This window comes from Cryptomeria japonica, chromosome 7 (genome assembly GCF_030272615.1).
Source record: "Cryptomeria japonica chromosome 7, Sugi_1.0, whole genome shotgun sequence".
Taxonomy (NCBI): Eukaryota; Viridiplantae; Streptophyta; class Pinopsida; order Cupressales; family Cupressaceae; genus Cryptomeria; species Cryptomeria japonica.
Genome location: NC_081411.1, coordinates 260,465,685 through 260,609,863, shown reverse-complemented (window position 1 = coordinate 260,609,863; position 144,179 = coordinate 260,465,685). Strand labels below are relative to the sequence as shown.

Sequence of the window (144,179 nt, the reverse complement as noted above, 5' to 3'; positions counted from 1 at the left end):
TGGTTCAGTGTGAGAAATTAGACATACCTCTTCATTTGTCAGTCTTCCTCCAGTCATTACACCTTGATACTTATTCCCAATTATCTGACTTACAGAGTGATTCAATCTTACATACCTAGGTGTATTCACTTGTTGTTGTTCTTTAGTCACTATGGAATTCTTTGATGATGCCAGTGTGGCTGGATCTGCATTCTATATTGGTGCACTCAATGTCAGTTCATTTGTGATAATCTCAACTGTCGGTTCAAAGTCCATAGACCTTGAATTACCTCTAAACTGTTCATCAATCTTCACATTTGCACTCTCAATGATTTTCTGCAATCTCTTATTAAAACATCTATATGCCTTGCTTTTAGATGAATAACCCAGAAATATTCCTTCATCACTTCTAGGATCAAATTTACCAATATAATCATCTCTCCTAATATAACATTTGCTTCCAAATATTTTGAAATATTTAAGAGTAGGAGTATTACCAAACCATATTTCATGAGGGGTCTTACCAGTTTCACCTTTGATGTGAACTTTGTTGAATGCATAAACCGATGTATTCACTGCTTCTCTCCAATACACATGAGGTAGGTTTGCTTCTGATATCATGCTTCTAGCTACATCCAAAATAGTTATGTTCTTCCTTTCCACAACTCTATTTTGTTGGGGTGTCTGAGGTGTTGATAGTTGTCTTCTGATTCCATTCACTTCACAGAATGTATTAAATTCCTTAGATGTGAATTCACCTCCTTAATTTGATCTTAAACATTTGATTTTCTTACCAATTTCATTCTCTACCATTGCCTTGAATAGTTTGAATTTCCCAAAAGCTTCTGATTTCTCCCTGAGAAAAGTAACCCAACACATTCTAGAATAATCATCAATGATTAGCATAAAATATCTATCTCCTTGTAGACTTCTAGTTCTTGTCAGAACACATAAATCAATATGAATTAAATCAAGAACATTATTGGATTTCTTTGGAATACTCTTAAAAGTTGTTCTAACTTGCTTTCCAAATTGACATTCCTTACATACCGGATTGTGAGGTTTTACAATCTTAGGTAAATCCCTTACTGCCTTAGTTGTACTGATCTTCACAATGCAATCAAAATTTACATGACAAAGTCTCTTATGCCATAACCAACTTTCATCAATATGTGCAATTAAGCATGTCCTCTCATTGTTATTCAAGTGAAAGATATTACCTCTAGTCTAATTACCGGTTGCAATTTCCAAACCAATTCTATTCATGATTTTGCATTTACCATTCTTAAATTGTAACTGAAATCCCTTTTCAACTAATTGACCAACACTCAAAAGATTATGCTTCAAACCTTCAACATAATAAATGTTGTTAGTATTGTACTTATCATCAAAAGATATACTGTCTTTCCCTCTGATCAAACAAGCTTCATCATCTCCAAATCTTACTAGACCTCCATTGTATTCCTAAAAAGTTAAGAATTTAATTTTATCACCAGTCATATGATGTGAACATCTAGAATCAATGATCCATTCATCCTTTTCTTCAATTTTAGTTGCCAGGGCCTGCTCTACCGATTGTATAGTAGGTGTCGGTTGATCTTCTGTTATTGCAAAAAAATCCCATCCATTGTTTGTCAGTTCCTCATCAGAACCATCAGTAACTCCTTCATCAGCATAGTAACATGATTTGTCTCTATTCTTCTTAAATATGTATCTCTGATATTCAAGGTTAGGCTTATATGTTCTTTTAGCTTCTTCTTTCAATCTTGCATGTCTATCAAGACACCTAGATGCCATATGACCAATTTTATTGTAGTTAAAACATTTAAATGGTGCTTTACCTTCATACTTACTTCCAACTGGACCTTTAGGCATTTTCCTTGCAAATAGTGCTTCAAGCTCTTCCAATTCTTCATTCTCTCTTCTGATGTCTTCAATTTCTCTTGCATAAAGTGCTTTCCAATCAGATTTCTTAGATGATGATGATGATGATGATGATGATGATGATGATGATGATGATGATGATGATGATGATGATGATGATGATGATGCTTTGAAGGCTAAATCAGTTTTAATTGTAGCAATAGGACCAAATTCCTCAAGCTCAAAAGCTGAAACTTTTCCAACCAAGGTATCTCTAAATACTGATGTATTAGGCAATGTTCTTAATTCATTAATAGCAGTTACTTTCATTTTGTATGCCGGCGGTAATGCTCTTAAAACTTTAGAAACAATTTCATCTTCACTTAAGGATCCTCCACAACATTGTATACCCAAAACAATTTCATTAACTCTTTCCATAAAAGCCGAAATCCTTTCATCTTCTTCCATTTTCAAATTTTCATACCTGACCCGGAAGCATTCCAGTTTTGTAGTTTTGATAGTGGTATCACCTTCATTCAATGTTTCCATTTTTTCCCAAATAGCTTTAGCAGTAGATCGGTCTAATAATCCCATGATTTGTTGATCTGACAATGCGCTCAAAAGTGCTTCTCTTGCTTTGCAATCATTCTCTGGATCTTTAGTCAAGTTTGGTGAATTAGGTTGACTCTGTGTAGGACCAACATAACCATTCTTTTTAACATCCCATATATCTCTTCCAATGCAATTCGGATGTGTCTCCATTCTGATCTTCCATATACCATAGTTCCATCAAGCTTTGGACTGTCCTTCCTAAAATAGTTAGTTGCCATAGAATCTCCTCAAGCTGTTAATCTTCTACAAAAAGAGGACTTGGCTTAGATACCAATTGTTAGGACCCAAAGGCAACTAAGAGGGGGATGAATCAGTTGTCTATTAATTTCAACCCAAATATAACTTAATCAAACTTGATGCATAATACCGGTAAACCAAACTTAATGTCGGTTGACAGTTTAATAGTTAATAATAGTACCGATAAAGTTTAATGCATGAAACAGAAAGACAAATAACATCCACAACACATAACACAGATATTTGTACGTGGAAACCCTGTAAGGGGAAAAACCACAGTGGGAAACCTTACCCACAATTAGATGATACTACTGAAGATAGTATGTGTGTACAAATAGAGTCTGCACATGCAGAAAGGCCAACTTCCTAGAGCTCATTGCTCAATCACAAAATGAGAGTCACATTGACTACAATTGGATGGTTAAATCCAATGATAATGTACTGCTAAAAATAACATCTTCATATGTTGGATTCAGTACCGGTTAAGCTCTGATGGTCTTCTTCAAAACCTTCCTTTAATCTTCAAATGATGTCTGTGTGAGTAGCTCTGCTTATATTTGCATATACCTTATTTCATTCCTCTTTCCTTACCATCACATAATCTCACAAATGAGATCTTACATGTATACCAAAACCTAAGACCAAATGTGTAGGTCGGCTCACTAAGAATATTACAATTAACTCAATTACAAATGAATCAATATGTGATGCATCATGTCGGCTTAATGCATTTACAATAATAACCAATCAATAAATCATCTCCATAACATGTCATGCTGATCTGGAATAGATAACGCTTGCCAGTCCATAACCTAGACCAATTTGCCAGTTACAACAAATATGCAAACTCAATTAGACCAATAACCAAATCGCCAAAACCAAGTGTCCAAACCATGTCTTCGACATAACCAAGTAATCTCCAGATGATAACAAGTCATCCTCTGTGTCGATGAACATAACCAATGATCTCCAGTGTTGATAAGTGTTGACATCAATGACAAAACCAATACAACGCTGTGTGGGGGAAAAAGCGAGACTAGGTTAACATGCACTAATCCTACCTTTTGACACACATTTGTGGAATACGAAAGAGCCTAGAGGTATCACACAATTGGCTACTTCTTTTTGTGGAAGAGAGAGCCACGAGCTACCTATTAGGATTTCTATTCCTTTGTTGTAATTGAAAGATAAAATAATGCAAGTTCAACTATTAACCCTAAAGTGTAAGTATGAACTAGTAACAAGATTGCAGAATTGAGATTAAACAATGGAAAGCTGTAAACACAAGGACAAGATAAGAATGCAGATGTGTACCTAGGGTTAAAATATGAGTGAAAATGTTCAGGACGGGGGCGCGGGTGCCACTATCCTGATTCTGCTCCTGAAACTGTTGTTTTGCAACCTGAAAAGCTGTCGGAAAGTGCTAAAAACTTGTTGTCTGACAGAAGGACCAGGGCGCCCAGCGCCCCTGTCCTAGGGACCAGGGCACCCAGCGCCCCTGTCCTGGCAGGACCAGGGCACCCCAAGCCCCTATCCTGGTCTTTTGCTCTGAAATTTGGTGTGTTGTTCGGTCTCAGTCTGCTTCTCCCGGATCTGCAACCTGCAGCGTCGTCCGAGTCCCGAAACCTGCACTTATATCTGAAAAGGGTATGGTGGGCGGCTACATAGGGTTTTGCCTTAGTCAAACCCCTTCTTCGATGATTTCCACCTCCACGAATAGCCAAGTTGTATTGTAAAAGTAGTGTGTGCAGACCTTGTGTGTGTGCAAGATCCTAAAATGCAAGTAAGCAAACTAGAGCAACCTAGAAAGTAAACCCTAATTGCTTGTAAATGATAATGTAAATGCTCCAAATCAAGATGCAAAGTGATCTAAAGCATGAACACCAATGATATAATGAGGCTTATGCAAAGACATGAAAACAACATGAAATCATACCCAACCCCAAGGGAGGGGTACAAGCCAATCTTCAGTCGGTGATCCCTTATTGTTCTTCACTGTCTTCAAAGCCCTAAATGGATAAATGAAATTGATAGATGCTTGATGGATGGATGTTGAATGTTGTTGAAGTCTTCAAAGATCTGCTCTTTCGCTGCATAGAAGGTTCCTGAAAACAAAATTCTCCTCCTTTCAAATGAAGAAAGAGAGCTCTTATATATGAAACCCTAGGTCTTAATTTCAACTTTTGGCCGACCTAGAGATTGAATCTCCCGCCAATTTCTTGCGATTAAGCTTTATTTTATGATTGGATCGCACTCCTAAAATTTCGAGAAAAATGTCTAGGACCGTGTGCACTCCGGGCACCATGGTCCCGGCAACTTTTCACCAAATTTTCAGGGTCGTCGGATATGATGATTTTAGAGAGAATCCCGAAGTTATAGGTGATTTCAAGATGTTTTGACCCCCGAAATCAAGCCCCCAAGTTCAAAATAGGACCTAATTAGGGTTTTTGATTAAATGATGTATTGGAGGAATAAAATGAAAGGGGCACACTTTAATGAAAGGGCCCAACTTTATGATGTGGACGATGATAAAATAGAACCTTAGACCTAATTAATTTAATTAATTAAGTGCTAAAGGGGAAATGCAATGCAAAATGCAAAATGCACCAAGGCGGGTGCTAAACTAGGTGTGAAATTGTACCACCCTAGCAAGTGCATACAATTTATGACGCTACATTTATCCCCCACTTTAGCGGTCATATGAACACTACGTGCATATGCAAGCTAAAGTACAGAAAAGTAAACATTATTTGAAAAAGGATATATCCATAAGTCTGTCGAACGAAGCCCCCAGCGGTATCTGCAGTACACAGTTAGGAACCACACCCTATAAAACACACGTTAGATCACAAAATCACCTAATTCTTACTAAGGAAGGTGATGAAAATTCGAGGGTAGATATATGCCCCCCCCTATTTTGGCTTGCTAATTTTAGTGAGTTGAAATAGGGTATCATGTTTACCACTTCGAATTGTTAAAGAATATTGATGACAAATGCTCACAAGAAGATTTGATATGAGATCAAAAACTAATGGAGAATCATTTGGTAAGAAAGAGGACTAAATCTCAATTCCAACACAACAAAGAGTGTGAGGATTTGAGAGTTCTCTAACACAAGATGAAGGATGTAAATGGAAACAAAATGCAAAGAGAAGAAAAGAAAGGAAAAAAAGCATGAATACACACATTGGTGATCCATGAGAAGAATAGTGAGAGAGAAAACATGGACTTCTTGCCCCTAGATCTTGTCTAGGTGATCCATGGGAAAAAGGACATAAAAAAACTAGCCCCTAGAGTCTGTCTAGGTGATCCATGTAAGGGAGGAGATTGAGAAAGTCTAGCCTTATGCTGCTAGTTCCACTCAACCTCATGCATGTGTGTGTAAGTGAAGTTAGAAGCACCTCATAGGAGTCTATGCCCGAGTATGCTACAACCTGTATATGTATAGTACAAAAGCGTGACATCTCACTCTAAGAGTCTGTGCTCTAGTTCCGAGAATGACCCATTGCTCAAAAAGTGTAATGTTTATGTCATAAGCAAAGTAGAACAAGGATACCTACCTTCATCACAAAAGAAGATACCCCAAAAATGCAACAATGTCATAGATCCAAGCAAGAGAGTTTTGCACTCTTTAAGCAAGGATAAGATAGTTGAAAAGGGATATCCTGTAATATGTGTAAAGGAAATCCTTAGAGGAGAAGAGATCTTTGTACAAAAGATACCTATCCCCAAGAGGAATTGTCTTAGACAAATATAACATCTTCTAGAATAAGACAAAGAAGAGAATAAGAATGCAATACTTTCTTCTTTTGTGAGGTGAAAGTGATTCTTAATGAAGGATGACGCTCTTTTTAACCCAATTGGGAGAGTGAATTCATTATGGATGTATTTTACCAAGTGCAAAAGAGGTTGTAGTCAAGGACTTACACCTCTTGTAAGAGAGAATCCTTGAACAAACAACAACAAATGCATACAAGGAATAACATCAAGTAATAAAGTTCACACCATCCACGAAATAGGAAAAGGTGGATCCTTAGATAAAAATAAGGAAAGATCATTGCCTCCAAGGATAAGGATAATGAGAAGGACTTACACAATCTTCTAGGGAGAGATTTAGACATAAGCAAAATGTACTACATACTCACATGAGTTCATGCAAGCAAGACATTAGTGTATGTAAAATGCTCCTCACAAGAAGTGGGTAAGGTAAGAAAGAGAATACACATCTTCTCCCATATCTAGGAAAAGAGGATTGTAAAGAAAAGATGATCAATATTTCCACATTATTACCCCATAGGAACAAGAGATAACATAGAAAAATTAGGCTATTATGTTGCTTCAAAAAATATGATTGCACTTGAAATTGTACCATCATGAATGACAATGAGCCCCCAGTAAATGAGCTACCAATGTCACATAATGATGAGCAACATAATAGCCATTAATGTTATTTAAAGACATGATAGACTAAATGAGGTATTTGAATATGACATGCTAAATGCTCAACTATAAGTGAGATCAAAAACATGTATAAAGTGATAAAAATTGAAGAAGAAAAGTCACAAGAAATCTTAGAAGAGGGATGAGTGTAATTTATTAGAGCCTTATCCCTAGAGGAAAGGACTTTATGATGAATAGGAGATAAAGATTCATAAGTGGATTTAGAAATTTGAGGGGAGTCATAAAGAGATTTGTTCATCGCCAAGATTTCCTTATGAGGGGAATGAGAGTTGATAGAAGTAGAAGATGATTTAGTTGAAGTGAGATCATCATCACTACTAAATATAGCATTCACACTGAAAGATGGTCTTTTAGATGCTTTGGTGGGCTTAGAAAGATTATATCCAAGTCCAAATGAATATTCATGCATGTTATGTTCTAAAGGAACTTTAATTCCTTGTTCATTTGCGCCACAACCATTTCCACTATAGCCACTCTTAGCCAAAATATGAAAACCACGACCATAACGATTAGCCATTTCAAAAAGAGAAGGTGGTTTTTCATAAGACAAAGAATCAAATTCTCCCGAATTAGAAGTGTGAGGAGAAGAAGTTTGAGAAGCGGCCACAAAATTATTGCTCATAGGTTCAGGTAAGACTAATTGATCTCTAGTTTCTTCCTTCTTTTTAACTTTAAGCTCTCTAGGAGGAACCCTATACTCGCCTACAAAGGTGGGATTGAAATCAAGAGATCCCCAATCGTCTTCTGCGAGAACCTTCTCAGGATCAAAAGCCTTTTCATGTGTAGATTCAAGTTGAGAAGAATCTTCTTCAGGAACTTCAGACTCATCCAAAGAATTTTGATTATCAGAGGGTGATGATCCATCCATAGGTATCTTGTTTAACGAGTCATCACTAGAAGAGGAAGGCTTAGAAGAGCTCCCTTTGGAAGTAGATGTTTGCAAACAAGCTTGGAAATTAGTATCACCTATCAAGGTATATGTCTTATTATTATAAATAAATTTAACTTGTCTATGCAATGTAGAGGGGACAGCTTGCATACTGTGAATCCAAGGTCTCCCTAATAACAAATTGTATGTTAGATTTCCCGACATAACATGGATAGGAGTAGGCAAAGTAACAGGTCCCACTGTGATGGGTAAGGTGATAATACCTAATGAAGACTTAGCCACATTATCAAAGCCTCGAATGGGATGAGAGTCAGGCTCAATAAGGGATGTATCCACATTCATCTTATGCAATAGATTAATGCTACACACATTAAGGCCAGAACCATTATCTACCAGTGATCGTCTTATAGCAGTGTCATTTATGATAACCACAATCATCAAGGGATCATATTGATGTTGAATTTCACTAGTAGGCAACTCATCTTGTGTGAACACAATTTGAGCTTAAGGATTCATCACAGAGTTAACCAAAGACACTATATTACTAGATGTATTAGGTGGAGGAACATTCAAATCTTTCAAGGCATCTTGTAACATTCCATGATGAGCGGAAGAAGTTTGGATCAAATCCCAAAGGGATATCTTAGCAGGAGTAGTTTTAAGTTGTTCTATGAGATCATAGTCCTTACTAAGTGTAGACACCCAAAATTGTCATGTCTAATTAAATAAATATTTTATTTATTTAATTATCTAAGCCTAATTCCTCTATTAATTAAATAAATCTTTATTTATTTAATTAATTCATTTATCCTCTTCTAGCCTTATTTCTCATTTAAATAAATACATTTATTTATTTAAATTATCCCTTTCCTAAATTAAATAAATATTTTATTTATTTAATTGTTCTACTTCTTCTATTAATTAAATAAATCTTTATTTATTTAATTAATTCATTATCTTTTTCTACACATGACACATGTCATTCATCTCTTAATTCATACACTACCTACCTCTTTCATTATTTTGGTATTTCTTATACCTACCCTCTAATCCTAGCCGACCTCTCTTTTTACACCTCTCAATCTTATCCCTCCATTTCATATTGTGTCTTCTATTTAAGAAGATGCTTTCTTCATTGTCAAACGCTAATAACATATGCTAATGACTGATTTTGGAGTACTTGGCTACACTACGATCCTACTTGCAACCACATTCCGTTCTTTGTTGAGCTCTTGTGCATATAAAAATCTGAGAGCAAATATATCAAGCAAGATCAATGGAGATAGGAAGAATGGAGATCAAAACCCTATTGGACATGTGATGGTATAATCTTTGTGATTTTGAGTTATTTTGCATTGTCTTAGGTTATCTTCATATGTTATGGTGGATCTTTGTTCATTGTTAGGCTAGGGTTTTGTGGTTGAATTCATTTAGCCTTTCAATATTGTTATTATTGTTATCCATTTTCACCATATACATTTTGGCACGCCCGGTGGGACTCTTGTCCCTTTGCATTTAACATTTTTGTTGCAGATCGGACAGTTTTCAACAACATTTTAGGTTTTTCCGCGTCTGCGAGTGTTCGGATCGCGTTTTTGTGTTTCAGAAGCGTCTGTGATATCTATAATCGCGTCTGTGTTTCTACCAATTTCTATTTTTGCAGGTTTCTAGAATCGCGTCTAAGAATTTTAACCGCGTATGTGCTGGATCTTATCGCGTCTGCGTTCGGGAGAGGCGTATGTGATCTCTGATCGCGTCTGTGAATCACAGAACAGCGTCTGTGTCACGCAGACGCATCTATGTCTGGTATAAGGGCGTCTGTGCATTCTGTTTTGTAAATTTTTCAAGTTTCTTCGATTCGGATTTTTGGATTTTGTACTTAGGGTTTCAGATCTGGTTTATTTTCGGCTAACCCTTGCAGATCTAGCTAACCTGGTTTGTGCAGCTTGCTTTGAAGGCAAAAACGTTATTGTTGAAGGCCCCTTTTCACAAAGTCTTTTGGGTTTTCTAAAATTTACCTAACTTGTGTGCTTGCAGGAAGGGGTTATCATTTGAAACAACCCAAACTACTAACAATTTTGTTGCAGGGCCTTGGCTAGGGTTTTGTAATTTTGTTGTGTGCCTTGTTTTTCATAGCTTAGCAAACACTTCCATTGGTGCACTAAAATTGAATCTTTGTCTTTTGTGTCTTGAGCAATAGGCTCTTTTTGTTTACTCTTTAGAGGGCCTGTCTTCCCGTGTGGTCATTAGGACTACTAGTGAGAAGAGAACGACCCAAGTGGTAGCGAGGAAAACCCACCTCATCCAAACCACTATAATCAAATGTATTCATGGTGAAAACTATGGATAACGTGTGCTGATTAGTTCATACCGACACTATGTCTCCCCATAAACCCGTTTGATCAAATTTATTTGATCATTTGTAGGGCGTAACCCCTACCGGCTGGGAGCCTTCTGTATTTACAGAGCTGAAAGTGCCGCATGTATGGCCACACGAGCGGATGCCCTTACTAGCACCTCTTTGTTTTAGATGCCCAAATCCTTCTAGTTGTTGAGGCAGGAGGTCGGACCTCTGGTAGCGGCCCACACACATACGGTTCTTAGTAGAGATACAAAGTTCGCCATGGGGAGTTTTCATGGGGACTGATGCTTGGCTGACCCGAGAAGTGAGTGCCGAGGGTGGAGCCAGTGAGTTCAAGCATCTAAGTATCCGCTCTGAATAGCGTAGCCTCGGGGGTAAAACCCTATGTGGGATCAACAACTATTGTCTTGGCCAGCCCTAAGATTTGTGCTTGTCTTATGCTAAACACTCAAACATTCAAGGCAAAACAGAAAAACATTGTGTCTTTTGTGTCTTCAAGTGTATGCAAAAAACTTTTTACATCAAACAACACACTTTTGGAGTCTAAACAGTTTGCAAACATTGAGTCATCAACATTGTGTCCTCTTGTCACGAAAAACAGTCGAAAAATCAGATTTGGTCACAACAAAACAACTTCACAGATAGGAAAAATTGCACTAAGGTTACAGAAACGCGTCTGCGTCTGTGAAGTACAGAATAGCGTCTCTGTTTTTAACAGCGTCTGTGTCAAACAGAGAGGCGTTTGTGTCTGTAAATCGCGTCTGTGAAGCATACAGAGGTGTCTGTGTCCAGAATTGCAAAAACTTTACAGTCCAGCAAACATAAACACAAAAAAAAAATCTCAGAACCGCGTCTGTGTCAAACAGAGTGGCGTCTGTGTCTGGAAAACGCGTCTGTGAAGTATACAGAGGCGTCTGTGTCAGGATTTGAAAACTTTAACAGTTAAGCAAACAAAGAAAATCAGTTTCGGCATACTTGAGCTTCTTAGGTTGTCTCTTCAGGTTTCATCTAGCATTCAGCCTGTTCTAAGGTCTCACATAGTCCATCATTACTTCATACCTCATTTTACATTCACAATTGTCTAAACTTGAGTCAAAAGGTCACTTGCTTGTCCTCATCATACTTTGTCAACACACTACATACAACAACACTTTGCTAAGTGGTCCCTCATCAAGGTTTCTTACCTTTGGGTCTCATTTGGTCTTACTTAGAGTCAAGGTCAGCTTACCTCATCAAGAGAAACGATCCTCTCTTTGGAAGTCACACCTACTCTACTACTTACATACTTGGTCTTACACTTTGGACATTGCAAGTACACCTCAAGATTCATTTACACTTCATACAACTCTTGGTCTTCCATACTCTTGTCATTTTTCATCTAGTTTCTCACATCTTGGTCTAACACCTAGTTCATGGTTGAAACCCGCCTTCAAAAATCTAGGAGAATAGCTAAAGAAGCTCAAGAGTCCGTAAACATGAGTTCTTATGAGTATGACAATGATCTATTCTACAATCCTGAGCACACTACATTACCAGACATGAATGTTTATAGACACAATCCAAATGTGGAAAGCGCAAACACTATAAACAACAATGCTACACACAATGACACAGTGGACAATTCTTCAATACTATCAGCAGACATACAAGAATCCATAATGGATCCTCAATTCAATAGATTGGTTGAAGAGATAATGAGGAGAGATCGTCAATACTTTTTAAACATGATGGCACAAAGTGGAGCTAAAATACCACATGATTTTGACTTATCTCAACTTATGGAAAGTCGACCTTCACAACAAGCTCAACCTAACATGGATCAAAGGAGACCAAATAGTGGAGGAAATAGAGGACCAAATAACATGGTACCTGAATCACCATCAGCGTTGCTTCAAAAACCAGAGGTCCCACATACACAAGCTCAAACATATGATACTTACACTCAAAGACCATCATGGAGGCCTTATGCTCAATCACATGCTCAAGGTATGAATCAATCAAAACAAGTGGATACTCAAGGAAATCCTCAAAATTTTGACACAAGGAGACCTCATGTCAAAATTGGGGGCAACACAATGGAAAATGAAAGGCCTATTGAATATGGTTTATACACACAAAACAGATATGGGGTTCCCCAACAAGAAGTTATGCCAAGTGCTCCATACATGTCGCAACAATATAGACCTCCATATGGACATGTCTACGATCAGTATCATCCATATATGCAACAAGCTCCTCCTCAAATGGGTGTTTCAAACATGGGGTATGCTACAAGAAATCAATCTCCTCCCAAGAATAATTTGGAGCAACAAATTAGAGATCTACAAAAGAAAATGGAGGACATAAGTACACCAAAACCTACATACACTATGAGAGATATATTTCCTTATCCTTTCGATAAGAGCATTCCAATGCCTCCATTTCCTCCACACTTTATAACGCCTAAATTTGATAAGTATAGAGGAAAAGGGGATCCTAAGGCACACATAAGACAATTCTTCACAGCTTGCATTGAGGTAGCGGCAGAAGAAACATACTTGATGAGGTTATTCCCACAGAGCTTAGGCGATCAAGCTATGGAATGGTTTTCTCAATTACCTCCTGGTATTAAGTCATGGGGTGACTTAGCAGAGGCATTCATTCAGCATTTCTCCTACAACATTGAAACAGATGTCTCAGTTACTACCTTGTGCAATACTAAACAAAAGGAAGGAGAATCTTTCGCAACATTTTTACAGAGATGGAGAAACTTAGCTAGCAGATGCTCTTGTGAAATCCCGCAGAAACAAATGGTGGAGATGTTCACACAAAATGTTAATAAGGCTATTGGCTATGATCTCAGAAAAGCTTGTTTGTCTACATTCAAGGATGTCATTGAAAAGGGCCTAGCAACAGAAAAGGTCTTAATTGAACAAGGAGTTATCAAACTATTCAAAGAAAACAAAGAGGACTTCAAAGGAAAGGACAAACCAAAATTTTGGAATAAGAACAAGAACACAGTTAATGATGGTGTTGTTGATGCCAACACAGTGAGACCCAAGTTCATCTTTTCTGGATCAAGTTCTACCAACAATCAGGTGAACACTCAAACAACTTCTAGACCACGAAGGAAGTATACTCCATTGGGGGAACCACTTGAATCAGTATTCAAAAAGCTTGTAGCAAACAAAGTGATCACAGTTCCAGATTTTCCTCCTTATGAACCAAAGGTAAAACCAAATTGGTGGAATGATGATGAGTATTGTGAGTTTCATAAGAGCAAGGGTCACAAGACAGGTAATTGCCATCGATTGAAAAACATTGTGCAAGATCTCATTGACAGAGGAGATATAGAGATTGAGGGACATTCATCTAATCAAGAGCATGAGATGTTTAAGGAACCATTCCCAAAACATGACAAAGGAAAAGGCAAAGTCACAGATGATCAAGCCAATTACACTAGAGCATCTTACAATTATGATTCTACTATCAATCACATCTCAATGGACAATCATATCTCTACCATTACTATCAAAAACAAAAATCCTGAGAATCCTTCTCAGAGACCCAAGATTGTCCTAAAAGGTGTGGGATCTTCGTCCGAATCTACCTCTGAATGTCATGTTACAACCCGTCGAGGTAAGATCACGTTGCCAGGTGCCTCCACCAAGAATACCAATCCTTTATCAATCAAGCCTGAGTACGACCTTGTAGAACAATTAGGGAAGACACCTGCACTCATCTCTATTCTTGAGCTCCTACGTATATCCCCGGCACATAAAGCTATCCTTGACAAAATCTTGAGAGATACTGTCATCCCTACTGATCTGAACGTGGACCAGTTTCAAGCCATGGTGGGATACCTATCCGTTCCACACTCCCTCACATTTACAGAAGCCGATGACGCCTCCATAAGTCAGCCACATAATGCACCTCTACACGTTGAAGCTTTCATACATAAACACCGAATAAAGCGAGTCCTGATAGATGGAGGAGCAGGTCTTAATATTTGTACCTTGAGTACCATAAGACAATTGGGATATTCTGACAAGGCTGTGAATGCTACAAACCAAATCACCATCAAGGCTTATGATGATGAAGAGCCCTCATCCAAGGGCACAGTCACCTTACCGCTAAGAGTAGGGCCAGTCACAAAGGATGTGGTTTGTCAAGTCCTAGATCTTGATCTCACATACAACATATTGCTAGGACGTCCGTGGATTCATGAAATGAGGGCAGTCCCATCAACATACCATCAATGCATAAAGTTCCCTCACAATGGAGTTGAGGTAACGGTCAATGGTGATCCAAATCCATTCATATATTGTAATAACTTGAGATCACATACTGAGACTATCATTCCCAGCAATCGTGAGGCTACTCCTTCTTCGGCATACATTGATCCTGAGTCATTAAAGCCCTCAACATCCAAACAAGGTGAACTTAGAGCCAAGTTTCAAGACAAAGACATGGGAGAATACACTTTGAATCAAACAATGTTTTTACGACAAGTCATGACCTCTCCCAAGGAATCTGGGAGGCCACATCCTAACAAGCAAATCTCCATCATGATGCTCAAATGGGATCCTACCATCTTTCAAAAATGGGGTGAACTAGAAGAAGAAAATTTATATAAAATGCTCTATAAGGACGTTGAAGAGGACACACATGATCAGATTATTATACCCTGTGAGAACTACGGCAAAGGCTTCAAAATTTTGCAAAGATTCGGGTATGATGGAAAAATCCCTCTCGGACTACGCAAAGAAGGTGTCATGGAGCCCTTACAACCTGAGCTAACTACAAGAAGGGAACGCTCCAAGGGGCTTGGTTTTCTAAATCCCAAACTACATAATAAAAGAACAAAAGAGGTATGGCGAATTAAAGTTGCCGAAGTTCAACAAGAGGATTATCCTTCCACAGATTCTAATGAGTGGGAGTGGGGTTCAGACAAATCCTCCAGTGACTATGAGCTCACTGAAACATTCAGAGAGCCAAATGAACCCACAGAGGAGGAGGAATTTTACAAAACGTTCAGAGTTGGTCAAGAACCAACCCATAAGGATCCCGCACAAGCTTCGTTTCAAGGTCCTAGGTCAAAATCACATAGGATGAGGACACCTGTCCCAGAAGGCTCTACTAGTGATGATAATTTGGATTCGCTCATGATCGAAACTAATGAGGAGAGTGCCATCGATGACCTCGACGATTGCCTTGACATACCCGAATATAACCACATCTTCACTCTTAGCCCTGCAAACCCTGAAAGCACTAAAGACCTTCCCCTTGTTCACCCCCAACTCATTGACTGGGATCATGAAGGACCAGCACAATTTGATACATTTCAAAATGATGAAGCTATTATCGACTACCTTGGCATTCGAGATGATCTTCCCCTTGGAGACCACAAAGCAGGATACGCCATAGAGCTCAACAACGTGGCATACTTTGGTGAGGGTGTCGGACCTTCCAGTCGCAAAAATGTGAAAATAAAAACAAAACAAGGGTCTTATGGCAAAAACCACACTGTGGCGCTATCTGACCCCAAAAAAGTAAAAAGAAAGGACGTATCTGAGGGTGAAAACCTCTCTGAGGTTCCCGAAGATGGAAGGCTCGACATTCTCCCAGCATCATACGAGGAAAAATCATCCATGTTGGTAGAGGAGACTATAAAGACAAACATTGGTACAGCAGAGGTTCCACACAACATATTTTTGGCTCAATCATTGACAGAGGCCGAGAGAGCAAAATTCATAAGCTTCTTTAAGGGATGACAAATCAACTTCGCATGGTCTTATGCTGATATGCCTGGACTGGATCCGGATTTGGTAATGCATCATTTGACAGTCAAACCGGGGGCAAAACCAGTAAAGCAGAAATTAAGGAAAATGCATCCACAAGTGGCATTGCTAGTCAAGGCAGAGCTGGAGAAATTACTGGATGTCGGATTCATACGCCCAATTGATTATCCTGAATGGATTTCCAACTTAGTACCTGTTAGCAAACCAGATCGCAGCATCCGAATATGTACAGACTTTAGAGATATCAACAAGGCTTGTCCAAAGGACGATTTCCCATTACCAAACATTGATTTAATTGTTGATCTCACAGCAGGCCATGAGATGTTATCTTTAATGGACGGATTTTCTGGATATAATCAGATCAAGATTGCACCTGAAGATCAACATAAAACATCATTCACTTGTCCATGGGGAACCTTCTGCTGGAATGTCATGCCCTTTGGGCTGAAAAATGCAGGTGCTACGTATCAACGAGCCATGACTACTATCTTCCATGATCTCATGCATGTAACGGTGGAAGATTATGTTGACGACCTTTTGGTTAAATCAATAGACAGAAATACACACTTGGACATACTTTTAGTTGCTTTTGATCGGTTGGAAAAGTACAAGGTAAGATTAAACCCAAAGAAATGTGTCTTTGGAGTAACCTCCGAGAAGCTCCTAGGATTCATTGTGTCTAAAAGAGGAATAGACGCTGATCCAGCAAAAGTCAAGGCTATCTTGGACATGCCGCCACCCAAGAATATCAGTCAACTTCGATCTTTACAAGGGAGACTCCAGTCCATACGAAGATTCATAGCACAACTTGCAGATAAGTGTAACCCTTTCCAGCACCTGCTACACAAAAACATCAAGTTCAAATGGGATGAGAACTGTCAACAGGCTTTTCAGGCGCTCAAAGATTATCTGTTGAACCCGCCAGTTTTGATGCCACCAATTCCAGATCAACCATTGCTACTTTACATATCAGCTACTCTGACAGCACTGGGGGTACTCCTAGCACAGCAAATACCTGACGGCAAGGAAAAAGCAGTCTACTATATCAGTCGCACATTGGTGGGATATGAGCTAAACTACACACCAATTGAGCGTGCATGTCTCGCTGTAGTCTTCGCTTCACAAAAATTATGACATTATATGCTCACTCACAAGACTAAGTTGATTGCCAGAATTGATCCACTAAAATATCTGCTCAACAAAGCTACACTTACTGGGCGGCTGGCCAAGTGGGTAATGATTTTGAGTGAATTCGACATTGAATACGTGGACAAAAAAGCTATAAAAGGACAAGCCATCGCAGATCAACTGGCAGATGCTCCCACGATAGATGATGTTCCTCTACAGTCAGAATTTCCAGATGAGTCCATTCTAACGATATCACCTGCAAAGCCATGGCAATTATATTTTGACGGCTCATACACATAGCATGGGGCAGGAGCGGGTATACTCTTTATAACTCCCCAAGGTGATTCTATACCAAAGTCATACCGCTTATCATTTCCTTGCACTAACAATATAGCGGAATACGAGGCATTAACAACTGGGCTAAGAATTGCAGTTCAATGGAAGATCCAAGAACTTCGTGTTTTTGGGGATTCTCAACTTGTCATCCGTCAAGCAACTAATGATTATCAAACAAAAGATGAAAAGCTAATGCCTTACAAACAACTGGTAGATGAGCTGAAACAGCACTTTGCAAAGATAGAGTTTGAGCAGATACCAAGAGAACAGAATCACACTGCTGATGCCATGGCTACAATTGCTTTGCTCATTGATCTACCGCAAAATGAGACTTGCTATGAGTTCCTGGTAGACAACCTGCTGATTCCTTCATACGAGATCACTCCTACTGAAATGATATGTGTTGTTGGTCCTGAATCCCAGTTATATGGTTTCATATTCACATACCTTCGCGACAATATCTTACCTCCCGATCTATCGAACAATCAACGCCGCACTTTCATTCGCCAATCCTCTTGATACGTCATTTTAGCTGATATCCTATACCGACGAGGTCTAGATGGCACCCTTCTTAGATGTTTAGAGAGTGACGAAGCTCAGATTGCGTTACGAGAAGTGCATGAAGGGATATGTGGTCCGCATACTAGTGGTCCTACCTTGGCCAAGAAACTCATCAGGACTGGATACTACTGGCCTACTATGGAAAAAGATGCATATCAGTTTGTCAAGAAGTGTAAGCAGTGTCAAATTCATGGAGACCTTATACATGCACCAGCACAGGAACTACAACCACTTGCGTCTCCTTGGCCCTTTTGTCAGTGGGGACTCGATCTCATAGGCAAGATTCACCCTCCTTCTTCCAATGGACATAAATTCATTATCACAGCCACAGAGTATTTCACAAAGTGGATTGAAGCCGTGCCTCTCATACAAGTTACTAGGAAACAAATCGCTACCTTCATCCTGAACTACATCATTTGCCGATACGGGATTCCTACTTCCATTATTACTGATAACGGGCGTCCTTTCAAAAATCAGGATGTTCGTGAACTCTATGAGCGCTTCCATATCTCCCATCATTTCTCCACACCATATTATCCCCAAGGTAATGGCCAAGCTGAAGCGTCTAATAAAACAATTCTCAAAATCCTTAAGAAGACAGTCGACGACGCTGGCCGTAACTGGCATATCCAACTCAATCCTGCACTTTGGGCCTATCGCACAAGTGTCCGCACACCTACAGGAGCTACACCCTACTCACTTGTCTACGGCTCTGAAGCCATCTTGCCTATTGAGGTCGAGCTACCTTCTTTACGGGTCTCCTTGAGAAACATAATCAACGATGAAGACTACAGGGTCTCTCGCTTACAAGAACTAGAACTGCTGCAGGAACGAAGGCACACTGCTTTTAATCATCTCAAGGCTTACCAACAATGAATGAGTCGCAGTTACAATCACAAAGTCAAGACTCGCACATTTGAGGTAGGTGACTTAGTCCTCAGAGAGAACCCCAAGAATCAGTAAGACAGAGATAAGAATGGCAAGTTTGAACCAAACTGGCTTGGTCCTTACATCATCACAGCGGTATATGGATCTGGGGCATATCAGCTCTCTACTACAGAAGGTGAACCTTTGGAGGATCCTATCAACAGCATGCACCTTCGCAGGTTCTACACATAGCTTGTCGGAATATCCTAATTCGAAAATACAAAAAAAATCAAAAATTTCAAAAATACAAAAAAATTATAAAACATAAAAAATCGTTACTTGGTGAAAACCTGGCAAACAGGCGCCTTGTGACAACAAAAAACATCGAAAAATCGAAAAAAGTAAAGAGAAATAATTTCGTCCAACGGTGAAAACCACTTCGGTGGCGCCCTGGGCAAGTACCATGGTGAAAACTGGGTCACCAGCGCCATGCGTAGAGACTTTGCTCCTCCCTCCTTCAGGATTCTCCTTCATCATTTCACTTTGCACACACTCACAACCAATTCAGCCATAATAAACTTACCCAATCCCATCATGGCTTGTTATTGATATACCTAAGATTCTTTAGCCGTTCATAATAAACATCCCTTTTCACATCCCTTTCCATCCATAATAAATCAGATCCTATCTATGACTACGGCCAATCCTACGTCTAGTAGTGGGTGTGGAACTGAGAACATCACATGTTTCGAGGAGTACAGTTTCTTCCAGCTTCCTTCAAGTCTATCCGCGCACAATCCGCAATAAAGCAACATTTGCATCACAGATCCGCAATAAAGTTTTGTCTTCTCCGCAATAAAGTATCAGTTTCATGGATTCAGTCAGTTTCAGATGAGACACAGCATCAACAATGGGCTTCAACAAAATCAAATCTTTCAACAGACTCAGACAACATATGGTTCAGTGCTATCTATCCTTTTTGTGAAAGTGAACATTGTGACCACAATCAAAATTTGACTTATACAAGTGACAAGAGACACTAAACTTGAGGACTACAATGGATGTTGGTGTTGAGTCTTGGTTTTCTTTTGATTTCATCTTTTTTTTGGTGACATGTCTTTTAGCTTTTCCGGGATGTCTCTGACTAGAGATTCTATCTCCAGAATGTCTTTGACTAGAAAGGCGAGGATGGGGTATCGTCACCTATTTGCATTTGTTGTCTGTGGATTGTCTCTTAGTAATGTTATGACTTGTCCAAGGATATGAGGACACTGTGAGTCTAGTGTGAACTGGGGCATTCCTTGTTTGTGACTGTCTTATCTCCATGCAAACAGGTACAATGACTTTCTGGGTCAAACATATGCCTCGATTGTCATAACCTATTCTGCCATAATAAAGCTCAATGATGATAACGCACAAGAAGCTCTTTCACTTTCATATCTTCTGTCTTTCATCCCCCTTTCTTGATTGACTTCCATCGTCCTTCTCGAGTCCGCGTAGCCCGCTGTCACATGACTAAGTATAATGACACACCAAAAACATTTGAATTTCATATAGTTACACCTACATCACCACATATAAGCATTTCATACATACATATAGATATCACAATTGCATCACATCCTGCATACAACACATGTTAGCACATCTCACATTTTCATTATGTAAATAATCATTTGCATTATCATATTCATTTGCATTACATACATTCACATTTGCATCATGCATCATATATACAACATAAAAGAACAAAAATATATTGCATTACATCATATAAGCATCCATTCAAATAAGAAACATCTCATCACATAAGGTACACATGCATATAGCTGCCGCAAAAATGAATCATCTCATATATAATCAAAATGTGTCATGATACAATGATGTCAAAAGAATCATATGGCTACAAAAGAATCACCCGCAGGTGTCTACAATACAAAAAAAATGATACATATACTGATACAATGGGGAGCCCTCTATGGCTATGATGAACTCCCTCCCTCAGAGCCGCCTGGCCTCGACGGAGTCTGAGCTGTAGATGGACCCACTCCAGGATCCCCCTGTCTCTCTGGTGGTGGTGGAGGACCCATAACCCCACCGCTGGATGCCTGCCTCCTGCGACTCCCTCCCGTAGCCGTCGCTGTGCGCGATGATCTATGGAAGCTCCTAGCCCGCTGATCCGCTGGCATGGCACCATAGTACAGATCCCTCCAATAGGCGATCTCCTCTCCGGCTTGCAGCACATATGCGTAGCCTGCCCCTGCATCCTCTGTTGCCTGCCTCCCCGCCCTCAGAGCTGTCTCGGCCTCAGTATATCTCTGGATGGCTTGGTCCCTCTCCCGCTCTATGTCCCTGAGCCTGATCCTGAAGTGATCCCTCTCCCGCACCAAATCCTCAATCTCATCTGCCTGGCCCTGGCAGATCTCTCGCAGCCTCAACAGCTCATCCTCCTCAGGATCTCTGCCCTCAGCCTCTGCCTGTGGCTCCTCCTCTACAGGTGCTTGTCCCTGTGCCTCTGCCTGCACCTGTCTAGGTGCCTGAATAGGTCCCTGTGCCTGAATCTGTCCCTGTCCCTGCACCTGTCCAGGTCCCTGTCTAGGACCCTGTGCTGCTGGTACCTGTAGGGGTACTCCACCCCGACCCCTCACCACCACCTGAGCTGGTCTCTCCTGTCCTCCACCATCATCATCATCATCCCCCCCCACCTCTCCCTCCAGCAACTCTCCCGGATCTATCAATCTCGGAAAGGGATGCTCTGCCCAATACGCAGAGTACTCTGCGTCCATCCTGGCATCCTCTACCTCCGGCCACATGTCCCATGGTAATGGCATCATCTCTGCCAGTTGTGTCACGGCCTGATCATATGATAGCAGTGGCCCGAACCGTACCTGATCTCTAACTGTACGGGCATACATGCCCGAGCCTCGTGGCATCCACTGAATCCTGCCAAACTGCCTGCATACCCTGTCAACAAGCTGCCTCTCCAGAATATAGGGCGTCCGCCCAATCAGATACCTGCTCCTGAATGCATAGGGTAGCTCCAATGCGTTGTCATCCCACTCCTCGCACCCCAGGTACGGCCTCCAGATAACCATGTCTATGTCATCTATGACGCGCCTCCAATGCTCCAATCTACCAATCCGAGGCTGGGATGTGATCATGTTGTACAAATGCATGAAGCTCCGTCCCTGCCCTCTGCCTCTGAAGTGGATCGGCCGTGTGATGGGAAGGTGCTCATATGCCCACACCTGAAGGAGAGTAACGCCGCAGCCCAAGCCCACTGATCCGTGGTACACAAACTGATGCAGCTCATAGTACAAATGGGCCAGGACACATGGCCCCCATGCATACCTGGTGTGCTCTATCATCAGTGTCTCCAATGCCCCTCCCCAGCCAACTGCCAATCCTCGTGTGACTCTGTCCGGACATAAATACCCAATGATAGCTCCCCCAATAACAGCCGGCAATGCTAAACCTGTGGCGGTCATGGTATCCCAGGCCACGTGACCTGCTCGCATCTCCAAACCGGGATCCTGAAACACCCGTCTCAATGCCTCCCTGTCACCGTCACGATCGTATGGAATCAACTCTCCATCGATCGGGATATGCAGTATCCTGTACACATCCTCCAATGTCACTATCATCTCACCCATCGGCAGATGAAACGTGCACGTCTCAGAGTGCCATCTCTCAGCCAACGCAGTCAGCAACCCCATGTTTGCCCGAAACTCAGGCACAAATAGCACATGTGTAAGACCCATCTCCTCAATGGAAATCCTATCCTGGATCGACAACTCTGGTCGCAATCTCTGTGTCGACGGGAATCTCTCCCGTGACTCCAGCATAGGCAGATACTCCTGCAGTCAACCAATCAATCATGTCAGTTATCGTGGCATTCACTGTTTATCACAAAATGCTACTTGCTACCTAAATGCATACGCTTACCTATCCTAGTGACACTCACTGTTCATCACAAAGTGTTGCTATCTACCCTAGTAGTGCTCCCTGTTCATCACAAAGTACTACGTGTGTGACATTCCCTGTTTATCACAAAGTGTCACTCACATTCGCACTCCCTGTTCATCACAAAGTGCTGCCTATCTTGGTGCTCCCTGTTCATCACAAAGTGCCTTGATCTATCCTAGTCGTCCTAGAGAACCTGCTTGAGTGTCTCCTCTCAGCAGCTTATCCAATCGACAGCGTATGTTCATCACAGAACTGCCGATTTGACCTAAAAGACTCAAACCATGCATTTTGACACATAAACGCGCTTTAAACTCATAAACGCGCTTATAGACTGCACAAACGCGCTTCTGCAACACAGACGCGCTTTCTGAACACAAACGTGCCTATACTATGCACAAACGCGATCAGGGAACACAGACGTCCCTGCATGACATAAACGCCCCTACAAGGCACAGACGCTTCTACATTTCACAAACGCGTCCGTATTCAACACAAATGCGGTCCCAGGCATAGACGCGCCTGGACCCGACACAGACGCGCCTGTCCGACACAGATGCGCCTGGCACTGACACAGACGCGGTTCCGCGTTTTTGCATATTTCAACTACCCTATTCCTAGTGCATTTATTGCTACTTAGCATGCATTAATGATAAAACTTGAAATGCGTGAAAGTACGAGGAGGTTTTCGGGTACTTACCGGCTCTCCTGCATCGGCTGGTCGCTGGAATCAGCGAACACGGTCGAGTCTATGAATGGAAGCCATCGCTGCTGACTGCTGCTGCTCTTTTCTCGCTCTGCACTGTGATCTTCTAAGGGTGTGGATGACAATGAGGATGTCTTTTGCTCGTGGTCTATCTTATAGCCTACCCTAGCCCTCGCCCTCACTTTCCCGAGTCAGTATGCTTCATCCTGTGACTTTGTCACTCTATCCAGTCAGTCCATTCTAGCCTTTCTTTCTTATCGAGAGATTGTCTGCAATCTTTTCAGACATTTTCATCCAATCTCTCGAGGGGGCATATAATTCCCATCTTGGGGCAACTTTGTATCAGTTCATCTTATCTTCTTTGAAACAACGCGACAAGCCGCATTGTCTCAAAGAGGGGCAAAATGTAGACACCCAAAATTGTCATGTCTAATTAAATAAATATTTTATTTATTTAATTATCTAAGCCTAATTCCTCTATTAATTAAATAAATCTTTATTTATTTAATTAATTCATTTATCCTCTTCTAGCCTTATTTCTCATTTAAATAAATACATTTATTTATTTAAATTATCCCTTTCCTAAATTAAATAAATATTTTATTTATTTAATTGTTCTACTTCTTCTATTAATTAAATAAATATTTATTTATTTAATTAATTCATTATCTTTTTCTACACATGACACATGTCATTCATCTCTTAATTCATACACTACCTACCTCTTTCATTATTTTGGTATTTCTTATACCTACCCTCTAATCCTAGCCGACCTCTCTTTTTACACCTCTCAATCTTATCCCTCCATTTCATATTGTGTCTTCTATTTAAGAAGATGCTTTCTTCATTGTCAAACGCTAATAACATATGCTAATGACTGATTTTGGAGTACTTGGCTACACTACGATCCTACTTGCAACCACATTCCGTTCTTTGTTGAGCTCTTGTGCATACAAAAATCTGAGAGCAAGCATATCAAACAAGATCAATGGAGATAGGAAGAATGGAGATCAAAACCCTATTGGACATGTGATGGTATAATCTTTGTGATTTTGAGTTATTTTGCATTGTCTTAGGTTATCTTCATATGTTATGGTGGATCTTTGTTCATTGTTAGGCTAGGGTTTGGTGGTTGAATTCATTTAGCCTTTCAATATTGTTATTATTGTTATCCATTTTCACCATATACACTAAGAATTTGTGAAATACGAGGAGCTTGCGGAAGAATTGGTTGAGGATTAGGAAGAGAAACTGGAGTAACAGGAGGAGGATTAGGCTGCCTATTATTTCTAGTATTATAGGTATGAGCAACAGCATTATAACTCTCTCTAGTCAGTTGCTTAGCATACTCATAAGGGCTCTCAGTAGAATAACCTCCTTGCACAGTAATAATAGGTTTGTTAGGAGTGCAAAAAGAATCATTAGCATAACCACCTTGAACCACTAAGATAGGCTTATTTAAAGGTTGAGAATTTTGAGAAGGACAAGCACCTTGGACAGTGAAGAGAGGTTTGTTAGGTGTTTCATTCACACGTATCAAATTAATTGAGGATGGTTTAGAGGAATGAACAAAAGTGTTGGAAGAATTATTGATAGTCTTCTCTTGCACTAAAATCTTATCACGGATTAAATCAATTCTAGGAGAGAGACAAGGGGTAGGCATTGATGTTCCAGTAGGAAGAGTGATACTAGGAAAGGTCATATCATCCTTTATCATCAAAGGATCTACATGGGGAATAAACTCTCTAGGAGAAGGATCAACATTACTCTCTAAAGTCTCACTTTTGAGATGGAGATCTTTGAAAGAGATGTTAACCATCTTGCCTTGAACTAGGGTTTCCTTATGAGTAGGACCAAGTTGAGGAAAGGGAGAATAATTGAGATTCAAGGAAGGTGAGAAACTATCAAGGGAGTTTTCAATCTTGATTTCATCCCCTTTGGCTATGGGTAGAGAATAATCTATACCTTCTTCTAATGGTTCATCCATAGTGAGGTTGTTGAAAGGAATGTTTGAAGTATTGTCAATTTCGGGAGAGGAGATAACATTATTTATTAATTCCTCATATTTAGGAGGGAGAGCATCAATAGATGTGTTAAACTCATCCTCTTTCCTCAAAATATGTTCAATATGATCTTTAGGGGAGAGAGAATTAAGGAAATTGCTTATTATTTCATCTTCTTTCTCTAAGGGATGCTTATGGGTAAGACAAACTTTAGGAGAAGGGTAAGCATTTATCATTAATTCATCATCTCTAGTGGGAATTTTGTTGGAAAAGGAAATGCCATCACTAGGAAATGTAGGGATGATGTCATCTTTTTGCACAAAAGGATCCTCATGAAGGGAGCGTTTTTTAGGAGCCACAAGGTCATCAAGGGCATCATCCAACAAAGCATGATCATATCTATTAAAAGGTTTATCTTTTGATTCAAAAGGAGATATCTCTTCATAGAGGGGATCATTGAAAACAACCATGTTACTAGATTTAGTGGAAGAGTTGATAGGAATGTACCCTTGAGAGGAATCATTCGACTTACCTTTCTCATCACAACGAAATGGCATAGTAACAATGTTTATGAGTTTTTGGTAAAATGAAGGTTTGGTATCTTTAGGTTTCAAAAGCTCATCTAAAGCTTCATCTAACTCATAATCATCACAAATATGAACATCTTGCAAATAAAAATCTGACATTTTGAAATAAAAATTGCACACAATGCAAAGAAACAAAACACACTCTTTCTTTTCCTTCTTTTTTTTTTCTTTTCTTTTTTTTTTTTTTTTTTTTGAAAATGAAACTTAAATGAAACGCGCTAAATCTAGATTTAGATCTAACAAATGTAATGCAAGAGAAAGCAATAATAAGATTCACTTTGGGTTCACCAAAATGTGTGGGGGAAAAAGCGAGACTAGGTTAACATGCCCTAATCCTACCTTTTGACACGCATTTGTGGAATACGAACGAGCCTAGAGGTATCACACAATTGGCTACTTCTTTTTGTGGAAGAGAGAGCCATGGGCTACCTATTAGGATTTCTATTCCTTTGTTGTAATTGAAAGATAAAATGATGCAAGTTCAACTATTAACCCTAAAGTGTAAGTATGAACTAGTAACAAGATTGCAGAATTGAGATTAAACAATGGAAAGCTGTAAACACAAGGACAAGATAAGAATGCAGATGTGTACTCAGGGTTAAAATATGAGTGAAAATGTTCGGGACGGGGGCGCGGGCGCCACTGTCCTGATTCTGCTCCTGAAACTGTTGTTTTGCAACCTGAAAAGTTGTCGGAAAGTGTTGAAAACTTGCTGTCTAACAGAAGGACCAGGGCGCCCAACGCCCCTGTCCCAGGGACCAGGGTGCCCAGCACCTATGTCCTGGTAGGACTAGGGTGCCCCACACCCCTGTCCTGGTCTTTTGCTCTGAAATTTGGTGTGTTGTTTGGTCTCAGTCTGCTTCTCCCAGACCTGCAACCTGCGGCGTCGTCCGAGTCCCGAAACCTACACTTATATCTGAAAAGGGTATGGTGGGCGGCTATATAGGGTTTTGCCTTAGTCAAACCCCTGCTTCGATGATTTCCACCTCCATGAATAGCCAAGTTGTATTGTAAAAGTAGTGTGTGTGTGCAGACCTTGTGTGTGTGCAAGATCCTAAAATGCAAGTAAGCAAACTAGAGAAACCTAGAAAGTAAACCCTAATTGCTTGTAAATGATAATGTAAATGCTCCAAATCAAGATGCAAAGTGATCTAAAGCATGAATACCAATGATATAATGAGGCTTATGCAAAGACATGAAAACAACATGAAATCATACCCAACCCCAAGGGAGGGGTACAAGCCAATCTTCAGTCAGTGATCCCTTATTGTTCTTCAATGCCTTCAAAGCCCTAAATGGATGAATGAAATTGATAGATGCTTGATGGATGGATGTTGAATTTTGTTGAAGTCTTCAAAGATTTGCTCTTTCGCTGCATAGAAGGTTCCTGAAAACAAAATTCTCCTCCTTTCAAATGAAGAAAGAGAGCTCTTATATATGAAACCCTAGGTCTTAATTTCAACTTTTGGCCAACCTAGAGATTGAATCTCCCACCAATTTCTTGGGGTTAAGCTTTATTTTATGATTGGATCGCACTCCTAAAATTTCAGGAAAAATGTCCAGGACCGTGTGCACTCCGGGCGCCATGGTCCCGGCAACTTTTCACCAAATTTTCAGGGCCGTCGGATATGATGATTTTAGAGAGAATCCCAAAGTTACAGGTGATTTCGAGATGTTTTGACCCCTGAAATCAAGCCCCCAAGTTCAAAATAGGACCTAATTAGGGTTTTTGATTAAATGATGTATTGGAGGAATAAAATGAAAGGGGCACACTTTAATGAAAGGGCCCAACTTTATGATGTGGATGATGATAAAATAGAACCTTAGACCTAATTAATTTAATTAATTAAGTGCTAAAGGGGAAATGCAATGCAAAATGCGCCAAGGCGGGTGCTAAACTAGGTGTGAAATTGTACCACCCTAGCAAGTGCGTACAATTTATGACGCTACAAACGCATCCATAATACCAACAGGAAATATTATCATTAGGGCCATCAAGGGAAGAATCAAGTGGGGAGTGCCCCATAGGGATTCTATCAGAGACAACATCAGGCTACTATTGCAAAACAGCATTAGGAGTGGAAACAGTAAAAGAAGATCGGGGCTGCAAAACAAGAGCACCAAGAGTTGGAGCCTTAGGAAAATAGGAGACCACAACAGCAACAACAAAAGGGTTGAGAACAATGTCAGCAAAAATAAGAGGCACCACCTCATCCGGGGTAGAGGCATCATCCTCCTGGGAGGAGTCAACTGAATCAGCATCAGGAGCATTGACTATCAAGTGATCAGTTGTAGCATCCTTCCACCACTTAACATCACCTTTGTGACATGGAAGAGAGAAATCTGAAGCTAAATGACTCATAGAGAAACATTTCTGGCAGTGAAAGGGGATGCCCTCATAGTCCAATGTTGAGTCCAAGGCCTATCCCCAACCATAAGAACCACATCCTCACGGAGAGGCAAAGAGATGTCAATATTGATTAAGATGCAAGCAAAGGTAGAATGACCCATGGAGGACATGGCATCATCAACCTCTAATAAATGGCCAATAGAGTTACCAATGGCCTCATAGAAGGAATGCTCATAGAAATGAAGGGGAAGATTAAGAAGACGAACCCAAATCGGACGCACATTAAGAGGTTCAATAAGAGGGTTAAAAGAAGTAGTCCAGGGTTTAACCAAAAGGGAATGATCTCCCCAAACCCATAACTTGCCCAAAACCAAGTCACGATCAAAATAAGAGGCAAAGGAAGCAATGAAAAAGCCTTTAGCACAAGGAAAAAGGTCAATGCTATGAGCACCCAAAGGCTTCGAGGAGTCACTCACGCAACAATGGAGGTTTGGGAGCGAAGACCACAATCCAACAAATCTACACACCAATGCACAGCGTTGGTAGAAACCATTGTTGTCAACAACATCCTATCCACAAACCACCATAGGGGAGGACTTGGAACAAGAGGATGAACCCCCTTGGGGGGTGAGTAGCAGATCTAACCACACAAGCAAATTTAGGCAAGACCAACAAAGGAGGAAGGTATTGGCTTAGCACCCACAACTGGGTCACCAACAACAACAGTGGAGACAACACCAACATGAGTGTCCCCAGAATGAGCAGCAACACTAAGCAAAAAATCCTTAGCACCAATGCCCGAAGGAAGGCCATCCACAAGGGAGGCACCCAACCCAACCCCAGTAGAAATGGTGGCACTGATGGTATCAGCAGCACCTATGCAGGGAGGGGGAGCCCGAACCAACCAACATAGAGGCCAAGGCTCCAAGGGATGGAGCATGGCATTCAAATTCTTTTGGGTGGGAGAGAACCGTTGGCCATTAGAGTAGTGGAGCAGCGGTGTTCATTTTTTGTCATTTTAAGTGTCATGTTTTCTATTAATTGCAGTTGTCATAAAATTCAAATATGAAATGAAGTTTGTGACTATATGGCATAATTGAATAATTTAAATTATGTGTTTGGGAATTAAAGGTGAGATATAAGCATTTAGGAATTAAAAGAATTAAATTTAATTTTCAAAAAGTGAAAATGTGTTTTGGTAAATAGGTAAAAATTGCTCATTCTATGCATTGTGTCATTTTGGGAATTAAATTTGATGATTGTGGGAGCTCTACACTGGGGATATTTGCATGATATTTGTTGGATTAGGATAGGAATTTGAAGGGGTTTGTTCCACTACAAGGAATCATGCATTCATTGTGTGTATGGGAAGAACTCTCCAATTGAATTTTCAACCAAACTTGAGGTAAAAACCCCCTTAGATCAAAACCCCTTGGATAGAACCCATCTAGTTTTAAATCATTCATGCAATGGAGTCTCCTCTACACTTATCAAAATGTTGACAAAAGACCACTTTTTCTTTTTCTTTTGGGGGATCAAATGAATTCATTTAGAAGTTGTGTATTGTAAGTATGTAGTCCTTACTATAATCTTTCCAAGAAGTACAATTTTTTTTTTTTTTTTTTATTATTATTACATTTATTTTTAATTTCTTGTGAATGTACTTTTTTCACCAAACATTAAGGTCTTTGTTTCACATGTGAAATTTAAAAAAAAATAGAGAGAAAAAAAATCTAAAAACAATTTGTTCCTTAAGTATTGATGCCTCAATTTCAACTAAAAAAGAATAAATTAAATCAAGCACATACAAAAAAAGTTATATTATACAACATACACCTTTGTCTAAATTATAATTACTTTGACATCAAAAATTAATTAAAAAATATATGCAACAAAAAATTATGATAAATATTCATGCACTAGATATTGGTGTGAAAAAAATATATTTTAAAAATTATATTTTTATTCTTTCTATAAAAAAGGTTATGCAAACAACATAAACATCACTTCTTAAAAATGTTGTTTACTATAAAAAAAACAAGTTATTAAGAGTTATGTAAAAATATTCACAATTTTTTTTTTCATTTTTTTTAGATATATATATTTAAAATTTGTACACAAAAACTCACAAATCACTAGTTTGCAGATCTTCAAATTCTTAATGCTTTAGTTGCTATAGATGTCTAAGAGACAAGATCTAGTGAAAAATGCTAATTTTATTGTCCTGATTTGGCCAAAAAGTGGGACTCATTATTATGGGCTAACCCCACAAGGAACTTGTCGTAACATTATACATGCATCACAATGCAAGCAATGCACCAATAACCAACATGGGATAAAATATATATAATACATTTTATAAGGAAACACATCAAATTACACAAGTATCACAATATAATAACAAAACATCGCATCACCTACAAATTGCCTATGGCTAGCATGACATAGGATATCAAATACCTAATCAACCATCATAACCATATCTATCAATGAAAAAGAGGAAGTTTAACTACCAATAAGCACTCAAAGAAACATACACAAGCATGACCTATGCATTACATAATACATAGTTAGAAATATAATGCCAATAATAGGCAACTCAAAGCAATGAACATGTGGTCATTACAAAATAGCAAAAAAAATTGTAGGATCAAGGTGAAGAAATTGAAGAAATAGAAATGGAAGAAAAACTTAAGAAGATTTTGAGAGATGAAGAAAAAATTGATAACTAGTATAATAATGTCATCAATATGTGTAAGGGCCAACAATAGGCATCTAATCTCATGACTTAGTTCTTGGAAACAATACAAGATTTAAATGCTCTAAGGCCTTCTCAAATGCCTACAAGTAAAGGAAATGTTATCGTTTCTACAAATAATAAAACCATTATGTGATATGCATCTAGGCCTTTCGAACTTAAGTTCTTAAAGAAGTGGAACCTAAAGAAGAGTATGGGAGAGTTATCTTTATAGCTAACTTTAATGAATATAGCTCGCTCTTGGACTTGAATTTCATATAGAAATATTTCTCACTGATTTTTATAATTTAAAAATAAAATGTAGATAAAATAATGAAAGGAAAAAAATACAAATCAACCCAATAGAAACCTACAAGTCAAATATGATTATTTGATAATTCCATATCCATGGCATTCATTACATGTCCACCCAAAGTACAAAACAAATTGCATTTATGTTGTTGTAAAACATTTAACTAAGTGTGTGTACTTCTTTGGTATTTCTACATAATCCAAGGCCCCCTCATGTGGCCAATTTATTCTTTAAGAAAGTGATAAGTTACATGGATGGCTCAAAAATATTGTAAGTGATGTGGACAATAGATTTATCGACACTTTTTGGCAAAAGTTGTCTCATTTAACAAGTACAAAACTCACTCCAAGGTGAACTCACAAGAGTGAGTCCCACTTGTGGGACATCACATTTTTTAACTCGGGTGGAGGTGAAAAGTTAAAAACACCTTTGTTGAAAGGTACTTAAAAAAATACCTTTGTTTGAAGGTTAAAACATAAAAAAAAAATTGAACAAAGATAATTTTGAAACATGGATCTTCATTAAAAGTTCCCTTTTTATTCCTTCTATGAAAATTACTATAAAAGGAATTAAAAGTGACATTCATTTGAAGGTCCTTTTTTCAAATTTTTGAAATTACCTTCATTCAAAGTTTTTCTTTTTTTTTGAAAATGGCATACATTCAAATAAAGGTCCTTGAATACCTTTGGACAAAGGCCCTAAAAGTGACCTTTACAACTTACGCCTCATATTTTTCTCAAATTATTATGTTTTCAATTTTGGGTTGGACCAATAAATGGAATGAGTATGAAAAGATAATTGTAGAATCGTAACACTCAAAGTAAGCTTTCCGATGAGTATAATATTGAATATATCTAAGTTTTGGATTAAAGAAAAAATAGGTTTTGGGCCCTGAAACCCTTTACAAAAAGATTCTAAGAGAGATAGAATCAAAGTTTAACATATATCCAAAACAAAACAGGCTGCAAGAGAAAGACATTACAAACGGAAGCCAAAGAGACAGCAAAAGCCCAGACATGCAACAAAAAACCAGCAAAGAAAACAAAACGCAGAACCAACAAAACAGAGACAGCAACAACAACAGACAACAGAAACACAGACCCAATTACATGAGGCTCTTGAGGGCCTCAGCCACCTCATCCTCAAGGACACTCAATTTTTCAACATCAGCTTTCATTTCTTTGTAGTCCACATTCTGAACGGATGCCTTCTTCATGTTGCCACAGGTCCTTTTGTTGGGTCTTTCTTCAACCTAAGTCACATCAATGTTATCTCCAATGGTGACAATAGCCCTTTCTTGTTGCTCCCAACTATGCACCATAGTAGCCATAACGTCAGCAATACACTTCACAAACTTGTGGTTGTTCGACATGATAGCCTTAAGCGTAGCCTGGATCTTATTGTATTCATCTTCAACATTGGAGATACAGTCTTCAAACCTTTCCTTTATCTGGTCAATCCCTTCACATGCCCTTTTAATGCATTCCAGCACTGACTTCTTCTCCTCCATCATCCACTAGCCCACATCCTTCTAATTGCTATAATTATTCCCAACAAAGATGGCCTCCATTTTAATACCCAGGGCTCTCTGATTCAGTCTAACCTCCTTTAATTCATGAAACATCCATTTCAACATGGTGAACGTGTCAATTGCATGTTCCTGAGCCATACCCAACACATTCTCATAAACTTCCTTTTATCACTAAGCTCTGCACATTTTGGGTGAATGTCCTCATGAGTCGTCGCACCCACATTACCAGTCTCATTGGACGAGGATGGAGGGGTTTGAATATTATGGTTAACCGGCTCCTTGCTATCTTCTTTCTCACTCATAGAATCCTTAGGACTAGCTTTGGTGCCACTAGAAGCAAGGGATTCATTTCCAGCCAAAGTAGAAGAGGAAGAAAACACAATTTTATTTTTCCCTTTTTTACCCTTGCCCCCCAAGGGATTAGTATTCACAGGTTCTCAAGTTTAACTTTTTTCCTAGGGGGAGAGGACTCAACATCAAAATCAAACTCAGAATCATCTTCACCCGATTCACCTGTACTAGTTTCCTCTTCAGAGAAAGTATGAATATAGTCATTAGGGGCAGGAAGGGCATGGAAATGAGAATCAATAAGGACTAACAGACCTTCTGTTGGAATCCAAGAACACTGAGAGGGGGGGTGAATCAGTGTTATGCCGGAATGTTCAATTTTAACCTTATTATAACATGCATTCACCAACCGGTAAACTGGTACATATATAATTGAAAGAAGTAATGCAATCAATGAACAAATCACACAAATGAATACCATAACACGGAGGATTTATATGTGGAAAAACTCAAAGAGGAAAAACCACGGTGGGATTTGTGACCCACAATATCAATTCACTAGCCATATGAAGAGATATTACATAATATAGGGGCCTACACAAAAGTGGCTTTCTTAGCTTGAGTGATTCTTTCCAATGCTTGTTGGTTAGATATTTTTTGCAATGATTGAAAATATGTGCTCAGTAATTATTTTGAGTTTGTCGGATGCGCTTGCCTCTTTGTCAAAATGGCACTCTGGGACAAGTTTGTGCAAAATTGTAACTAACTGATCAATTATTCCCTTATCCACTGACCCTTCCTTCATCATCTTTTGAGAAGCTATCATCATGAGCTCAGTAGAACTCATCTCAGTTATTCTCTTCTACTCTACTTGGGAGGTGTCAATTAACAACAAAGATGTGTTGGCTACCGGTTCCCTACCAAATTCCTCTACCTTTTTCTCTAATAGTTGTGCAGAAGCACTTATTTCATTCTGAATTTCTTTTTATTTTTCACCTTCAATATTTCTCCCTTTATCCTTCTCATTTGGTTAATTTCCTTTAATAACATCCTCTTTTGCACCAGTGGCTTCGCCACTTGGTGCAGTATCTGTTAATGTCGGTATATGTACATTATCTACTTTTGTCGGTATCTCCTCTTTGTCTTGTACATTTAATTCCATCGGGGGCTCTACATCCAATTCCTTGGTATCTTTCAAAATTGTGGGTGGGGTACCCACTACACCTTTGCCTTTCCCTTCAGTCGAGATGTCAGTAGTGTCATTCTTCGAATTAGCTTTTGGTGAAGAGAATAAAATAGGGTTGTCAACAAAGAATTGTACCCATGCCTTGTGAGTTTCAATGATTATTTCATTAACCCTGCCTGTCATAAGGCTAATTATCTTGTGCTTGCTATGGAAAATTGTTTTGTTTGCAACTTCAAGGGTCATATCCAACTCTTTTGGAGTAATTGAACCACAAGTAGTTAATAACTCTTGAATTTATATGTGATGGTCCTCCTCTATAGCAGATAATCTCCTACCATCTAGATTATTATACAGTTGTGTCGAAATTTGCTTTTCAATTTATAACAAATCCTTCTTAAATATACCTAGGTGTAACAAGACTGCTTCCTCAATTTCCTTCTCATCATCATCTAAGTGTTCATAATAGTATTGTATATTTTTCAAAATTTCATCCTTGGTGATTTCATCTATCAATTATGCACGTCTTAGGAGGGATTACAAATACATTACCGGTTACAAGCAAGGTTTATGTCTTCCTTCTTCTTTCTTCTGCCAATACTGGATGGTGCAGAAGGTGTAAGAGACGTATCCTTTAGAGCTCTTTTCTTTACAATTTTTTGGTCGGTACCTTGATTGTGACCTTTCTTGCCGGTTGCTTCCTCACCTCCTACTTAGGCTCCTCACCTTTCTTTATCAATACCCTCTTGAATGCTAGAGGAGTGCCATCTTCAGTTCCAGAGTCTGATGGAATAAGTTCAATGAAGATTTCAGGCTCTTTCCTCTTCCTTCCTTTTGGCAGAACAAATTCCATTAAGGCCTTGATGTCTTGAGATACTTTTTAAACAAATTTGTTGGCCTTACCTTATTGTTTCTCCCTCTTCTTCCAAATGAATTTAGTTTGAACCTCTTGCTTCTTTTGCTTTGCAGTAACAAAAAAGACTTTTCAGACTCATTAATTGGAGCATCAATCAACATTTTAGCATAAGCATCAGGAATCACATCATCAACCTCATACCCCATCTCCTCTATCCATATCTTTCGAGGTTTAACTGCTTCCATTAAGGTTTCATCCTTTTTTACCATAAAGCAGATCTCGGTTGAGTATTTGTCAACAATGTTTTTTGGGAACCCTCTCTCTGGATTTCATTTCTTTCTGAAATGCCTTGAAATAACCCCAAACCTTAACATCTTGCAGGGTTCCCAAGCTAGCAATGGATTGCTTCAATTGTCTGCCTACCGAGATGTCAAATGCCCACTATCTCTTTCCAAAACTGGGAGTTTCATTAAGGAAAAAAAGCATTAAGTTAACAATGAGATTCCCATACCGGAATACCCCCTTTTTCTCTCCTTTAATCTTTCAAAGGTTAATGATCAACTCATCTTTCATCCATCCACAGAGATCTATTTTCTCATTTTGCTTCAAAATTTTATGTGCGGCATAAATGCAGGAGCTAGAAATAGAATTGAGACAGTTCTATTGAGTTACCTTATACCAAATGATCATTGCCAAATCTGATGTCACGATCAGTGATGGTGTTAACCCACATCGATCGTCAATCCAAAGTTGCGTCAGTGAGTTTGTTAACTTGATCATTTGAAATCTTTTTCTCTGGACACTGACCAATCTGTGGCAAATTGGTGATGGCCCTAATGGCCTCCTTTGTGATCTTATATGGCCTACCCAACCAAATGAACTCTCCATGAACTCTTCTTAGTACATATTGGATGATCTCATCTTCAAATTCGGGGATATAAAGGATGCTAGTAAACCCTAGATCTTCAATGTGCTTATATTCGGGTTTGATCTTATCGGAGTCACCCATCAACTCATTCATGTACGTATTTTTTATGTCACTGGTACCCAAATCCTCAATGTGGCAATGAATATATGTTCTGACATCTTCCACATAAACAACTCCTTTTGGAACACGTGAAAATACACCAATCGAATCATCCAAGGTGGCAATATGCGGGCATGGCTTGAAAATTGGCCTGGGATGATCCTTAAACTTGACAATAGTTGGATTTACAATGAAAGTAGGAGCTGAGCATGATCCAGCTTCCATGATTAGAGATGATTGTGATAAATACCTGAGAAATGATTGTCGGTGAATAACCCTAGAGAATTATTTTGAGTGTCAGTGGAATCGCTAATGAAGATTTCTAATCGCTCTGAATCACCTTAGACTCGCTCTGTATCGCTCTTAATCTCTTTGAATGCAAGGTGATAAAAAATGAAGTGGATTCAACCTTTTAACCTTTGAGAAACCCTAATTTGTCATTGATATAAATGACTTCTGGTGGAACATATCGGATCTCGTTCAGACATCTCCATGCCGGATAAACCTTTTCCAATGTTAGGAATTTTTCCTTCAGATCTCCTTCCCAGGGCTTATGCAATATTTTCATGAAATTTGCCTACCCCTAAGGCATCTGCCTCAGTGACTAGATGAACTTCCTGTCGGTGCAAGAGCAATCTTCTTTGCCAATTGAGTAACCAGAGTAGTTCCATTTGTTGATTGATCATCTAACTTCCTGACCCATTTCTTGGTATGAAATTACCGGATTTCATTGATATTTTCTTTCCCTTTATCATTTGATCCACCTAATGCTCAGCAAAAAGGATTAGAAAATCTGTTTGATGGCAACACACACAAGAGCACAAGAAACAAACGTTAGTGTTAGCAACAAAAGATTATCCTAAACAGGCATATCAAGAGAGATATTAAGCATGAAATAGAAAGCAGACAAACATAGAATAGATAAACTATACTCCTCCAAATGCTAATCAAGATGCTCATAGTTGCTCCTCCCTTGTTCCTCTCCTCTCCAAGTCCCAAAAGAGTGTAGCTCTTAGCTTTTAGCACTAGCCATGGATGCCATATGGAGATTCAAGATGGTTGGATGTGATAAACAAATGCTATGCAAGTGTAGATAGTGATACTATGAAAAAGCTCTATGCTAATACCAGTATAACAACAATACTCTAATGCTTCCCCTTTTTTGGCTTGAGGAGAAGGGTTCTATTTATAGAAGAAATGGGGAAATGAAGGGTAAAGATTAAGCAATCTTAACAAGGGTTAGGATTGAAAGATATTCAATCCATGTGAGACTTTCAACCCAATCCCATGTTGACAAGTGTCACCATGAGGAGGCTTGAGATGAGAGATAAGGAGCATTAAATGTTTGAGGGGACATGATGGTTACCCTGGGGGGTTGGGTTAGGGTTAGATTAATTGATATTCCTTTATCCAAGGGATAAATGAATGTGCAAGGGTTAAATGGTTACCTTAGTCAAAGAAATAAATGCTTTGAAGAGACCCATGAGTCAAAAGGATGGTTAAGTTAGAGGAAAGTCTCTAACCAAAGGTAAAAGGTGAGTTAACCATAAATGGTTATGTAAGAACCTTTAATGGTTTGGAAGACTTTAGAGGTTAACCATTTGAAGACTTAAAGCCTTAAATGTCTTTCAAAGACTTTGAGGGCTTTGAGAAGTGACTCCAAGTTGCTTAGGAATGTGACAATGTTTAAGGGATGGATTAGGCTAATTAGGAAGGGGTTTAGGCATGCAAGTGGATTTTGTAGGAGAATGCAAGTGGGAGGAATTTTGGGATTTTAAATTAAAATAAAATCATTTATTTCAATTAAATGGTGTAATTTGCATTTGGGTAGATATTCAAATAAATATTAATTTATTTAAATGTGAATGTGAATTTTGGATTTAAATAAATCTTAATTTATTTATATGAGAAAAAGGAAGCTAAAGCATTAAATGCTTGAAGACTTTGAGGGAAACCATTAAAGGCTTAAGAAGACTCTAGAAAGAAGCCATTAAGTTTGAAGACATTAAGGGAAACCATTAAAGGCTTAAGAAGACCTTAAGGGAAGCCATTAAGTTTGAAGACTTTTAAGGGAAACCATTAAAGGTTTCAAGTGGATGAGGATAAATAGGAGTTTAAATAAATAATTTATTTAAAATAGTTGTGTAACTTGCATTTGTAGGAAAATACAAGTGGGTGGAGGATAAAGGTGATTTAAATAAATATTAATTTATTTAAATGTGAGAGGTGGGATTTTGGGGGAATTTAAATAAATATTAATTTATTTAAATGTGAGAGAAGATTTAATTAAACAAATATGATTTATTTATTTAATTAATGGTCTGAATTTGGTTAAGTGAATTAAATCAAATAAATTGAATAATTTATTTAATTAATAGGAGAAGAGGGTTAAGATGAATTAATTAAATATTAATTTAATTAATTATTGATTGACGGTTAAATAATCAAATAAATACTAAATATTCATTTAATTAAGTGGACAAATTTATGTGACTACACCATCATTGCTAACCGGTGGATTTTTGCTTCTACAAAACTTGGCTATGTGTCTAATCTTGTTGCATGCATAACATGTAATATTGTTCTTTTGAATTGCTTTGCTATAACCGGGATAATTGCTTGACCTGCACTAATTAGCCATAAGTCCAAATTTTCCACATGTATGACATTTTACATTCATTCTGCAATCTTTTGTCTTATGACCATACTTATTGCATTTGGAACATTGACCGAGAGTAGAATTATAGTTCTGATTTTCTCTATTTCTACATTGCCTAGCCATATGACCAAATTTATTACAAACAAAGAACTACCATTGAATTTGTAAGCATTGAGCTTCCTTACCGGTGTCCTCTGGTTTCAGTTGTTCTGATCTTCATTTACAGTACCGGAGCTTTGACCTTGTTCAAATCCAAGTCCTCTAGAATCTCCATCCTGCCTTTGGCTTTCCAATAGTTCATTAAGTTGTGTTGAACTAACCTTGAATTTATCCTTGTACTCATTTGCAATAGTCAGATCATCTCTTAGGATTATCATCTATCTTTCAAGTTCTTTTTCATTGCTTTGTGATTGCACTAATTCTGTTCTCAACACATCATTTTCATGAGCCAACCGGATGCATTCTTTCGATCTACCTTTCAGGGATCTCCCAAGGTTTTCTTCATTTATTTTCCGGTCTTCAATCTCCTTGGACATCCTCATAGTTAGGGATTGTGTTTCATTCTTCATAATAATATTCTCCTAACTCAGCTTCTAACATTGTTCTTGAAGGGCATCTTTCTCTTCATTATCCTAATTTTGCATAAGTTCCTTCCTCCTAGCTTGAACAGATTACAACCTCTCCTATAGGATAAGAATGAATTCCTTTGCAAAATTTAATTCATCTTGTAACTTTCAGTTCTTCATCCTTTCAGTATCATAATCTTCAAGTGCTACCTCAAGTTGTTTCTCCATACTCATTTCCATGGATTTCGGATTCAGGATCTCCCTCACGTTGTTAGGCTTCCTCTGAGGCACAAGGCCCTGATACCAATTGTTGGAATCCAAGAACATTGAGAAGGGGGGCAAATCAGTGTTCTGCTGGAATGTTCAGTTTTAACCTTATTATAACATGCATTCACCAACCGGTAAACCGGTACATATATAATTGAAAGAAGTAATACAATCAATGAACCAATCACACAAATGAATACCATAACACAAAGAATTTATACATGGAAAACCTCAAAGAGGAAAAACCACGGTGGGATTTGTGACCCACAATATCAATTCACTAGCCATATGAAAAGATAGTACATAATATGGGGGCCTGCACATGTAGGAAGGCTTACCGCCTAGAGCACAGTGCTCAACACAAAGAAGTCTCACTGACTACAATCACTTTGAATAAAGAAACTTACAACTGAAATCATTTAATGCATCTTCTATGCCTGATCGAGTTCCAGTTCAATTTTTGGTTGTTCTGGTTCTAAAACCTTAAACCCTTACTGGAATAACCTTTGCTCTATGAGCGCATCTACAGATCATTACAGAATATTGATCTCCTACAGAAATGACCTCATATACATTATCTTCGCATTATTGATCTGATCTCACAACATCATATCATCATATCTCAAAATGATCTAATAACTGACCTGTATACCCTTACCTTCATGACTTATGTTGGCTTACATAGATAATACAAAAATGATTATTCATGTCGGCTCATTACATATATAAAAAAATAACAAAGTGAATTTCTGATTGCCTGATCTCACAATGATGTTGGCCTCCTATACCGGTACCCTATTTGTCTATTATTATCCTTGATCACAAATCATGTCGGCCTTCATTGTCGGTACTCATAGAATCCTTCTTATCGGTGAAGATACATGTCGGTGATGGTGAAGTGTTTGTCGGTGAAGTACCAAACCAAAGAATGAAGCCAGAACATGTTGCCATCAATGACAATATATGAAACCAATCAAATGAGTGTAAATTGCCAACAATCTCCCCCTTTGGCATTGATGGCAACACTCATGTGAAAAATGATAATGGTTTCCATCTGTCGAATTCACCCTGAGACTACTCCCCCTAAGTTGAATATATCATCTATAATCATGATCTATACAAATATTCCTTATCTCGTGATTTCAAGGATTTATTTTTCACCTATACTCCTCCCCCTTTGACATCAATGCCAAAAAACACCAAAAACCGGGATAAAGAATGAAATTTTGTACAAAGAATGTGTCCCAAAACACCTTACCGGAGCTGAATATACTTGAAAATTTTCGGATAGGCTTTCTCCAAAATCTCTAGATAAGTGTCCCAGCCGGATTTGAATGTGTCGGATATTGATACAAGTACATTAAGCATATGAGCATGGGACTCTTTCTCCTTAAGCTATGTCGGTGTGGTCTTTCCAATCATATATATGCATTCCTTTTTACGTACACTCAAGGAGTCCAACCGGGGACTCACCAATCCTCTTAGCCCTTTAGCTCTCCTAATGATTTTGTCTGAGCTTAAATTTGAACTTCTAACAACAAAATTTGTCCATCACTAGATGTAGTCAAAGAATTGGAACCATCAAAAGAATTTACTATACCTACAATTTTATCCTGAGAATCTTTAATGCCTTTATCTATATCTACAATTAGTAATCTGGTGTTACAGCATACTCTGTATATATTTGTACATTGCCTTAAAGCATTATCAATTAACTTCAATTTGTCACTAATCTCTTTCTTATCTGATTCAATCATGTGATCAAAAGTGGCTTTCTTATCTTGAGTGAATCTTTCCAACGCCTACAGGTTAGATATTTGTTGCAATGATTAAAAATCCTTAGAGATGTGCTCAGTAATTATTTTGAGCTTGTCGGATGGGCTTACTCCTTTGTCAAACTGGCACTCCAGGACAGGTTTGTGCAAAATTGTAAATGACTGATCAATTATTCCTTTGTCCACTGGCCCGCCCTTCATCATCTTTTGAGTAGCTATCATCAAGAGCTCAATAGAACTCATCTCAATTATGCTCTTTTTCTCTACTTGGGAGGTGTCAATTGACAACAAAGATGTGTTGGCTACCGGTTCCCTGTCGGATTCCTCTCCCTTTTTCTCTGATAGTTGTGCAAAAGCACTTATTTCATTTTGAATTTCTTTTTCTTTTTCACCTTCAAGATTTCTCCCTTTATCCTTCTCCTCTAGTTAATTTCCTTTAATAACATCCTCTTTTGCACCAGTGGCTTTGCCACTTGGTGCAGTATATGTTACTGTCAGTATATGTACATTATCTACTTTTGTCAGTATCTCCTCTTTGTCCTGTACATTTGATCATGTCGGGGGCTCTACATCCAATTCCTTAGTATCTTTCAAAATTGTGGGGGGTACCCACTACACCTTTGTCTTTCCCTTCAGTCGAGATGTCAGTAGCGTCATTCTTAGGATTAGCTTTCGGTGAAGAGAAGAAACTAGGGTTGTCGACAAAGAATTGTACCCATGCCTTGTGAGTTTCACTGATTATTTCATTAACCCTGCCTACCATAAGGCTAATTATCCTATTCTTGCTATGGAAAATTTTTCTTTTTACAACTTCAAGGGTCATATCTAACTCTTTTGGAGTAATTGAACCACGAGTAGTTAATAACTCTTGAATTTTTATGTGATGGTCCTCCTCTATAGCGGATAATCTCCTACCATCTAGATTATTATACAGTTATGTTGGAATTTTCTTTTTAATTTCTAACAAAGCCTTCTTAAATATATCTAGGTGTAACAAGACAGCTTCCTCAATTTCCTTCTGCTCGTCATCATCTAAGTGTTCATAATAGTATTGTATATATTTTTAAATTCCATCCTTGGTGATTTCATCTATTAGTTCTACACAAGTCTTAGGAGGGATTACAGATACATTGCCGATTACAATACTAAGGTCTATGTCTTCCTTCTTCTTTCTTCTGCCAGTACCGAATGGTGCGGAAGGTGTAAGAGACATTTCCTTTGGAGATCTTTTCTTTGCAGTTGTGTTGGCCGGTACCTTGATTGTGACCTTTCTTACCAGTTGCTTCCTCGCCTCCTCCTTAGGCTCCTCACCTTTCTTTCTCAATACCGTCTTGAATGCTAGAGGAGTGCCATCTTCAGTTCCAGAGTCTGATGGAATAGGATCAATTAAGATTTCAGGCTCTTTCCTCTTCCTTCCTTTTGTCGGAACATCTCCCATTAAGGCCTTGATGTCTTGGGATACTTTTTAAACAAATTTGTTGGCCTTACCTTATTGTTTCTCCCTCGTCTTCCGATTGAATTCAGTTTGAACCTCTTGCTTCTTTTGCTTTGCAGTATCAAAAGACTTTTCAGCCTCATCAATTGGAGCATCAATCAACATTTTAGCATAAGCATCCAGAATCACAGCACCAACCTCATACCCCATCTCCTCTATCCATATCTTCCAGGGTTTAACTGCTTCCATTAAGGTTTCATCCTTTTGGACCATAAAGTAGATCTCGGTTGAGTATTTGTCAACAATGTGTTTGGGAATCCTCTCTCTACATTTCATTGCTTTCTGAAATGCCTTAAAATAACCCCAAACCTTATCATCTCGCAGGCTTCCCAAGCTAGCAATGGATTGCTTCAATCGTTTGCTTAATGGGATGTCAAAAGCCCACTAACTCTTTCCAAAACTGAGAGTTTCATTAAGGAAAAACAGCTTTAAGCTAACAATGAGATTCCCATACTGGAATACCCCTTTTTCTCTCCTTTCATCTTTCCAAGGTTAATGATCAAATCATCTTTCATCCATCCACAGAGATCTATTTTCTCATATTCTTTCATAATTTTATGTGCGCCATATATGCAATAGCTAGAAACAAAATTGAGATGGTTCGATTGACTTACCTTATACCCAATGATCGTGTTGCCAAATCAAATGTCATGATCAGTGATGGTTCTAACCCTCATCAATCGTCGGTCTGAAGTTGCACCAGTGAGTTTTTTAACTTGATCATTTGAAATATTTTTCTCTAGACGCTGACCAATTTGTGGCAAACAAGTGATGGCCCTAATGGCCTCCTTTGTGATCTTATATGGCCTGTCCAACCAAATGAAATCTGCTCAGTACATATCGGATGATTTCATCTTCGAATTCAGGGATATCAAGGATGCTAGTAAACCCTAGATCTTCAATGTGCTTATATTCGGGTTTGATCTTACTGAAGTCACCCATCAACTCATCCATGTACATATCCTTGATGTCACCGGTACCCAGATCCTCAATGTGATAATGAATATATGCTCTGACGTCTTCCACATAAACAACTCTTTCTGGAACACGTGAAAATGCACCAACTGAATCATCCAAGGTGGGGTGAAGAGGATGATCTAGCTTCCATGATGAGAGATGATTGTGATAAATACCTGAGAAATGATTGCCAGTGAATAACCCTATAGAATTCTTTCGAGTGTCGATGGAATCGTTGATGAAGATTTCCGATCGCTCTAAATTGCCTTAGACTCGCTCTGAATGCAAGGTGATAAAAAATGAAGTGGATTCAACCTTTTAACCTTCGAGAAACCCTAATTCGTCATTGATACAAATGACTTTTGATGGAACATAACGGATCTCGGTCAGACATCTCCATGTCGGATAAAAATTTTCCAATGTCTGGAAATTTCCTCCAAATCTCCTTCCCAGGGCTTATGCAATATTTTCATGAAATTTGCCTACCCCTAAGGCATCCACCTGAATTACCAAATGAGCTTCCTACCTGTGCAGGAGCAATCTTCTTTGTCGGTTGAGTAATCGGAGTAGTTCCATTTGTTGAATGATCATCTGACTTCTTGACCCATTTCTTGGTATGATCTTACCGGATTTCATTGATCTTTTCTTTCCCTTTATCATTTCATCCATCATTGCTAACCGGTGGATTTTTGCTTCTACAAAACTTGGCTATGTGTCCAATCTTGTTGCATGCATAACATGTAATATTGTTCTTTTGAATTTCTTTTATATAACTGAGATAATTGCTTGACCTGCATTGATTAGCCATATGTCCAAATTTTCCACATGCATGACATTTTACATTCATTCTGCAATCTTTTGTCTTATGACCATACTTATTGCATTTGGAACATTGACCAGGAGTAGAATTATAGTTATGATTTGCTCTATTTCTACATTGCCTAGTCCTATGACCAAATTGATTACAAACAAAGCATCTACCATTGAATTTGTAAGCATTGAGCTGCCTTACTGGTGTCATCTAGTTCCGGTTGTTTCGATCTTCATTTGCAGTATCAGAGCTTTGACCTTGTTCAAATCCAAGTCCTCTAGAATCTCCATTCTGCCTTTGGCTTTCCAATAGTTCATTAAGTTGTGCTAAAATAACCTTGAATTTATCCTTGTACTAATTTTCAATAGTCAAATCATCTTTTAGGATTAGCATATGTCTTTCAAGTTCTTGTTCATTGCTTTGGGATTGCACTAATTTTGTTTTCTCAACACATCATTTTCATGAGCCAACCAAATGCATTCTTTAGATCTGTCTTTCAGAGATCTCCCAAGGTTTTCTTCATTCATCTTTTGGTCTTCAATCTCCTTGGACATCCTCATAGTTAAGGCTTGAATTTCATTCTTCATGACAATATTCTCCGGACTCAACTTCTGACATTGTTATTTAAGGGCGTCTTTCTCTTCATTATCCTGATTTTGCAGAAGTTCCTTCCTCGTAGCTTTAACAGATGACAACCTCTATTGCAGGATAAGAATGGTTTCCTTTGTAGAATTTAATTCATCTTGTAACTTCAAGTTCTTCATCCTTTCAGCATCATATTCTTCAAGTGCTACCTCAAGTTGTTTCCCCATACTCATTTACATGGATTCTAGATTCAGGATCTCCCTCAAGCTATTAGGCTTCCTCCGAGGCACAAGGCTCTAATACCAATTGTTGGAATCCAATAACACTGAGAGGAGGGGGTGAATCAGTGTTTTATCAGAATGTTCAATTTTAACCTTATTATAACATGCATTCACCAACCAGTAAACTGATACATATATAATTGAAAGAAGTAATGCAATCAATGAACCAATCACACAAATGAGTATCATAACACGGAGAATTTATATGTGGAAAACCTCAAAGAGGAAAAAACATGGTGGGATTTGTGAGCCACAATATCAATTCACTAGCTATCTGAAGAGATATTACATAATATGGGGGTTTACACATGCAGGAAGGCTTACTTCCTAGAGCACACTGCTCAACACAAAGAAGTCTCACTGACTACAGTCACTTTCAATAAAGAAACATAATACTAAACTCATTTAATGCATCTTCTATGTCTGATCGAGTTTCTGTTCAAGCTCTGACTGTTCTGGTTTTGTGACCCTAAACCTTTACCAGAATAACCTTTGCTCTATGAGCGCATCTACATATCATTACAGAGTATTGATCTCATACACAAATGACCTCATATACATGATCTCTACATTACTGATCTAATCTCACAACACCATATCCATCATATCTCAAAATGATCTAATAACTGACCTATATACCCTTACAGTCCTTCATGACTTATGTCGGCTTACATAGATAGTACAAAAATGATTATTCATGTCGGCTCAATACATATATACAAAAATAACAAAGTGAATTTTTGATTACCTGATCTCCTAATGATGTCGACCTCCTATATCGGTACCCTCTTTGCTAGTAATTATCCTTGATCGCAAAGCATGTCGGCCTTCAATGCTGGTACCCATAGAATCCTTCTTACCGGTGAAGATACATCTCGGTGCTGGTGAAGTGTATGTCGGTGAAGTACCAAACCAAAGAATGAAGTCAGAACATGTTGCCATCAATGACAACATATGAAACCAATCAAATGAGTGTCAATTGCCAACACCTTCATGCAATATGGGGAGCTTAGTGGAGCTCTTCTTGTGGTCATTGAAATTGGCTCTCAAGGTAGACATAAGATAAATCAGGAATGACATCTTCACTCCATGACGAAAGTGATTAATGATCACAAAATGATGCCCATACACTCTAATATAACGACCATCTAGAGTAAAGTATTTCAGAATTACCTTTAAAATCTTCTGCCAGAAGGACTTGAACACCGAAATGGAATAGTAACTGGTAGTCTTTTAAACAATTTTAGCTCTCTCAGCGTCCTTCTTGGGAAAATCCTTCACAGCCTGCTCTATATACCCTCTATCCTTGTAATATTTCATGCCATCTATGGAAAGTCCAGTAACTTGGGCAATAAGGCTTTCATCCACCAATGCTTGGCAAAGTAATTTGTAACATCCTTGTTACAACCCTGCAGCCTCTCGATATAAGGGGTAAAATCCCCTTTCTCCAAAATCCTCCACAACTTACGTTCCTTCTTCAGCTTCACGTAGCTAGGAGGTTTAATCTTTTTTCTAGCACCTCCCATCCTTAAATTCTCTATGTCTCTCTCACAACACTCGACTTGCAGAAAAAGAAACAGAGCCCAAAGAATGCCAATAATCGCCCACAAAATGTGTGAAATGAATTCGCACTTAATATCATGTACTCTCTAGCTGCCTGCTTTAATCGAAAAAGTTTCGACCTTTCTAGATTCACTCCGAGTCATTATAGCTCAAGTCATCATTAATGTTACTTCCTCGACTCCGATCATGAAGCAAATCATCACAAGATCCGAGTTCATTCTGTCACTGTTGCTCTAGCTCAGCTGACTCTTACTCATGACCCCTTTATTAGAAAGATAGTCAATCGTCACATTAGCTTCTCTATGTACACATGGGATATAATGCATTTATCAAAAGTTTTAATTATATCTATAGCTTTTTTAATCCACATTTCAACATTCCAACATGGTTTAGAGCTACCCCTTAGGTTGTTAATAATATTTTTTGAATCCCCTTCCACCCAAACACAACTAAAATTGTGATTTTTAGCAAGAATTAAGCTTTGATAAGCCCCTTATGGCTTCAGCCAGATGGTTGGTCTGAATGCCCAAGGGAAGCACCACCGCTGAAAGAAAATTACCATTGTGATCTCGCAACATTCCCCTGCATCCTGTCAGTCCAGGTTGTTAGGCCCAGTATGGAAAGCTAATGTACTGAGAGGGGAGGGGTGAATCAGTACTTCAAAACATTTCTTCAATAATAACTTTACTGTTATGCATAAACCAAATAGTGCAGTAACATAATATAAAGCTAAAACAAATAGATAACAATCATACATGATTCACTCCATAACACATATATTTTGGTTACGCAGAAACTCTTGGTTAGAGAGAAAAACTGTGGTGGGGATGGTACCCACAACTTCACTACTGCAATAATAAAGAGTGCTCGGTTAAAGCTACATGTTTAGCTATTTCTGATAGCTTACCCTGTTAGGAGTAACAAGATCTGTTAGATCTACCTTGCTAAAGGATTTTACAACACTTAAACTAAATGTTGCACCTGGTTAGAGGCTTTACAATTTATAGACTTGATTAGAGTCTTTTACCCTATTAAAGGTTTCTCTTACAACTTCAAAATATTACAATAAATCATTACAAATATCTACAACTTTACATCTAGAATGTTATATCAGATTCTATATGCTCAGAATAAGATTACCTTGCTTATAGCATACCTCGGTAACCCATATAGTAACTCGATAAACCCTTTTGTTTACTCTGTTCTTTGACTGTTCTCTGAAATCCTTCTCGGTGACCTCTGTGTCTCTGTAACAGTCATAACACTTAGTGCTTTCACATGTCTTGCTTCATATATCTCTATATCTTCCTTTCTGTCATGCTACATGTATATTTCTGATCTTAATCCATGTTGTGTAAATAGATCTCTTATGACGGTGATCCTTTCATTTCTTCGATCTTACAAACATGTTTTATCGAATGAATAACCATGCAAAATATTTCATTGGTTAGATGACCTCAAAATCATACACAATCTTTAAGTGCAATTTCCAATGTGATAACGGTTAGATGTTCCTCGATCTTGTAACATGTTTTCATATGTATGTCCAGGTTCAATGAATCTAGTAACACGTTTCACTCGGTGTGTCATCTTTACTGCTCGGTAGACATGGAATGATACTCGGTAGACAGCTCGGTGTATACTACACTCTAAGACTACTTTCTTCAATAACTGACTGGACTGTTCATACCGACTAAATATCTCATTAGAGATAACTGACTAGAGTATATAGAATAACTTTGAACATAAAACTAATGGCAACTTAATAAGTAGTAACAATCTCCCCTTTTGACATTAGTTCAGATGTTTAACAAAAACTACTTTCAAAGTTATAACTCAATAATCTATATACTTGCAAAATTTGACTACACTGACAGTATATACAATAGTCAATGAAGATATACTCCCCTTATCAATATACTTGTACAAAACTCTGATTTTGCATGCTTGGTGATCAATGTTCTATTCACTACTTGGTTCATTACTCTTGGATACTCTACTTGCTCTGCTCGGTATAATCCCCCTGTATACTATACTCCTTTTGTTTGATACTTTGAATACTACACTCCCCCAATACTGTATCACTCCCCCTTTTTGACAAACATCAAAACTTAATTACCATTCGGGGGTGGTAACTGGTCAAAAATGGATTTGTACTTGGTCTGTGCTTTGGTGAGAGCGACAGAGAGTGCAATCTTTACACTGTCCATTAAAGAATTATGTGCTTGAATATCAGCCAATAATGATATTCAGCCATCTAGAGTGCTTCCATCTTGTGTAGTAGATAAGGGGGTGGCTCGGTTGATCTGTTCTTGGACGGATGAAAGATGAAGAAGGAATAATGTCTGAAGTGTCATTATGTCCATCCTAATCTTGTGTTCTTCGTTTCTTAGGTCCAATTGTTGAGCCATGAGCTGTTGTAACCTTGTATAGAAATTTTGAACTGAATTTGGCTCTGTGGTCAACTTATTTGAGAGATTGGTGATCTCTTTTTCAATTGCCTCTGTTTTATTCTTAATGTCTTTAATGAATAAAGAAAATGTGCAAAGTTTCTAAAATAAATAAAGAATGTGCTTGAGTTGAGGAGTCAACTCAGCAATAAATTTGACAAGTTTAACTTTGCCAATAGCTATAGCTTTCTGTACCTCTTCTATCATTTTTGCAATGAGATCTTTGTCTTTTAGCTTTCTCAAATACTCTGATGTATCTACTCCAGATGTCTCTATCTTTGTTAGGAGTTCATCTAGTTGAATGTGGATGGCTGCATCTGTTGACACTGTAGCTTCAGGTAGCATATCTATTAAGAGTGCTTTCACCTTCTGAAGTACCTTATTTTTCTTTTAAATTGCCATTTGTTTTTCTTGTTCGGCCTTTGCTTTGCATAGTTCACCAAAATCAATGAGTGCTTGCCCCTTTAATTTTGATATATCTATATTGGGCAACACTAATGGTTTTGACAAATCAACTTTAAAACTATGTTTTTTCATCTTCTTTTCTTTACCTTTTATCGATGGAACTAAGACAATGGCTTGTGAGGCTTGATGACCCTCGATAGGTTGCTCGGTAGAGGCAACACTTTGGTTGGTTTCTTTAGCCTTTGTAGAGTCCTTTGGTGTCTCGGTACTTGGTGTCTTAGTTGCAACATTTGTAGTGCTAGAAGGTGCTTGAGATGTCTGTTCTTGAGTAGTACCTTCTCCTGTTGTAGACTTGTGACCTTCAGTGCCTTGATCCATATCCTGAGGGGTTTCAGTTGAGACAGGTTGTTTGACTGGTGGATAAGGATGAACTTGTTCCAAGACTGATTCACTGGATACAATTTTTGCATATGCATTGCCTTCTATCATTTCCTATTCCAGTGCCTCTGTATCCATGACATCTTCATCTATTTGAATGGTGTTAGCAGGGTCTTGCTCGGTAACATCAGGATCTTGCTCGGTGACATCAACAATTTCAACTGTAGCTTGCTCACCGGCATCCTTGATTTTAAAGATTTCCTGCCACTTTGCTTTTGTCTCATTTTCAACTTCAATATACAGCCCATTCATCAGTTTTAAGGCTCTCTGTTTGACAAGAAACTTTGAGTTGTAAGTTGTTAGATGTTCTTTTATTTCAACTACTGACATGTCAGGAAAGAGATGTACCAGACTTCTTTCTCTGATCTGTTTCTCTGAATCCATTGCATACTTCCACCTATTATCAATATGCAAATAAAGTTCATTCGGAAGTGACTTAGCTAGTTCCAATGGAGCCAACCAAAATTTTAGAAATGTGTAGATGATAGCTTCTTCAATTTGTCTCTTCTCATCATTATTTCTAGTTTCATATTTTGCATATCTGAATGATCCAAATCCTCCATATTCTTTCAGATTAGCACAGAAGTTTTCAACACTATGTACATTTACCTTCTTGCTCTTGACAATCTGAAATTTGCTTGCATCCTCTAATTCGGTATCACTAGACTCTTTTTCCAAAATGAGTCTCTGAGTAGATTTCTTGTAGGTCTTTGTTACCTTGGGAACAGTAACACTTTGTTTTCTTACTCATTGAAGCTGCAAATGCTCTAGTGTTAGGTCGCTTTGGAGGTGGAGTCGATGAGGCCTTTGATGTGTCCTGTTTCTTTCTCTTCAACACTTTTCCCTTAGGCAATTTGGTGCTCAATGTTATAGCTACCTCTTGGGCTTCAGATTCCTCTTCGGTAATGGCAATGGTGCCTTTGACAAGTGTAGAGGAAGATTCTTCTCCGAATTTCTCCGATAATGCCTTTATCATCTTTGTTGCATTTCTTGTAGCTTTGGGTACCACAATGCTCATTTTTACTTTTTCCTTTACTTCTTCATAGGTTCCATACCTCAGCTCGGTAGCATGTCTTGGCAATATAAGAAATGCATCAATTTGTTGTTGTGTGATGTCAAAATCAATCTCGTAACCCATCAATGACAAAGATTGAGTTCTTGGTTCCACAGCATTCACATAACAGTAATCAGTGTCAACTTCAAAACATATGTCATTTTTGTATTTCTCCACTAGCTGGGATGGAATCCAGTACCTGTTATGCATTTTTTCTTGGAACTTACTGAAGTAATCATCCATAATATCATTGAAATTATCACCTAACTTCTTAATGAAGTCATTGATCTGATGGGTGATTGGTTGGTGTAGTTCCCAAACAACTTTACCGACTGATGGAAAGAATTTTTCAAAATAGAAAAACATGCATACAAGTAATGATCCAAACTTTAGTGTATTAGCCGAGTTGTTTTTCTTCGGCTTCCTGATGGTGTTCAGATTCTCAAATAGGTTCTTCAACAACACCTCACATAGATCAATTTTCATTCCCTTTTTCACAATTTTGTATGCTAGGTCTACTGTTGCACAGGGTACACCGTTTTCCCTTGCTGATTGGAAGAAACAGTAACCTATTACTCTTATGGCAAATTTTAGCTCTTCATCTGTGACATTGTTCAATTTCAATCCTCTACAATCTGATTCCACTCCGGTTAAACTGATCAATTCCTTCTGTGATATCATCTCGGGCATGATCATAAATAGGGTAACTGGTAATCAGATGAATGATTTCCTTGGTAATTTTAAATGGTTGCTTTTCTAGCCATATGAAATCATCGTGAACTCTGCTCAGAACAAACTTGACCCACTGGGGTTTGAACACACGGGGATAGGTTAGGGCTTCAGTTAATCCCTTGATCTTAATGTGCTCATACTTGCTATTCAATTTACCATTGGTACACAGCTCATTATAGGTGTCTTTAATTTCAACATGACTGAGTTCTTCAACACGACATTTGGTGAAGAATCTCACATCCTCGACTAACAACACTCTATCTGGGATGAGTGAAAAGGCGGTTTTGTCATTCGGTTCAGATGCAACTTTGGGAGTCAAAGAGTATTTTAGTGAGGGCTTCTCTACATTCTTGACAACAATGGGATCTTGGATCTTAGGCACCATTTTAGATTTCAGATAAAAGCTAACAAAGAATCCTTAGGGTTTCAGGATTTTCAAACGGCAGATGCTTCACACTTAGCAAATAATAGCAACTTGATAAGATCAGTAAACCAGCTTAGCAATGCGTTGAGATTGATGTAAATACCTTGAATTTGCTTTGTAGGAGGTTTGATCACCTTAGATTCGCTTTGCTCTGCTCTTTCGAAAACTTGGTGAGTTGAAAATGACCGCGAAAATGCTTTTAAGTACACAATATGCCTTATCGGGCTTCGTGCAGGTTAGGTCAAAAACATTAAATGCACTCAGTTCCATTTAACTGATTTACTCTCCTTTTTCGTTTTAACCGGGTAACCAAACTTCCTTCATTTACCAACTTGACAAGCTTCCTGTATTCACCGACTTGACAGGTTTCCTGTAAAGTGCTTCAAAAGACTTTGATAGAATTTCAAACTTACTATTACATCTTAATTATGCATATTTTAAATTAAATACATAATAAAATAGGAACTGTTAAGATTTAACTTCGAGATAATGTAGTCCCTTCATACCTTTACCAATTAATTTGGAATAGGTGCACCTAACTCAGTAGTTAAGGTGCTTTCTTCATTTGACACAATTTCCTTCTTTTTCCAAATCATCTTTAATTTGTCTTTTATTTCCTCAGTGTCTTTTCTAGGTTGATCTCTGCATTCTCTAGCTAAGTGTCCAGCTTTGTGACAATGAAAACATGTCATACCAGGATTTCTCCATGATCTTCGGTTGTACATCCCAAACCTTATAAAACAGTTGGCACTTATATGTCCATATCTTCCACAACATTCACACCATATCCTTGTATTTTAATCTCATGGTACTACAGAATATTGTCGGTAAGGATTTGTGTGAGTTCGGTAACCTCTAGCATTTGCTCGGTGTGCATACCACATATAGTTATTTTGCTTAAGCCAACACTTCTCGATACTATGTCCATATCTATTGCAGTTTTTACAAAACCCTTTGAATTTTGCCTTCTGATAATTGTTTACAGACTTTGTCCTATATTGTTTAGATATGTGACCATATTTATTGCAATTGTAACAATAACCATTGGACTTAGTGACATTCGGTTGCTTACCTTTTCTGATTTGGCACATGCTGGTAGTATGACCCTGATTTCCATAGTAGTTGCAAATAGGCTTCTTTCCTTTGATGTTCTTCTTGAATCCAGCTTGCTTTGATGATTCTCCTCTCTCGGTAGTATGAATTCCCTTCTTGGTAGAGTCTTTTCCTTTGTAACCGAGTCCTGCATCTTTGTTGGGTCTTCTTGTATTCAGTTGCTCGTCCAACATCTTTGATGCTTCATAACTCTTCTTCAGTGTTTCTTTGGATTTCTTCTCTATTTCAAGTTCATCGGTCAACCTTGATACTTCAAGTTTCAATGCTTGATTCTCATCATCCTTCAGATTTGCTTCATGATGTGCATAACCTAGTTGATCTGACAGATTTTGTTGAATTCCAGTCAACCTTGTGATTTCATCATTCTTATCAGATACTAAGACTTCAAGTTGTTGTTTCTCTCTTTGTAGATCTCTTACTTTATCCTCGGATGTCCTTAATGCATCAAGATTTTCAGTCATCTGTGTGCTGAAATGTTCATGTTCTCTTTTCATTGCTTTTAGTTGATAAACAAGTGCTTTGTTCTTTTCTCTCAATACTCCAATCATTTCTTCAGTTTCTTCAGATATACTGTTCTCAAATGATGTCTCAATTTGTTCCACTAACTCTTGAGAGTCCTGCAAATCATCAGATAATCTTCTTCTCACTTTCAGATATTTTGCATTTGTCTTTGTATGTCTGCAATTACTTGATTAGCATGATCCAACTCTTCTTGCAGATACACAATCCTCTGAGATTGTTTATAGCCTTCCATTAATAAGATCTTTCTCTTTAGGCAATTAAACCCTTTTCCAAGATTCAAGCTCTGATACCAATTGTTAGGCCCAATATGGAAAGCTAATGTATTGAGAGGGGAGGGGTGAATTAGTACTTCAAAACTTTTCTTCAATAATAATGTTACTGTTATGCATAAACCGAATAGTGCAGTAACATAATATAAAGCTAAAACAAATAGATAACAATCATACATGATTCACTCCATAACACATATTTTGGTTACGCAGAAACTCTTGGTTAGAGAGAAAAACTGTGGTGGGGATGGCACCCACAACTTCACTACTGCAATAATAAAGAGTACTCGGTTAGAGCTACATGTTTAGCTATTTCTGATAGCTTTCCCTATTAGGAGTAACAAGATCTGCTAGATCTACCTTGCTAAAGGATTTTACAACACTTAAACTAAATGCTGCACCTGGTTAGAGGCTTTACAATTTATAGACTTGATTAGAGTATTTTACCCTGTTAAAGGTTTCTCTTACAACTTCAAAATATTACAATAAATCATTACAAATATCTGCAACTTTACATCTAGAATGTTATAGCAGATTCTATATGCTCAGAATAAGATTACCTTGCTTATAGCATACCTCGGTAACCCATATAGTAACTCGGTAAACCCTTCTATTTACTCTGTTCTTTGACTGTTCTTTGAAATCCTTCTCGGTGACCTTTGTGTCTCTGTAACAGTCATAACACTTAGTGCTTTCACATGTCTTGCTTCATATATCTCTATATCTTCCTTTCTGTCATGCTACATGTATATTTCTGATCTTAATCCATGTTGTATAAATAGATCTCTTATGACGGTGATCCTTTCATTTCTTCGATCTTACAAACATGTTTTATCGAATGAATAACTATGCAAAATATTTCATTGGTTAGATAACCTCAAAATCATACACAATCTTTAAGTGCAATTTCCAATGTGATAACGGTTAGATGTTCCTCGATCTTGTAACACGTTTTCATATGTATGTCCAGGTTCAATGAATCTAGTAACATGTTTCACTCGATGTGTCATCTTTGTTGCTTGGTAGACATGGAATGATACTCGAGAGACAGCTTGGTGTATACTACGCTCTGAGACTACTTTCTTCAATAACCGACTAGACTGTTCATACCGATTGAATATCTCGGTAGAGATCACCGACTAGAGTATATAGAATAACTTTGAACATAAAACTAATGGCAACTTGATAAGTAGTAACACAGGTTCCCTTTGGCTGCCCCATCAAAGTTGATTTTGGCCCACCCTTGGGGAGGCAATCTCCAGCTAATGTTGGTTCTTTTGTTTAACTTAGGCATGGCTAACTGAAAAAGATGATTTAATTCCCAAGCATTGGCAACTCTGACCTCATAATCATTAACATTTCCATTCTAATTTTGACTCTTGGTGCTCACTATAGAAACATTTTCATTAATGGCCCTGGTAATTTTCTTGAAGACAATTCCAGGCTAAAGATAACTGACCCTAAAAATTCCAGGCTGAAGATAACTGACCCAGGGAAGATCTGTTAGCATTTTTTATGTTTATGTTGTGATTGTCATTGATGGACACACACTTGCATTGAGATCTCCTTTATATGTATGAGTTAGAGCACAACCGGTATTTGTTCCAACCGGTATGTTGTATTATAGTCTTTAGACTATTGGTGTTTTGCAGAATGTGTTTCTCAGTCTGAAGTGGCATGTTGACCCCAAGCGGCTCGTGGATCCCAAGCGGTATGAGGAATTAAAGCAGCATAACACATTTTTACCAGTCTTCATTTTTTGACAAACCGGCAACCGGTATATTGTATGAACCGGTAATACTTTGTGATGAGTTACCAACTAGCATTTTGTGATGAGTTACCATCCACCGATTGTTTGACGGTGCCGACACTTTAAGGGTTCTTTTTGTGTCGTGTTACCAAGTATGTCTAGGTTCATTGAACCTAGGAAATTGTAATGTAATCCTATTGGACCAACATGAAACCAGATTCCTTTATAAGGACATCATGTCTAGGGTTTTAGGGTGTTGATGTGGTTGTAGCAAAAGTTTATGTTGTTGCTAAGGTTTAAGGTGGTTGAGGAGTTGGAGAGAATATGAATGTGTAGAAGACTGAAGTAATGCTGGGATGCATTAGGAACGAGCTATCAAGGATCTAACCGAGCAGTCTGCGCTATTAGCTAGATCAAACACTTGTTGATTACTCACATCTTTGACAAGTTTGTAGCCCTTAACCAGGTAGGCCCAAAAGCCTTTTGTAAATCCTCTAACAAGGTGGTTTACATCTGTGGATCTAAAATCCTCTAGCAAGGTAGTCTTTAATCGGACTTATCTCCTAACAGAGATTGAGATTCCTAACAGGATCTGTTCTGGTAAAGAACATTGTAAGACCTTAACCGGTCTGGTTCCTATTCTGTAGATAGTTACTTATGAGTTCCATCTCACCGTGGTTTTTCCCATTTGGGTTTCCACGTCAAAATCTCTTGTGTTATGGTGTTTTTACTTATGTGGGTGAATGCATTATTAGCTATTTGGTTTGTATGTGTGTTAACCGGTTTGTCTGCTAAATTGTTTTACTGGTTTACTATTAGTCTTGCAAAGTGTCTAAGTGTAGAGATTTTTGGCATACTAATTCACCCCCCCCCTCTTAGTATTCATCAATTGGTATCAGAGCCTACCTTTCTATAAGTTTAACCACTTGGAAAGAGATATGGGGGAATACTCTATAAGGGAACTTACTCATCGACTCATTCAGTCTGAGCAAGCCTATGATGATCTTTTGGTCAAATACAAGGCATCTCAAGCAAAAAGGAGAGAACATGCTGAAAAGCTATGGAGCTATCTGAAAATAGTTCTTCAGATGAAGCAGACATGGAAGCCCTAATTGCATAAGTAAATAAGTTGAATGAATCAAACTCCAACCTGAGAAAGGAGTTGGAAGGACTGACTATTCGGATGTGTCAAGAGCTTGAGAACCGGAGGAAAGCTAAAGATCTAGTGAAAGAAAGAGATCATGAGATCTCCAAGCTGAAACAAGAGATCAGTGCCCTAACTGCTCAACTCCATGCAAGCAAAGTGGAAAAGGAAGACATGCAAGGAGAACTAAACATTGCCATCTCTGAGAATGAAACCCTGTTGGAAACAAATGCTGCTATTTCCAAAGAACTCTCTGAGTCAAAGGAAATACTTGCTAAGTTCAACAAGAGTACTGTCAAGCTAGAGCAAAAGCTTGAATCTGTCAAACCGGTCAAGAATACCAATGGACTTAGTTATTCCGGTCATGAGGAAGGTGAGACCTCTGGTACAAATGCTGGAACATCAAAGAAACAACCGGCATCAAAGGATAAAGGTAAGCAAAAGTTTAAACCTGTTTGCTTCAACTGTCTTAAAGCAGGACATACTGCAAATGTGTGTAGGAGTAAGGCTTACAACAATTTTCCTTATTTCCTAAATGATAAGTCTAGATCCTATAGATTCAATGGTAACTGTTATGCATGCAACAAGTATAGGCATAGAGCATCTGAATGCAGGTCAGTTATGAACAACATTGGTAGATATCCTCAGAGGACCCAAGGAGCTGGTCCTGAACCTTTTGTGAACCGGAATCACAACCGGTTTAATGCCTTCAATCATCAGCAAAGAAGCGGTGGCTATCAAGCAGCAACCGGATGGAGAGAAAATTGTATGGTCTATCATGGTCATGGTCACACTGCTGCAACATGCAGAAGGAAGAATGGAAACATGAACAATGGATCTTGGAGAGCACCTGGATTGGTCCGCTATCACTACAACAAACCAGGTCACATTGCCAGATTTTGTAGATCAAGAAAGAACATATCTGATGATATATCGGTCACTCCAGAAGGAAACATTGATGTTGACACTGTTCAAGCGGACATGAACAAAACCTGGAAGAAGAAACCAGCGGTGTTACAAGAGGAACCGATTTCTGCAGCTAGTGTGGAAATCACGGAACCGGCAAACTAAGCTTCAGAAAAGTTTAGGGGGAGCAAACGGCGAAATGTTTCGAACCCCCGGTTTACACCAGTAAAAGACCTTAACCAGCATGTGATACCTGTCAGTTGGCGGAAGACCGGAAATGGTGAAAGGCAAATTAGGGTTTACGCCCTAATGGAGGAGCATTAATTGCAGTAGGTGAGGAATATGCTTAAAAGGATTTTTCAAATCATTTCTCGCTATCAGTTTTCGAAGCGAAGGAGGTTTTCGAGTGCAGAGCAACGACAAAGCGATTTGTGCTAAGATTTTGAGAAATTGAGAAACCACGAAGGAGATTCAAATTCAAATTGCAAGCGGCCAAGTGAAGAACACAAAGCGGTGATTTTGCAACTGACGGAGTGTGAAGTGAAGGAGAATCTGAAAGCCCTAAATTCACGTGTTTCAAAAGGTATTTCTCGAGTTTTTAAGTTTCTATCATGGCTTCTGCATCTCATACTAGTTCTAGTGCATCTGTCGAGTCTGCAAGTTTTATTCAATGCAAGTCTAAGTATAATGCCCTATCTCAAGTACCGGCTGGTGTTATAGTAGAAGAGGGAATCTCAGATTATATTGATTATAAACTCGAAGACCTAGGGTCTCTTTCTATCCACTCCCAGCTAGGTTTGTTCTGTGGACAGGATAAAAAGATCAAACCAGAATATAGTATCTTGGAGAAGAAGAAGCTTTACAATGTTGCTTATTTCTTGGAGGATTTCACAAATGATCACATTAGGATCATTCTGGGCAGAGTTCATGGTGACAAGATGTACCTGGAAAGAACTCATGATATAACACCACAAGCAATCCATACCGTCACCGGTTTCTGCAATACAGGGGATGTGTCAGCCCTAAGGACGGTAAGCAAAACTGAAATGTCCAAGCTCACTGGATGTGTCAGCCCTAAGGACGGTAAGGAAAACTGAAATGTCCAAGCTCACTGGTTCAGTGAGCGACTCACGAGGTATGACCGTCAATTCTATCAAGGACAATCTGGTAAAGTATGCATGTATGGTGATTGGATACCGGACATTCTCAGCTAGCAGAATTAACTCTGTATCTGCTGTAGCGGTAAATGCCGCTTACCAGATGATCAAGGAGGATGCATCATTTGACCTATGCACCGGTATGCAAAGGCAACTCCTGTTGAATCTGAAGTCAATCAAACATGATAATGCACTAAGGTTCAAGTTTGGACAACTATTTGTTGGGTTGTTCTTTTACTTTCAAGGATACTTCCCAGGAGTGGGAGATATTTAGTGGTCGGCGGACCAACCGGTTACCAAACAAATAAAGGAAAGTTGGCAAGCAGTGGGAACCGGTTACCCTGAAGTCCTGAACAAGTATTTTGATGAGTTCAGACGGAAAATGAGCCAAAGAATGAGAATATCAGGTGACATCGTCAAGAAATATGAAGACGATATCTGTTTCACCATCAAGGTGGATCAATGCATAATGGAGGCTGTTGAGCCTAGAGTGGAAGAAGTGGAGCCAATGGGCTATGAAGTGATGTATGATATGTTGGAAGGGTATGCCTCTACCCTTATTGCCTCACTACTTGATCCTAAGGCAAAGAGAATTGGCACCTATCTAGAGAGGATAACACCGGTTGAGGAACCACCAGCAAAGAAAGGAAAAGAGCCTTCAGTGAAGAAGGGAAAAGAAGTGTCATCTGCATCTGCACCGGTTACAACAGCAAGTCCAAAAGTGACCAAACGGTCACCGGCCAAGAAGAAACCGGAAGCAGCACCGGCTAAAGTCTTCGAGAGGAAAAAGAAGACAAAAAGCAATACACCGGACTCAGAGGAAACTATGTCTGAGGAGCAGCCCAAGAAGGCGAGACAGACAAGAAAGAAGACAAAGAATGAATTGGCATCATTTGCACCGGTAAATATAGATATCTCTTCCTATAAACCTTTGACACATTGTCAAAGAACAATAAAGAATATTAGGAGAAAATTGCTACATGATTTAATTGAGTATTTTGATGACTTTAATGATGATAAAAAGGAAGCGGTTGAAAAGGAAATAATTCAGTATTTATGTGTTAATGATCGGTCGCCTTCAGAAATTAGATCTGAAACACTGGATTCTTTGTATAAGTCCTTAGACAATAAATGGTGCATTGCCATAGAGCAGGAATAGGAAATGAGAGAAAAAGTTTTTGCTGAACATTTTCCTGATGTATCAAATTCGGAACTGTTCGATGTAATGAACAAATACAAAGGTCTTTTCTTCATGAGAAGAAGAAGACTTCTGTTACTGGAAGGGAAGGGTAAGGAAGTGCTCAAGGATACACACACTCATGCTCTAGAAGCTCTGAAGATGCATCGAGTGGCTAAAGCCAACCGGCAAGTTGAGAAAGAACTGGTTATATCCATACCAGACGAAGTACTTGATGATGAAGGAAATCCGGTTGATGAATCGGTCGACACTATTGATGTCGATGCCCTAGACGTAGAAGATGTTACTCAGGAAACACCATCTGAGGCAATAGGACAGGAGCAACAAGCTGAACAGGTTGATAAGCAAGTCGAGGACAGACAGGAAGCGGCAAAGGAACAGGCCGAGCAGAGGAAAAAGGATGAAGAAGAGAAGAGGAAAAAGGGTGAAGAAGAGAAGAAGAAGAAGGATAAAGAAGAGTAGAAGAAAAAGGATGAAGAAGAGAAGAAGAAAAAGGATGAAGAGGAGAAGAAGAAGAAGGATGAAGAAGAGAAAAAGAAGCAAGAAGATGAAAAGAAAAAGAAAGAAGAGGAAGATAAGGAACAGGAGAAGAAGAAGGAAGTAGAGAGGAAGAAGAAGGAAGAGGAAGATAAGGAATAGGAGAAGAAGAAGGAAGCAGAAAAGAAAAAGGCTGAGGAAGACAAAGCAGAGGAAAAGAGGAGAGACGCAGAAGAAAGAAGGAAGAGGAAGAGAAAGAAGAGGAGAAGCGGAAGGAAGCAGAAAAGAAAAAGGTTGAGGAAGACAAAGCAGAGGAGAAGAGGAGAGAAGCGGAGAAGAAAAAAGTAGAAGAGGATAAGGAGAGAGAAGCGGCAAAAAGAACCCAGATGGAGACTCCGAAGGCAACAGGTAGTCAAGCCAAATCGGCTGACCTCACCGGTCCTATCGACCTCCAGTCTGCAAGTGAAATGGAGCTGATGCAGAGCATCAAATTTGCCCAAGAACGGCTTGAAAACATATGGAGGAAGAAGGAGCAGGATGTAGTTCAAGTGGTTGTGGACACTCTTACCGATTTGATACCCGGTACTAACCTTCCCAACACTGAATCATCACTGGCCAAACTAAAGCTCCTATGCACAGTAGGGGATGATCAGGTGTAGAGCCTAGAAGAGGCAGCAGAGGCAAATGTCAAGAAGGAGCATCAAAAAGCTCTTAATATAGCTCTGGTGAAGAAATTGAAAGAGCTCCGGTCTGAACTAAAAAAAGAACAAAAGGATATAAGAGACGCTCTGGATGAGGGGAAACTGCTACTCAGCAAGATCTGACAACCCCATCTGTTCTATGATGATGTGCTAGCTTAGAAGCAAAAGCTTCAAATAGACTTGCAATCCTACATGAGCACATTCAAGCTACCTTATGATTCTTTTACAACTTATAGGCAAACCGTTCACCGGTTTCACATCCAGTCAGCAAAAATGGAGCAAGAGATCAGCACCCGGTCTAGAGATTTGCAGGAGCTACAACTGGTTCTACTCCCACAATTGCAAATTCTTCAGAAGTGCTATCTAAACCTAGATGCCTTAACAGTTACACAGGAGATGAGCACAATTGATGCCATGGAAGACCAGGTCTCCCAGATGCAGACAGAGAAAGAAGTAGCCACCTCCCTACTTGAGTCCTGGTCTTTATCGATGAAACAATTCTTGCAGGACTTTAAATCTGTTTTTGACAAGTATTATTCCTTATTGTCATAAACTTTTATTATTTTAATATCAAATGAAAACAGGGTTGTTCAGCTGTACTTTGTCATTGTTGGCAAAGGGGGAGAAGAATTCTATTTGGGAGAAGTATCTGGTAATCAAAATTTTGATATATGCTATGAATATTTCAATGTTTATGCTCTATATGCAAAAGTGTTATACATTGTATTGTTAAAGGGATACTGTATATGCTTAGGGGGAGCAATTTTGCTAATAACATGATTTTGTTGTAAAACACTTAGATGTCAAAATTTTATTTTCCTAAGTGTTGCCATCAATGCCAAAGGGGGAGATTGTTGGCATTTTTGATGTTTATGTTGTGATTGTCATTGATGGACACACACTTGCATTGAGATCTTCTTTATATGTATGAGTTAGAGCACAACCGGTATTTGTTCCAACCGGTATGTTGTATTATAGTCTTTAGACTATTGGTGTTTTGCAGAATGTGTTTCCCGGTCTGAAGCGGCATGTTGACCCCAAGCGGTTCGTGGATCCCAAGCGGTACGAGGAATTAAAGCGGCATAACACATTTTTACTAGTCTTCATTTTTGACAAACCGACAACTGGTATATTGTATGAACCGGTAATACTCTGTGATGAGTTACCATCCACCGATTGTTTGACAGTGTCGACACTTTAACGGTGTTTTTTGTGTCATGTTACCAAGTATGTCCAGGTTCATTGAACCTAGGAAATTGTAATGTAATCCTATTGGACCGACGTGAAACCAAATTCCTTTATAAGGACATCATGTCTAGGGTTTTAGGGTGTTGATGTGGTTGTAGCAAAAGTTTATGTTGTTGCTAGGGTTTAAGGTGGTTGAGGAGTTGGAGAGAATATGAATGTGTAGAAGACTAAAGTAATGCTGGGATGCATTAGGAACGAGCTATCAAGGATCTAACCGAGCAGTCTGCGCTATTAGCTAGATCAAACACTTGTTGATTACTCACATCTTTGACAAGTCTGTAGCCCTTAACCGAGTAGGCCCAAAAGCCTTTTGTAAATCCTCTAACAAGGTGGTTCACAGATGTGGATCTAAAATCCTCTAGCAAGGTAGTCTTTAATCGGACTTATCTCCTAACAGAGATTGAGATTCCTAACAGGATTTGTTCTAGTAAAGAACATTGTAAGACCTTAACCGGTTTGGTTCCTATTCTGCAGATAGTTACTTGTAAGTTCCATCTCACTGTGGTTTTTCCCATTTGGGTTTCCACGTCAAAATCTCTTGTGTTATGGTGTTTTTGCTTCTGTGGGTGAATGCATTATTAGCTATTTGGTTTGCATGTGTGTTAACCGATTTATCTGCTAAACTGTTTTACTGGTTTACTATTAATCTTGCAAAGTGTCTAAGTGCAGAGATTTTTGGCATACTAATTCACCCTCCCCCCCCCACCTCTTAGTATTCATCAAGATCCAGCAAAGTTCCCATTTCTGAAGCACTTGGTCAAATATTTCAGTAGCATAAGAGCAGTGCAGAAAGAGATGATTAACTGATTCCACTTCCTTCAAACATAAGTAACATCTATTGGGTATGGAGAAGCCTATCTTAGAAAGATTATTCGTAGTCAGGATTTTGTTTAGGAAAAAATCGATTGAATATATCTAAGTTGATTATTATATTTATTTTCTATATTCTAGTGAAGATAGGTTTTTCAAGAATTGTGAAGATCAATCATGAAAAATTAATAAAATATATTAAAAAATAAAAAATGTTTTTTTTCTAGATATTGATGTTCTTATTTCGAAGAAAAAAAAAAAGTTAATTTAAATGAATGCGATACTAGATAAACTTATATCTGGATTATAGCTACTATCACTTGAAAAAGTTATAAAAAATTGTTATGGAATTACTACCTTCCCCACTAACCATCACTTCACTTTCAATGCCACTAAGTTCTTGATCACATACCAAAGTTATATTAGACTTGTTAAAATCTATTTCAACAGGAGTGAGGGCAAAATGTTTAATGAGAACCTTGAGAACCTTATAAAAGTCATTTGATTTTTACAGGATCAGGTCTTCAATCTCATCTTCGTGAGATAGCAGAGCATTTCTATAAGCCGCGAGGCAGTCAGTATCGATGTTCAGATGTAAACCATTAAAAAGACACACAATTATCTACCAAGTTTGACAGGGAAAAGACCCGCAACCAGACTCATTCTTGACAAGGGTATAAAATTATTCAAAGCTATTTGGAGATTTTTGACAGAAATAATCTTGTTTTATAATGTAGTTTTTATGCAATTCCAAGACCCTTTTTTCAAACTAATAGATGTCGAAGCAGTTTGAAAGGAACACAATACTAGCTTTGAATACTGAAAAGTACGCCCCCATTCAATACTTTTTTTAAATATGGTTAAATATAAAAATGAAGTTATTAAAAATTATGTTAAAGAATCTACAAACTATTTTTTAAATTTTATATATATATATAGACAAAATTTTGAAATCACCAGTTGTCATGTTCAAATGCTTAATGGTTTAGTTGCTAAAGTGTTAGAAAGTGAAAATTTGATAAAAAAAAATTGATTTCAATTTTCTACTTTAGACACAAAGTAGGACACACTATTGCGAGATCATTCCAAGCACAACTATCACTCTCAAACAAATGTACAAAGAACAATGAACAATAGTGAATAAACAAATAGAGAGGCATTTGAAGAATTATGTATCCAATCAGCAATCAACTAGAGTTAAACTATTGTGTTTGGAAGAATATTATTTTAACACTTGGTATATGTCTATTGGTATGTTTTTGTTTATAGCACTCGATGGTTATGATGTTTCAATCATTGTTGATTTATAATAGACTGATGATAAAGTGTTAGCAATAATATCTTTATTTATACCCAAGATATAGTGAAAGCACCAAAAGATCGCCTCAAACTTAGATTCAACAAAAGTTCAATGCAAATTAGAACTACACAAGGAGATCTATGATTGAGTCTTCTCATATTACAACCATAAAAAGAATCTTCCATCAAGAAAAAGAGAGTTGAGAAACTTAAACCTAGAGGAGAATTAGAAAGATTTCTTATGAACTTATCAAAATATAACAAAATTTAAAACATATTTTATGTTTTGTACTTCAAAAAGGCACTTAAATAGCACATCATACCTTCAACAAAATTGCCTCCTCTAGATGATAAAAGAAAGTTAACCTTGGTTTCAAAAACTATTATTAGACACACAAATATTTGAGAAACACATCCCCAGAGAAATATTTCAGAAACACAACCATAATAGAATATCTGGTGTATTGGAGAAATCTCCCAACTAAGGACGCTACATTAAGGGATGTAAAGGTACTTAGACATCCAAATCTACAATTATGGATGTAACCAATTTCTTATTTTCTATAGATAAAAGATAAAGTTAGGGAAATAAATTAATAATAATATTTTAACTTGTTTCAATAATTATACAAATTTATAAAAACGATCAGCTATGTAGAATGTATTATTATTATTGTGTGTCTAATGTAATATTTTATTAAAAAGTGTTGGACATCTTTATAGAGAAATGTTATTAGGAAAAGGAAACTCAAATTGGAAGGATGAATATAAAAAGAAGAGTGAAGCATAGAAGAGGTTATCCATTGCTATTGTTATCAAACCCTTTTATGCAATCTCCATCTCAAAAACAAAAATCTTTTGATATAATGAATCTAAAAGACGAAAACCCTTTTGATTTATTTTCAAATTAAAGAATGAAAACTTTCCTGTCAATTCAAAGATTGCAACTGTACTTCAATTTTTACAATTTCTTCCAGTTTCATATTGTTGTTGTTGTTGGGATTTCCATTTATTTGAAGATTTCAAAATAAACTCATATTTGTGGAGGCTTTTCAAATCATACCCTTTCTGCTAGTTATATTAATTGTTGGTGGGTCGTACATCTTTGGATTATTAATAGGCACCGTGCAAGTTACAGTGGTGGGTGACTAATATGGGATAGGAATAGACTTTTATTCGCTGCCATACCAAAGCAAAAAAGGAGATATATTTCCAAATATTGAATCTTGATCATAAGAATTGACGTACTTTTCTGCATCAAGTGTCATGCCACCTTGAATCTTTTACGAATGGTTGTATGGCCAAACTCAACAAAGCATTAACCGTAAGTAGTATTAAGGGATCTTTACAATACCTAACATTGAATTTTCTTTGACATAAATAAGTTTTTGATATCAGTATTGTACGCTGTTATTTATTATTTTGTTAATATTTCAGTACTGTAAAAGAAATTGCAAAATAAACAGAATAAAATATCAGATGAGGACATTTCACATCTAGCAAGGGTCAAATCACCTAGAGGCACAATTGGCCAGGTTAAACCCATGGATAACTTGCGCAGATGAAAATCTCCCTGCTCATGGCAATTTACCCAAAGAACAACTTCTGATTTAGATGCATTCCCCTTCATAATATTGTAATCTGCAATACAAAAACAGAGATTCCAATATCTATGTCATCTCTTTGATAAATATATGTTTTTTTTAAATAATAGTAAGAGAACGAATAGCAGAATATGTAAAAATATCAACCTAAGGACCCTCTTCTCAGGCCTATTTGAGATATTGTCAAACCTTTTGGGGCATTTATCCTAACAGCATGGGCACCCCAACTCCTTTATAAGTTGTATAGAATGACATCTGTCCATTTTGAAATTATAGCGGGTTTAAGGACTCCAGATGAACAGTTCAAAAGGTTTTAATACGAATACAGTTTTTCAAGGCAATTTTATTTATATTAGCATTGATTACTAGACCACATTTATAAATGAAAGTAACAGTTACAGGCTCCAATTTCTTTGCTATAAAAATGAGGAAAAACAAGAAATCGTTCCTTATAGAGAACATATTTTCATGTACTTCCTTTGTTTCTTTGTTTCGATTTGGTGATGGTACAATGCAAATATCTTTTACCTAGCCAAAAAGCAGTAGATTCGATATCATAAATATATCAAAAATAGGTTTTCACAAAAGAAGAGAAAACCTTTCAATTGCAACACTCAAACTGGATAGAAATAACTAACAAGAAATCAGCCTAACTTTGAGGCAGGCACTCAACTCTGCAATGCAGAGTGTACACTGATCACCATCCAACACCAATTTGGCAAGATGTTGACGATCTTTTGATTGTAACTATACTATATATATCTCAAACTGGAATCCCTATGAAATAATTTTGCATTTCGTTCAATGTACACAAAAATCAACTGCAATGCAGAATATCTATTCATATACTGTACATATACTGGTTCTCATACAAAATCAAGGTACAATGAACCAGTAGCAGCTGTAGCAAGGATCCAGTTTTCTTGTTGCTTGTTCAAAACTGAACAGCCGTCAACAAAATCAAAACAATTCCAATTTATGCTCCTGATCATGAAAAGTGTGTACCTCAGTTTACAATGTAGTTTACATCCCATTTCTGCTTTAGCAGATCGCTGCATTGAAGACCAAGAGAAAGGTCTTGCGAGAATGCCCGTGCTCTTGCTACAATCCCCTGAAAAGCTTAAATGATCTTCATTTTTTCAGTTGATCAATTTGAAATAACTCGAGTTTTCCCTCTCTTTTATTTTCTTCCAAAGATGAAACCGGATATTGTTGCATGTCAACTTCTGCTCTCCATCTATGATCAATTGGAGGCAAGTCATACTCCGCAGGTTTCAATGCTACTGAAAAGTCAGGCAACTTTGGCGGAGTTTCTGGAACCCTGCAAAACAAGAAATTATCCCAACATATGCATCAACTGAATGTGGACATAAGAATTTATACTTGCAAACAATCCTTGAGGAATGAACTTGTGGTTACTGCCATTTTACAGCTTAATAGCATCAAGTAACTCATTTCAAACTTTTACCTGTTCTGTGTTTAACTTATGATAGGAAGGATGCATTTAATCAATTTCTATACATTAGATAACTAGCACTTAGTAACATCCATAGGTCCATTCAAAGAATGTTCTCCATGATTCTTCCCATGGACAATTGCCAAACTGCATTTCTATTAGCAATTGTTCCAAAGGCTTTCTGTTATAGTTATTCAATTAGAATCTACATTCCACTGACCCACTTTTTCTATGTGAAGTGGTGGAGCAAAGGTCGGAAACAAGGAAATATAGAAAAAGGACATCTAAAAGCACTCCTAAAATCTTGGAAACAATATTTGAGTAGGTAAATAGCATGTTGACAGGAATCGGTGCAACATGGACAGGAGACAGAGGGAACATAGACTGGAATGTAAAGCTCCCTTATTGAGAGGAATCATGATTCATAATTATTGAAAAGATCTGTAGCGATGGAAACTGGAAAAGATTAGTACTACTCATGTAACTTATTTCATCTTTTTGTTGATGAAGTTGTGACTTAAGCTATTCTGATATTCAACTTGCAGTAAGGGGCAGAATGCACGCAATAATTTTATACATCAAAATTAAACAGGTCTTGTTAACATTATTTTTCTTCATAAATCATTCAGTGGACAATTGCCACAATGCATTGACTACAGGCTGCTTGGTTTAGCTATTATAGTAGAGAGGGAAACTGCAATTTTGATAACAAAATTCATTTGGAGTGTTCTGTATCATAACAGTGAAGTCAAATTCAAATTTATCAGATCTGTAGGAACAGGTAAGAGGGATTAAAAGAATCTCTGTTTAAATGAAAATGATCAATGTTTTGTACCACAAAAGAAGATTCAAAGACTAAACATCGAAGAGCATAAGCAAAGATTAAAAGCAGTCATATTTTACTGGAAATAAAAAATTTGAACTTCCATTGAATTTAACCACTATTTGTGGGTATCGATAAGTAATTTTCAAAGCTTCAAGCAAACTACAGAAAGAGAACCTCCAAAGAAGATAGTACAATTAATTTTTCCTTGAGATTAGCAAATCAGATTAATGAAATTAAACAACTATACAGTTTATTACAAAATCTATTGCAGGTCTTGCATTGTACCATTCTGAATCATAAAAACACCAAATTTCAAGGATCATTGATAGGACTAATAAGATTGAATATGAGTTTTCCCAACACTGCATCTAGATGGGAATTTATGCTGCTTACTTTTCACGACTATAAACATCCCTGTTCATGTGCGCCTTGCTTGAAGAATCCTTCGGAATTTTCTCAGATAGATACTTCATAGCACCCCAGAGAGGAGGCACACTACATGACAAGTCCAATAAACTTAGTATATAAAAATGTACACTTCCCAGAAAAAGACGAGAAAATGACTATTTTCCATTTAGGCACAGCACTGAAGATGATAGCCAGAGAACTGAATTTAATTTATATTTATTTTAAGAAAATGTGCAAAATTAATGCCTATAGAAATCAGGGCTACCTTGTAGTTGGAGTTGCCTGGCAGAAATCGGTACAAGCTTTTTTACTGTCTTTTAGAAACTGCTCTGCTGCCTGAAGCGATGATACTGCATTAGCATGTGTGTTCTCTGCATTCCCCTCATCTAGTATTAAACCATGATAGTAGTATGCTGCAGCCTGGCCAGACTCCATGTACGTTAAGGGTGCTCATAAATTCCATCCACAGATTTTCAAGAAATAAAGATGTTTCATAAGATTGGGTGGTGAGACAAAATCAAAATGACAACAAAAATAATGGAAACTCTAAACATGGATGACACTAAGGAACACAGATCCACATTGAAGCACATGAAATTCAATTAACATCTTTGCATATCGTTATGTTAAAGTTATTTATAAACATTATGATTTAAGATTTTGGAAAAGTTTATGGTACATATCCTCCATTCTCCTTTTTTTGGAGCATGCTACACTATACTACATACAAGTTTTATATTATAAAAGGCAGACCAAATATATTTATTCTACTATCTAGTATCTTTCCAGTAACAAAGCAACGTTACAGAATTTTAGCCAGAACTGTGTATATCACTTTGACATCGAATAGAATTAAGGCCAAATTAATGCCAATCCTAACTAGAAGATATAGGTTGATTGATGTTATGACTCCCAGTTGGGAAATAAGTACATAACTACCTCCAACAAACTATCACCATTACTAGATGAACTACGTGTTTATTATATTTGCTGCAACATTCTACTATGATGGTATCATTATCTTTGTTCAACTGTACTGTTTTTCTATTTGGAGTGCTGATGTGATGCTTTTTTCAATCCTTTATTGAGGTGTCATAGAAAGGTATGATTGAGAATGCAGGAACTGAAAGTGAAACCACGCAAGAGTACACCGAGCAGTGCTCTACAGGAACACATCCTTGGGATAAAACTCCAGTTTCCAGCAACGAGTGCAGACGGACGGACAAAACATTCCCTGCCACCCCTCTGGGCGACACCCCCATAGAGGCACATCCCAGGGACAGCACTACAGAGCAGGAATTTAACACCAGAGCAACCAGAGGGCATGCAAACTCCCCTCAACCATCCTGAGGATGACAAGGCATCCCAATGTTCTACAAAAAACAATCAGTAACTTTTAAGAAAGAACTACGCCTAAAACTTTAAACATAAACTAAAATTTGAAAAACATAAAATGATGCATGTGGCCTTGAAGGCTTTAATTATGGCTTGCTTGGTAGTGGGGGCTCTACCACTCAAACCCACCCTATATCACATTAGAGAATGCACCTAGAGCAATGCACACAAGACGTCCTGAGGGGCACTGCCCTCGAACCCCACGAGGGGTGCTGCCGCAGACCCTGCAGCACTCAGATCCCCACTCTGGTTTAAATGGTTAAAAATAAAAATTGCTTTTGGATGCACTGGATTAAGTCTCAAGTAATTAAATTCCATTTCTACATTTGGATTGCTGAATCAATCTCAATTCTGCATAATGCTACTACATTACAGTCAAATGATGTAGAAAGCAAATATAATGATCTTTGTGAAGATGCTTGGATTTCACACAGGCATGTTGTGCTGGATTAAATCCCACATAATTGAATTCCATATATAATTTAGTTGCCAAATCAATCTTGATTCCAAATAACACTACCATGATTACAGTCAAATGATGTAGAAACTAAATATAATGATCTTAGTGAAGATTATGGGATTCCGTGCATGTATATTTGCACCACAATTCTTTGTCGAAATCTATTGTCAGTGAATCCCTTACTTAAGAAAATGTTGAAGCTCCTGCCTGATATTATAAAACAGCCCATTCAAAATTTGGCCAGCATCGGTGCATCTACTTTAATATATTTGATGAATAATAATGAAGCCTGCTACTCTTTTTTCAGTTAATGAATGGCAACAGGTTTTATCATCTTTGAAAACAAAAATTGCAGCAGCAGTGCATTTTCTCAGTGTTAAGCATTTACAGCATGGTTGACATTGATGTTTACTGCTCTATCTGATAAAACAAATGCATGAATTAATAAAAGAGATGACAATGCATTCCAGATACAAGAGTAAAAGCTAAAATATATCTTTATTTGCACATGAAATTATTACAGAAGAAGACCAGAGATAGTCAGCCAAGGATGGTAGTTGATCTGACTAGACCATAATACTTTCCTTGATGATAAAAGACCCAACAGTTGCCAAGAGGAACACAACCGGTAACAAACTGACGCTTATAACTATTTGAAGCAGACAAACACTTAATACCTAAGTCACAAGGTTTGCCGAATTTTCACCGTGAAGTTCAGAATTTGGTGAACCTCATAACAGTAACAAAAATTCGTTAAAATTCATCTAGTGTTCATACAGATGAAAGCATGGTGTATTTTTATTGAAACATATTTTTTTAAATGTGTTTTATGGGGTCTTTTTTATATATTTTTTCTGTATTGCATTCAACCCACATGAGTTTGTAGTGCTCTTCCTCTTCCTTCACAGCTTCCATTGAGAGGCACAAAATCTACAATAATGGCGACAGTATTCTGTGGAGATTCATCAGCAGAAAAGTGTTTATGTGCTCAAGCTTATCTTTGGGCCCTAAAATTTAATATTTTTAATATGTTTTTAATATCATTTATTTTATTATGTTTTTAATGCTAATTTTTAATATTATATTTTTATATATTTTTAATATTATTTTATTAATATAAATATATTTAAATACAAATATCATGGAAAATACATTATATTTAGATATTTTTATATATAATATTCATTATATTATGTTTTTTATAAATAACATATTATTTTTGTTTCCATATATATTATTGATTCTATTAATGAAAATATATGAATAAATTTTAAAATAATAAATATAAAATATAACATTATAAATATTTATATAATTTATTTTATATTAAAATTATATATTTATATTATATAAATATTTATAGATTTTAATATTATATATAGATATACACACATTCATATGGACAAATAAAAAAATGCCATATCTAGAACAACACCCCTCATGTGGTCCCAAACAACACTCCTTGTCACGATACATGGCAGGGTCGAGGGATGAAGCCCCTGCTGCCAAGCGCAAATTAAGACCTTCAAAACTATATAGATCATCATGGCACATATCATTTTTGTGATTCTTTAAGCAACACAATGAAATGCTATCAAAGACAAAGAAATGGAGATTTTGAGGTGTTTAGCCAACATATGATGTCAACCAGGGATTGAATTGCTTGTCATAAGCTCTCCCAAAGGGGATGTACAATGTGATTGACCACATATGAACACTACTATATTGTGTGTGTTCTCCTGCAAAGAAGGGTATGCTAAATAATCTCGTACTATGAAGAAAGGACACTACTAAAGAATTTGCGCAAAATGTCATATTGTATGTAGACGACAACGTGCAATTGGGATATGATATTCCTATGTTCATCGTACACTTTGACACCTAAGAACAACTTTTGTTTGCCATACGTTGGAACTGGGAAGCCACCGTATTTTGTTTGTTAGCCAACAACATACATCGTAGATTTGTCGAACATACAATGTTTACAGAGTGAATTGACACTTTTTCATACAAGAGTTGGTTCAAGTCGTACAATGTAATTCAGACAATGAGACAGTCACACGATGAACTTTAGACATCATACGAGGTAGAGACGGGGCCATCATACAATGCGTGGAGCCTATCATATTATGGAACAAGGTGCCTATTGTACGATGAACTCAAGGAGGCTCATAGTCGTACAAAGAATTTTCCCTGTGATGTTAAGTTGCCTTCGTCGTGTGATGTTTAGATACCTTCGCCTATGGTGTCATACAATGGGGAAGGATGGATGTTGTACGATATCAGCAAAGGGTTGGCGTGCATTATAAATTGAATGCCACCTTATGTTATGCCAAGGGAGTGTGTGTCGTATAACTATTGCTGCCTTAAAATGTCATACTTTTAAACCACCAAGTGAATGAATGTTTTGGTCATACGACATAATCTAACCATTTAATATAGTAGAACTATATTATTGGGCTTTTTATGTAATTGGGCCTTTTATTATTTTCTCCTTCAATTGTCGAATAATATTTTTGCCTCTTCCTTTCCACCATTTCTTCATTTTCTAATTTTCTTTTTCTTTTTCCATAAAATTTCTATGAAGTTGATTTGACATGACCAATTTGTACACGCCACATTAAATATTTCTCTTAGTACTCAAATGTACTATTTGTATGTTTGCATGCTTCCATTGATTTCTCTTCATTGAGAGGTGTAGCTTCAAGAAAATTTTACAAGTCAATGAAAATACTTCATAATCCTCCATTTGCCCATGAAATAGGCCATGAAGAGAATTTGTTTCATCCTCTAAACATGACTGTAACTCCAAAATTTCTATGTTGTTTGGTTCCATTGAACCATGATTCTCTATCCATTGTTCTCCAGAATCTAAATCTGACAAATCCAAGGAAGTTGCTTCCTCATTGACGACTTGGTTCTTTAAATCAATTACATACTTTCAACCCTTATTTCCAATAAAGATTGTATTATTTTCCCAATTGTGATTGGCTTTGTCTACTTCTAACCAACCCCAACCCAAAAATGCATTGTATGCTTTTTACCTTAATGAAATGACCACAAAGTTCAACAAAAATTCTAGGGTTCCAATAATTACTTTTTGTCCCATTAAAATTCCAAGCACCTTAAGATCTTTCTGATTCGGACCCACTAATTGAAAAGTTGTGGCCCAAATACTCAGCTTGCCAAGACTTCTCCAAGTGTCTTCTGGAAATACGTTCACACAACCCACCATCAACAATTGTATTGGTGAGATTCCTTCCAAGGATCTCCATATTCACCATTGTTGGTTTCTTTGTCATGTTAACTGTCAGTAACATTGGATCAATCACTTGGTCACCCAAAAATAGAAGTTCGGTTATTGGACCTTCATTCTCACCAGATTCCAACTGGGTTGTAGCATGCACTACCTCATTCTCCGATATAATACCATTTCAAAGTTCAAGAATACTTTGTAATAAATCCACTACTTTAACTGGTATAGTAGTTTGAAACCTTGAAGTACTTGCCTTGTAATATTTTTCTTGGATTGTAATTGACTTGTTATTGTACTTGCATTTGCATTTGAGTGACAGTATTTGTTATCCATAGCATTCTCCACTTCAAACCTTGCTTCATCGAACCTTTCTTTTTGTGTACATGGATTTGGGTACTGTTGACGTGTTTTTTATGACAGTGTCGAACACAGAATAAAGTTGCCTGACGGTCACTTCACTCTCTCTTGATCAAAGTACGATTGCATGCTAAGATTGCAAAAAGTTCAAACAATCGACTCCAAGGTTCATTTATGCTATGGACGTGACTCAGTTGGCTGATGTGTTTGCTGGTAATCCAAGGGGCCTTACGTTTGCATCATTCTTTCACTTCCTTTTTGTGGCTGGAACTCCATCATCGGATATGACAATTCTACGATGCTCCTGCTTCGAATGGACTAAAATGAACTGAAAGAAAAGGGAAAGGGTTCAGAAGGATCTAAATCTACTCCTAAGGGCAGTGATAACAATGAATAGTGCTCTGGTGGACAAATTCCAAATAAACCAAGCTCTGCTTCGCCAAGATCAACTACAACTCCGCAAGAACAGGTGCAATCTTCTGGGGACGGTAGAGGATTTTCAAATCAAGAAAGTACATTTGAATACCCAAAAACAGCGCAATCCAAACGACTATCCACAATCGAACTCAGCACAAATTTAGGGGGCTCAAACTAACTTTACATTGCAACTTACAATCAACAAGATGCAGAAAGTATGAACCATGGAAATTCATCAAACACCATTACATTCTCTATTGAAATCAAAGCACTTTACTATTTCTCATCTAAGTGAGGAAGGTGAAACCATGCAAGCTTTGAAAAAATAATTTAAGTGGACACCATCAGAGAACAATGTTTCACTGTTATTCTCTCAAAACTTATCGCAACAATTTCAGACAAAGCTCCCTCCTTTACAAATGAAGGGGGTCACCCCTTTATATAGGCCTCAGGCCATGATTACATGCAAACCCTAATTAGGGTTTTCCCTATAAGATTCTCCACTCAAGATGCAACAAGGTGGGAATCTCAAATCAATAACCCATCATGCCCATATACAATTAATTCAAAAGTACCCAAAATAGCATCCATTGCACATTAAATGCACCACCTCCTTCAAATTCGCCCAATCATGCGTTGAACATTCATCCATGCAAAAATCACCCCACTATGTCATAAATGATCCATCATTTCCACATGCGGCGGCTGCATGCAGAAGGAATCTGCCATAAATTCAACATGCAATGACCGGGTCGCCATTTGGTCAAATATTCCGATAATGAATGCACCACTCTACTGCCACGTGTTCAATAGATCCTCGCCATGCAAGTGGACCCCGCCGTCGTATATCCGCTCCTGCACATCTAGAATTGTTTGAGAGGGAAAATTCAATCCATGAAGAACTTTCTTTAAGTCTCTTCAACTTTCCTTGCTCAGAGAAGGTTTTTCATCAATTCTGCACATTTCCTATATTTTAGGAAAATTTCCAAATTAGGGTTCCACGGTCCAGGAGAGAGAAAATTCTCCTATGAATCCAAATCTGTAAAAAGTTTTGAAATTTGGATGTGATTTGATGCCCAGGAATGGATTTTTAAAAAACTTTTCCTGGGGGAAATTTCTTGTTTAGTTCATCCCTGATTCCTTCCTTGCCTTAGAAATTTTATCTTCAATTCATCCTTGGATGTGATTTCTTGTTGTGGAGGAATTCTCCTTTAGAAAGAAATTTGTTCCTTACCCTAAGGAAGGAAATTCTTCATACCTTAGCCAATTTTCATGATTTCCAAGAACTATGTCCTGAAGGAAGAAATTTCAAACACTTAGTCAATTTTTTACCTTTCCTGGAATTTCTTCATCTTGGGTGCAATTCTTCCCTGATGAAGGAATTCATCTCTTTGTGCACTGTCCATGAGAAGATCATTTTAGCGCACTCCTGTGTTCCTAGGCGACATTTTACACTTGGTGGGGAATTCTTTCAATTCCATGGATTCCTTGCATCCCTCTATCTAGCGCTCCTTCTCTCACTTGGGTGCTAAAATGCCTTGGTCAAGGACTCTTGCAATTTGCCTGTTTCTCCATGCACTCTTCATTCTGGCACCCTCCACAAGGCTGGGGCGGAAATTCCTCCTGAGGAAGGAATTCATTGTTTTGTGAATTATCCATGTCTTCTTTTCAACATCCCTGTTTTTTAGGGATCCTCCTAAAATTTAGGAGCCAGGTTCATTGGATGGAGAATTCTGCCACAATTTCGAATCTGTAACAATTTTCTCATTCTGGCGAGATTCGGTGTCTAAAAATAGCAAATTCAAAAATTTGCCCGAGGGGAATTTTATTTTCTATTCCTCCTTGACCCCTCGGATTCCATGCCTTAGACAAAATTTCAACTTTTTAGCTTGGGCGTTGAATTCACTGTGCCTTGGAATTTTCACTTTTTTACACCTTCCATGGAATGTCCAGTTTGGCGCCTGTTGACGTGTATTTTGTACACGATCATACACAGAATAAAATACCCAAGGGTACCTTATCCTCTCTTGAATAAAGTCTCTAATTGCTGAAGATATCGCAAGAAAGGATCAATCAGGGTGACTCCAATGTTCTTTTATGTAGGGTCTCTACGTGTGGATAAGCACCAGTGGTCGTTGTGATTGCTGTTTCATCAAGGGGCCTTACGTCAATCCGAACTGCAGGAACAGGATTTCCTAATACTAACAAGTTCTCAAAAAAGATCAAAAGGGTAGGGCTTGCAAGAGATAAATTCTAATCTAATCCTAAGAACAACTCAATGTAGGCTAGACTTGGCAAGGTTCTACCAACTTCAGTATCGCCAAGGAGTTACAACTTTACTGAAACTGATGCGATCTTCTAAGGTGAGTAATGATTTTCAAATCATCAAGAATCATAGGCACTACCATGAAGGTACATATCAATAACTCAATAATGAATGAAGGTTTATGCAATCCAAATATTTCCAGTCGACCACACAAGGCGTCCTTACAATCAGCAAGAAGCTAGTGGTTTGGAGTACGAATCTCACCAAAGATCAAGCCCAACACTTAGTCCTTCAAATTTAAATACTACTTTGACTGAGGATGATTCAAGAAAGTAAACAACCATGAAGATAACCACAAGAATTGCAATAAAACACCATAACTTCAATATTTTATTGATCTCAAAGCCATCATGAACAACAATTGTTTGAAATTCCTTCTTCAAAGCTCAATCTTGTTACAAAATACTTGCTTCTCAAAACTCTAACTATTTCTTGCTCTCTCTTAACTCTATCTCTATATCTATCTATATCAAAATGAAAATGAATGAGGGTATATATAGCATCCTCAATTACAATGAACGGTCCAAATCAAAAGAAGATCAATGGCCAAGATTATGACACCTAAACCCTAATTAGGGTTTATTACAAATAGTCCCCTTTTTATTGAACAATATTAAATGCATAGCCAAATATTAAATTTTGGCACAAAAATCTAGGAGACATAGACCAATGACAATTAAGGTGCCACATCATCTATAACAACCTTTCTTCTAGAATCTTATTCCCTTTCCAATGCTCCTTTTTAGCATATGCAATGAATCTGGATACGATTCCTTCGATCTCAGCAATTGGAATCTCAGGAAGATTCCTCATTCGTTCTTCCAAGTGGATGACCTGATCAAAAGCCTTGAGGAGAGCAACGTCCCATTCAGGTTCAAGTTCTTTGGTCTTCTCAATCAGGAGCATGGTAGCAAACATCTGGTCCCGTTGCTCATCTGTGATAATATTCGCATCCTTGCAAAAGATGACCTTGATCCTTTCTTCCAATTCTTGTAAGTCCACATCTGTCTCAACTTCGATCCTCCTGCCAAGAATAGTACGTAGTACCTCAAACACTCTATCCTGGATCGGGTGAATAACCTCCTCAACATGATTGCATCTAGTACTAATGTCCTCAAAGAGAACTTCCTTCATCTGGAGTAAAGTTGACCATTGGAGTAAACTATGAGGTCCTCCATCTACTATCTTTTCTTGTGCTAGGACCTTTCTTGATGTTTGTCTGATTACTTGCAGGACAGGAATGATAACATCTTTAGTATGAGCAAAGGCGGCTACCGTTATCATTAGGTTGTGGATGATCTCAAGAACCTGGATAGCTCGATGAATGGTCTGCATCATTCTTGTTGCAAATTCAATAGCAACTGTATGGGATTTGTCAATCCAAGAGCTCATAAGCTGGACCAAACTCCTGACTCTCTCTGCCTCACCAACTGACTCAAGGGGGAGTGCCTGCGTAGGAGATACTGCTGGATCCTAACGCCTCAAAGGCTGATTGAGATGGCTAAAGTAGCCTCTCCAAGCACTGACCTCTCGCTCAAGCTTTCTATTCCTTTCCATTTCTTCTCTAAGCTTGTCTTTAAGTGCCTCAAATGAATCAGTGGCATCATCCAATGTCTGCTCGGCTGTGAGTGGACCAAGCTCAAATGTTTCTACATCATACTCCTCTGCAAGGATTTCACCTTCATACTTGTCCACTGTTGGTGTAGCTATCTGTAATTTCCTGGATCCTGTCTCATCTCTGATCATCTTGGACATTTTAGTAGCTTTCCTCCTTTCTGTCACTTCCTGAGAATTTCCGACAAGGCTCTCTAAATCAATCACATTATCTTCGTCCTCAATCACAATCACCCTTGTCAGTCTCTCCTTTAACCAATCTGGAATGGCAGATCTTGTTTCTCTAACTTGTATCTCCTTAGGCAATGTTTCTTCTTCTCTGAGAGGAGATGTCGCTTCGTCATCATTCTTGTCTTCATGTAACTCATTGACTTGGAGAGATCGACTTGATGAACGTTGAGTTGCCTGTCCTTCTTCCTGTTTATTGTTCTGTACCATTGATTCCATAGACTCCTCCATTTCAAGTGTCCTCTTCTCTTGTCGAGAAGATGTGCCAAATGAACGGTCTCGATTGGCCTCTTGCTTCTTCTTGGAGGATTCTCTTTTCTCAGGTCTCTCTTTTCTCTTTGAGCCTCTAGGATGGGGATTGCCTTCACTTGCGCTTCAGAGGTTGCCTTCGCTTGTGCTTCTGGTATTATGATTTCCTTCGTAGCCACATGTGTGCGAAATCGGTCGACACATATCCATTCAACTTTCGGGACCAATCTCGACTCAGGAGCATTCCATATGAATCTGGAATATCTACCACTGATATATCTATAAAATTTTGGACTCTTGGGTCTGCGGCCAATTGCATATGAATGTTGTTCAATTCTCCCATGACTGGAACTTCTGTCTTGTCAAGCTGAGTGACCTTTCTCTTGGTAGGTGCGGGAGTTATTCCAAGTCTTTGGCAAACGGCTAAAGGCATGACATTGCTTGAGGCTCCGGAATCATAAAGGCAATTGTGTAATAGCTTTCCAAATATTCTGACTGATAACAGGAACGGGGCCGGTTCGTCCTTTCCTTGAGAAGGAGCTGAATTTTCTTCACTTGATTCTTGATGTTTGACTTGATTAACCTTTGAGTGATCACCCTTTGCTGGGCTCTCCTCTTTCGAGTGACTGGCTTTGCTTGTAGATTTATCCCTCTTTACAATATCTTTCTTGATTGCGACTTCCTTTTCGGGAAGAACCAAGTTAGTAGTGAGGTTTTCTTTGACTATAGGCTGAGCTTTCTTGGTCTCGCCTCTTTTGAGTAATACTTTTCCTTCCAACATATCTTCCTTTTTAGCTGGGAAGGTTATAGTTTGGACCATGCACTCATTTTGTTCGGGTTGTTCTTGAGAATCGGCCTCCTCTTGAGTCACATTGATAGTGGCTTGAACACTTGACCTCGTTGCACTAGGTTCACTTAAACTATTGATCACTGCCTCTTTAATTTCCGACACTTTGAGCAACTCGTAGAGTGGAAGGCTTACCTTGACTTTCTTAAGTTCATCTAACACCAAGGCGGCCAATCTTTTCATTTCATTTCCCGCGGGAGGTGAAATATTCCTTTGTCTGTATTCTTGAGTATTTTGTGGATATTCAGGGACATTGCTGGCTTGGGGATCTGGCGGAGTTGAAAAATTGTTTGGGGGAATTGATGTAGTTAATGGTTCAGGATTCCTCTGATTCCTGTGATAAACTCTTTGGTTTGCACCTCCTGACGATTGGTGGAACACTTCCTTTATTCCCTCTACTAAGACACTGTCGTTCAATGGTGGGAAATAGTATTCTGAATCTTCCACAGGTCCATTTGCAGATGCTGGCGGAAACTGAGATCCTGGTGGTACCATCGGTCCATTAGCCGATTCTGGAGGAAATCTCCCATTTTGCACTTGACTAATTTCTTCTTGCGAATATCTGCAGGTTTCAACGATCATGGCTTGACCATACTGCGTGGTTGGAACAATTTCGTACCCTGTGGTGGGAGGATTTTCAGGTGGATTGGTGGTACGCATCTCCTGTTGGAAAATGTCGGCCGCAATTTTGAACTCAGGACACTGCAACTCGGAATGCTGGTTCGTGTTGTGGAGTCTGCACCAACTGGACAAGGCTGCTTCAGCTAAAAACACTTTGCTTGAAGAGGGGTTCTCTTGACTTTGCGCATTTGGTGGATTGTCCAAGGGCGTCACCACATTTCCATTGTTTGGAGCTGTATTCCATGGTCTTCTTTGGAAACCTTGATTATTATTTCCTTGATAGTTGTTTCTGAATCCTTGATTATTATTCCCTTGGAAATTCTGATTGTTCGTGTGTTGGCCATGGTTGGCCCTCTGCATGCTCTGGAGTTGATTATTCTGGTTCCTCAAGTGAGTTACCTCGGTCGATAGCCTCTTGACTTGTTCAATTAGCTCTTTCATTTCGTCTTTCTCTTCTTGTGTCCTTGACGAATTTGTAGCATTTTGCAGGTACACAGGTTGAGCGGGTGGGGCTTGAGAAATTGGAGCTCCTGGGTGAAGGACCAACTGATTTGCCGGCTGTACGCTTGGATAGGTCGCTTGCGGAATTGGGTTCATGACCGGAGTTTGGTTGGCCAAAGCCGTGCCAACTGCTTGCATCTGGTTAGGTGCTGCGACGGATCCCATATGTAGTAGTGGTCCAGTGATGTTTTGTCCCATGTGCTTACTCACTTCAATGGCTCTTGTATAGGCCGCATTTAGATCATTCGGAGTTGGATGTGTCCTTACGAACATAGCTGTGAGATGATCTAAGGCTCCATAGTAAATTTCCCTTGGATCTGCAATAAGATAAGGAGGACGTAACATTGTGTAGGCTCGGTGAAATCTGTCGTTAAAGGAAGTAATAGGTTCATGCTCTCTCCTTCGAACCTCAACAAACTGTCTGTATAACTCTGCTGGTGTAGTTGGGATGCCAAATTTGGCAATGAATGCGTCTTTCATCGCGTCCCAAGTCCTGATGGACCCTGTAGGCAAATGAATAAACCAAAAGTACGCCTCTTCTCCCAATGAGTAGGGAAAAAGCCTACATGCCACATCTCCATATTCAATTTGTCTGTTACGAAGAAGGTCCTCGAACATCTTGATGTGATCTTCTGCCGTGCGATGGAAATCACTAACATTGAACTTGGAACAAAAGTGTTATGGATTCTTCGGCATATCATGATAAACTGCAAATTCCAACGGTGATGGGTTGTTGACTAGCCAAGTTGCACCATTAAGTACATGAGGAGGAGGAGGTGGAGGTGGAGCACGATGAGCCATTGTATTCCTTGAAACTGAACTTGATGAACTAGCTTGGCTCTTTGTTTGTGAAATTGCTTGGATACTAGATTGGATCGCCGCTTGGACTTGTTCTTGAAGAACTTGTGATGACTCAGGAGATCCTTCCAATCTCAGTTCGAACTCTTTGGGAGTGTCCTCTCTCTTAACTCGCTTTGCTTTGGAAGTAAACTGAAGTTCACTTAGATTCTTGACGCCTGGTGTGGACCTCAACAACCTTTGATGTTTCTCTGGCGAGAATGAACCAATGCGATCCAGCGTGAAGTCTTGCAAGGATTATTGTGGGTTCCTTTGATTGCGAAGATTCCTAGCTATGACCCTTTGATGTTCCTCGGCTCTATCTTCCTCTTGCTCTAGGATGATTCTGACTCCGTTATATTCGACTTGACTTCTCCTTGCGTTCCAAGCTACTTGATTCAATTGGGAAATGATGTCTTCTTGGGTATTGCCTATTTGCAAATTGGGTTGCGCCACTTGATTCAGTCCTTCATTCGGCAACACCATCGTACTTCATGATCATGTTTGCAATGTTTTTTCTCTTTTCAAAATCTTCGGACTTCGAACTTTGAAACTAAAGAGAGCCCTCCTTCTAGCGCCAATTCTGTTGACGTGTACTTTGTACACAATCATACACAGAATAAAATACCGACAGGCATCTTATCCTCTCTTGAGAAAATAGTCTCTAACTACTGAAGATCTGCAAAAAGGATCAGTTAGATGGACTCCAAGGTTCTTTTAGTGGGGTCTCCACGTGTGGACAAGCTTTTTTAGTGGTATGATGTGATTTGCTGTTTCCTTCAAGGCGTCTTACGGATTCAAATGTTCGAAGATTTTACTAATCTAAAAGGAACTTTCAAAAAAAAAGCAAAAGGACAGGGTTTAAGGAAGTCTAATCTAGCCTAACCCTACGAACGACTTAGCATGAATGAGATTTGGCAAGACTCAACCAACTTCAATTTTGCCATAAGATAACAACTCAACTGAAATTAGTGCGATCTTCTAAGGTAATAATGGTGTTCAATGCATCAAAGACCAAGGACACTACTACGAAGGTACATATCCTAGATGCGAAAATGCTTGAAGGTTAAGGACTCAAAATGTTTTCCAGTCGACCACGCAAGGCGTTCCTACAATCAGCAAGAAGCTAGTGGTTTGGATTGTGAATCCTACCAAATATCAAATCTCACACTTAGTCTTTCAAATCAACAAACTACTTTGATTGAGCATGATTCAAGTACATCCAACAACCATGAAGATAACTCAAGGAACTTGCAACAAAACACCATAACTTCAATATTTTATTGATTTCCAAGTCATCATATACAACAATTGCTTGAATTTCTCTCTTCAAGACTCAATCTTGCTACAAAATAAAATTGCTTACAATTCTAATCTCTCTATTTCACTCTTATCTGACTATTCCACTATTATCATACTATTATCAAATGAAATGAAAAATGGGGGTATAAATAGCATCCCCAGTTACAATGAAAGGTCCAGATTGAAAGAAAATCAATGGACAAGATCATGACACCTAAACCCTAATTAGGGTTTGTTACAAATGACCTCCTTTTTACTGAACAATATTAAATACATAGCCAAATATTAAATTTGGCACAAAAATCTAGGAGGTATCAACCAATGAGAAATAAGATGTCATGTCATCTGTAACAACCTTTCATCTAGAATCTTATTCCCTTTCCAATTCTCTTTCTTAGCATATGCAATGAATTTTGTCACAATTCCTTCGATTTCTGTGCTTGGAATCTCGGGAAGATTCTTGATACTCTCTTCTAAGTGGATAACCTGATCAAATGCATCTAGAAGAGCTGTGTCCCAAGTAGGTTCAAGTTCCTTTGTTCTATCAATCAGGAGCATGGTGGCATATATCTGATCATACTGCTCATCTGTAACATCTGCGTCCTTGCGAAAGATGATCTTGATTCTATCCTCAAATTCTTGTAAATCCACATCTGTCTCGACCTCGATCCTTCTGCCAAGAATGGTACGAAGTACCTCAAATACTCTGTCCTGGATCGGATTGATCACCTCCTCAACTTGACTACATCTAACACTGATATCCTCAAAGAGAACACTCTTTATATGGAGTAAGGTTGACCACTGAAACAAACTGTGAGAATCACCTTCTAAGATCCTCTCTTGTGCTAAAATTCTTCTGGATGTGTGTCTTATAACTTTCAAGACAGGGATGACAATGTCCTTGGTATGGGCAAATGCAGCTACTGTTGCCATCAATCTGTGAATAATCTCAAGAACTTGGATAGCCTGATGGGTGATCTTTGACATCCTTGTAACAAACTCAATGGCCACCGTGTGAGATCTATCCATCCAACCACATGTACGTTGGACCAGGTTCCTGAATCTTTCTGCTTCATTGATTGATTGAAGGGGCAATGCCTGCAATGGTGATCTAACTGGATCCTGACGTCCAAAAGGTTCATTGATGTGACTGAAATATGTCCTCCATGCACCGACCTCTCTCTCAAGCTTTCTATTCTTTTCCACTTCTTCTCTAAGCTTGTCCTTCAATGCCTCAAATGTGTCGGTGGCATCATCTAAAGTCTGCTCTGCTGTGGATGGTCCTAACTCAATAGTCTGTATATGATAGTCTTCTGCTAGGATCTCACCCTCATATTTCTCTGCTGCCGGTGTAGCTATCTGCAGTTTTCTAGATCCAGTCTCATCTCGAATCATCTTGGACATCTTTGTAGCCTTCTTCTTCTCTGTTGTCATATGTGAACGCCCAACAAGGCTCTCTAAATCAATTGCACTGTCCTCGTCCTCAATTACGATCACCTTAGTCAATCTTTCCTTCAACCAATCTGGGATATTTGATCTTGTCTCTTGAACTTGAATCTCTTTATGTACTATTTCTTCTTGTCTGGGAGGAGATGTTACTTCATTATCATTATCTAAATCATAGTCTTGGAGAGATCCATCGGATGAAACATGCTGTGCCTGTCCTTCCTCCTGTCTGTCATTCTGTACCATCGATTCCATGGACTCTTCCACTCGAACTGTTCTATCCTCTGGTCTGGAAGAAGCACCTGGTGTTTGATCTTTGTTAGCACCTTGCTTTTTCTTGGAAGACTCTTTCTTTTCTGATCTTTCCTTTCTCTTCGAACCTCTCGAATGGAGATTGCCCTCACTGGCACATCGAAGGTTACCTTCTCCTGAATTCCTAGGATTAGGATTGCCTTCACTAACACTGGCTCCACCTTCGGCTGGCTTTTCTTCCAAAGTAAAAGACATGGCTATGCCCTGTTCTCTCAACTTCTGATGCTGAACGTCTACCCATCTGCGAGTACAAGACAAGACTGGTGCCATCAAATCATCTAAATCCACGGCCTCGGGCTCATTCCAATTCAAACTTATTGTTTTGCTTTCTCTATCATATGAAGATTGGATGTGCCTGCCGTTGTCCTGAGCTTGGTCGGCTACTCTGTAAATCTTACATTTCCTGATGAAATCCAAAGGCAATCTAGAATGTATCTTTCGTTTCACTTCGAGATCATCTAGGAGATTCATCATAAAATCTTCAATCTGGTACTCATGTCTAAATCTTCTACCGACCGTCTCCTCTAAATGTCCATGTGGATCAAAACTATTCCTCCAAGCAAAAGATGAAAAAGGATACAAGGCTAACTCCTTCTCTGCGTCATCCATGGCTAAGACATTAGGACATACCTCAACTGAATTACCCAAAATAATAGGTACCTGAACTCCATTCTGATGTCTGTGTCTGAATGCCTTCACATATGCTACCAACTGCCTTGTTACTTCAAGTAACACAATTCTGTCTGTCGGGTACCTCGGCAACATGTATGGAGGTAAAGGACATCCATGCACTCTAATGTAAGTGAACTTGGGAAACTGAATGAACCAAGCACCGTACCTCTTGATGAATTCCTGGGCATCCTGAGATAATCTGTTGTGAATCCCTCCTTGCAACGTCCTTGTGATGTTCATCGTGAAAGTGTCATTGATTAACTTGTAGTTCTTCCCTGGTGGATGATGCAAGTAGGTATAGGATTCACAAACTCTGACCTCGCCGGGTCCTCTTCCAATCACTCCTCTGTGAGGTAGTCCTGCGTACTCAACGCTCCTGATTAAGGCATAGATGACGTATGAACTCATGTGGAAGGACTTAGTAGCCCTGAGTCTTCTCAACTGTATGTCTAAGCAATGGCTAATTATCCTAGCCCAATGTATTGTACCCTTTCCTTGAACAATCACCTGGATGAAATAAAACATCCATTTCTCAAAATAGAAGGCATGAGGTGCTCCTGTAACTCTGTTGAGCATGGTAATCAAATCTCTGTACTCCTCCTGGAAATCAATCCTGTGTGGTGTGTTCGGTACTTTGCTCAGACGGGGACGACTCTTAAGTAGCCAGTTTTTGTTGATTATGCTTAGGCAAGCATCTGGATCATCATCATACACTGATCTGGCTCCTTCAATGCTCTTGTATATCATGTCCCTGTGCTCTGGAAGATGGAAGGCTTCACTTATGGCTTCCTCTGAAAGGTACGCCAAAGTGTTTCCCTCATTGGACACAATTGTCCTGGACTGCGGATTGTAGTGACGGGCACACTCGATCATCAACTCGTGGCACTGAATGGCTGGAGGAAAACCGGCCGCCTTGATGATGCCACTCTCTATTATTCTCCGGGCGACAGGTGATGGCTTGCCGATGTAAGGGACCTCCCGGAACTTCTTTGTGCTAAAGTTCCCCAAGTTGGTATCTCCAATGTTGCTCCACTTGGACACGATCTTGGTCTCCACTTCTTCGGTCTTCTGATCTTCTTTCATGAGAGCCGAGCGACTGGTGGATGCTCCCGCCTTTGGGGTCGCCATACCTACACAACATTCCATTATAAGAAATAGACTTTGCAATAAATAATGTAAATAAGAGAGATAAATTTTAGGAAACCTCATGATAAGCCTCTAGAGTTATCATTTCCCAAAATACAACGATTGAGCCAAGAGATTCAAAATTCAAAATTTCAAAATTTGAAATATGACGATGAATGAATAAAACAATAACAATTAAATCGCCATACCTCGATAGAGAGCTAACTCTAGAATGCAAAAAACAAAATTTGCCTAGGCAGAATTGAGGTATAAAGATAATCTTCAATATGATCTCCTCAAAATTGACTTCGCCACCTCTGGATAGAATGTGATCTTCAATTATCGCCTTGGACGTGGTCTCAAATGGATCTTCAAGTTCGCACAAATAAATCTCCCAGTCTTTAGCAAATTCGCCTTTGGCGTGGTCTTAGAATTCTCGCCACCTTTGGTCCTCAACGCAATTCGCACTCTATACTTGATGATATACTTCGCATCACCTTTGGTTTGGATAAAGCGCCACCCTTTGGATCGAATTCGCACCTTTTGATTGCTTACGCGCCACCCTTGGATGAATGAAACTCGCACTATATTCGCCTCTTCTCAATTCGCATGAAGGAAGGTAAAATAATGATGTAGAAAATGATAATTCCACCCCCCTTATATAGCGCTTGCAATCGATTTATCCCTTAGGCCGACTTGATAAAATATAACAATTTCAAACGATTTTTAAATGATTTGCAATGACATAACAAGGCCGACTCCCATATATGAGCGCTCCGATCGATTTTTTATTAATTAATTAATTAACTATTTAATGCCTTGCGTTTTTTTTTATTTGAGAATTTCGATTTTAAATAAAGGCAAAAAAAAATAATTAATAAATGTTTAACGCCATATTAAATGCCAATTTAAAAATGGATTTTCAATTTTAATCGATTTAGCATTTAAGGAAATTTAAATTTGTTTACTTGGCGCCAAAAAATATGAAAATAAAGGGACGTACCTCATCGCTCTGGTCCCTTGGAGAGGGACAGGAGCGATTCACCATCTTTGGCATGATTCTTGCGTTTTCAATGTTCAACTCCTTCATTTCCACGTCCCAAATCGATCATCTGGTGGTCCTTCGAATTTGAATTTCTTTCTTGTGCGAGCAAGTGCATCTTATGACCATTATCGCCCTGGTCCCTTGGAGAGGGACAGGAGCGATCTCCATGTTTTTGCTCGAAATTCTCCATTTTGGTACGATCCTTTCCTTGTATCACCTTCCAAATGCCATTTAAAACCTTGTGCGTCCTTGCCTTAACGTGATTTTCAAAGAATATCACTTGTTTTGTCTAACATCGCCCTTGTCCCTTGGAGAGGGACAGGAGCGATCTCCATGTCTTCATGTTCATCTTGTATCTTTGACCTTCGAAATATCAATGCTTGTGTTCTTTTGCGCTTATTCTATTAGTTTTCATTATGTGTTTGGACGCATCAAAGCGACCATCGCCCTTGTCCCTTGGAGAGGGACAGGAGCGATCCATTATTTCTCCTTGATCTTGGCGACTTTTAAACTTCGATCTCCTTTGCGATGTCCTTCAAACGTCGTCCTTCGCTCTTCCTAACCTCGCTTCGCCTTGATCTTTGAAGGAACGTGAGTGTTTTGATAGTATCGCCTTGGTCCTTGTCCAAAGGACAGGAGCGATAGGAGACTTTTACATTATTTGGCGATGTTTAGACGTTCAAACCCTTGCAAATTATCTTCAAACGATGTCTTGGAGCATATGTAACCTTGTGAATCTTTGTCTTTACGTAAATCTTGCATGAATTAATCAAATATATCAATATCGCTCTAGTCCCTTCCTGAGGGACAGGAGCGAAGTTCATCATTATGTGCTGGTTCTTGTTTGTACCAACTTGCAATCATCTTCATTACGTGAAATGATGTCCTTTCGACCTTCTTGGTTGCTCGAAACTTGTTTGCCTTTTGAAATTTACGCCATTATGTAGATATCGCTCTGGTCCCTTCCCAAGGGACAGGAGCGATCTGGGTCTTAGAGTGTAAATCTCTTCATTGTGATGACCTTTAAGTGCTTGTGCTCAATGAAGATGCCTCGAAACGTCTTCGCCACCCTTCGGCTTGACTTGGATCGGTTTAAACATGAACAAGAAGCAATACAACCATTGTATCGCCCTGGTCCCTTGGAGAGGGACAGGAGCGAACTTGCTCTTGTGGCCTTTATTTCACTTTGTCACCTTCCAAATTTATATTCAACGGACTCGTCCTTCTTCACTCTATTCGCCCATGCCTTGACATTGTTTGTAATTTTGCAAAAAAAAGGCAATTATATCAAAAATCGCTCTGGTCCCTTCCTGAGGGACAGGAGCGAACTAGGCATTTAACACTGGTATGGACGTCCCAAAAATCTTCAATTTATATTCAATGCGCTCATTTCATGTTCTCCTTTGTTTTTGAACGTAAACTTGCCTTGACCCTTGTCTGGATTTTGCAAAATGAAGGAAATCACTCTGGTCCCTGGGAGAGGGACGAGAGCTACAAGGTACCTCGCCCTGGTCCCTTGGAGAGGGACAGGAGCGATTTGGTTAATATAGGTCATTCTCCTTCGTTTTTGCATTTCAAATTATATTCATTTGGCAAAGTATCTTCCTTCGGACGTCCTCAAATTGCTAAGTCATCAAAATCTTGCAAGGACAAGACGAAATTTGAATTGTAGCTCCGGTCCTTCACTGAGGGACAGGAGCGATTTTCCTCCTGGAGGCATTTCTGTGCTCATGAAAATCTTCAATTTATATTCAATGGAAAGATCTCGTCGTTCTCCATCACTTCAAACGTAAAATTTGTCTGGACTCTGCAAGGATGATGAGATATTTGAAAATGAGCTCCCGTCCTTCACTGAGGGACAGGAGCGATTTTGCTCCTACAGGCCAAAATAACAAGATTTTTCACATTTTAACACTTCACGAGGCGAAAACAAATCAATTCCAATGCCCAGGATCAACATTCAAAAAAGTCAAAATTTGGTCAAAATATTCAATCAGACAAAAATTCACATTGACGGTCAACACTTAGACAAATTTAAGCTCTGCATGAACATTCCAATTGAAAATTAGACCATTTTGGCGAAATCATTGCATTCAAAATTTGCATTCTAGAAAAGAAGCTCAAAAGCTCTCAAAAAACAACTGGATTTTGGCTTAAAAAGGCAAAATTTAAAACCCTGAGGTTTGGCCCTAAATCCAGACTACTAACTAACTAACAAAACCCTAAAAACAAAAGCGAAAACAAGCGAAAAACAAGCAAAAAGAGGGGGTCCCCATTTGCGATGGGGCGATGTGTGAAATGGTCACAACACAAAGGCACCTCCTTACTTAATTTCACCACCTTGAGGACAAATTCGCTCCACTTGCAACAATATTCGCACTCTTCCTTGGATGGAAATTTCGCACTCTCCTTGTCTTCTCCAAATCGCATATGAAAGGATGATTAAATGATGATTTGAAATGCGATATCATACCTCCCCTTTATAGGCGCTCACCTCTTTAACTACCTCTAGGCCGACTTGAAAATAAGGCAAATAATAACAAAAAATTAAAATAAAAGGAGGCCGACTTTTGTATAAATATAAAAATAAAACCCAAGCGCACTCCCCTTTTTATTTAAATTAATAATTAATTAATTAAATGCCTTCGTAATTAATAGTTTCGATTTTTAAAAGGCTAAATTAATCAATTAAATGCCTTGTGCGCACCCATTAAATGCCAATTTTAATTAAAAATATCAAGGCTCATCGAAATTTAGCATTTAATGCAATTTGAAAATGATGTTGGCGCCTAGACATGGGAAGAATAATGAATATTAACCTCATCGCTCTGGTCCCTGGGAGAGGGACAGGAGCGCTTTAGCATTTTGTTCTTGAATTTCTCGCTTTTTACGTTCAAAGTCACTTCCCTTACATCCAAACTGGCATTTTGATTGGGAACCTTGAGCTTGATCTTATTCAATCTTTTGAATGAATGTCTCTTAGACCATTTTCGCCCTGGTCCCTTGGTGAGGGACAGGAGCGAACTTTGCTTTTCTCCTTGATCCTTGTTCATTTTAATTGCCAACTTACGTCACAAGGCAAGAAATAACTTCATCCATTCACTCTACGCATACTTAACTTGTCCTTTGCAAGGCAAATTCGATATTTGAGTGATTTTCGCCCTGGTCCCTTGGTGAGGGACAGGAGCGAATTTTGTATTTTAGCTCAAAATTGTCAACTTTTAACATTAACTCCTTGTTCATCACCTTTCTAATGACATTTCGGACCTTGCATGACTTCGCCTTGATATGGTTTTTTGAAGGAAATGATTGTTTTAATGAATATCGCCCTGGTCCTTGTCTGAAGGACAGGAGCGAACTTTTGCTCCTTGTGCTAATCCTTGATCATATCGACCTCCAATTGTCTTCAAAGCGTAAAATAGTGTCTCTTACTCCTTCTTGAATGTTTGAAAAGGAAGTGGCATTCAAAATTCAAGCATACTTGACTATTTCGCTCTGGTCCCTTGGAGAGGGACAGGAGCGCCTTGGGCAATTTCATCAAGTTCTCGCGGTCCTTGCAACTTTGCTCTTCTTCGAAGCGTTCCAAACATCATCTCCATCATGCGTCTTGGCTTGGATCCGACCAATCTTGAAGGAAAACACTTGATATTCTATATTTCGCCCTGGTCCTTGGCTGAAGGACAGGAGCGAACTTTCATTTGCAAGCTCATTCGTGTTTTGCCAACCTTCAAATTTGTCTTCAATGGATTTATTATGCTCCCCTTCACTCATCTTTGACATGAAACTCGCTTCAACTTGGTGGGAAATTTGTCTTAGGAGGAAATCGCTCTGGTCCCTGGGAGAGGGACAGGAGCGCCTAGGCAAATATGGGCTTACTTGGCGTCTTGCAATCTTCAAAATTATCTTCAATAGATTCGTTATGCTTCCCCTTGCTTGCCTCAAACTTAAAACTTTCTTCACCTTCGCCACAAACTTGTCTTTTAAGGAAATCGCTCTGGTCCCTGGGAAAGGGACAGGAGCTATCATTGAAATTCGCCCTGGTCCCTGGCAGAGGGACAGGAGCAATTTTGACCTTTTGAGTAGATTTTCTCCATCGAGGTGCACTCAAATTATATTCAACTGATAAAACACACTTTCTTTGTTCTCCTCAAATCGCGAAATCATTAAAATCTTGCAAGGACAAAGCAATCTTGGATTTCAAGCTCTGGTCCTTCAGTGAGGGACAGGAGCGATTTGTCATTCTGGCACATTTCCTTGTTTGCACGTTTCTTCAAATCATATTCAATGGACAAAAGATGCCCTCCTTTATCTCTTCCAATCCAAAAATCGTCTTGGTCCTGCAAGGACAGTGCAACTTTGAGAAACAAGCTCCGGTCCTTCAGTGAGGGACAGGAGCGATTTTTGTCCTTGAGGGCAAATGTTCAACTTTTTATTGCAAACAACTAAATCCTGGCGTTCCATCATGTTGATTTCACCTTCCATTACGTCCTTGATGCTTCAATTTGATCAAAATGAGGTCAAAAATGGTCTAAGTAAGTCATTTCGCCCTGGTCCCTGACTGAGGGACAAGAGCGATTTGACCTTAAACTTTGAAAATCTTGCCAATTTTGAGTCTCAAAACTTCAAAACCTTCAATTCGTGTTCAACTGCATCTCCTGGCGACCCTGCACAAGACAAATGAAACAAGTCAATGACCAAGATGTATAAAAATATGATTTTCGCCCTGGTCCCTGACAGAGGGACAGGAGCAATTTTACTTCCATAGGCCAAAATATCAAGGTTTTAAGACCTCAGTCACTTCACAAGGCATAATTAGGCTATTTCCAATGCCTAGGATCAATTATCAAACTTTCCAAAATTTGGTCAAAATTCACCCGGACAAAATCTCATAATTCCAGCACTAACACTTAGGCAAAATTTGAACTTGCTTTCAAAATTCCGACTAGACCTAGACAGACACACCTGGCATCTTGACAGACTCATCTCATTCCAAAATTGCAATCCTAGCAAGGATGCTCAATAATCTCTCAAAATTGACTGGACTGCAGCTTGAAAACATCGAAATGGAAACCTTAAGGCTTAACCCTAGTCCAGGCGACTCACTCACCTACTCAAAACCCTAAAAGCAGAGAGAGAAATAGGCAAAACTGAGCAAAAAAGAGGGGGTCCCCATTTTAATGGGGCGATGTGTGAAATGGTCACAACAGCGCCCAAGTCCACATTTGGGCAGATTTTTTATCTGGCCAAGGATTCATGGAATTTTCCTTCTATCCATGGGAATCCCATTTTGGCGCCCTTCCTCATGTCCTGGCACAAATCACACTTAGCCAAGGATTCATGGATTTTTCAATCTGTCCTTGCCTGACCCATTTTGGCGCCCAACTGCATACTTGGGCAGAATTTTGCTTATGCCATGGATTCATGGAATTTTCCATCTGTCCTTGCCTGGCCCATTTTGGCGCCCAACTGCATACTTGGGCGGAATTTTGCTTATGCCATGGATTCATGGAATTTTCCATCTGTCCTTGCCTGCCTTAGTTTGGCGCCCAATCATTTCCTTGGGCGGAATTCTTCATGCATGGAGGATTTTGATGCTTTTCACAAGTTCCAGGCTCTTCGTCAGGATATATATATGAAATATAACATTTAAGTATAAGAAACTTTAAGTTATATTTCATATATATTGTCAGGATGTTTGAGAGTGGTTTCAGGTCCATAGGAATCATAATGCAAATTCTGGATTTTGGAAGATCTTTCAAGTTTTCAGACTTAGTCAAATTTCAGGCCATTTTCGGATAAGGATGACATTGGTGGATTGATGTGAAATTCTGGACTTGGATGATTTTGCATGCTCTCCTCTTCTGGAATAGGACTTCCAAACTTAACCATTTTTTGATCCAACTTGTCTGCCTTCTGACTCTTACGGATTTAGAAATGGTCTTCAAGAACGTTCAGTCTTCAGCGTCTTCGGAGATATTCAGCTTTCAGTGTTTTCCTGTGAAGATCCTGCCAAAAATAGATTTTCCCACATAGTAAGTGTTTCAAAATGTCAAGGTTTGGGCAAAATAGTTCAGAAAAGGACTTACTAAAAATAGTAAGTTTGATTTTTGGCAAAATGACGACATTCTAGGACTCAGAAGAATCCCTAAAAAATAGGGACTTTCTAAAAATAGAACGTTGCTCCGTTGGGCTCAAATTTTACTGAGAGGTTCCTTGAAGGGTCCTAATTCCAGTTGTATTTTCAGTTTTCCCAAAACCCTAACAGAAACCCCTAAAATCTAGGACAAAAGGCAAAAACCCTAAAATTCGCAAAACGAGTCCTAGACTTAGCCGAATTTGCTCAAACGAAAGGCAGACTAAACCCAAATGACCCTCGAACACCTGCAAAGCAGAGAGACTGACAAGACTGCTGCGAAAAGACCCCAAAAACGCAAGCCAAAAGACCGAGAGGGCCTAAAAAGTAGGGGGTCCCCATTTGCAATGGGGCGATGTGTGAAAACGTCACAACAGGTATATAGCCTTCTTTGCTTGGGCACAAGTAACGGCTAGAACTTCATTTTGCCTATCAACATCAGTTAAGTTGATGCTATCCTTTTGCTTCAAACATCCCATGTCCTCGTGGTCTCCAGGTCTACACCATTTGCACAATAATTTTACTTTGTCTTTCTTGTTCTAGCAGTCTCTTGCAAAGTGTCCCCATTTGCGACAATGTCAACATTTTATGATAGGACGCCCTTTGGAGTTGTACCATATTTGATTTTGCCCTCATTGATTTTGATATTGCCTAGAGATGCATTTTGTGGCTTTGATGGAGTGGACTGATCTCCCTACGTAAAGAGTACTTGTGTACTACTCTTGCAATTGTATGGACACTCCTTTATTGAATGACCAATAACCTGCCAAATCTCACAAAACATCTTTCTAGAACGATTACCTTTTGTGTGCCCATCAATTTTGCACTCAGTACAATATAGTTTGTTAATTTCTTTGTTGGTTTCTTTCTCCACCTTTAATTCTTTTACCATTTGAAGCATGTCCCTTCAAAGTGTTGTACCATGTCCAATTCATTGTCATTGTTGTCATCCAAACTTTCCATCTTCCTTTGTTTTTCTTTTATTACACAATGACATTTTATCTTCACTTTGTATGTCCATTCCTCGATAGCATGCTTTAGAATAGGACGGCGGTGGTACTACCGTCATCTTTTTTCTTAGTGATGGAAGTTGAACTTCAATGAACCTCTTTTTAGATCATCAACCGGTTTTGTTTCCAATTTTACCAACATTTCTTTAAGCCTACAATTATAAGCCCATACATTTTCATTCTTACCTTGTTTTGTATTGTAAATTTCAGCTACTATTTTATTATCACCACAAAGCAATTTAAACTCTTCTTCAAAGGCTTTCTTTAATCTCTCCCATTTATTTACGAAGGCTTGGTCAATTTTTGTACATTAGTCAATCGCTACACCTGGCAAGGTGGATGGAAAACATCGTAGCCAAATTGCTTTATCATTTGGCCAATTTGTTGCCCAAATTGTTTCACAAGTCTTACAATGCCTAGGGGATCCTTTGATTCATCTCCTGTAAACTTGGGAAACTTTTTCTTTTCTCCACTAGGGCTTGCCATGGTTTTATTCTAATACAAACCTAGTGCCTAGAATTTGCTTGCTAGAGAGTTTTAATTTGGACGTTTCGATGCCTCTCTTGCACTCTCTGCCACAAGAATCCTCAACTCTTCTCTTGGCTTCAACCTTCCACACACTTGTTTTGCCTTCAAATTTTCTTTTGCACACCCTTGGCTCAACTTCCTCTCCTTCGATTGACAACCTTTCAATGCCCCAAAGGCTACTCTCCTACAATTTTGTGAAGGAACGTAACTTCACCTCCCAACTTCCCTCGACTCAAGAAGGTTGTCATGACTTTTCAACTTGACAACATTTTCGAGAAGGGCTCCGACTAGGCAATCGTACAGTTGTATTTTCCTCAAGTGTTCCTCGTAATCTCCTCCTTCGTTTCCTTTGCTCGATGATCCTTAAGGATCACCTAATCTAATGGTCTTGACCACCTTGTGGCCTCTTCTCACCTTTATTGGGATCTAAGGGCATGAATTGCTCAAATTTGACTTGATTTCTTTTGGCAATGATGCCAAATGTTTACAGCTCTATTTGATAAAATAAATACATGAATTAATAATAGAGATGACAATGCATACCAGATACAAAAGTAAAATATATCTTTATTTGCACATGAAATTATTACAGATGAAGACCAAAGATGGTCAGCCAAGGATCGAAGTTGATTTGACTAGATCATACTAATTTCCTTGATGATGTACAATCTATTTAAAAGACCTGATGGTTGTCAAGAGGAACACAACTGTCAACCAACCAACACTTAGAACTACTCAATGCTTATAACTACCTAAAGCCAACAAACACTTATACAAACAATTAATACATAGTCCGATACCTATAATTACTGAAACATAATAATAGACATTGTATGCTGATTAAAATTAAGACAGTAGATGATGCAAAAATTATCTTCTGCAGTAACAATGGGGTCCAGGGTAATGGTACAATTTTCACTCAAGATAGAAGTGAAGACATACAAAGCCTACCAATGGAATCTTGGTCACCACTACAACTTTCACTCAAGATAGAGGTTAAGACATTAAGATTCATTGAATGTCATGCAAAAAGCTGTACAAGTACAAATTTGTAAAAAATTCATTCTGTTTTACTCAATGTTTGAATAAATGATAAATTGCAACTTCTTTTACTATTTTGCATTATTAAATTTTTATACATTCTTTTAAAATAAAAGATAACCCCCACCATTGCCAAATTTTGGTAATAAATTTCCCATCCCAAGAGTCCTCATGTGCCTGTCTCAGATATTCCGTGCAACACTGATATATAGTAAATCAGAGGCTGGTGGTACACATTCCGGAGGTATATGAAAAAGTCAAAAATTGTAAGTTTGACAAAGCTTGCAAGGGCAAGAAATTTGCATGCATATTTTGTGTCTTTCTTCATTGGGGTTGTTAATAAATAAATAAAAAGTTGTTAGTGGATGCATGCACCATTTTGGTAGTTGCATTGTTGTTTTAATGGTGACATGTCAAATATAACAGTGTGCGCTTTTGATATAGCATGTTCAGTTTAGATAATTGTATCTAAATCATCCTATGGGTAAATATAATATGTAGAAAACAGTAGAATCATTTAGGTGCCCAAGCCTGGCAGTCAAAAAGGATTGTGCAACAATTGGGATAATAGAAAAGCAAAAAATTAGTAATATATTAAAAGGAAAATGTGTGTTAGATCAGAAGATTCATAATTTTTTTTCTTTTAAGGAAATGGAGCAAAGTCCAATTTTACAGTTGGATCTGGAAAGATTGTGTGACAACATTTCAATGCTTGTTATCAAAGGATTATCAAAGGATTAAATTATAGAATCTTGGAATCCAATTTTTCCTCAAGGACCTATATGTTAATGATAATGTAGCTATGGTCGGATTCCTTCAGGCCGACATAGACTACATAAATGTCTAATTGGCCTAATGGCCTTAGACATTTATATGAACCAATTCATTAAACATATGATGCCAACTTTACACATTTATATTTGCAAATAGATAAAATGCTTTGTTAAGGAAATATAACTACTTGTTAAGTTCGCCACCTTTGGGAAAATCGTGTTGTTTGCAAATAAACACGACCCTTAATGAAGACGTGTTATTTGGCATTAACTCGATCCTTGGAGAAGACGTGATGATTGGAGTAGAGCTGACTTTTGGTAGAAGTCATGTTGCTTGGAATAGATGTGTTGGTTGGATGCACACATGTATGGATATATATATAGTTTGTCTCCCTCTCTTCATAAGCATCGAATGAATACATAGTGAAGCAAATCGAATCATCTACAGCAGTCCGTGTTTACCTTCAGCAGTTCGATATCCATCTACAGCAGATCAAATATCATTCAAAGCAATTTGGATACACACAAGCAGATTGAATATTATCTCCAGCAGATCGAACATATCTTCAGCAGTTCGTGATTTGTATTGTGATCATCAATCAACACTTTCAGATCGGGTTGTGTCATTGAGTGTTTGAGTCTAGCTTCAAAGAGTGAAGCGAACCTATTGTAAAGACAACTTGTAAATATAATAAGTAACATTTATTGCTGGGTTTTTCACCTTCAAGTTGGAAGGTTTTCCCAGGGTATATGCTGTGCAATTGTGTTTGAATTATCTTCTATCTGCTTTCTCCTAACATGATCTCAAAATCAACACTATATGCTTGAGCAAATTAGAATTGGCCAAGACAACTATCCTTCAAAACTTCAGAAATCTATATTCTTGGGCAAAGAAGAATTGGATCACACAAGGAATATGCTATTACCTCATGTCCTTGTTGGTATTTTATTTCAGATTTTTCAGGAACCATGGTTCTTTAGAAATTTAAGGCTTTTTAACAAAGGAGATTCCTGCCAAAACTCATGAATTACATTGTCCACACTAACATGCACATCTTGGAATATGCTTTTAAGAAAATAGGATATTTTATTGGAACAATTTTGTGCACTTCAAAAATGTCAGTTGTGTAGGATTTGACCAATTATACTAGGATGTAAATAATGTTGGATCTTATCCAGCCTCTTCTCAAAATTACTACTCCTGATAGTCAAGATATCAAATGGTTTAAAGAGATTGATAATGAATGTATAGCCTTCAGGTGTAGATTGTGTTGTATGGTAATTTGGTACACAAATGCCCTCTGCCCTTGAAGTAGTTTGAATCTGCAAAAGCTCAACCAAACAAACAGAGCTTTGGGGTTTTGAAAAAATCAAAATACTAAGAAAGATAGAAAAGGAGATTGCCCTTCAAGGCTCTAGAAAATGAATAGCTTGATCCAAAAAATGACACGCGAAAATTATTTTCAGAAAACAATCTACTACAAAAACTTTGTGAGGAGAAACTGAATGGCTCCAAGAAAAGTTTTAAATAACAACAAAAAGAAAAAAATAGGGCAGAAGAATGAAACAAGGAAAGATGAAAATATTCTAGAATTACTTGAAAACCAGCTCATGTCAAATAATACCAAGAAAATAATCAAATTTTCAAAGGCAAGCCAGTTCAAGAGCCAGGAACCCAAGAATCAAAAGAGATTTGTAAAGAAATATAAAATGGGGCAAACTAACATACATGACAAAATTCAGTAGGAAACCATGGTGAATTTGGTACTAAATTGTCAACCCCAGTTTAAAAAAGTGTTGGGACGACCAAACAATCTCAATTGAACATGATATTGGGCCTCCCACCTTCCTAGTAGTGTGCTTGAAAAACTTGAACGTGCGGAGAGGTCTGTTGATAACTTGATTGTGTCATAAGAAAGTATGAATAAAGGTGGTAAGAACTTGCATGCAAAGAGAATTACAATGATAAAGCATATGCATTTGGAGATAAAGCAACCATCACTTAGTTTACAGTACACAAGGGTTCTCATTTTTTGGAACAACTTAAGCTGACGTACATAGCAAAAAGCATGGATATCTTGCATGCACAATGAAATAAATGCTTGATGAGATGTGAATGAATGAAAAAGAAGAGTTGATACGCATGAAAAGCACAGAAATGTTTGCACATCACATGAATATAATACATGCGTATAAAAGCAGAGATGCATGTACATTGTTTATTACTTCAAAAATTATTCTTATATTTCAACTAAGTTGACATACATTAGTGAAATCAAATATTGGAGGCTTGAATAATTACTAAGCTAGTAGGCTTTGTAATTATTCATTCCAAAGATGGCTCAGTATAATAGTGGTTTTTATCCTTTTTTATATACAATTTTACCTTTACCCAAAAAAAAGTAGTCAGGTGAATTAAATGCCAACATGACAGAGAAGTGACATAATTTTGTAACAATTACAAGTATCGTGCCATGTACAAAGGGAAAAGTTATTTTCTTTAATTGATGTAGGCTTGTAGCTATAAATTGAAAGATCAAAAGAATGACAGATTTAATTTGTTCAAGGATGAGACTTGTTGTGAGATGATCACCCCATTGCAAATGGGAACCCAACTTTTTTCTTGCTTCTTAGGTTTTGTTTGTGTCCTTAGCTTTTAGCCTTTGCATTTGAAGGGGAAAATAAGGTCAGGGGGCCAAGAATCGGGTGAATAGTCTTATGTGAAATGTGAAGTGAGTGAGTGAGTTTATAAGGTTTGCACGTCATGTCAATTAATCGGGGGTCTTGTTAAGGAGTTCATTGAAGTTGCCCACTTCATGTTGAGTGATAGATGAGTGAATTTTCTTTGAGTGTTTTTGCTTGAAAGAATGAGTTTGAGCATTTGAATGAAGTGATCACTTGTAATCTGCCTCATATCTAAGTCTTTGTTAGGTTTTGACTTCATGACTTCACAGTTTTGAGCGAACTTCAGCTTTCAAGGGTACAAAGCGAACTTCAGGTGTGAGAAGATTGGAGCGAACTTCATGAAGGAGGAGATTGGAGCGAATTTCACCTTCAGGGCTTCCTGAGTGAGATAAAGGGCAATTTACTTCATGATTCAAGCACTCGCAAATCAACTTCATGAGTTGCTAGTTTGAAGCGATGTTACAACTTCATCACTTGAGCTTTTAGAGAGAGATGTATACTTCAGCAATTCAAGATTTGGAGTGAACTTCCTCAATTAACACACATGAGTAAACTTCACCTTCAATCCTTCATGAGCGAAGTTGGAATACATAAGAGCAGTACGGTAGATAGCATTTCACCTTGAATGGATTCAACTTGAAGTTAAACTTCATGACTTAGCAATTCATGAACAAAGAGTTTGGAGCAAACTTCAGCTTTTAAGGAAGTGAAGTGAACTTCAGAAGTGACATATTTGAGGCGAACTTTACAATTTCAACAAGATGCAAGATGATCATCACAAACTGCATGCTTGAGCCTACTTCATGAGTCAACAACTTGAAGCGAATTTTTCACAACTTCATGTTTGAGCAAATTGGAGCGAAATTCTCTACAGACTTCATGAGTTTGGGTTTTGGAGCGAAGTTTGCTACTTCATGAGTTTGGGTTGTGGAGCGAAGTTTGCTACTTCATGAGTTTGGGTTTTGGAGTGAAGTTTGCTACTTCATCAGTTTGGGTTGTGAAGCGAAGTTGACAACTTCATGAATCATCATTTTGGAGCGAAGTTGATAACTTCGGAAGTTGCAAGAGTGGAGCGAAGTTTGAACTTCATGACTTTGCTTTTAGGAGCGAACTTCATGATCTCACTAGGAGGAGCGAACTTGAACTTTGGGAGTTGTCATCTAGGAGCTAACTTCATGACTTTACTCCTTGGAGCAAATTTCATCAATGACCAAGCATAAGCAATCAAAACATGACCGAAGTTGAGTAAGAGAGGAAGGATGATCACCTTGAGTAGATACAATGACAAATGAACTTCATGTCTCCACCTCTTGGAGCGAAGTTCACAACTTCAGCAGTTGGTGTTTTGGAGTGAAGTTCATGACTTGGCAAAGTGAAGCGAACTTCATGAATTGAAGGATTGGAGCTAAGTTGAACTTCAGGTTTAACTGTTTTGGAGCGAACTTCAGATTTGAACAGTTTGGAGTGGATTTCATGTTTGGAGAAGAAAAGCAAACTCAGCAAACGAGGCATTGGAAATAAGACATCATGAGTACAACCCTTCGGATGAGATATTGCAACTTCATGACTTGCTGCTGTGAAGCGAATTTTCCTACTTCATGAATTCCACATTTGGAGCGAACTTCATGACCCAAGGATTTGGAGCGAATTTTGCCTTCAAGCATTCATGACTGGAAATTGGAAATAAAGAAATGAAGCAAATTTGAGATGAATGAATTTCATGAGTTGATGAGATGAATTTCACGAGTTGGTGAGATGAATGTCAACTTCATGAGGTGACAATTTGGAGCGAACTTCATGTTTGGGAGATTTAGAGCTAAGTTCATAACAAGAACACTTCATAACTCGAGGATTTGAAATGAATTTCACATAAGCAAGCTTCACCCAAACGAATTTCATGAATGAGTTGGAAGGGAAAGACAAACCTGATGAGCAAGATGAGAGAAACTACTTCAAGGGCACACCAACTAGAGCGATCTTCATCTTCAAAAGCTTCATGAGCAAATATCAACTTCATGAATAAAGCTTCATGAGCGAATTTCATGTTAAACCTTATGATGTGATCTACATTAACAACTTCATGATCTCAGTGAAGTGAGTGGCTTCAAAGACAAGGGGAATTTAATGAACATCAAAAATGGAATACACTTCAGAAGCTCCTCTTCACGAGCAAAAAGCAACTTCAAGTGTTACTTCATGATGGCGAATCCTCTCTATATGCTTCAATTAAATCTATATATCAAGTGTATTTGATACTCGCCTGTTTGTTTTAAAGGAAATGAAGAAATAAGGAGATCACACAAGAAACATTCAACAACATGAAGAGAGTCACAAGAGAAGGAGTTTGGAATTTCGAAGGAAAAAGACAATGGTGGCGTCAGAAGTACTTCAATACTTCAAAACTAAGGTCTATACCTTGCATATCTATGATCAATGCACTCGAAGAGCAGATAATTTCAGAAGAGTTAATCAAAGTTTGCCTCCCATCATCGTCATCCCTTTAAGTAAACTAGATAATGTTGAGTATCAAGAGATATCTCTCAACATTTCTTCATGATGACGAATTGAATCAAGTTCACAAAGTGCAAGTTGGAGGTCGCATCCTAATTATCGTCCCAGTCACTATTCCTCCAGTCAGAAAGGTCCACCTCAACATGTCTAGATGCAATGTACCTGACTCACCAATGATGGCACAAACTCCGAGGCACCTACCCCTGATATTTATTGGTCCACACTTACTGAATGTAATTTTCTCATTGGCTAAGGAAAGTTTGTTGTAACAAACCCTAATTAGGGTTTTTATTGTAAAATCCTGGCCATTGATGGAGATTCAATCCTGGCCATTCATTGTAAATGAGCTCTCTATAAAAGCTCAGACTCTTCATTTGTAAAGGTTAATAGGGGGTTAATAGCTAATAGTGAATAGTTAGCTAGTAGTGAATAGAGTAGTGAAAAGTGAATAGAATAGCAATTAGAGTAGATTAGGAGAGGGAAGAATTGTTGGTATGACTTGTAAATGAGATACTCTTTTCATTGAAGTTATGGTGAAATTTGTTATTTCAACAAGTCTCATGGTTCTACTTCTCAATTTATTTTCATGTTGATTATAGATTGAATGGAAGAAGTTGTTGAATGTATTCAAGTGGAATCCGCCTAATCCGTACCACTAGCCTCTTACTGCTTGTAAGTGCGCCTTGTGTGGTCAACTGGAATGATATGAGCTTAATTTTGAAATCGTTCTACACTCATTGCTTATGCATTAACTTGAATGGTGATCAATGTTTGATGGTATTGATTCGAACATCCTTGAAACTTCCTTAGAAAATTGCACCGAGCTTATGTCAAATTGTTCAAGTTGATGGTGAGACCTCGCTCGGTAGGATTCCATATAGTCATTCATCCATGTTCTTACATTCTAGGCCTTAAGAGTAGCCTTAGAGTAGACTTTCTCAATCCCTCATCTTTTGCCATTTTTTTTTAAACTCGAGCTAGTTTAGGATCAATAGCATCACCATATAGCAACATCAAATGATCGAGTTCCAGCAAATCAAGCATTCAAGCATTCGAATGTAAGTCCCCTTGTGATTCCAGCATAATCACATCAACCAACAGAGCTTATCCACACGTAGTGACCCTACATACATGAACCTTGGAGTCTTTTTGGGTGATCCTTAAGCCTAATCTTCAGCATCCAAAAGATTTTGTTCAAGAGAGGATAAGATACTCTTGGGTATTTTATTCTATGTTCGCATGTGCATAAAAAACACATCAACAAGACTCAAGTCCATTGCAGCAATAACTAGGAGGCTCAATGCCATGCCCCCACCAATGACATCAGCTTGCAATCCCTTTTAAACCATGGTTCAGGCGATTAAGTTTCTAATAGCATAATAAAGGTCGCGCCAAAGTTAACAGGGAGATGCTAGCAATTTATTCTAAAAAAGAATTTAATTAAAATTAGCTCAAAATTCATCATGGGCAGCAACTGGATAGGAAGGATTGTGACTCCCTCAAATATAAGATATAAAGGGAGATCATTTCATTGTGGATAGACCATCAATCAAGGAAAATATATTAAATATCTAATTTTCATTCCAAGGAGAAAGGTTGTAACTCTCTCAAATATAAGATATAAAGGGAGATCATTTCATTGTTGACAGATCATCAATCAAGGAAAATATTTCACATCTGATTTTCATTCCTTGTGGAATGTAGGATATGGTTCAGCAAATAGAGAACGCAAACCCTCCATGAAGAAATCAAGAGTTTCAAGAACGAATCCCCTTAAATTCTCTTAGCAAGTTGAGGACAAAAACCCTTAATCTTGCCATTGCTGAGTTAGGGATGAAAACCCCTGATTCAGGCAGATCTGAAAGCACTTCCAAAGTAGATATACAATCACAGTTTGAAGGAGAAGTATAGCAGAAAACCCAGGTAAGTTCAACTTTAAGAATTATTCATAGAATTATAAAGTTGAATATTATAATTAAATTTCATCATTTTACATTAAGTTATATTTATAAGTATAATGCAATTATCATTCTACGTTGGAATTATTGTTTCACAGCAAATATTAGAAATGTTCTAGAAAGAAACATTACACTTAAAAAACAGTAAGTGGTTTATAAAATTTCAAATAAATACAGGTAGAGCACCATGATGAGGACAGAAAATTTCATAAAATGCATTATATTAACCATCATATTATGCACTGTAACTAGTATGAATAATGGGCCCAATTAGAAAGAAATGTACTTCAGGGCAGAGAACATCTAATCAAGTATTTGAACTTCAAAAAGACAAGTATACACAGGATTATCAAATGTAAAATAGAAAATTATGGAAATGCATGTTCTTTTTGACTCAATGGTAACTAAAGAAAAACAATAACAAAAGTATCTAAATCTTATTTTTCATTAAATTAAAAGTAGATGTAGCCTGCAAACCCATTCAACAAGTCGATGCACCATAAGGTGAACTACCTATAGATCTCAAAGTGACAGATTGGCCCCAAGCTGGTGGAGTTCTCAGGAGAAATGATACAGGTCAAACAAAATCTTAAATGCAATTGAGAAGAAAAAAACAGTGGCATATTCACAACATAACTCAATTACTTACTCTAGAAAAAAGCTTTTGGTTAAAAATGCTTAGTAAAAACAGTGCACCCTCACAATACAACTATGATATGGGAAATTTAAAAAAAAAAAAAACTAGCCCACCCTAAAAGTGCATTTTTTAAAGAATTTCCTTGTGGCATCGAAGGCCTTAATGTGAGCTTGAGAAACAAGCCACGGGCACTGCCCCTAGACTCCATGAGAGGCTCTACCACTCCTCATGAGATCCTATTAACTAGAACCGTCTCCAAACCCCCATTCTTGTTTTATAAACTATAGTGTTGTAAAAAAAATTCCTCTACAATTTGACACTCATTTTGGACTCAATTTGGTGGTTGTCCCTCATGCCCCTGATTCATGCCTGATTATACTCAGCCCATGGCCATTTTTGGAGACTCAGCACAGTCCTCTACTAACTAACCCTAATTTTAGCCCAAAATGCTAGGACTATGGCGCCTAGTGCCATAGACCTCCTAGACTATGGCACCTAGCACCCTAGTCCAGCCATTTTGGTCCCAAATTTGAAATCATAACGATTAGGATTTTAAGAAGCAAGAAAGTGCTCCCTAATGTCGGCCTTCTTCAAAAAATAAACCCAAAAAGGTGTGAGTTGTGTATAGATACAACTCCCTCCCTCATTTGAATATCTAAGCAATAACTCTCCTATCATTTCCAACTAAGCATTCAATCAAGCATCTTCAAGGCAATTGAGGAGAAATCTAAAGTCAAGCATTCAAGCTTAGCAATCATGATCAAGTTATGTGTTCCTCCATATGCATTAAGATCCATCAAGCAACAACAAGCTTTGTGTGAGGCTTCAAGGCAAGGAGTTTCATATCAAAGTATCTTTTGTCAATTCAAGCATTTCCTTTAAGGTTTTCAGCCTCTACCCTACCAGGGATAAGCTCTCTTTCATCTAACATTGTTGTAGTGGAGGTGGAAACACCAACATGAGGTTTGACTTAGGCAAGCCCCTATACAGCACAACATTTTCCCTCTTCTCTATGTGCAGGATAAAAATCCAACAACCAAAGGTTGGAGAATTGTGTAGAGCGAGCTGAGATATATAGTTCCAAACTTTGAACTGGTGAAAACCCTAGGTCTATGTTGATTTGAACACTTGACTGACACTTTTTAACTAAATTTCAGAGGGAATGATCTACAAAGCATCCTAATTTGGAATTTGATGCTTTAGCTGACAGAAGCACATCCAAGTCTAACGCACCTAGCACACTTGATTGACACTTTCAGCTCCAATTTTTTTAGACAAGTTCTTCTCTACATCTCATTTCTAGATCTATGCCTTTGCGTTAGCTTTTTGTTTTGTATCTGTCTGTTTATGCTGAATCTTGTCAATTTTGCATCATTTTACTTAGTACTTGCATCTTCATATCAAATCAATCAAAAAAGAACAATTAATCAACAATGCTCAGCTCTCCTTGAGGACTGAAGTTGAGCCTAATTGATTGTTCCCCTAATGAAATGATATGACAATGGGAAATGGTTCCTAGTTTGCACTTCTAGGCTAGAGATGCCATTTTCCACCATTTCATAAACTAAAAACAAAAAGTACAAGTTGATCTGCTGGTAGTTGTGTTGTCAGTTGTGAAGGGAAAACGGGCATCCCAGAAAAGACATCTGAGATCAGTATGCATATCCAACATTAATTACAAGCGCACACTACTATGCCATAAAGTGGAATCAGACATAGTTTATTTCCCACATTAACCCTTAGAGGAAAGTGATTGCGATTTTAGATATTGCCAGATCAAATAGCAATTTCAGCAGCATGCATACATTTAGATTCAACATCACTGAATCATAAAACAGAAGAAAACAACAGAAGAATAGAACACAAATTTACCGTGGGGAAAACCCTTTCGGGTAAAAAACCCCACACTCCAAAACCAGAGAGCCATTGTATTATTCAACAACAAAATACAGTTACAATACAATATTCAGGCTCTAGGCCTTTACATGGAGATTTACATCTTGCTCCATCCTAGAGAAAATCCGGCAACATAACCCCTGTAAAAATGAACTCTCCCCTTCAACTCCTCTAGTAATTCTTACATTCATAGAGCTTACAATGCAAAAGGAAGCAACTTCTCAAAAGCATCCGCATTCAATGTATCTACAACATATAATTCGAAACTTCCTTTGTGCACAACTTTTTCATAAATAATATTTAATACAATATTATTTTTCCATAAACATAAATCATCTAAGATGAGATAAACAAGCCTTTTGCTAATTTGGAACTTTCCATTTTACTCCAAGCCTATCCAAGTGGAAGATTTGGTCCCGTTGAAAATCTTTCCAAAAATGTGCTAAAGAATGCAATTGCCACATGTCACTTGGAGGTGGGGTTTGAGAAGCTCCTAAGAATTTTACTTCTCCAAAGTTCCCTCCTTGTGCCAAGTCTCACAATTTCCTTTCACCTCAAAGCTTGATGCACCCAACTTGCCATCGGGCCCCACAATTAAGCTTTGCACTTTGGAAACTTAATATATTCCATTAAATAAATAAAATCAGCACATAGGACCATTAAATTAATTAAATAGTTTCCTTGGGACTCCTAAGGTTGAGGCACCTTAATCCCAACAAGTTGGTTGTTCCATGGAGAAGTTGGAGGAAGAGAGAAAGAATGCGTGTTCAAGGATCAGCCAGGGAGGAAATCAGGGTTGTGCAAGATGAGATTCAAGCCATCCATGAAAATGAAGAGTGATCGGAGGCATTCAGCAATGATTTGGCAAAGCATATGAGACATCTACAGTTTGTTCATCTAGACGATCAGCTAGAAATCTACTTTACAAAACCTATCTGAGAAGGGGTTTATGGCCACAGAAAAGAGGGTGTTCAATCCTCCTAATGTCTTGGACAAGAGCATCCTTATTGTTTCAAGGCAAAGAGGTGAGGAGAACCAAATACTTGAAGCAGGGATTGGTTCCTCGTCTCCTAACTGGTTCTCAGTTAGCGAGGATCAAGAGCATACACTATTTAGACAGTGATCTTATCTGGACACTCATTTTCTGGTTTTGGGACCCCCAATGTGGTTTTTTTGGAGGAATACAAGAAGGTTAAAAAGAAAAATGTAAAAGAAATAGTTGTATATATACATACATAAAAATATGTTCACTCTTTTATCAAGGCAGGATGATGGTAAGTTTTAGATAAGGCTCAGATAGTCTCTGCTCTATGTTTGGCTGGAGCGTTTCCTTGTAAAAAAATAAAGTGGTGCATTGCATGGCCTTGCACTGATCATTTTTGTTTCACTTTGGCTACTGGTCTGGTCTGTCCATGGCTATGCAAGCCCTCACTATTTTTGTATCATCTTCCTCTTGTTTTGGGGTGTGGGTTCTAACTTCTAATAGATCCCACCTTTTATCTATCTAGAATAAGAACATTTTTTAATATTTATCCTGAAAGCAATTGGAAGATTGAAAAACGAGAAAGGAAAACTGAAGACTTGTTATTTGAGCCCTTTCCAGTGGCCATAATATAAACAATGATGGATCACTGACCTTGACAACTCTATGATAGCATTTGTGCAGATGAAAAAAGAAGTGGAATTTTGCAAGGCCTTCTATGGTTTTTGGGTGTAGACCCCTTTAGATCCCACTTTTGTCAATTAAAGAAAAGTTCATACATTTTATCTTGAAATCATTGAAAAAAAAGCAAGGAAATCGTAGACTCTGTGTTTGAGGCCTTTCTAGTAACTGCTATATAACCAAATGATGGATAATTAACCTTGACTATTCTATGATGGCATTTATGCAAAAGAACAACTAAATTGAAAATTTTGCAAGGCCTTCTATGGTTTTGGGGTGTAGAGCCCTATAGATCCCACTTTTGTCTATTAAAAAAAAGTTCATACATTTTATCCTGAAATCAATTGGGGTATTGAAAAACAAGCAAAGAAAATTGTCGATTCTATGTTTGAGGCCTTCCTAGTAACTGCAATATAAGCAATGATGGATCACTAACCTTGACTATGCTATTATGGCATTTGTGCAAAAGAAAAATTAAATTGAAAATTTGTAAGACACCCTTCAATTTACCTTATAGAGGAGATTTTATGATTTGAAAAGAGCGACTAAGAATCTTCTTCTGAATGCCATATTTTTTCAGCTTAAAGAATTAATATGATAGATTGAATTAAAATAAAATCTTTACTCAACAAGCCAAGAATGATGATGTCAAAGAGACAAGGGATTTGCTCAAATAGACAAATGAAGAATAGTAAGACCTATTAAACTTCATGTCAATATTAAACTTCATGTCAAAAGACGTGCAAATTATTAGATTGACCGGTTAAAGGCAAATAGAGATGGGCTGACCTAAAGCTGACCAGTTCAATTAGCATTGGAGCTGGAAAACAAAATCAATTCAAATCTACTTCTTTGACCTGAACAACAGTTATCCCCACTCAACCAGTCCATAAATAACCAATCTAGTAAGTTTGGAAGGTAGGGACATAGAAAACTCAAGAAAACTTTACTTAGGAGTGTTATTGGCTTGTTAATTGATTCTGATATGGTGCCCCATGCCTTTATGCTTGTCCATGGTATTCTATAAAAGATCAACTTGAACCACTTCAGTTTTCTATGTTCCTATGTGTTGACGTGTTTTTTGTACACTATCAAACACAGAATAAAATACCTAAAGGTACCTTATCCTCTCTTGAGTAAAGTCTCTGAATGCTGAAGATATTGCGAAAAGGATCAATCAGGATGACTTCAAGGTTCTTCGTTGTAGGATCTCTATGTGTGGATAAGCTCTCTGTGGTATGATGTGATTTTGCTGGAATCACAAGGGGACTTACACTTGATGACCTGAACGTCTGATTTGCTGGAATCACAGGATTTTACTAGCTTAGATTTGAAAAAAAGGAAAAAGGATGAGAGTGAGGAAAGGATCTAATTCTAATACTAAGAATGTAGGAGCAATGAATGATCTTTGATGAAATTCTAACTAAGTCTTGCTTTGACATCACAGGACCATCTCCACAAGGTTAGTGCGATCTTCGAAGGAAAGCTTTATGATATTCAAATCATCACTGCAGGCATAGACACCATCAAGCTGATGCATATCAATGAAGAAGCGACAATTGAAGTTAAGCTTAGGCTGAATGATTCCAGTTGACTACACAAGGCAAGTCTGCAATCAACAAACTGCTAGTAGTATGGATATACGAATTTCACCATCAATCAAGCACATTTCTTCCACTCATCTAATAACATGAAATCAAATATGAGAAGTATAGAGACCGTGCAAATTGTCAAATCAACCCATAAATTTCACCATTCCTTCAATGAAGTTTTACAAGTCTTTTACAACAATATCTTGGCAACAATCTTTGCCTTCTCTCTCTACTCTACTCTAATTGCTATTCTATCAACGGGCTAATCACCTTCTAACTACTCTCTACTCACTAACTTCTCTCTAACTCCTTTCTAACTGCCTTTACAAATGAAGAGTCGAGGCTTATATAGTGCCCTTAATAAAATTCGATGGCTAAGATCAATTTGAGATCAATGGCCAAGATTCAATAATGAAAACCCTAATTAGGGTTTGTCACAACCATTACATAACATTTAATGCTTGACCAATGATAAAATTGCATTAATTGGACACATGTCTTCTCTGGAAAAATCGACCAATGGATAGCTAGGGTAGTGTTGACGTGTGTTTTGTACACAATCAAACACAGAATAAAATACCCAAGGGTACCTTATCCTCTCTTGAGTAAAGCCTCTGAATGCTGAAGATGTCGCGAAAAGGATCAATCGGGATGACTTCAAGGTTCTTGTATGTAGGGTCTCTACGTGTGGATAAGCTCTCTGTGGTATGATGTGATTTGCTGGAATCACAAGGGGACTTACATTTGATGCCTGAACGTCTGATCTGCTTTGAATATTGCTGGAACACAGGATCTTACTAGCTTTAATTTGAAAAAAGGAAAAAAGAGGAGGGTGAGGAAAGAATCTAATCCTAATACTAAGGAATGTAGGAGCAATGATTGATCTTTGATGAAATTCTAACTAAGTCTTGTTTTGACATCACAGGAACATCTCCACAAGGTTAGTGCGATCTTCGAAGGAAAGCTTTATGATGTTCAAATCATCACTGCAGGCATAGACACCATCAAGCTGATGCATATCAATAAAGAAGCGACAATTGAAGTTAAGCTTAGGCTGAATGATTCCAGTTGACTACGCAAGGCAAGTCTGCAATCAACAAGCTGCTAGTAGTATGGATATACGAATTTCACCGTCAATCAAGCACATTTCTTCCACTCATTTAATAACACGAAATCAAATACGAGAAGTATAGAGACCATGCAAATTGTCGAATCGACCCATAAATTTCACCATTTCTTCAATGAAGTTACAAGTCTTTTACAACAACATCTTGGCAACAATCTTTGCCTTCTCTCTCTACTCTAATTGCTATTCTATCAACTAGCTAATCACCTTCTACTTACTCTCTATCTATCTTCTAACTGCTTACTGCCTAATCTCCTATCTATCTAATGCCTTTAAAATGAAATGTCGAGGCTTATATAGTGCCCTCAATACAATTCGACGGCTTAGATCAATTCGAGATCAATGGCCAAGATTTTACAGTGAAAACCCTAATTAGGGTTTGTTACAACCATTACATAACATTTAATGCTTGACCAATGATAAAATTGTATTGCTTGGACACATGTCCTCTCTAGAAAATTCCACCAATGGATAGCTGGGGTAGGTACATCGGAGTTTGTGCCACCTTCCATGAGTTAGGTACATTGAATCTGGACATGCTGAGGTGGACCACACTGACTGGAGAAGTGATGACTAGGATGCCACCTCGTCTGACACTTGTAACTTGGTAAATATTCAACTTGATGTTGTTGAGAAGCTAGCTTTAATTAACTCTTTTGAAATTATCTGCTTCTTCAACGAACCCTTTGCTCTGACTTCTTGTGTCCTTGATTTGCAGGATGATGATGTACCTTTCCTTGGAATGCTGGATTGGAAGAGGTCGCCCTTATCTTGATGATGCTGGATCGAAGAAGGTCGTCCTTGTCGATGCTAGACTGGAGGAGGTCGCCCTTGTCCTTGCTTGATCATCCTTGATGAGAACCCGCCGACTTGTAGATCTTTCGAGCTTGAGAGTCGCCATCCTGATACCTACACAACATTTCACAATTAATAATATATCTTGAAGTGTAGAAATTAGGATTCAAAAGGAAGATTTAAGATTTTAATTAGGAAACTTCATGATAAATCTTGAGTTATCATTTCCTAATTTAGGATTTTCAAAACAAAACGCAAAATTTAAATCTTCAAAAAAAAATGGTGCCAAGGTGATTACGCCATACCTCCACTTGGGAATTAATTCTAAAAAAATGATGCAAAAATAGATGAATTTTGCTAGGCAAAGTGTAGATCAAAGCTCTCCCTTGGATAAAATGCACCTCCTTTAGCTTGGAAAAGAACTCCACCTTCCTCTTCAAAAATCTGGAAATTCGCCTTCAAATACCTTCAAAACATCTGGAATTTATCCTCCAATCTAGCAAGAAATTCGCCTCTCCAATAGCCTTTAATATGAATTTCGCCCTCCACTAGCTTCTCCACACTTAGTAGAAATTCGCTCCACTCCTCTGGATTTCGCTCCTCAAATTGCTCTCCAATTTTGCACTTGAAAGGATGATTGAATGATTTAAATTGTGAAAAAACACCTTCCAATATATAGAGCGCTCACCTTCCACTTACCCATGAGGCCGACCTTGCAAATAAAGGCAAAAATAAATAAATAAAATTAAAAAAAAGAAGAGGCCGACTTGATAAAATGAATAAAAATAATACCTCAAGCGCTTCATCTTTTAATTTTAATTTCACAAAAATTAATTTAAAATGCCTTTATAATAAAAAAATTCGATTTTTTTAAGGCCCAAAATTAATTTATTAAATGCCAATTTAATTAATTTTTTTTCAAATATTTCGAAGTTGATGATTTTGGCATTTCACGCGATTTGGAGGATATTAACGCCCAAGTAGAAAATAGTGAATGCCAATAACTTCGCTCTGGTCCCTTGGAGAGGGACAGGAGCGCCCATGCATTTTAGACCTTGCATTTCTTATTTTCACGTTAAAAACCTCACCTTTGGCGTTAAAAATGGCATTTTTATTGGGAACTTTTGAGTTTAATTCATTCGTTCTTCAGGAGGAGCGTACCTTAAGACATTTTCGCCCTGGTCCCTTGGTGAGGGACAGGAGCGATCTCACCCTTTGTCCTTGGTCCTTGTCTTTCAAATCGCCAATTCAAGTTTGGAGGTAAACAATGATCTTCATTCGTCCCTTCAGTGCATGCTCAACTCGTTTTCTCAAGGCAAAAATAGACTCTCCAAAGATTTTCGCCCTGGTCCTCCAGTGAAGGACAGGAGCGATTTTTACATTTGAGCCTAAGATTGTCGATTCTTGGGGGGCAATTCCTTGTTCATCATCTTTCGAAAGATATTTCTCACTTTGCACAACCTTGTCTTGGCGTGATTCTGGAGGGGATTTGTTGATTTTATGAAAATCGCCTTGGTCCTTCAGTGAAGGACAGGAGCGCCTTTTAGTTTATTGTACAAATTCTTGACCACATCAACCTCCAATTACCCTCAAGGCATAAAACATGATTCTCCATTCTATCTTGAGTCCTGGAAACAAGAAATAGTATTTCAAACGTTAAGTGTTTAGGCATACTTGAAAATTTCGCTCTAGTCCCTTGGTGAGGGACAGGAGCGCCCTAGCCCATTTTCATCGAATTTTGTGGTCCTTGCAACTCCATTCTTCCTTGAAGCATTTTCAAATATCACTCCAATCTTATGCCTTGGCCTGGATTCGTCCAAATTTGGAGGGGAAGACTTGATAATGTGTTTTTCGCCCTGGTCCCTGGGTGAGGGACAGGAGCGCCTTGGCCATTATGAGCTCACTTGCGTTTTACTAACTTTCCAAAATTATCTTCAATGGATCAATAACGTTTTCCTTGGTCTCTTCAAATCATAAAATTGTCTTGATCCTGCAAGAACAGTGCAAATTTGAAATTCAAGCTCCGGTCCTTCAGTGAGGGACGAGCGAATTTTGCCCTCTAGGCCAAATCTTTTCACTTTTCATCTCGAAATTCTTTTGCTAGGGAAGATTTCACCTTACTTCATGCTATGAATAAAAGTTAATGTCCAAAAAAGGTCTAAAATTGTGCATATAAAGAAAATCGCTCTAGTCCTTCAGTGAGGGACAGGAGCGCTTTTACCTCTCTGGACAAAAACTCCATCATTTCATTGTCTTTGATCAAGTCTGGATGCTCTATCATGCTCATTTCGTCCTTCACCATGCCTTTGATGTTTCAATCTGACCAAACAAGGCCAGGAATGACTCAAATAAGTATTTTCGCCCTGGACCCTTGGTGAGGGACAGGAGCGCTTTGCCTTGGTCCCTTGGAGAGGGACAGGAGCGAAACTCGCTCTGGATCCTCAGTGAAGGACAGGAGCGAAATTTGACTTTTTGAACTCTCTATCAGGATAATTTTTATGGAATATAACATTTAAGTATAAGATAGAACTTATACTTTAAGTTATATTCCATATATACTTTCAGGATGTTTGAGAGTGGTTTCAGACCTCCAGGAGTTATATTGCAAAATCTAGTTTTTTGAGGTTTTTCAGTTTCCAGACTTAGTCAAATTTCAGGATCAGGACATTCCAGACTTAGCCAAATTTTCAGGATTAGGACTTCACTCAAGCCGGACTTGCTATCCTATTGATCTCCCCGACAGCACTCAAAATGCAAAGGCTAACTAACAAAACCCTAAAAGACCAAAAAACAAACCCTAAAAAGCAAAAAAGCAAGGGTCCCCATTTGCAATGGGGCGATGTGTGAAAACGTCACAACAGGTAGGTACATCGAAGTTTGTGCCATCTCCCATGAGTTAGGTACATTGAATCTGGACATGCTGAGGTGGATCAATCCGACTGGAGGAGTGATGACTGGGATGCCAACTCATCTTACACTTGGTTGATGCCAATTTGATGTTGCTGAGAAGCTAGCTTTAATTAACTCTTCTGGAACTATCTGCTTCTTCAACGAACCCTTGCTCTGACTTCTCTTGTCTTTGATGTGGAGGATGATTATGTACCTCGCCTTGGAATGCTAGATTGGAAGAAGTCATTCCTGATGATATTAGTCCAAAGAAGGCCGTCTTTGTCAATGCTAGACTGGAGGAGGTCGCCCTTATCCTTGCTTGATCGTCTTTGATGGGAACCTGCCGACTTGTAGATCCTCCGGGCTTTGGAATCGCCATCTTGATACCTACACAACATTTCACAATTAGTAATATATCTTGAAGTGTAGAAATTAAACTTAAAAGGAAGATTTAAGATTTTAATTAGGAAACTTCATGATAAATCTTGAGTTATCATTTCCTAATTAACTATGCCAAACTTAGAATTTTCAAAATAAAAGTTCAAAATTCAAATCTTCAACAATGATGTCAAGATGATTTCGCCATACCTCCTCTTTGAGCATTAAACTCTAAGAAATGATGCAAAAATAGATGAATTTCGCTAGGTAAAATGTAGATCAAAGCCTTCTCTTGAACAAATTGCGCCTCCTCTAGCTTGGAAAAGAATAAACTCCACTAGCCTCTTCAAAAATCTGGAAATTCGCCTTCAAATACCTTCAAAAAATCTGGAAATTATCCTCCAATCTAGCAAGAAATTCGCCTCTCCAATAGCCTTCAAGATGAATTTCACTCTCCTTAGTCTCCACACTTATTAGAAATTCGCTCCACTCCAGCTAGATTTCGCACCTTCAATTAGCTCTCCAAATTCGCACTTGAAAGGATGATTGAATGATTTGAATTGTGAAAAAACACCTCCAATATATAGAGCGCTCACCTTCCACTTACCCATGAGGCCGACCTATCAAATGAAAGGTGAAATAATAAATAAAACCTCAAAAGGAGTAGGCCGACTTGTCAAATAAAGGCAAAATAATGCCTTGTGTGCTCAACTTTTAATTTTTTTTAAATCCAAAATTAATTTTAGATGCCTCCAAGGGAATTTTTATTAATTTCAAGGCTTAAAAAAATGAATTTATTAAATTCAAAATGCCTTAATTTAATGTGAATTTGATTCAAAATCTCCAAAGGGCTCAAAATTAGCAAATTTGGTGAATTCGTTAAGAATTTCAACGCTCAAGCAATGTAGAAAATGAAGGATACCACAAATTTCGCCCTGGGCCCTTGGTGAAGGCCAGAAACGATTTTCTATTTTGTGACTAAAATCCTCAATTTTCAAAGGCAATATAATATTCATCAAGTTTCTTGGGGTCCTTTTGCCTTATCTCATCCTTGCCTTAGCACAATTTTGAAGAAAAGTTGTAGTTTTTTGGAAAAGATCGCTCTAGGCCTTTAGTGAGGGTCAAGAGCACTTTTGCAAATTTAAGCTTGTTCATGCCTTGTTGTTTCTCCAAATTATCTTCAACGGATAGAACACACCCTCTTCCATTTATTTTAATCACAAAACTTGTTTTGTCCTTGCAAGAAAATTGCACTTTTAGAATCTAGCTCCGGACCTTCAGTGAGGGTTAGGAGCGCTTTTGCAAATTTAAGCTATTTTCTCTCACCTTTCCCTTTGAAATCACCTTGATAAGGAAGAACTTTCCTTTTTCATGCTATGAATAAATCTTTAAGCCCAACAAGTGATAAAATAATGTGTCTTTCAAGAAAATCGCTCTGGACCTTCAGTGAGGGTCAGGAGCACCTTTTGTTTTTTGGGTTGATTTCCTCCTTTGTTGACCACTCAAATTATATTCAACGGATAGAACATGCTTTCCTTGATCTCTTCCAATCATAAAATCACTTTGATCCTGCAAGAACAGTGCAAATTTGAAAATCAAGCTCTGGACCTTCAGTGAGGGTCAGGAGCGCTTTTGCCATCATGATCAAATTGTTTCACTTTTCATCTCGAAATTCCTTGGCTAAGGAAGATGTTATCTTGTTTTGTGTTATGAATAGGTTTTCATGTCCAACAAAGGATAAAATAGTGTGTCCATAAGAAATTCGCCCTAGGCCCTCAGAGAGGATCAGGAGTGATTTTGATTTGTTGCCCAAAATTCATCATCTTTAATGCTTTCCAACCTTCAATTTGCATCAAGTGATGTCTGATCTTCTCTCCGGGAGACCCTGCACAAAACAAGTTAGCCAAAATTAGTGCTAAAATAAACTTAAATAAGATTTTCGCCCTGGACCCTCAGCAAGGGTCAGGAGCGAAATTCCTAATCTTGGCCAAAATTCATCATTTTCTTCAAGGTGTTCAATCAATTCCAAAGTCCAAACAAAGTGCTTTGCAAATCAAAATTTGGTCGAATAAGGCCAGGAATGAGTCCTAGGTTGATTTTCGCCTTGGACCCTCTGGAAGGGTCAAGGCCGAGATTCGCTTTGGACCTCCTGAGAGGGTCAGGAGCAAAATCCGACTTTTTGAACTCTCTGTCAAGATAATTTTATGAAATATAACATTTAAGTATAAGCTTATACTTTAAGTTATATTCCATATATACTTTCAGGATGTTTGAGAGTGGTTTCAGACCTCCAGGAGCTATATTGCAAAATCTAATTTTTGGAGGTTTTTCAGTTTCCAGACTTAGTCAAATTTCAGGATCAAGACATTCCAGACTTAGCCAAATTTCAGGATCAGGACATCACTCAAGCCGGACTTGCTATCCATGTGATCCCCTTGGCGACACTCAAAATGCAAAGGTTAACAAACAAAACCCTAAAAGACCTAGAAAACAAACCCTAAAAAGCAAAAAAGCAAGGGTCCCCATTTGCAATGGGGCGATGTGTGAAAACGTCACAACACTGTGTTAAGTAGTTTGCAAATGTTTAAAATTCAATCTTTCCTTACATTTCCCCTAAACCAACTCCAATAGTCATCCATTAAAACTGCTTTGTTCAAACTTTCCACAAAGACCTTGCCCATGTGATAAGTAGTTGCAGAAAGAAGTACGAATTATGTACATGTACTAAAACTTGAAATTCACAAAATGAAACACACAATTAATTATTTAATCTATGCAAAAGCTTACTGACCAATCATTATTGCAATCTTCCAAATCTTGCATTTGGTAAGCCAAAAACTTTTATCAAGTAATGGGTACAAATACAGTTGTTACTATTGATGTTATGCTAAGAGAAATAGTCCTGAAAAGTAGGTACTCTGTTTTTGATATGCAGACAATACTTTCAAGGCAAAATTCCTTCGAAAGTTTTCATGAAAACAATTCATATTTAAGAATAGACTTCACCACAAACTATAGTAACCTATGCCTTTGAGCTTGTAAACAGTATTCTATAAAAAATTATCTTGAAACACTTCAGTTTTCTGTGTTCCTGTATCAAGTAGTTTGGGAATGTTTAATATGCATTTTTTTGTTCTGTTTTCCCTAAGCCTACCCTGTAGTCATCCATTGAAAGTGCTCAGGATTTCCCAAAAAACCTTGCCCACATGATTAATAGTTGCAGAGAGAGCTATATGCAGTTACTAGAACTTGAAATTTACAAAGTGAAGCACACGAGATGAATAGTTGTAGAGAGAACAAGACCAAACATTATTGCATTCTTCCAACTCTTACATTTGGTAAACCAAAAACTTCTATCAATTGACAACAAATACAGTTCTTACCATTGATATTCTGTTAAGAGAAATAATACTGTAAAGTAATTACTCTTTCATTACATACATGTTGAGAGAAATAATCCTGTAAACTAATTCCTCTTTCATTGACACGGAGACACTACTTTCAAGAGGAACTTCCATTGAAAGATTTCATCAAAAAATGTTCTATTTAAGAATAGACTTCACAACAAAGATCAGTAGCATACAATAAATAAGGATAGATATATTCAACGTAAACATTTAACTAAGTAATCAATACGATCCTTGGTGATTATTGTTTCCTAATCATAAGAAAACACACTGTTTTTATTAAAATAGAAATCCATAAATAATGCAGATTGCTAACCTTTGCTTCTGAATGTTTCCACTTGATGAAAAGCTGGTGTTTTACTCCCCAATCACCTCCCAAAGGAAGATTTGATGTGCTCTCTTGAGCCTACTTTCAAAGAAAAATCAAGTTAATGTGAACAAAAACACAGATATCTTCTGTAACAATAACTTTGTCTTGAAAAGTAAGAAGATGCTTTGATTGATAACAAAGAGGCAGCCTTACATGTTCACAAGTTAAAACTACATCCTAAGCACTAAATTATAGGCCTGGATATTGTTTTGCAATAGTGTAACATGTTATTAAAAACCGCACAAGAGAAGATTGCTTGAAAACATGATAATTGTTGATTTTACACAAAGTACATTGAAAATATATAAATAGAATGTAATCTTATTATACCTGGTGCCAGTACTTAACTTCCTCACAGGCTAGCCTTCGTTTCACTGCTAAGGTAGCCTTTGCATTATCAATTGCTAATCCAAGTTGGATGTCTACTCCCTGTTTCTCCCATCAAAAATCCAAATCAAAATGAGAATCCTATACTGTTTCCATACATCAGAATCGTATAAACTTATAAAGAGAATAACTGACACCACCATGACTCTTGAACAGTTTCTCTAACAAGAAAATTGGACTTAGTTCCACTCAGACTTATTACCAATGTGATATGAAAAATTACAATCTCACATGCACAAGAAATAGAAGAACATACTGTTCACTTGTAGGACTCTTCTAAAATAAACCAACACATACATTTCTTGCAAGAAACTAGAGTAATCAATGCATGCATGATCCACCTATATGTTGAAAGTATAATACTCATCAATGCACTATTACAAGGTAGCAAAGAAAACAGAGGAATTTGCCACAGCTTTACACTCTAGATTCAAAGATTATAGATATTGGAATACATAAAATTGAGTGGGTATTCTCTTGAAGAGAGGCAATAGATTAATCTAAGACATGCACATGTATGTTCAAATAGAATAGTCACTGACTCATTATTACAAGGTAGTAAAATACAATAAACATGTATGACTGCATTATAATGTTGATTTAGGAAGCAGTTCAGGTCATCCAGGAAGCAGTCTAAACATAAATTTGAAAATTTTCCAAAAATTGAATCTTTTAGTACATTTTTATATTTTTTCTTATTTTGCAGTTGGGGCCCCTTAATAGTGAAATTTCCCCCTAACAAACAACTTTAAGCTTAAAATAGTTTGTAACTATAGCTTTTACACATGTATTCGAAGTTTAAATTCTGACCTATGGTCAAAGAGTTATTACCTCAACAAATGGCACAACCAAAATAACCCCTCTCTGAGAGTCAATTTCAGTTTCCATGCTATTTTTCCTCATTTGACAATTCATTTATGCTTTCAAGAAAAACACATCATACATATGACGGATGACTTTATTGCTTATGCAGAACCAAACATTTACCATTTTTAATAGCTTTTCAAATTCAGCAGTGCAAAGCAAAAAAATAAATAGATTTGAAAGAAGGATTCAGAGTAAAAAGTATACATCTCTACCATAGAGATTGTCCTCTTTGTACACTATCTTTTTTGCAAAAAAATCTTATTTTCTAACAAATTCACTTCTTGCTAATTTTCATTTTAATATTGTTTAAATTCATTCCATAACACATTAAATCCATAACTAGTATGTTGTCCCCTGAATTGCAACTTTAATTCTGATCAAATGTAGATCCAATAATGATTGGAAATAAAAAGTTATAAACTGATATGTGGATGATATATAAAAGAATAAATGAGACTACAAGAATACAAATATAGTATGGGGAAGGAATTCTAATATATGCCAAAAGATATAGAATCATAAGACACCATGTCTATGCTCTTCAAGAAGAAATGAGATTTGATAAGTCAGTTGCTAAGGAATTAATAAAATTTAAGGAAACCATGATGAATTCATTGCCAAAAGATATTTACAATCTAAGTCACAAGGTTCGAATTCGAATTCGAATTCGACAGCCATGAAATTCGGATGAAATTCGACAAGGGAAAAATTCGAAAAAAAATTCGGATAAAATTCGCCTTCTATAATTTTGTTTATTTTTAAATATATGTATACTTCTAATAAATTATCAGAATAGCAACCCTTGTTGGAGAAAATCCGAGGGCGACCCAGCAGTTGCAGACACCCATGACCCAATAGATACAAAGCATATACAAAAAATACCCACGACCAGCTGAGTTGTGTTTAGAGGCGGATAGCAGTGCTTTATAGAGGAAATTCAATTAAATTCGATTATTTTTATAGAAGTTTGAAATTCGATTAAATTCAAACCTCATCCATGAAAATCGCCATATCCTGTGACTTAGTTTACAATCATAAGGAATTCTTCCTAAGTTGTTCAAGACGAATGAAATTTAATGGGTCAGCATGTTTGAATATTTTTCAGACTTCGTAGCAAATAGTAATAACATATGATTAGGAAAAAATCAAAATTAGCCCAAGGAATTTGAGAAGGCCATGTGTTTGCTCTCTTAGACACTTCCTGCCAGAAACAACTTCAGTTTCTTCTTATTTGTACCTTTTTTCAATATTAATATAATAAATAATCTTCCTTTATTTTTCCAATGGAATAAAGGAAAAACATTACATGAACCTAATTCATATCTAGTGAGGGAAAACAAATGAACCCAAACGAAATGAAAATTGTATAAAAATATAAGATATAAAAAGACAAAATACAAGATATAAAACTGTATATAAGATATAAATAGACAAAATACAAGAGGGTTACAAACTTATGATATATGCTCCCACCAAATATGATGCCAACGAACATAGATGTTTTCAAACTAATAAGCGAGAAGAAGGAACTAGCTATCTTTATTATCCAGCTAAGTTCCTAGTAAGGGATGTTTGCTGGGGTTCTAAAGAGTAATCCTTGGTCGCCTAAAGATATTCCTGATTTCCTACCATAAGAGGCCATCCAAGGAGCCCCATGAATTCCAAAGCTAAAGAACCCCTACTTGAAAACACATTTGCAGAGATGAAACATAAAATCAGCAGTTTTGGTACTAATTAATTTGCAGCCAACATTTCAGATTGAAATATGCACAAGTGATTAAGTTATGAAAACCATCCTACTGTGAGAAGATAAGCCCATTTATTATCATTTAGAGCTTCTTCAAGGGGCAATTTTAAATTATGCACATATGATAAGGAGTTATAAGCCCTTGATCAAGTTGTTAGGAAATGGAAGAACTATCTAATGGGGATAAAAACCATCATTCACATAGAGCACAAACCATTCAAATATTTATAGGCACAGTCAATATTGCAACAGATATGGTTACAATACAGATAGGTTTCTTGAAATAGTTTCATTTGATTATCAAATGTGAAAGACGTGTGACTGATATATTGGTTGAAATGTTGAAATTAGAAGTGTAACATTGAACCTCTAGAATCCAATAAAAAATCAAGAAGTTGATTATGTTGTAATCTTTCCCCTAAAGAGAGTAAAGAAAAGGGTGGTATACTGAGTGGATTGCACCGGAGTCTTAGGATGCAAAATTTTAAGCAATGATTGTTTGTATAAATTGTACAAGCCTCTTACTTGTCTTGGTGCCCTTGAAGTGGTATTTATAAAGGTGACTGACAATATCCACATGGAGATTTAAGTCTTAAGAATATCTTTTCAAATTTTTAAAAATTTTGGACAAAATAATCCCTGGCATTGAGAAAGATAGATGGTCCAAATTGTTTTGACAGTTTTTTGAAAATTGTATGGCTGTAAGAAAGTTGGTCTTCAAGAGATTTATGTAATTTGGTGGACAGACCCCTTGTATAACCTCAACTTATTGCTTTATGATCCAAGCAAATTGCTTTGGGTACATGAAACAATTTGTATGGGACAAATAATTGTACATTTTATAGTCCAACGTCACTTTGTGTTGAACATCTATTGGAAGCACTGCAACCAGGAGGCTTAGTGATACAATATTGCCACTTTCAAAGTCACCTTCAAAGCAGGTGTATAATCTTCTATCTATAAGAACAAGTGAGAGATACCTTCTTATAAAACATTTCACATAAGGATCTGAAAACATATCGTCCTAAGCAATAATTAATATGACAAGATTGAAAATGCTCAAACATTTGTGGAACTGTTCTAAACTATGATGTGACTGTTAAAATGTTCAAACATGTGTGGAATTGTTGTATAAGTGCTTTGTAGAGATGATGATATCACTCTTGTCTGAAGTGTGTTTCCACATACATGCACAATTATAAGGAAGTCCATGTGCATGCTTTCAATTAGGTGCTAGTTGACAAGAAAGACAAATGGTCGTTAAGGTAATGTCTGATTATTCCATATACATCGGATTGTTACTCCTTTGACAAAACGAAAGGAAATGTTGACAAACAATTTAGCTTCCAAGAGCAACATGTGAAAGAGGCAGTTAGACTCAACCTAATATAGAGCTCTTACAGGTTGTTAGTTCAGTAAAGGTTGTTAGTTCAGTACAGGTTGTTAGTTCGGTAACCTTAAGGTGTGTTATTACTTATATCTAAGCTGTTTGACTAATAGACCTCAGGAAGAGTATGTGCTACAAAAATAATGGATGAAACAATCCTTTAGGTCAATAAATACAAAAGGGATCTCAGTTGTCACAGTCAGTTCTTCAATTTGTTTAGTGTTGAGAAATTGATCATAGACAGTATGAAGTAATTAACCCAACCAAAAGCTTCATGAATTAGGCACATTACTTAAGACAAATGAAGAAATTCTTAAAGAGTTGGAGAACTGCTGAAGAAATTCTTAAGAGTTGAAGAGAAAACTTTATAATCTGATACACCCTTAAATTTAGTTCCATGCCATCTTTCTACATGAAGAATCTGTAGGAGGGACCAGGAAGTTTGAAACAGTAACAACATTTGCTGCTTTTCCATCAGTTTGAAAAGAGTGGTTGAGGAATACCAATTCTAATTTCTTTCTCATTTGACAACGATTACGAGACATTTCCTCTTGCTAAATATTCTAAAGCAAACATTATGGAAAACCTAAAAGCAATAAACTTTGGTAAATAATTGCTAAGTTTATAAAAATGAGTGAGAATTTTTGGTATTTCACAGGTGATGATAATAACTCGTGTCGTGTTCATACACAACAGCATGTACTGTCGAAAACAAAGCATTATATATGCATTCAAAATGTGGTCGATAACTGCAAAGGCATTGGCACTAACCAATGACAGAGAGAAGATATAATAGATACTCTATATTCATTGAATCATTTGCCTGCCATAGCATGGTATTTATACCACAGGGCTTAAATGATTGGATTGAATATAAAACAGTCACAAGGAATTCGTGAGAGGGCTCTATAAATCTATGAGATTTAATCCATATGAAAATCTAGCAAGCAAGGTCAAAGAGCAGCATAGAGAAAAGAAGGTTGGATGAACATTTGGAAACACCACGACCAAGGATGATAGGGTATGTATCAGTATGGGAGCATGGTGAGATTGTTTTGAAGTTTAAGTATCTAAACTATAACAATTTGCACTTTAAGTCTTGAGTCAAGATTGTGTGTGATAGCTTATGCAAATAAGCTGTCTACACCATGGAAAGGAATAAGTTATTGTATGAAAAATTGGAGGACTTAATAACCCTCACTAAGTTTTATGTGGCTATATGGCTAAATATTCAATCAATTTTCCTCTTTGAAATTTAATCTTGCTCCAAAAGTCTCGACTCTCGTGTGATTCGGAAGATGATAATGATTGTGAATGCATTATTGATGAATCTGGTAATAATGATTCTAGATGTCTTTAATGCCATAAGAATTGTTGCTGCTTTAGAGATTTATGAGGCAAAAAGTAGACCAGAAAAGCCTCAAGAAATGTAACATTAGGAAAATCAAGATTAAAGATAACAAAATCATCTTACTGGTGATAGTCTCCTATCTTATTTCTGTAAGACTATCATATAATAAACTTTAATATGTGATCTTTTTATCATAAACTTTGCCATGCAATCTATGATAGTTTGATATCACTAAACATTTCAAACTTCATTACATTTGACAATATGAAAAATAACATATCAGGGTTGATAGGCACATTAATCATAATACAAAAGAGCTCCATCACACCATACAATATTCCCTAGCTGAAAAGCTAACTAATACTGCACACCTGCATCAGAGTGCCAAATCATAAGGCAACTCTGTTATCTTACACATACATGTTTGCATAATGTATTGTGCTCAACAGATTTTGCATCTGGCTCATAAATGCCTCAGGCCTCGCCTAATCACTGGGCCACAACCCACCACACACCATTTGAATGAATGAAATTATATAATATGCCCATTTCTATCCATCATAAATCACGACAGATATTATAATTTTGGCACTGCTTTACCAGATTTTATCACATCAAATATGTGTACAAAAATGGTTACTATGATAATACCAAGTACAAACTATATCACAAAGAGTGAAATTGTGGAAAGATTTTTTGATATCCACTAATATTATAGATAGTTTGCTAAGCAGGTAGAATGAAACCACTAAATGAATAGTGTTTCAACTTTAATAGCATAAGGACACGCAGCTCTGTATAAGAAAATACCACGTAATCAAGAGGGATGAGCAACTGTTTAGCATTTCCAAGGTTTTTCCTCCGTTGGATCAGATTAGTAAAACTTGAGCTAAGTATTACACTTGCAAATTGTATCTCAATTGATTCTTCATTCACTACAGAAATTGTAGAGAAGCTGTAAACTGCTTTAAATTAGAAGCAGGATTAAATTTCAAGAAAAAAGTAAAGAGAGAGAGAGAGACAAAAGAAAACTTAAAGTTCAAGAAAACTTTTCCATCTCAATTTAACTTCCGCTAGGGCATATGCATATGTATATTGTCAACCAGAGAAAGTATTAAAGATAGATGATTGAACAAGATAGCTGTTGTCCAAGTGCAGCCAACACTTCGATTCAGAAATAAAAAAGGAAGATACTAGATTGATGTCCACGAATGACCAAAGTAGGTCAATGGAGCTCAATAGTATAAATTATGATTGAGTATTGAAACAAGTTCCAAGAGCTGAAAAAGTAACTAAAACACAAACAATTACAGACACTATCAAACAGTACAAATCCAAAACCATTATAACCCTGAAGAAGGATAATATAAATGATAAAGAAGATGTGATAAAGCATGAAGCATATTATAACATATGTCCATGAAGCTCTACTGAAAGAGTAGTAAAGAAGAAAAACGTCCTCTAACTCCTCAACTATACGCCAAATAGTGGTTATCAAGCTGTAAGCACAAGTTAGGAATCTACAAACAAACTATTAGGATGAACATATTTGAGTATTGAATCACATTGCATTCCCCACTCACAAAAAATGCAATTTGAGCTTCAACGAGCTAGGTGCAAGTTGGAATTAGTCACCTTAAATAGGAAAATGCAGAGAGCGGCTAGTGAGCTAGAATCTCAACTTGAAAATTTGAAAAATATAAGGCAAGAGGAGCTAGTATCTTTGTATAAGGTGATGAACCCTCCAAATTTCATTTACAATCTCTTAAACTTAAGCATAAGGAAACAAATCCTTCTGCCGCAAGATTTTAATGCTAACTTCTTTGAGCGTGAACTTCTTCAAGATATTTTTGAAGGTCAATTCCATAATTTTTTATTTTTGTTGACAATAAATCTTAACACAACACCTACAGGGATCTTGTTAAATGACTGGTACTTCAAGAGGTCAAAAACTGAGAGAATCTTTTCCCATCTAGAAAGCTAGAGTTTGAATTGGATGCAGCTATGAAAGATACGAAGAATGACAAGTTTCTAGTACATCAATGGAATTCTACAAGATGTGGCCTATTGTTGGACCATACTATTTAAAGATCACTCATGAGCCCATCAAAAAGGGAGTCACAGAGAAGTAAGTTAATGAAAAACAAATAGAACTCACTTAAAAGCACTCCAAAAGAGAGCAAGTAGGTAATTCCAATCCCATTACCGTCCAAACTGTTTCTTAAAAAAATCTCACCAAACCCTTGCAATATGGATTAAGCAGACAGCATGAATAGTCCGAAGGGGGGAAGATTGGCTTTTTTGTGGATAGATTTATTCTAGATTAACTCATGACTACATAAAAAGGCATGAATTGGAAAGCGAATCTGCTCAAAAGCATCTTTTACAAGAAAATGACTATTGAGAAGCTTATGACTAGATAGATTAGGGGATTTTATTTTCAAGATGCTTGATTGTTTGGGCCTTAGATCCTTCTTTCATGAGGTAGTGGAGACTTTTTTCACATGTTTTTTGTAATGTCCCCTATTTGAATCACCTTATATTTTGCCCAAAGAGATTAGAGTATTGTAGTTCAGGTCTGATCTGATTGCTTTATGAGAACTCCTGCTATGCTTCGATGTCCGTGTCAAATGAAACTTCTCTCCTTTATGTCCTTCAATGTGAGGGAGAGTCATACCTTTTCATAATGGTCACAACCTTTCACAATTACCACCCTTTGAAAGGGTCACAACCCTTCATCATTTATGCCCATTGAAAGAGTCACAACCTTCCATAATTATGCCCTTTGAAAGAGTCACAACCTTTCATAATTTCTGCCTTCCTTTGGAAGAGTCACTTCCTTATTTACTTCCCATTCCTTCCTTCTTCCATTGATTCTTCCTTGATTCACATGCTCCATTCTTTCTCCCCTCCCCTCTCACAAATGAGGTTCTCTTTCTCCCATTTATATTTCATGTTTGAGGGAGTCGCAACTTTTCATTTCATGCCTTTTGACCATTCATTAACTTATTAAATTTTAATTATATTTAATTTTATTCTTTTATATTTTTATTTTTATTTTATTTTTTTCTTTTGTATTTTAATTTTATTATTAAATCCTATTTCAAATTGGGGACATTACATTTTTGCAAGGATTGGTGTGAATAGTATCCCCACACACCTATCCAGTTGCAGAGATCATCAAGCATGGATATACTTGAGTTCCTTGCCTCTATTATATTGCAAGATCTTAAATGTTCATTTGTTCATTTTGTTCGGCAATCAATTGAATGCACTAGATTTGTTTGGATACTTTTTCCAGAGCTACCAACTCGGTGAAGAGTCAAGAAAAAACAGAAGTTTTGCAAATCAGGCAAATTGACCCCTCCTATTTGGCTGAATCAATATGCAAAGTTGCAAACTCATAAAACTAAGTCAAATTATCCATTATTTGGGCAACACACTTTGGCATTCATCTCACTATGGCTGAGCAATGGGATTGGCTCTATGAAAATTCTAAAAGAAGCTATTTATGTGGAATGAACCTGATATTCCACTTGCTGGGAAGATTACAATTGATGGCAAAATTCTGGAAGTAGATTGCAGGTTTTCTTCTTTTCGTCTGTTCGTCTCCAAATCATCATATGAATGACTGAGAATATCCTAAGAGTTATTTATGGAGTTAACAGGAAGAAATCAAAGCCTCCCTCTTATTTCTTTTGATGTTGTGCTCTCTGAAGGCAGTAGGAGGATGGGGCAAATGCAAGGAATAGCACTTGCAAAGAAGGTGATGGTGAGAGCAATGGAAGGGGAAGTTCCTTGGCAGTTCCTTACACACCACAGAATCCTTCACTCTCGCAATGTGCGAAAACCCAAGGGTCCCTTCTAGCTATGTGACATAATTGGTAAAACTGTGGTAAAATACAGACATTGTAATTTCCAATTCAGCACCTCTTAAGAGATATTGATCTGCTTAGAAAATTCTCTCAAATTCACTCAGTTAGCAGTTTAAGGGGTGCACAGGATGCTTGAATTTCATGCACACAACCTATTTGAATTTTCAGATCATTGCATAAACAAGTCGGCCTTTTCTTTTCTTTTCAGGGAAAAGGGCAACAAGCAAGGGCATCTTTTGTAGGGAAGATATTTGGAATAGTGACTGACAACAATGGCCCCTTTGCAGGGAAGAGTAGTGCTCAAGCAATGCAATGATGGCATCAGCAGATTTTAAAGAGCTTTACAAGATTATCCCTTAAAAATTGTCTTTTAAGATTGCAATAGACAGTGCACACTCATATTGAAGAGATTTGGAGAGAAGTTCTAGAAAGTCCTTAGTTAACTATAATACAAAGAAACTGTATAGTGAGACAGTTTAACGCTTATGCCCTCGATTGAACAAGTCATGCCAGGTGAACTACCCTCAAGCAAGAAGGCAACAATTGCGTCAAGTCATTTGGAAAGAAGGAACCTCCCTGAAACAAAAGGCATTGATTGGGGCATCGAGTAATACATTAAGGAAATATGGCTGATGAAGGTAGCTTGTGGGTGCACCTTTTGCCTTCTGTATGGGAGAGAGGGACAGTTGACGATATCTTCTAGAAGTGTTCAACCATTGAAATGCGTTGGGTTTGCGAACCAGCTGAATTCAATTTCCTTTCTACCACTGTATCTCTTGGCAAGGACCCTTTTGGGTGATTTCTAAATGCTCAAGGACGGTTATAATTCAGTTGGCAAAAATCAGTTTTATTTAAAGGGCAAGATGCAAAGCTACTTCTCAGGAAGATATAATTCCCACTCATTTAAGGTTAGCTGTCATTTTTTCTAAAAGATTTGTCTTCAATTGTCCAAGTTATGCTTGAATGGTTTCAAAAGAAATGTAGTTATTTTTTTTTTTCCATCGGGATGAAGGACAAGGCGCTTTCTTTCTTTACCTATTTAGGGAGAAAGATTGCCTTTAATCCTAGCACTCGGCTGATGTAAATCATTTGAGTACAGTATAAGATGTGTTTCTTTGAATAAAAATGGTTTGATTAATCAAGTCTATAATAATTAGTGGGTCAAAAACAGAGCTAGACACGATATTCTGCCCCCTCACAAGATGGAATATACAAAGATATAAGCAATACTGTCATCTAAAGTAAGACAATTTAAGCATCCTGTTTCTGGTAAGACAATTTAAGCATCCTGTTTCTGGTAAGACAATTTAAGAATGCTGTTTCTGGTAGACCGGCATGCCAATGTCGAGATGAAATCCCAAAGAGTTAATAATATCTTTAGCTGTCCTAAATAGGCTCCACAATCTCAAAATATCCAAGATGAATACAATGATAACCTAGTTGCATTTCATTGATTTTTTGCAGCAAGGATTGATGTTCTAGAGAAACATCAGCAAACCTGTCCTAATGCTTGGACCGCGAGAGCTTGCAATACTCCTTCATTCAGATCTGCTGGAAGCTTCCTCCTTCAAAGCAAAATATATATCAGAACAATCTAACCAAAAACATTTATCAAAATCATCTAGGTTATGAACATATCAATACAGAGGCCAAAAAAGCAAATTTGGATCAAACAATGTTTATAGTTTTCATCAAAATTCTCACAGGGCAAATTTTTCTTAGCTACAGCAAAAGACAAGAACAAGATTTTCAAAAATTAAAAGAACACTTTAGGAATTCCAAATATAGCATACTTGATTTCATCTGGTAACTGTGGCAAGACACAACGAACAGCACAATCTAAATATCCTGCTGCCTTTAGAAATATGTTGATCGCGCCCTTCTTATTTTCTTGCAATAGAAATGAACAAATGCTATATCAGACATGGAACAGAAAGAAATTATTGTATTAGACAAAAAAGGGAATAAAAATGCATAAATAACTACTAGCAGACACAAAATGATGTGAAAAAAATCATGCCACATAAAAAAAAGAATGTAATATAAGGAATATTTGAGTTACACGCTAGATATATCTAACTGCAACCATCATATGCCTTGCTTGCATGTTTGAGGGTAAATTTTTAGATCCCCTTATGCTAAGGACATTTAACTTCACAAACCAACCTTCTGTCACCTTTGGCTGGTAACCGTCACTATGAGCTTTTGGAATCAGTAAAAAATTTGCTTGTGACAAAGACAGCATAGCCATCATGTGTAGAACAGATAAAACCTCATACCACGCATTTGATATTGCTGTTTCCTGGAAAGCAAATATCTCCATGAGCTGTGGATGTGCATGAATGTTTAATACCTAGATATCGCGAAAGCAAGAGAACAATACATAATGAAACATCGACAAAATCTGAATGCTACAAGGCTAACTCACAGAATTAGCACTAACCTGTTCATCGTCCTCCTGATTTACCCAAATAAATTCTACCAAATCTTTGTATTGGCTTCCTGCAAAAATTTTAGTTTATGAGAATGCTAATCAAGTTGTGCATCGATCAGTATACGACTACATTCTCTCAACTCGTGTTCAAATAATGTTAATGAGTAGCCAGAAACATCAGTTTTTCATGGTAAATGTACTTCTTTATTGCTGAATGACCAATTCCTGAAATTCTTCAGAATTGCCATATTTATAAGATAAGATCGTTAGCAAATTATCTGACTAATATGCATGCAAATTACCTTCCTTGGTTAATCCTAGCAAAACAGGTAGATAATCTTCAAGAGCCTGCTGCAGATCAGCCAAAGTAGAACCACCTACAAATAATGATGTAAAATAACTTAGTCGTTCAACCTAATCATAATACAGCTAGAATACAGCTTTCCACGCTAGCCAATTATCCAAACTATACTTTGTCTCAGCTGAGGATGGATTAACTTTCTCAGTATAATAGTCACGAACAAAACCTACCATGTTGGGTTGCTGTCTTTCTCCTTGGTTTGGTTGCAGCCGAACCCTCTCCTGCTGCCATGACAACAATGCGCGTCCTAAGAGCTGAAATGCGGTCAATCAAGTCTGGAGACAAGTAGCTATGAAGTGATCTCCCAAAGTCAATGGTTTTAGGAGTGCGTAGGCCTGGCACAAAAACAGCAATCTCCCCCCCATTTCCTGACTTTTTCTTTGTGCCTCTCTCATCTATTGATTTGGATATAAAACATCCCATGTTTTTTCAAGTATGCGTCCTGCAGAGAAGGAAAAAAAAAACTGAATAAGGGGGTCGTGGCAGACACTATAAAAAATTGTGTCCAGAATGCATGATAAGTAAGCATGCCAGGATGATGTATAGCTATATATAAATTCTGCATTCTTGTCATAGTATAAAACACATAGAACTATAATATGCCCAGCAACAGAGAGGTATCTCATCTACCAGGGCCAGTATCAGGGACACGGCCCTATATCCAGCGAAGTTTGGGAACCACAACCTTTCATATCATGTAATTGTGTAGATAGAAACAAACAATGGCCTTCAATCAGAGTTCAGTGCATCGTCTTGGGAACTAGAGGAGGGGAGTTGATGATCAGAAGGGATAATGTCCGCGAGGGATGAAAACGGTTATTTGGTGTATAGGCTGCTAGGTGCAGAAAAGACAAAGATTATGTTAAATTTAGATAGCCTATTTCGAGAAGAGGGTGCGTACCCATAGGAATGCAATGGTAATAATGAGACAAGACCCTGCGGCTCAAAACAGAATATAACTACCAAACAGCAAAGTCCATATTTGCTGAGATTAGATCCTCTGCCGCGGGCTTGACAATAATTTTTGCCTACTAATGCTTCAGCAGAGTCAAATACTGCCCCAAAAAAAGTCCATATTTATGCCATTCTGTTAAACAAATATCAAGTGGTAGGCATTCACCATGCAAATTGATAAGAAAAAACAATTATCAGGATGTAATCTAAGAGGTGAACCAGGATAAGAAAATTAAGATACTGGAACTATGGCAATGGCCATCTAAAGAACTAAACTAAACTGTGGGAATCAGGCAATACAGCTTCCCTATGTATACCCAACTTTCCGTAAGATTAGATTATACCCACAAGAGCAACGACAATGGAAGCATTTCATCTTAAGTTCACATACACAGAGCCGTGTATGGGGCTGAAGCTTGGATTGTTATTGCAGTTCAGTGGCCTCAATAGCGAGCCCTGGATTAATTCGAAGGGGTGTGCTATCCCTAAGGCCGAAACCTAAGAAGTCCATGTCTTTATGCATGAGATTTAATTGAGGCAGAGAGAATTACAACCTTGTAAAATTGCAGATAACTGAACCTCTCCAGGACATAGATTAGTCTGAGCTTTCGCTTGTAACCCAAATTTTTTGCACCTAATCGAAAGGTCTTTTCTTCAATTCTAATCAATAAGAATATTTTTTCTTGGATCTTGACTAGGTGTTTGCCCCGTTACGTCCAAAATAAATAAACTATACTTTATTTTGTTAGATCCCAGATGGGATCAATTGCCAAGTGTCCTCAATCATAACCAAGACTTTTTCTCAGATCTGACCTGCAGATAAAAGCTTTAATGTCCTTTCACTGCCATCTAGGCCTAGCTGTGACAGGAACTATGCCCATTTTCTTCAGCCTTCCTCATTAATCAGTAGTGAAACCACCTAGCTGACATCGAATTGCCCTATGAGTTCTTGCTATTCATGAAAGATTCCCAAGAAATCTCAAATTCTCAAGACAAACCCAAAATGAGGAAAGCAGTTAAACATGACCACATTTACCGTAAGAAAAACAAATAGCTAGTCGCGTTTTCCTGAGGGGTTAAAACTTTTTAAAATGGTTGCTGAAACTTTTTTTGATGGTTGCTTTGAAGAGAGTGAATAAATGGGCATTCACAGGGTGAGTATTCCTTTTGCAACAATCCAACACTGAATTATTAATTAAAAAGCAAATAAAAAACAACGGGTGTCAAAAAGAGCTCTGCCTTTTCTAGCTTTCCAATGTCGTTTAGCCTTACTTTATCATAAAAACTGATTTTTCACCCCACTCACGAGCTGATATTGCTTAGCATTAAAGCATGTCAACAACACCATGGCGGCTCACCAGTTAACAACCAACGTTTTATGATCACAGCTACCAGCATTCACGAGCACTATCTCCACTTTCTCATTTCCACCACTTCGTAGACAGATGAAAAAGCCTATCAACACAATACAACAAATTCAGCATTTTCTAATCAATAAGAAAATGGGTATCAATTTATACTGTAAAATATATTCTTAAAAATGATGGGCATTGCTATTCGATTCAATTCAGCCATACCCAGATGCGAATTCGCCCTGGATATCCCAGCGAATTCAATACTGTCTAATGGATCTTCTCGGGCACAACGTCGAATCCCACTAAAAAAACAGTTTACACCCAATTTCAGAAGCACGGACGAGGTAAACGAGGTAAGAGTTCAAAACTGATAAGGCTTCTCTGAGTAGCAAACAAAATCAACAGGTCCACTGTCCTGTACGATCAAGGCTCAAGTGGGTACTACTGTATCCCTCGCACTGTTACAAGACAACACATGTATATATTTTATATGTATACTTACTATTTCCTCTTTTCCTCTTTAGTATTATATACTATACAGTACTATAAAGGTCCTCGCAATGCCAATACCTTCCCATCTGCTACAACTGTAATGTTGATGTTGTTTTATAATATTTCCAACTACGAGGGACCAAAACAGTACGGGAAATTCAGTGGGCTGGATAATGGTGGCCTCTTGCAGACTGGTTGTATGCAAGCTTTTTGTTTTCAGTAATTCGATTTGAAGTGGATGGTCATGCTTCCGAGCTCATACACACGAGAACGATGTTCTTGTCGGTTATATCTTATGTGTGAATATCGATGGATTTGACCAAGAGTGAATAGATTTTTGCTTGGGCTGAAAATCGAAATTAAATGTGAAATGGGCAGATGTCTGTCTGGCTGCGGTGGCCTGCACCGGCCAAAATTAAACTACCCACTTTTAAAAGCTGAGGTGTGTATTCTGTGTTTTTAAAATATTTATCACTATTATTATAATGAATATATTATTGTGGCTTGGAAAGTAATACAGGTGAAAAGGATCCACCATCAAAGGTTTTGAGGGATGAGCTCTTCTCAATTTACAAGAATCCGTTCTTATTATTTTAAAAAGCAGTGGTTTGAGTTTTTAAATTATTTATTTTTGGTTAGAGGATAAATGCCTGTTTTCATGGTTTGTGTTAGAATTCAGGAGTATTTTAATTAATTAGGAGGATTGGTCTTTTCAATTTAATAGATTGATTGATTTCTTTTAAATGTGCAGTAGACTTTTTTGTGAATCATTATTCGATTATATATGTTTTTAATATAATTGATTCATAGAGAACTCTTTTTTATTAGAAAGTTGATATATTTAACATGATTTAATGTGCAATAGTGAAGTGTTTTTTTTTTATAAATAGGTGTGTCTCATTATATTAATTATAAAACATGCGCATATTCAAAAAAAAAGCTAGGAGGATATAAGGTCACTCCCGAGAGCCACACCACTTGTGCCCATAAAGCTAATAAATAATTATAACAATAAAAGCCGCTAGGGTTCGCCCACTAGCTCAAACGGTTGGCATGGTTGTGCTAAGGCTTTGGGTTTGTCCCATGTAGGTCCAAGGTTCGATTCACTATGGCCGGGTTTTCCCTGCTGCACGTTGTTGGCATATGTGCAGAGTATGTTGACATGATGATATTGTGTTGTCATTGATGTCAATATGCTAAAGAGTGAACCGGTAAATTGTAGCCAAGCAACTGACAAGGTGAACCGGTATACTGTTGAGAACCGGTATATGTGAAACAGTGAAGCAATATGTTTGTTCAAGTGAAACGGTATATTGTAAGATGAACCGGCATATGGAATGTTTTTATCAAGGCTTAATATAGTATGACTACCGGTTGGTAGTCTTAGCTTCAGGGTTTCCGGTTGAAGTGTTTCGAGCCTATGTTATTCAACCAATGACATTGTGTGATGAGTTAGCATTGTATTGGAGATCTAATGGAGATCAGATCATGTTGCCACGTCCTCGTGCGCGTGAAGGATCTTGCATGAAGGAGATTGATCCTATCTACCTCAGGAATGTGCGAAGTCTCTACAAACGGTGGAGAACGCGTGATGGGTTATCGCCTCCATGAAGCGATGAAGTATGAACGATGGAGAATGTCTTGAGATATGTTCAAGACCATTGTATTCAAATGCATAGTGTTCAATGGTCAGGATTGAACCGACTGAATGGCTCAATCTAAAGGTTTAGGGTTTAGGGTTTATGTTGTCGACCTGTCTGTTTCCTATAAGGTCGATGTTGTGTTTCATGTTGAAGTTGTTGGTAAATGTTGTGTGTGTATCTAAGTGCAAAGATACATGATTCTTATCATACCAGATAAGAGGAGTGATACCTGCAGAGTGTGTATGCAGAAGGAAGGAACCTAAGCGGATCTGCATTGGCATTGAGTGCTATTACCAAATCATTGTAATACCTATTGATCTCTAATCACTTCAACAGTTGGAAAATCCCTTAACAGGGTAGCTTTAACCAGCTTACTGTAAATCCTTTAACAAGGTGACTCAAAGCCATTGAGTTCATGAAATCCTCTGACAAGGTAACCTCTTACAGGGTTTAACCCTTAACTGGGTATTCTAGCCATCCCTTAACCGGGTGATCCCTAACAGGATCGGTTCCTAACAGAACCTGTTGTAACAGTCTTTAACCGAACTAGGCTCCTAACAGAGCGGACTTCTAAAGAGTTCAAAAACAGCTTGTGGGTATTCATCCCCACCGTGTTTTTCCCAGTTGGGTTTCGACGTGAAAATATGTGTGTCATGTGTGATGCCTCTTTCCTGTGATGTTTTGTTATTTCCTATTTAAGTGGTGATGCATGTTAATTTTGCAAGTGTTAGGATTCCCACAGATACTGAGAGGGGGGGTGAATCAGTATCTGACCAGTTAGAGCAATTTCTTAACTTAAAACATGTTGAAAATATTAATATTGTATACCGGTAAACAAAAAGTAATGCAATAAACAGAGATAACAACAACCACATGAAAAGCACACCATAACACAATATTTTAACGAGGAAACCCGGTGTGGGAAAAACCTCGATGGGATTTGTGACCCACAATATTCACTTACTGGCCAATAAGAGAATATTACTGCTACAATAGGGGCCTGCACATGCAGGAAGGCCAAGTGCCTAGAGCTCACTGCTCAAATACAAAATAGGAAGTCTCACTGACTTACAAAATGGATTATATAAATCTAGTGTCTTGTACTGCTTCAAAATAGCATCTATAATGCCAAATCCAGTTCCAGTTTCTGCTCTGCTTCTTACATAAACCCTTAACCTATAATTTGCATAATATGTCTGCCTTATTTCGCCTATATATTTTCTTTCATATCTCCCATAATGTTCTACAATGATCTCTCTTACATAAGAGTCATTTTACAACTTGCCAAGTCGGCTTACAATGATTTTACAATAATAAATAAAATATATTACAACAAAAATCATGTCAGCCTCTATGTCGGTATGCTTCCTTTCACTGCCGATGTCAGTGGTCTGAGTGCCGATGTAGAGTTTGATCTTGCTAGTGCCGATGGAATGCCTTGCCGGTGTCATGGGATTGTAAGGTTGCCATCAATGACAAAACCTTCAATCATCTACAATGTCTCATTGGAGTGTGCATTTGCCAACAGCAAGCTATTATATTTCTGATGTTAGATTACATGTTTATGCACAAGGATAATGTGGAAATGAGGGAATAGGTTGTGTGGAAAGATAAGTGTTTCTGGTTTATATCTTTCACAATCTCATTGTGCTTAACCGATAGTAATCTGGTTCAGACCAGTGTTAGTGATTGCCAGTCAAGTTCACTGTTTGCAGTCAAACCGGTTCAGGAAAATTTCTTGTGCGTATACTGATTCACCCCCCCCCCTTAGTACCGGATTGGTACTCACTGTTCATCATTGAGTTATCAATTGGTATCAGAGCATCCTCCAGGTCCTCTGTGTTGTAAGCTTAATCGCTTGAGGGAAAGATCCTATTGTAATGATGAAGAGGGAAGGTCCAAAGTTCAACAGAGATAATTTCAAAATATGGAAGGACAGAATGAAGATATACATCAGAAACATGGGTGCTCAACACTGGAGCTATGTTGAGAATGCTTATGTTATTCCTACCGGTACTCTCACTGATGATCAAAAGAGAGAGATCCAGGAGAATGGGAAAGTCATGGAAGCCCTAATCAGCAGCTTATCTGACATCGAGTTTATTGATGTCCAAGATAAAGATAATCCCAAAGAAGTATGGGATACTCTTGAGAATATCTATGGTGGTGATGAGCATGTAAAACAAGCCAAGGAAGAAAGCCTTAGAGAAAAGTTTGAAGACATGCGGATGGTTGAAGGAGAGACCATTCAACAATATGGAATAAGGATCAAAATTGTTGTCAAAGATATCAAGAGTGCAGAGGCAAAATTGATGATTCTACTGTTGTTAGCAAAGTCCTGAGATCCTTATTACTAGTCTATGCTATAAGGGTTGTTGTTATTCATGAGTTGAGGTCAATAGACAAGACTAAGGTATCCCTAGACTCCATCAATGCAAAGTTGACAGCCTATGAGCTAAATAGTTTTGATGGCAGTATTTAGAAGACTGGATCAGCTTTTAGGGCATCTACTGCACCATCCAAAAAAGTTAAAGAAGCAAGCACCAGTGGTGAACCAAGACAGAGCAGAGAAATGGATGATGAGGAGATCCTGGTGGAATTTGAAGCTCTTCTTGCCAAGAGACTTCCTAAGGGAACCGGTAAATACAGAGGTAAGCTCCCTTTGAAATGCTTATCTTGTAACCGGATAGGACACATTGTTGTAAACTGTCCTAATGGTGATAACAAGGACAAACTGGAAAGGTTCAAGAAATTCAAAAGAGGAAACCGGAAAAATTATTTTGTAGCAGTTGATGAAGGTGTCACAGATGAGGAATCTGAAGATGAAGAAAATGAAGATATTGTGTTTGTTGCAGTCAAAGAAGATGTGTCAAACAAGAAGGCTCTTGTCTCTTGCTTTGATAATTCCAATGAGTGGATTATTGACAATCGATGTTCTCACCATATGACTGGTGACTGGAACAAGTTCCTATCTCTAGAAGAGTATGATGGTGGTGTGGTTCGTTTTGGCAATGATGCACCATGTATGGTCAAAAGCAGAGGGTCCATCTCTCTGAATGGAAAGAGCAGTGCTAACAATGTGTATTGGGTGGAAGATCTCAGACACAACCTATTGAGTGTTGCCCAGCTAAATGATAGTGGACTCACTCTGGAATTCAAAAATGGAGTATGCAAAATCAAAGGAAAGAATGGTGAACTGATGACCACTGGTATGCAGACCAAAGGTAACCTATTTCAGCTGAATGCTAGTATAAGTACATGTCTTATGGCTAAATTTGATGATAGCTGGATATAGCATAGGAGACTCTGCCATGTAAACTTTGATAACATTGTGAAGGCCAGTAAGATTAAGGTAGTTAGAGGACTACCGGTGCTAAGAAAACCGGAAAATCCTCTGTGCAGAGAGTGTCAATTGGGGAAAATGTCTTCCTCAACCTTCAAAGGTAAATCTTTCACTGCAGACAATTTACTTGAACTCGTGCATACTGATTTGTGTGGTCCTATGAAAACTAGGAGTGTGCAGGGAGATAGGTATTTTATGATTCTTACAAATGATTGCTCAAGAATGACGTGGGTCACATTCTTGAAGGATAAATCTGAAGCTTTTGGAAAGTTCAAAGCTTTCAGAGCATTGGTAGAAAAGGAAAGTGGTAGAAGAATCAAATGCCTTAGAACTGGTCAAGGAGGGGAATTCACTTCCAGTGAATTTAACAAATATTGTGAAGAGAATGGCATCAAGAGACAACTGTCTGCCCCCCGGACTCCACAGCAGAATGGCTTAGCAGAAAGAAACAACTGGACTGTGGTTGAAGCGGCTAGAACTATGTTGATCCAAGGAAAGGTTGCTCACACCTTTTGGAGAGAAGCAGTGAGCACTGCAGTCTACACAATGAACCGGGTACTCATCAAAAAGGGAAAGGATAAGACTCCTTATGAGTACTGGACCAGTAAGACACCAGTGGTAAGCTACTTTAGAGTATTTGGTAGCAAATGTTATATCAAAAGGAGTGAACATCAGAGCAAGTTCGATGTGATGAGGGAATATTCCTAGGATATTCCACCAAGAGTAAAGCTCTCAAATGTTTCAATAATAGTACTCAAAGAATCATTGAAAGCATCAATGTTAGGGTTGATGAAAACTCTGAGCAACTTGAGGAAATTGGTAGTAAGCATGTAGGAGATGAACCAGTAGTAACCTTCTGGGAACCAGTTGCAAATTAGTCCAGTACCAGTAATTGTGCTCCTACACCGGTAGATGTTGATGCGGATGAAGATGAGGATGAATAAGAAAAGCAAGAGGAATCTGTTAAGAATATACCTAGGTATGTCAAACTCAATCATGATCCAAAGTAGATCATAGGAGATAAAGCTGCAGAAATTCTTACAAGAAGAAAGGTCAGAGAAAACTCATGTATGATCTCTGAATTTGAGCCTAAATCATTCAAAGAGGCACATGAAGATGAAGACTGGATCAAGGCATGGAAGAGGAACTTGACCAGATAGAGAAGAATGGTACATGGTCCTTGGTACCCAGACCGGAGCATAAAAATGTCATTGGAACCAAATGGGTCTTCAGAAATAAGCTGAATGAGGATGGCACAGTGGTAAGGAACAAAGCCAGACTAGTGTGTAAAGGATATGCCCAAGAAGAAGGAGAAGAATATGGAGAAACCTTTGCTCTAGTAGCAAGATTGGAAGGAGTTCGTATGCTTCTTGCATATGCAACTTTTAAAGGATTCAAGGTATACCAAATGGATGTAAAATCTGCATTTCTAAATGGAATACTTGAAGAGGAGGTATATATAGAGCAAACAGATGGGTTTGCCCTATCAGAAGACAGTGACATGGTGTGTAGGCTACATAAAGCCTTGTATGGATTGAAGCAGGCACCTAGAGTATGGTATGAATGCTTGCACTCCCATCTTGTGAATATTGGATTTGAAAGAACAAGTGAAGATAGCAATATCTACTTGAAATATGAAGGAGATCAAATTCTGATTTGTGAAGTATTTGTTGATGACATAATCTTTGGTGGAGATGACAAGATGAGTTATGACTTTGTAGATGAGATGAAAAAGGAGTTTGAGATGTCACTCATAGGGGAGATTAAGTTCTTCATTGGACTGCAGATTCAACAAATGAAAGATGGAATCTTCATTACTCAGTCCAAGTATGTCAAAGAGGTGTTGAAGACCTTTGGCATGGAAGACAGCAAACCAGTTGGTACACCAATGGTGACCGGTTGTAAACTTTCAAAAGAGGATGACTCGATATTGGTAAATGAGAAGGATTACCGATCAATGATTGGTAAGTTGCATTATGTAGTGCATAGCAAACCGGACATTGCACATGCAGTAGGGATTACCGCTTGGTTCCAGAAGAGCCCAAGAGAATCTCACTTGATAGTAGTCAAGCGGATTCTTAGGTATTTGAAGGGAATATTGACTATGGATTGTGGTATCCATACAATGATGATTTTAACCTAAGAGTGTTCACAGATGTTGATTGGGCTGGTAACGTGGATGATTAGAAGAGCACAACTGGTGGTGCATTCTTTCTTGGTGGTAGACTGGTCTCATGGATGAGTAAGAAGCAGAGTTGTATCTCTCAGTCTATAGCAGAAGTAGAGTATGTTGCAGCTTTTATGAACTGCACCTAGACTATTTGGATGAAGCATGTGTTGAATGGCTTCAAAGTTCCTATATCTGAACCGATAAGCATATTTTGTGACAATACAAGTGCAATTAACATCTCCAAGAATCCAATTTTACATGCTAGAACTAAGTACTTTGAACTCAAATATTATTTCTTGAGAGAAAAGGTTCAGAACAAAGAGGTGGTATTAGAACATGTTTCCAGTAAGGAGCAGTTAGCAGACATATTCACCAAGCCTCTACCGAAGGCTACATTTACCTATTTGAGATGTGAATTAGGGGTGTTGCCCCTTCAAGAGATAAACTAAAGTTTTGTGCTCCACATCAGTCAAATCTCACTTTGCTATATCCTTTCAGGATTGATGTGTTGAAGGATGCTACTCCTCAGAGGGAGCAACATAGTGGGACAGGGAAGCTTGTGCCTCCACTTCAGCATTGTTGTCAAAGGGGGAGAAGATGTGAAGTGGGGAAGATATCTATAGTATTAAGGAGAAGATGTGATGCAAACATCTTTGTATATTTCCATCAATGCCAAAGGGGGAGATTGTTGGCATATGTGCAGTATGTTGACATGATGATATTGTGTTGTCATTGATATCAATATGCTAAAGAGTGAACCGGTAAATTGTAGCCAAGCAACTGACAAGGTGAACCGGTATACTATTGAGAACCGATATATGTGAAACAGTGAAGCAGTATGTTTGTTCAAGTGAACCGATATATTGTAAGATGAACAGGCATATGGAATGTTTTTATCAAGGCTTAATATGGTATGACTACCGATTGGTAGTCTCAGCTTCAGGGTTTCCGGTTGAAGTGTTTCGAGCCTATGTTATTCAACCGATGGCATTGTGTGATAAGTTAGCATTGTATTGGAGATCTAATGGAGATCAGATTGTGTTGCCATGTCCTTGTGTGCGTGAAGGATCTTGCATGAAGGAGATTGATCCTATCTACCTCGGGAATGTGTGAAGTCTCAGCAAACGGTGTATAACGCGTGATGGGTTATCGCCTCCATGAAGCGGTGAAGTATGAACGATGGAGAATATCTTAAGATCTGTTCAAAACTGTTGTATTCAAATGCATAGTGTTCAATGGTCAGGATTGAACTGACTGAATGGCTCAATCTAAAGGTTTAGGGTTTAGGGTTTATTTTGTCGACCTGTCTGTTTCCTATAAGGTTGATGTTGTGTTTCATATTGAAGTTGTTGGCAAATGTTGTGTGTGTATCTAAGTGCAAAGATACGTAATTCTTGCCAGACCAAATAAGAGGAGTGATACCTGCAGAGTGTGTATGCAGA

At 37.9% G+C, this 144,179-nt stretch overlaps 1 protein-coding gene across 10 annotated transcripts; it reads right to left on the bottom strand.

Moving 5' to 3' along the window:
- Positions 1-66,971: 66,971 nt before the first annotated feature.
- LOC131061197 (uncharacterized) lies at positions 66,972-135,980 on the bottom strand. 10 transcript variants are annotated; one of them, XR_009110513.2, is made up of 14 exons: positions 135,312-135,877; positions 134,974-135,189; positions 132,951-133,222; positions 132,722-132,796; positions 132,429-132,487; positions 132,152-132,287; positions 131,779-131,875; positions 131,484-131,550; positions 120,702-120,800; positions 120,318-120,407; positions 70,235-70,389; positions 69,955-70,056; positions 68,285-68,600; positions 66,972-67,316 (listed from the first exon to the last, which is right to left on the bottom strand). XR_009110513.2 is itself a non-coding variant. In XM_057994730.2 (14 exons), exons 4-14 carry the CDS (start codon positions 133,201-133,203, stop codon positions 68,411-68,413), a joined length of 1,323 nt encoding a protein of 440 aa, XP_057850713.2. In that variant the 5' UTR covers positions 133,204-133,222; positions 134,974-135,189; positions 135,312-135,547; positions 135,660-135,980; the 3' UTR covers positions 68,087-68,410. The 10 variants fall into 10 exon arrangements, 8 of the variants coding, with proteins under 8 accessions (XP_057850713.2, XP_057850714.2, XP_057850715.2 ...); XR_009110514.2 differs by lacking the exon at positions 66,972-67,316 and adding an exon at positions 67,608-67,807; XM_057994730.2 differs by lacking the exon at positions 66,972-67,316 and having other exon boundaries at positions 68,087-68,600; positions 135,312-135,547; positions 135,660-135,980.
- Positions 135,981-144,179: the final 8,199 nt, after the last annotated feature.

Bases quoted from the DNA above. Each gene is read 5' to 3' on its own strand.
- LOC131061197 (XM_057994730.2), bottom strand. From the start codon at position 133,203: ATGGGATGTTTTATATCCAAATCAATAGATGAGAGAGGCACAAAGAAA. The intron at 131,551-131,778 runs GTATGCTATATT...TTTGCTTTGAAG, and splicing joins CAGTTACCAGATGAAATCAA to GAGGAAGCTTCCAGCAGATC. The intron at 120,801-131,483 runs GTTTGCTGATGT...TGGGAGAAACAG, and splicing joins CGGTCCAAGCATTAGGACAG to GGAGTAGACATCCAACTTGG.